The following is a 111,306-nucleotide window of genomic DNA, read 5'->3' as shown; positions in this document are numbered from 1 at the left end:
TTGAATGAATTCTGCTTCATACGAGTACAAAAACAAATCGGCTAGTAGGGTGCACAATTAGTACCCATTGGAATGACGTTTGCATGAAAACAGAACAAAATATAAAACTGACAAATGAACCATAAAAAATAGGTCAAGGTCAGATGAGACCTGCAAGACTGTCATGTACCCTATACAACCATTTCATACACCACATATAGTTGAACTACTGCATAAAATAGGTGAGAAACGGTTCTTATTAAATAACTTTAGCCTTGCTTACTTATCCATTTGATTAAGGTCATGTGAACTCCGTCTGACTTATATGTAAACATTGATACCGTAAACCAAATCTAATTATCCTAACTTATAATAAGTGAGAAATTCACAAGACAAAACAAAACTGTATATTTGTTTTTTCAAGCAGTCAGTCGCTGATCCATGAAAACGGAGTCAAGCACAATAATCATATAACAGACATAAACTTTGTAACATAAGGTTTCTGGATACAAATACTCATCATAGATACCAGGATAAAATTTTGTATTTACCTCAGACACCCATTTCGTCTACAAAAGACTCATCCGTGACGCTCAAATAAAAAAAAAGTTAAAAAGGCCAAATAAAGTATAAAGTTAAAGAGAATGTACCAAAATTCCTAAAAGTTGTGCCAAATACAGCTACGGTAATCTATTCCAGAGATAGAAAAGCCTTAGAATTTTAAAAATTCTGAATTTTTGTAAACAGTTAATTTATAAATATGACCATATCAATGATAATTCATGTCAGCACAGAAGTGCTGACTACTGGGCTGTTGATACACTCTGGGTATTAAAACTCCACCAGCAGTGGCATCGACCCAGTGGTTGTAAATAAACTCAAGGTTACCATGTTGCAACATTATTTTATATTCACATTATTGGTGGCTCCATCAAGGTCATATCCGACAAGCAACAATGGGAAGTTGGAATGCAATCTTTCAACTGGACTTCTCATTTATGAAGACCTGTGACTTTTAAAATGCAAAAAAACGTGTTATTTAAATGTTTTATTTGGTAAAAAAAAAGACCTGGTGACCATAGGCAATTTCAAATGTGACCTTGTAGTTTAACTGGAGAACCCTACTGGAGCAACATTATTTTTCAACATTGAAATGACATTTCCAATTCATATGCCGAAGGTAAGAACACTGATTAGTGTGGCCTATATCAGGTCATGAATATGACAGTTGTTGTCCATTCGTTTGATGTGTTTGAGCTTTTTATTTTGCCATTATATATATTTGATAAGGGACTTTCCACTTTGAAGCATCATCGGAGTTCAATATTTTTGTGATTTTTCTTTTTTCTGCAACAAGCAAATACCGTGGATTCATTATTAATCTTTGGATACAAATGTTCATGCATTTCCCGGCTAGAAGTCAACCACAAAGTGTTCGATTAAGTATAAAATTTTCAATAGGCTTGTAAGCAGAATTCAACAAAACCACAATATCAAAAATATTGTATTCATAAAAAATTAAAATTTTTTGTCATTACACAAACATTGGTTTCCATGAAAATGAATGAATCAGCAATAATTTTGTTTGTATTGTAATACATTTTTGGCCTATTGCTTTGAAATGTCAGTTTGTATGATACTCATCTATTACCAATGTTATTTCAACTGATCGGGCAGAGCTTACGTTTTAATTTGCATTAGGACAGTCTATTTGAAGATGTGTATGATAAGGATGATTAACGTTATAATTATAACTGATTTCTTATCACCTATCAGTGCCGTCAAAGGAATTTACAAAAGAATGACTGGACACTTCATTGATGAGTTTATTCTAAAACACCTATCTATAGATGAACTGGTTTATTATGAGAGAAACGGTTAAACTCTGCCCAGTCAAGTGAAATAAATTGAGTAATAAAGGGCATATAAAAAACTAAAATCATAGAAAGTAATTATTTATTGTACATATCATTTTCATTCAAATATCTCCATCAAGTAACAACAACATCTCATCATATACTGTGACTCTTGTCACAAAATATCTTACCATCAAAATGCATAACTTTTTTATTTCTGATTAAAAAATGGAAGATCAAAGCTGTTCTGTGAATATTAAGAAGTTTGAGAAAATATAGAAACAGGAAGAAAGATATTGAAAAGAATTTTAGAATATCTATCATGTCTAGGGTTTTGAAAACAATGGGGAATTTCTAGGCCACTATCAAATTAAAGGGTGATAGCCCTCAGATAAGATGTAGCCAAGAAACTTCCCCCAAATTGTAAGACCTTTGATAATATGAAGAAAAAAATCATTCTCGATGTTGAAATAAAAACACAAAAACATCAAAGCAAAATTTAATAAAAATAGTAATAACATGATTAATTGAGCAAATTTCTTTTGATTTTTGCTTTATAAGTTCTCGTTCTCTGCATTTGATATTCCTTTTTAATTAAAGGATGACTGTAATATTTTCTGTCTATGAAGAATTAACATAAAAAAATGTGGTGCACACTGAATAACCTGTGTAGCACCAGGTTTTTGATGTTATTTTGAATAGACAGAAAAAATATTACAGTCATTTCTTATAATTTAATTCAAAATTCCATTTAAAGCTGGTGTAAATCATGAAAAAACATTGATAATGTCATGGTCACAAGACAAAATTATATCTATAAACTGATAGACAAAACACTGTCAGCCAATCAAGAGATGTGTTACATCCAAAATTCAATTATTAACTAATAAGTTTTTAATATTTTACACTGTATGTGATATGCATGTATACCTACATGTATAATATGCAAAACACACACACCCTTTCAGTGGCGGATCCAGAACTTTTCCTAAGGGGGGGCCCACTGACTGACCTAAGGGGGGCCCGCTCCAGTCATGCTTCAATGATTCCCTATATAATCAACAAATTTTTCCCTCGAAAGGGGGGCCCTGCCCCCCCCCCCCCTTGGATCCGCCTATGCCTTTTGTAATATAATGTGTAATGAATGTACACAAGAAGAAATACACTAATTTATAGAATTATAGAATTCACTCACATCAAACATGTCAAATACAATCAGAAGCAATTATCAATAGGAAAATAAACGTTAAAATAACAATGTTTGGATACTTTGCCATAATTATACTGATATACATACAACTAATCAAGACATTTGTGGAATAATTCCAATTTGTGAACCAATATACATAACCCATAAAAATATGCCTTTGATTGACTAAATATAATATTGAAATTATATATATCACCCAAAGATAATTCTTTAAAAAAAATAAAAGAATTTATAAAAGGATATTCTAACTTTAGAAATTAGTACAAAATTCAATAATGTTAATATTAATATCTTTTCTTTTGGATTTCTGTTAACATCTAGTTTGACTCTAAGAATTACAAAAAAAAATCGCAAAAGCAACTTTTATATATATGTCTCTTTGTAAAGTGATAGTTATATAATTGTGTTTTTATAAAATTGTTTAAGGAGGTTCGCTACTCAGTTTCAGAATAACAAGCTTTTCATAACACTAGTACATATGGATAGGGGATTATTAAAGGAAACAAAAGAGTAAAAAAAAATATAGGTCAATGTGCTTGTTTTCGAAATATTAGCCATTGAAATTTTGGCAGGAAAATGTTCTCTCTTGATTTTTCATAGCTTTATCATTGACAAGTTTAAGTGCTCAAAAATTGTTAAAAAATAACAAGTATTTTATAAGACTTTTACAGATGGCTTATAATTATACATGTAAATAATTTATAAAAAGAAAAATGGGGTTCAATGGGCAATTTTTTTTTATGGCATTCAAATGGATAAAAACAGAGGATTCTGAAAATCTGACATAAAATCCAAAACATGACAAGCTAACATCCTTAAATGATTATCTTTCTCCTATCACATAAATGCACCTAACTACCTTTGTACGTTTATAATTCAAAAATATGACTAGATGAAAGTTGTAAGTAACAAATTTTATCATCCAACTAACTTTAAACAGCTTTGCAAATGCAGAACAACTATCATTTTTCTATTGTCTCTCATGAAAAGTATTCGTTTTTGTAAAGGCCAAATAAACTAGAGGCTCTCAAGAGCCTGTGACGCTCACCTTGGTATATGTGGATATTAAACAAAATACACAGATCTATGAATTAATGACAAAATTGTTTTTTGGTGATGGTTATGTGTTTGTAAATCTTACTTTACTGAACATTCTTGCTACTTACAATTATCTCCTTCTATAATGAACTTGGCCAATTAGTTACAGTGGAAAATATTTTGTTAAAAATTAATGAAAATTGTTAAAAATTTACTGTAAAGGGCAATAACTCCTTAAGGGGTCAACTGACCATTTCGGTCATGGTGACTCATTTGTAAATCTTACTTTACTGAACATTATTGCTGTTTACAGTTAATCTCTATATATAATAATATTCAAGATAATAACTGAAAACAGCAAAATTTCCTCAAAATTGCCAATTCAGGGGCAGCAACCCAACAACTGGTTGTCCGATTTGTCTGAAAATATCAGGTCAGATAGATCTTGACTTGATAAACAATTTAACCCCGTCATATTTGCTCTAAATGCTTCGGTGTCAGAGTTATAAGCCAAAATCTACATTTTACCCCTATGTTCTATTTTTAGCCATAGCTGCCATCTTGGTTGGTTGGCCGGGTCACCCCACACATTTTTTGAACTAAATACCTCAATGATGATTGTGGCCAAGTATGGTTAAATTTGGCCCAGTAGTTTCAGAGGAGAAGATTTTTGTAAAAGTTAACGACAACGAACGACAGATGACAAAGACGACGATGGCCGCCAAGTGATGAGAAAAGCTAACTTGGTCTTTTAGGTCAGGTGAGCTATAAAAAAAAAACATCAGTTTGTGACTATACAAACTTCTTTTTTCATTAATGTTGAAAATAGAGACAGAAAAAGATTAGTTATCTATAAAAGATATATTTGCTACTTTATTGTTTAATAGTACAAAAAATTAATTAATGCATGTATAAAACTATTTAAATATACACTATTAATTGTCTCTATAGATGAGGTACAAAATGTATTTAACCTATTAATATAACGTCTCTTATTTTTCAAAGCTCACAATTTAACTCATCAAACTATTGCATTAAAAGAAATATGGGCTAAAAATGAAAGTTCCTCAAGTATATCAATATGTGATCTTCCAATTGGTTCTTTTTCCCAGAAAAATTAGATGCCCAAAAGTGAAGATCTTCACTTCACAATGTCCAATAATATGTTTTCCCTCGAATGACCCCAGGTCAACTAGGGCTGTTTATTTATGAAATAAACAACTAAACTACTGTTAATTCAAAAATTATTGTGTGCATTTATTGTTGAGATTTTGCCATTTTAGACTGAAACATCCTTAAATTATTGCGATTATAACCCTGTCACATTTTCCCCAATAATAAATATCTCTTCAACTGTATAATTTCTGAATTTACAGTACATGTAGAATTCATTTTGTTGCATGTTGCATTACTGATAGTCAGTCATATAAAAGATAAAAAGTTACAAAATTAATGGTTTTTCATATATTCATATTAAATATTGAAAGGGATGTCAATGCCAAGGATTGAAGCTAACACTATCAAGATTTACAAAACATGATTGTATTAAACTAAAAAAGGAGATAACAAAAATATATAAATCATATAAATTAACTATAAATCAAACCATTTTATTCATTTTAACAACTAAGGTCAAACGAAATAGTATGTGTGGTTCCAGTTACCATGGTAACATCTAGGGCAAAGTAAGCATGGTAGGTAGAGAATTTTTTTAATTTAAATTTTTTTTAAACATCCATCCTTTCAGAGCAACACTCTTGACTTTAACAGTTCTTAATAATGAAAAATGACAAAAAATCTTTAGGGTATGCTATTATTAAGACTTAAAAGTAGGGTATGTAGGGTAACTGAAACCACACATATATTTTTATTTGGCCTAATAACAAAATGTCCTATAAAGATTTCACATCAGACCTTATTTTCCATGCTCCTATCAAATATCTTAGTCTTATTAATATCAGATCTCTTCCCATCTGCAACCAACTCCATACAGGAATCATCTTAGAACCTGGAAAATAAAACATTCTTACTTAAGGTGGTACCTAACACTACAGGGAGATAAGTCAGCTAAACGTTTTAATTATGTTGTGTTGTAAAATGAATATTAAGCTTCTCAAAGATCAAAATTGGTGTTTGTCAAATTGCTATATAACCAGTGTAATTTTTCTGACAAAATGGTTGGTTCAAAATTTTTGATTTTTTTGTATTTTTGTTAAAGGGTCACAATAAATAATTTGACAAAATTTTATGAAAAATAAACGAGCCAAATTAAACGGTAAAAAATATTGGACTGTGGATTAAACAATTTTCATAGGTACTAATTTCCATGGATTGATGAAAAATTGTATTTTCATAAATATTTTATTTTTGGTTTAGCCAATGTCTACATACAAGCATTTTGAAATCTTAATTTCCCCAATCTCACACTTCTCTTGGTGTATATTTTTATTCATACTCATTATATGTTTTAAATTCATGGGAAAATCAGTATAATAATGCCTTGGGTAGGATTTTAAGTGAGAATGGTAAACTTCTGTCCACAGTTAAACATGTGACAATTAACCTTCAACAGAATGAAAATAACTATAAATTATGTTCTTTTTGGTGTGTTTTTTCAAGTATTTTGCAATTGGTATATTTTCATTATAAGAAGATAGTATGAATTAGCATAGTTTTGTGTTATATTATACGAAGGATTCCACTTTTGTAGTACTTAACACAGCTTGGATGTGACCGAGCCTCAGTAGAAGGGACGATTATATGTCTTCTTTATACAAGCATCAGACGACGCTTCGTTTTCCATCTCTTTTGTTGTTTATCAGGGCCTTATTATGTTTAAATGACAAACCAAGTTAATGAAAGAACTGCTTAGAAATAAATCTGGATACAAATGTAATTCATGTCCATGAAAACCAAATCAAAGGTTATTTTGTTCACCAACAATAATGCCTGAACCAAGTCAAGAATATGACAGTTGTTACAAATTCTTTGATGTGTTTGAGCTTTTAATTTTGCCATTTAATAATTAGGGAGTTTCTGTTTTGAATTTTCATCAGAGTTCGTTATTTTTGTTATTTTACTTTTGTAACTTGCACATTTCATGCTGAGTTCACACATAATTTGAATTCTATTCGCATTAACTAATTGAAATTAGTTTAATTCGCATTCAAAACGTTTTACGTTCTAACGTCAATTCTAATTCAAATTACAACGCGCGTCAAATTCGTTTTACTGTCCAAACGATGTTAACTTTAAATTCGTATTGACAAAAGCGTATTTCTAATGTAAATAAGATAATTCAAATTAGCCAATTCGAATCAATTCAAATTAAAAAAGAAGAGTGTGTTAACGTGACTAGCAAATTCGACTCGCATTCGATTCGAATTCAATTCGAATTAAACGTACTTGTGAACGAGGCATCAGATTTGTATAATATCTCATAAAAACACCATTCTTGAGGAAGTGTTGTTTTATTATTGCTTATTTAGTGTACACATTAGTCGAAACTTTGTATATTAGAGCAATTCAACATGGCAGATCACCACATGAGAATTGTGGATTTGACAGTAAAATTTTAGCCAATGAAAAATTCTGCATAAAGATTGCAGTTTAATGTTTAAGCATACAATCTAATTATCATGTACAAGTTATAATTTACCATACAATCTAATTATCATGTACAAGTTATAATTTACCTTCCATTTCTTGCCACACTATTGCTACTTCAGCTATTGGTACTAATTATCATGTACAAGTTATAATTTACCTTCTATTTCCTGCCACACTATTGCTACTTCAGCTATTGGTACTAACTATCATGTACAAGTTATAATTTACCTTCCATTTCTTGCCACACTATTGCTACTTCAGCTATTGGTACTAATTATCATGTATAAGTTATAATTTACCTTCTATTTCTTGCCACACTATTGCTACTTCAGCTATTGGTACTAATTATCATGTATAAGTTATAATTTACCTTCTATTTCTTGCCACACTATTGCTACTTCAGCTATTGGTACTAATTATCATGTATAAGTTATAATTTACCTTCTATTTCTTGCCACACTATTGCTACTTCAGCTATTGGAACACTAAAATATTGTGCTAAATATAACATATCTACATCAAATGCCCTGAAAAACAAATAATAACGTATTATACAGAATATAGAATCTCATTTATTTTTATCAAACATTTGCTTTTCCTCTTAAAAAGAAAGTTGGAAGCAAGAAATATACCATTATTCTATAGCTCAGCCCCTGTTTATCTCTTAATCACCTTGTTAATATTGAATCATCACTGTAATTTCTTTTTATTTATGGTTTAGCAGTTTTCGTGGAGTTGAACCACAAATTAAATTTTCAAGGAAGAAAAAGCTTCCGTAGGAATGCATTGGCTCAGAATGCTCGTCTCAAACAGAAAATGATTCATAATTATCATGATTATGTTTATATGTTATTGTCCTGAAGGCTTTTTTAGCTAGAAAAAAAAACATATGGGGGTTGGACGGCACTCAAATTTATTATTGTATGGGTGGGGGCAGCTGCAGGTCACAGAGTTAAAACTGTGTGATAATGTGTGCTAAGTAAAATGCAATGACATAGGTGGTGGACATAACAAAAAAACCTTCACCACCTCCCCTCTACTTTATAATGGGTTTTTTTTCTGGAAAATACCTTGCAAAAGAAAAAAAAAAGATGGGGTATGAATGCTAATGAGACAACTCTCCACAAGAGACCAAAATGACACTGAAATTAACAACTATAGGTCACCGTACGGCCTTCAACAATGAGCAAAGCCCATACCGCATAGTCAGCTATATAAAGCCCCGAAATGACAATGTAAAACAATTCAAACGTATGGTCGCAAGATTACAAAATGAATTTTATATAATATCCATCAAAATGTGTAATTTTAGTTGCCATTACTTGATATATTTTTCAACTGTATCATTGCACAAGTTCTTAGATACCTACCATCTTTCTACATGTAAATTTGAAAATAATAAAATGGCTGCCTCTCTAGTCAATAATTTAAATCCACATTGTGTGTCTTTAACACCTCTAACACATAGAAACCACACAACAAAATGGAAGCCTTTCATTAATACAGTACGGAAAAATGATCTCTGAAAGAAAATACAAAGAGACTTTATTAAAATACAAAAAAATCTAGTTTGAATAACTGAACAAATGGAAAAAAAGAGATGTAGTTGTACAACAATGATATGGCAACCTAGTCAAATAACAGACAAATGGATATGTCTTCTCCACAATCATGTCTTATAAACTATATTACTAAGGTTAAAAAAAGGCTTGAATGAAATTTGGTTCTATTTATATATTGTTGTTGCTGAACTTTTTTTGTCTTTTAAAACTATTTAATTTAATCTCTTGAGGTGCTGACTGCAAAATAATCATTTATTTGCAAAATTTAGAAAATTTTAAAACAAAAATTACTTTCTGCATCAGATACTATCTCACCATTTAAATTAAGTTTCATAAATGTTACACCCATAAATGTTCCAAGTTGCTGTTGTTTTTATTTCGTTTAAACGTTGACAGTATTAGTCCTGGGCCTTTCGAAAATTTTGAATTTTCTTGTCTGTCACCATTTTTGTTTGGTTTTGTTTACCTGTGAGACTTGTAAAATTCAAGTTGTCTCCCTTATACTGATTTGACTTAGCCATGAAGTCAGACTGCCTGCAAGTTTTAGAGATTTTAAATTCCTTTGCGACTTAAATCGTCATTTCGCTGGCAAGATAGTGGCCTACATTACTTCTGTTGAAGTAAAATCAACTTTCATGAAGGTTTAAAAACTAGAGGCTCTAAAGAGACAGTGTCGCTCACCTTGGTCTTTGTGCATATTAAACAAAGGACACAGATGGATTCATGACAAAATTGTGTTTTGGGGATGGTGATGTTTTTACTTTACTGAACGTTCTTGCTACTTACAATTATCTCTATCTATAATGAACTTGGCCCAATAGTAGCAGAGGAAAATATTTGTAAAAATTTACAAAAGGAGTAGGTCCAGTAATACCCCTTTTTGGCCCCAAAATATAGCTGTTTTACAAAATTGTTAAAATGTTAACTTTTAGTTATTTATTGGATAGTAGAATGGTTCTGCTACATAAATATGGGCTGTTTTTTGACATTACAATGCACATTTATCGGGTAGTAGCACCATAAAGTCATGCTAAATTACTGAAATCTCCACAATTCTAGCATTTTAGTTAAATTTTGGACGGTTTCCGTGTAAAACGAAAGTGGCCACATTCTTAATATTGAAATGTAAGTTGTATTTGATGATAATACATAACATATATAAAGATTGTGGATGGAGAAGGATGCGGCCACTTTCAATTTTTACAAAAACCTTCTGAAAAGTGACATTTTTCTGCATATTTGGTAGATTTTTCATATTTGAGCTTAAATCAGTTTGTTTTAATGACTAAATCAGTTAAAATCTTTCATATAAACTAATTGAATCAAATGAAATAGACACTTGAGTGTTTAAAAAGTGGTCAAAATCTTTCGTCAGATGAACCTGAAATTTGAGGCCACAATCAGTCCTTACCTACTCCTTTATGAAAATTGTTAAAAATTTACTATAAAGGGCAATAATTCCTTAAGGGGTCAATTGACAATTTTGATCATGTTGACTTATTTGTAGATCTGACTTTGCTGAACATTATTGCTGTTTACAGTTTATCTCTATCTATAATAATATTCAAGATAATAACCAAAAATGGTGGAATTTCCATAAAAATTACCAATTCAGGGGCAGCAATCCAACAACCAGTTGTCTGATTCGTCTGAAAATTTTAGGGCAGATAGATCTTGACTTGATTTACAATTTGAGCAGTCAGATTTGCACTAAATGCTTTGGTTTCAGAGTTATGAGCAAAAACCTACATTTTCCCCCTATGTTCTATTTTTAGCCATAAAGCCATCTTGGTTGGTTGGCCAGGTCACCCCACATATTTTTTAAACTAGATTCTCCAATGATGATTGTGGTCAAGTTTGATTTGATTTGGCCCAGTAGTTTCAGAGAAGATTTTTGTAAAAGTTAATGATGACAGACGACAATGACGGACGCCAAGTGATGAGAAAAGTTCACTTGGCCCTTTGGTCCAGGTGAGCTAAATAAGAAAGTCTTGCACATTTCAGTACATTATGGTTTTAATTTTGTCCTACCTGTGCTATAGAATCTTCCTCTAAATGAGCTCTAGAACCACAAACTATAGCTAAATTGTCTGGTTTTTTATTTATTTTCTTCATTTCTACTTCTAACTTTCTAAAATCACTAAACTTGCTGGCTCCATCAGCGTCAGCAAATAACAATAATTTTCCTCTGGCTACAAACATACCCTGAAAATAAAAGTCATTGTGGATAAAAAAAAAAAACAACTAATTATTTAATAGCAGATACAAATGTTACTTGTTTTATTGAAGTTTAAAAAAAAAAAAAAACACAATATATAGATATATATGTGGTATGAGTGCCAATGAGCCAACTCTCCATCCAAGTCACAATTTTTAAAAGTAAACCATTATAGGTCAAAGTCTGGCCTTCAACATAGAGCTTTGGCTCACAGACTGTATAGGTACTTGTTCTTAGATTTGATTTATTTTTCTCAGAATCTGAAATTTTAAGTATTTAACAAAATGAATTTTGTTTCTTTGAGAGTAAAATTATTTTTCCTTTGATAAAAAATAAATACCAGTTTGCAATGTACAATGCAGTTAAATCTATTACTCCAAACAGTAGAATTAAAATCCCCTTTTTTTGCTTGGGAAATTCAACACAGCAGATTCAAAAATCTTAATTGAAAATTTCCATCTTATTTCAGCCACTTGAAAAATAATGTAATACAAACCAATCTAATTGCTCCACCTTTTCCTCTATTTTTCTCTAACGTTAAAACTCTAACTTTATCTGTACCACACTTCTTGGAATATTTCAAACCTGTCTACAATATACAATAAATATTACCATGCTGACTAAAATTTTACATTTTCTGAAAGAATTACTTCAGTCTATAGATTCATCATTTTATTCTTACACTTACAAACAACAGAAGTTGTGTTTTTGTTTGAAAGTGAGTTTTTTTGGGGGGCTGATTTTTTTTATCCTTTTTGTGTTATAATAAATATATATAGTAGACAGATCAATCTATGCATAATATGATATGCAAATCAATTAAAATGTAGTGATTCCTGCATACATAACAACCTAATGTGCTAGAAAAACCTTGAAAAAGGGACATGAGGGACTTAACCAAGTAAATATTTCATTAGAAATATAAAATGTAAAAAGTATGGGATCAACAATAACAAATACTTAATAAACCAAGTATTAATGTTACTAAAGCTATCTGTTTATGCCATAATTTTTTTTATCTTTAATTGCATACAGCTTTTTATTGAACATAATAGAAAAAATTGTATTTCTTTAATTTTCTACAGGGCTTCTGTAGAAATCATAAACAGACCTAAAATTGAATTAATATACATCGGTATTTTATCATCAATTTTTATTAGACTTTTGAATCATTTGCAATAAAAAATTAAATTACAATTCTTTTGTGAACATGGTGAATATATGTAAATTTTAAAAAGTGTGTTACATGTACAAGGATGAATGTCACAAACTAAGAGGAAGTGTTTTATTGCATAAACTTTACTTTTTTTTATGCCCTGCAGCAAAAAACAAAACATTTTTATGATTGTACAATATCATGTACATGAAAGATACATGGAGATATTTTTTGGACAAGTTAATTGAACGCTTTAGTTTGACACTAAAACTAAAGTTATCGGAAAAAGATATGCAATTTCTTAAAAATATTTTTTACTGTCATAAATGTGCTGATCTATATTACATGTTTAAGTAACAACCAAGAAATCATTTATTATGAAAAATATTTCAATGTTACTTGTATACCCTATTGTTCATGTTGAAGTCATTCAATTTTTGATAATAAAAAATACAAACATTGTTTAATATAAGTCTACAACCTACATGACCTATTCATACTTTATAATTTAAACTACACATTTTGTAGACATGGTAGAGAAAATAAAAAAAAATAGAAATGTATGTTTTCCAAATATAAAATTGAATATCAGAACATTTCAAAAACCTTTATGACCTTTGATCATTGTTGATAAAAAATTATAAGAATATGTGGTTTAATTGCCAATGACACAACTCTCCACCAGAGATCAAATGACATAGAAGTTACTGTGTGGCTTTCAAAAAATGATCAAATATCATCTACATACTTACTTCAGAAGTTTTATCTGAACTACCATCATCAACAATAATGATTTCATAGGTGAATGATGGTGACTCGGTCTAAAAATATAATAAAATGAAATTTATACATTTCAAATCATTTAAAAGAAGAAAATTTAAAGGTTTTATTAAGCCTTATTACAAAAGAAAGACATAATCATCAGAACTTTGCTTATATAATTGATAAGAATGTGTAAAAACCATACTGCAGAGAATTCCAAATATTATCATGATTATCATGATTAACTGAGTTGTTTTCAGAAATTGTCTAAATTTCGAGTATTTGCAAAAATATGCAAATAAGCTGTACCCTGATGCTGATGCATACTGATTGCAATTAATCTAAGATAAGGGTTCATGGGGTCGGGTGGTCAGGGTGAGGACGCCGGGAAGGGTGGGTGGGAATTTGCCCCAAAGTTGGTTTCAGGTGCAAAAAGCGTCAATTTTGATGTTTTCTCATTCTTTTTCTCAACCTGTAAATCCGAGAGATGCTAATAGATGCATACATCTGTAGTTTTCATGTAGAGTGGGCACCAGTGAACACTTTTATCACAACATTGTTAGGTCGGAGTGAAACTGATCTGGGATCATCAGTGTAAAGAAGGTCATTTGCACCAAAATTCACAAAATTTCCAATTTTTCCGATTTGAACTTTAACTGGACTTGCAACTGGAAGTAGTCGTTTCCTCAGCGTATTTTGATAATAAACATGATCAGTCGTTATGTGCCTTTAGGTTAACAGTATTTGTCAAGGTTTCAGTCATCTTAACTCCGTGTTTCAGACCTTGAAGGTAAACCCACCCCTCCAAAAAACCCAATTTTGTCCCATATCAAATTTTGAAGTTCGTATTTGAGCTCAAAATGAATATTAAAAGTGAGAAACATGACAATCAATAGTGTCAGATTGAGGAAACGTGCATACACTACCAATTAAATGGCATTACGATGACCTCTAAATGTATGGAGCGCCATTGATGCCAAAATAACGGTGGTCTGGGTACGGCCGTATTATTACGGCCCCCGCACGACAAGGGTTAAGAACATTTAACCAGATTGAATAATTCAACAGATGGCATAAATGATAAAAAAAAAAAAAAAAAGAAAAAAAGGATACAAATTACATTCTTATGACAAGTTCATTTTAGATGATTCAATTTCAAGTGCATGAATTTAAAGACTTATAAAAGGAAGATGTGGTATCATGAGTATGATTGCCAATGAGACAATAGACCCAAATGACACAAAAATTAACAAATATAGTCACTGTATGGCCGTCAACAATTTGAAAGTCCCATACCACATTGTCAGCTATCAAAATTAGATTACTAAAACAGAAGTGTTGATCATAATGACTGTGGTCAATAACTCAGTCATATATAAATGATGTTGTGTTTCATTATCTATTTTTCAACAAAACGCAGCAGAAAAAGTCAAGCGTGTGATAAATTCGTTATATGGTTCGGCTTCCAGCCTCACCCCCTATGGATTTTACTAACCCTCTATGGATGCGTATGGGGTCAGTAGCGAACCATATAACTTATATTCCACTTCCTCCTTCAGATATCTTTTAGTGTTTGTTTCATTGTCAACCTGAGTTTATTTGAATTAATATTTATACTTTGTATTTGTATCATGTTGTGTTGTTTTGTTACTTGTGTTTGATTTTATTGATTTTTGGTGTTTTCACGCATATTTTAAGCACCGCTTTCATGGCTTTCAGTGGTGCCCAGTTTTTATTGATATAGGAAGCCTGAGAAAACCACAGACCTTTGATAGGAAAACTGACAATTGTGAGCTGGGTTTGAACTCACAACCTCAGTGTTGATTGGCTAGCGATTACAGTAGTAACTACTTAGACCACTCGGCCACCGTGGCCCCATGAACTCACAACCTCAGTGTTGACTGCCTAGCGATTACAGTAGTACCTATTTAGACCACTTGGCCACAGAGGCCCCCTTGTCCATAACATAATATGTGCCTACACAGGCCTCTGCTAATAGAAATAAAAATGCAGATTTTTTTCAAAAAAGCTTTATAAGATGATTGTTTATACTATATACTTACTTGTCTTTTTTCTAAATAATCCAAAGCCTCATCCATCATCATTGGTACTGTTAGTAAAAGAAAAATACATGGTACATCAACAATGTTAACAATGTTTTAAAAAAAAAACATTTTTAAAGAAAATAGGATAAATTCTATCATTATAGTTTTGCATGTATATACAAAGGGTTCAGCATAATGGGCCATTGTACAGTCAGAGCTCAGACATAAATAAGTCTGAATCTGCTTTTGACTCATAGAGGTCTAAATTTGTAAGTTTAAGGATTTGTCTCCCTTTAATGCAAGACAAAATACGACTTCAATAAGTCAAATATTGTTTAGCAAGAAATGATTGACCAGAATCGTAAAGTTGCAAATATAGACTCCTACAAGTCGATAAGTTACCAAAATTGGTTAACTTCAAGACCCACGCATATTTATAAAAAGGTCATGCATCTAAATCAAATAATGACAACATTGAAAGCCAATGCTTTGTCTTCTAAAGAAAAATATGAATGAGAGGCTAAAAAATGGGGGAATCATGTTAATTAACCTTACAATGCAACCACCTGGATCCACACTTAATGAGGTAAAACATCTGTGTTTAGTAAGGATGTTCAATTAGATAATTAAATATAGATAGCTCACGTCCTTGTGAACTCTCAGACAGATTTTTGCTGTCATAGGTGATGTACTTTGGCCACCAAGTCAAGTTATGTTTTTTCATCAACATAAATAGACCTAAACAAGTCTGTCATTTTGTGACTTATATAAGTCTTAAATTGAAAACACATTTTTATAATAAATACATGTTTTGACTTCTTTAAGTCAAAAACAGAAATCGACTTGTTTATGTCTGAGCTCTGACTGTTGTACATTACATACTGAATGATTTATGTCAAATTCATAGAGAATTTTCAGATTTATAGTTTGTGTTAATAATATCTTTTATTTTAAATAATCTTGAATATATACATGTAATGCATATGATATTAAAGTGTTTAAAGTTCAAATCAGAGCTCATGTATAAACAGAAGACAACAAATCATGATTTTTTTCTTGTTTAAACTTTGTTCCTGGTAAAATGTCTGCTAATTTATTTTTAGGCACTGGCTATGGTTACATGGAAATGTAACAATAATAAAAATATTATTGTTACATTGGAGACTAAATGCCGGAATGCATGGTTGGGTAAGGGCCTGATTAATTACGGATGTAACAATAGTTATTGAGGCTACGGTTACATTGCTTTATTTTTACATGAAAATCAGCAATGTACGATAGGACTAACTAAATAATAAAAGTTGAAGACATTTATTCTATATTTACAATACATACAGGTATTACATACAATTTCTTTAATTTTTTATATTACGTCCTCCATGGATACATGTATACAGAAGTTCACAGTTAGCAAACTTTGCTTTTGGTGTATCAAATTTTTTTTTAGAACTGCGTTTGTATGAAATGTGTGCCTTGATATTGATTCAGTTTCTTTTTCAAACGCATCCCAAGTTTAAAATTTTTCACCCAAAACAAAATTGGTAATAGGAATCTCTTCATCCATTTCCATTCTCAATTTTATTCAAAGTATAATGACAGTAATAATGTCAATGTATATTTGTTCCACCTAACAAAAGTTCCAATGGAAACTTTATTATGAACATTGCCATGATATATCTATTCCTGTTGGAACAAATATTCTATACCATTTATTCCAATAGCAACATATACTGTAATATTTATTCCTGTGGAAATAATATTCCAGAATATATTTTCCTTTTGGAACTTATATTATGATGGAACTTCTATTCCGTGACACCAAGACTGTAGTATATATGCAGTTAGATACTTAAAAGTGCACACTTTTCTCAGTCAGAGTTTTCAACAACAAACCATTGAACTATATTTTTCGCCTTTGGCACTACTAATCTGAAGTAGTATATTTAAGAACATCAAAACCATTAATACATAAAACTATTTAAACACCATTTGTTGAATAGTACATTATGAATTATTATTTATCATTATTACAAGTATTATTTAGTACATATGAAAAAAATAAGCAACAAAACTATAAAAGATTTAAGTTTAATAAATCTAGCACACATTGCTGTTTTTCATGTAACAATAACGCAATGTAACCGTAGCCTCAATAATTATTGTTACATTCGTAATTAATGAGTTCCTTACCCAACCATGCATTCCGGCACTAGACTAAAGTTAAAATAAGGCACTGGCTATGGTTACATGAAAATGTAACAATAATAAAAATATTATTGTTACATTTTCTAGTACTAAGTACATTTTGTAGATAATCATGATAATAAGACAGTTCTTCTTACATTCGACAAAATGTTTGACTTTCTGTATGATCATGATGATAATTTTACTGAAAAAAATGATATTTAGTTTTAATCTTACATCTGTCTTGTTCATTATAGGCAGGTACAATAACAGACAAATCCACACTTGGAGGATCATGAATACTTGGGAATTCTTCTTTTTCATCTTTCTTGGGATCAGTAAAAACTTTTTCACTGTCAAATCTTCCAAGATTTGGGTAGGCTTCACTTGTAACAAGTAGCATCACTAAACCCTACAATATGTACAATATTTAAATTTAAAGTACTGTTAATTCAGTATACAGGCCCGTAGCTAGGAATTTCCAAGGGGGGGTTATTTGGGCTCATGAACTCGACCATAACAGTCACAATTTGAACAGAACGTTGACTTTAACAGTGCTTATTTGGTTTCAATGGGGGGAGGGGGGGTTCGTCCAAACCCCTCCTGGCTACGGGTATGGTATATATACATATGATATATGCAATGGGTTTTTTTTTTAAATACATGTAGCAAAGAACGTGAGATGATTACAGGAATTAATTTAATAAAAACATGAAAAATGTTTATCATTTTTTTTCTTTTTAAAAAAAAATTATACAAAAGGATTGGAATGGGAGTTACTTGACAAATAGCAGTAAAAAATATTGCCAAATGACATTAAAGATCAATTTTGATACATGACAGTGAATCACGTTAAATTCTTTCCTAAGAAATTTGTAACAAAAAATTATTCCGATCTCTGACAAATCAAAAAAAGATATTTTGACACGTCTCAATTTTTTAACCAATTTGAAGCTAATGGTTGCCAAAAATGACAGTTTGACGCTTAAAATTACAGGAAATTCCTACCCTCAATCAATAAGACCTGTGTAAATTTCTGATGCAATAACGATTGTTTTTAACTAGTAACTACACTTGGTTATCACAGGACTTTTCTTTCTTAAAACTATATATTTAACATTTACTGGGGATGTTTAATCCCCTCTCGGTATACGTTGCTATACCAAATGCCTAAAAGGAGTTGGTACAGCCGGTATCAAACAAGAAAAAAATTGCCGGCTTGGACAGATTTATTCAATTTTAAGTCTTCAATGCCTTAAAATACATTACCGAACCGTTATGCCATAAAGGCCTTTAAATTCAAATTTAGTATTCACAATTGACATTAAAAAATAGACGTTTACCAGTAAAATAATGAAGAGAATAGCAACACATGTTAAGGAAAATATCAACATCAGATCCATTTTCACCGGAAGTTGTTGTGAAATTCTGGATCTGAATAATGTTTGTTTAATTTATTAGATGTAGCTCTAGCAAGATTGTACCCAATATTTTCTTAAAATTATAACTAATATACCAATTTTAAGTCAATAAATGAAACGCACCATAATTTACCTTATTTTTTAATTACATTGTATCATTAGAATAACGTTTATTACTCATCTGGATGGTGAAAAAGAGTATCATCTATGCTATTTCATATCTTTGATAACATAGTTTCATTTCTATACTGTGAGATAAGAGTTTGCAGTTATTTGGGTTACGGCTGTGCATTCTTGTTTTGGTGATTGTTTGTCTTTAATATTGGTTCCAGAGAGGAACATTCTTTTAGAAATTTACAAAAAAAGATTTTCATTAACCAAGACTTAAATTTGTGGTAAAATACAAAATGCAAGTAGGATTTTCCGGTGAAATGGCCAAATACAGATAAAATAAAATAAAATAAAGCCCTTTTAACATGATTGAAACAAGAACGTTAGTCAGGGAATGTGTACAAGGTATAAAATATGAAGAAACATTGTTGTCACAGATTTAAAAAAAAAAAAAGCCTTTCAAAAGGGGGACGAAAGATACCAAAGGGACAGTCAAACTCATAAATCTAAAATAAACTGACAACGCCATGGCTAAAAATGAAAAGGACAAACAGACAAACAATAGAACACATAGAAAACTAAAGAATAAACAACACTAACCCCATTCAACATGTTCAAGACGTCATAATTATTTAGTTTAAACATATTTATTTGTAGTGGATAGGGAAACAAGTTATTGTAACTTATATGGGGACGGAGTCCCCAATATCAGTAGAAAATTCAATAAAAAAAAAATACGGGAAAATTTCCTGAATTTTTCATTGTACTAATGAACTCAAAATCGTTCAAATTTTTTTTGTCGTGTTTTGAAATCCTGGACCTGCGCAGAAATGTGCAATGTACTTTCTTTTTCAGGTCTCGTTTGTATGAAACTTTGAGTAAAATATATATTTATCAGTCTAGTATAAAATAGGAAGGAACGCGCAATACCAATTTCATTTTTAATAATTCCTTGATATATGAAAAAACGTTACCTGATGATAGCGTTTCTTTGTTTACATTGCATATGACGTCATAATTGAAATAACGTCACAACTAAATCCCTAACAACAGAACCAAAATCGGAAACGTTACGGTATTTCCGTTTCTTTTTTTTTAAACAAATATTTAAGTTACAAAAAAATAATTCATACAGACTTCGTCCCCATTTACAGGTAATGCCTGCCTCATATTATCAATCCCTTTGCGTTTGCAAGTGCTGCCTTGTAGCGACATAACCCTACTCTTTTTCCCAATCTACAAGGGTGTTTTTTTACATGCAAGAGATGATTGCTCTGAGTCTCTAAACAGGGGTCAGCCATTTATGGTCCCATTCCGACATACTATCATCGTTTCTCAAGACCATACTCACAAATGGTGTCCAGAGAGAGCCCTAGCACTGGTATGGAACCAGGAACCTTTGTATTAGTTGTCACCAGGGCTCTCATAATCATGATAATTATATGGGCTATGAAGGTGTTACTGCTTAACTTAATGACTTATAACAGTCAGGGGACTTACTTAAATGAGTGATTTTCTTAATCACTGATTCAAGTAACATTATTTCCAAATAGGTTGGAAGTAAGAGTGGTCTTTCCTTAATAATTACCTATTTAAGTAGTACAAATTAATCACTAGAAGAAGTGATTTAATTTTATTGTAGCTTTATATATAGAATACTAATGATCCAGGGACTAACATGACTAATAATGTTTCTAAAATTATCAGAACCAACATCTGTGTTGTCTAGGATGACCAGGTCGTTTCAGGTGATGACCTTGTACTGAATCTAGGATAATGACATAAAAATCACTTGTTTAAGTATCATACCTCAATTTCCTTCCCAAAAATCACTTCTTTAAGTATCATTATTTTAATAACCCCCACTAATTTCAACACCCCCAAACAGTGAAATTTTTATCGCGAACAGTAGAATTTAATTACATAATCTGAAAGATGCAACCTTGAACTTTACAGGAAAAATACATCCACTGCTGGGAAAATTCTGTTAAGAAAAGTATCAGTTCATTATGTAAAGCCATTATTCATTTATTATAGCATTATTTCAACTTAAAAAGAATTTTCAGCTAAATGATAGCATGAACAATGATCAAAGGCATAAACCTTGCTACTTGCAAGAAGCAAAAAGTTCATTTTTTTTCAATTTACTAATGAAAAGATATTATTTGAACCTATGTGTTTAAAATTTTGGTAAAACTATAAAATCATAATTTGTGACAAAAGTTCGAATTTGCTATTCAAATAAGTGATTTGAAAATCACTTATTTCAATAAGTCCCCTGACTGTACATGTATAAGGGTAACAAGACGTTTTGGCCATGTAGCTCATTCGGCCATGTACCTTTTCAGCATCATAGAAAAACTCGTTTCTACCATATATTTATACTGTATTATGTTATAAGAGTTCATTATTTATATTTTCTTTGTTACAACATGTACAACTGTCATGACTGTATAACTTATACATTTTATATCTTTTAAAAAAATATTTGTATGGCACTTTGACATGTTTGAGAAATAATTAGTCCTACATGTATAATATATGAACTCTGGGCATTATTTTCTATTTCTTTTTTTTTCACTTATTTTGCTATTGATTCTTCTTTTTTTTATCAATGTGGCCTCTATGTCATGTATGTCTTTAAAAACTATTGCCACTCAGTGAAAACAATTTTGGCCCATGGCCAGTATCAAATATATATATTATAAATGTAAATTTGAAAAACATTTGCATCAAATGCAAAATACCTTCCTTTTAGAAGCATACTTTATTTTGTTAATATAAAAAGACACCATTACTATCCACCAAAGTTCAAATGAATTGGATGTAAACATGGAAAGCAATTGTCATTTTGTTAACTGATCAATACAATATATATATATGGATAAAAAATTAAAAAGAGATGTGAAGTACGATATATATCAATGAGACAGCAACCTATAACAAATATAAACAAAAGACATCTATCGAAAAACATATACTCTACACCAGTAAATAGAAAAACATAATACTCTACACCAGTTAATAGAAAAACATATACTCTACACCAGTAAATAGAAAAACATATACTCTACACCAGTTAATAGAAAAACATATACTCTACACCAGTAAATAGAAAAACATATACTCTACACCAGTTAATAGAAAAACATATACTCTACACCAGTAAATAGAAAAACATATACTCTACACCAGTTAATAGAAAAACATATACTCTACACCAGTTAATAGAAAAACATATACTCTACACCAGTTAATAGAAAAACATATACTCTACACCAGTAAATAGAAAAACATATACTCTACACCAGTTAATAGAAAAACATATACTCTACACCAGTAAATAGAAAAACATATACTCTACACCAGTTAATAGAAAAACATATACTCTACACCAGTAAATAGAAAAACATATACTCTACACCAGTAAATAGAAAAACATAATACTCTACACCAGTTAATAGAAAAACATATACTCTACACCAGTAAATAGAAAAACATATACTCTACACCAGTAAATAGAAAAACATAATACTCTACACCAGTTAATAGAAAAACATATACTCTACACCAGTAAATAGAAAAACATATACTCTACACCAGTTAATAGAAAAACATATACTCTACACCAGTAAATAGAAAAACATATACTCTACACCAGTAAATAGAAAAACATATACTCTACACCAGTTAATAGAAAAACATATACTCTACACCAGTTAATAGAAAAACATATACTCTACACCAGTTAATAGAAAAACATATACTCTACACCAGTAAATAGAAAAACATATACTCTACACCAGTTAATAGAAAAACATATACTCTACACCAGTTAATAGAAAAACATATACTCTACAGTCTACACCAGTTAATAGAAAAACATATACTCTACACCAGTTAATAGAAAAACATATACTCTACACCAGTTAATAGAAAAACATATACTCTACACCAGTTAATAGAAAAACATATACTCTACACCAGTTAATAGAAAAACATATACTCTACACCAGTAAATAGAAAAACATATACTCTACACCAGTTAATAGAAAAACATATACTCTACACCAGTAAATAGAAAAACATACAGTAAATAGAAAAACATATACTCTACACCAGTTAATAGAAAAACATATACTCTACACCAGTAAATAGAAAAACATATACTCTACACCAGTAAATAGAAAAACATATATACTCTACACCAGTAAATAGAAAAACATATACTCTACACCAGTTAATAGAAAAACATATACTCTACACCAGTAAATAGAAAAACATATACTCTACACCAGTAAATAGAAAAACATATACTCTACACCAGTAAATAGAAAAACATATACTCTACACCAGTAAATAGAAAAACATATATACTCTACACCAGTAAATAGAAAAACATATACTCTACACCAGTAAATAGAAAAACATATACTCTACACCAGTTAATAGAAAAACATATACTCTACACCAGTAAATAGAAAAACATATACTCTACACCAGTAAATAGAAAAACATAATACTCTACACCAGTTAATAGAAAAACATATACTCTACACCAGTAAATAGAAAAACATATACTCTACACCAGTTAATAGAAAAACATATACTCTACACCAGTAAATAGAAAAACATATACTCTACACCAGTAAATAGAAAAACATATACTCTACACCAGTTAATAGAAAAACATATACTCTACACCAGTTAATAGAAAAACATATACTCTACACCAGTTAATAGAAAAACATATACTCTACACCAGTTAATAGAAAAACATATACTCTACACCAGTTAATAGAAAAACATATACTCTACAGTGTACACCAGTTAATAGAAAAACATATACTCTACACCAGTAAATAGAAAAACATATACTCTACACCAGTTAATAGAAAAACATATACTCTACACCAGTTAATAGAAAAACATATACTCTACACCAGTAAATAGAAAAACATATACTCTACACCAGTTAATAGAAAAACATATACTCTACACCAGTTAATAGAAAAACATATACTCTACACCAGTTAATAGAAAAACATATACTCTACACCAGTTAATAGAAAAACATATACTCTACACCAGTAAATAGAAAAACATATACTCTACACCAGTTAATAGAAAAACATATACTCTACACCAGTAAATAGAAAAACATACAGTAAATAGAAAAACATATACTCTACACCAGTTAATAGAAAAACATATACTCTACACCAGTAAATAGAAAAACATATACTCTACACCAGTAAATAGAAAAACATATATACTCTACACCAGTAAATAGAAAAACATATACTCTACACCAGTTAATAGAAAAACATATACTCTACACCAGTAAATAGAAAAACATATACTCTACACCAGTAAATAGAAAAACATATACTCTACACCAGTAAATAGAAAAACATATACTCTACACCAGTAAATAGAAAAACATATATACTCTACACCAGTAAATAGAAAAACATATACCAGTTAATAGAAAAACATATACTCTACACCAGTAAATAGAAAAACATATACTCTACACCAGTTAATAGAAAAACATATACTCTACACCAGTAAATAGAAAAACATATACTCTACACCAGTTAATAGAAAAACATATACTCTACACCAGTAAATAGGTGTTTATAAAATATACCAAGCTATGAATCCCCATAAGTCTTCTAAAGTTGTGACTTGATTTAACAGAAACAATCAAACAATCAAAGACCTGACTCAAAATTACAACACATATTCAGTTTGAGGCATTTCATTTTAATATTATTTACTAATATGGAACCCTTGCAATGCCTTCATAAATCAAGTGTATATATTCAAATAGAATAAAGTTAAAATGTAAAAAAAGATGTTAGCATGTTTATATTTTTAATAGATTAAAAAAATTCTATGGTATATATTTTTATTTTTTATTTTAGGATATGTATTTTGGTCCTTATTCCAAGGCCTAGGACCAATGATATGGTTTTATCCACTGAATGAATTGGAACTTTCTGGATATGAGATATTTGCTGTCACATTTTTTGCACCTGTTCTTGTTGGCATACCAGGTGTTCTCAAACTTCTACAGAACAGATGGATGTTAGGTATACTTCGCCTGGCAACTGTAGGCAGCCTTGCCTCATTCCAAGCTAGTACCACATTGATAAGGCTGGCTATACTAGCACTTGGGACAGGTGCTGCTATGTTAATTTTTACTGTAACTTTGTGGAGTAAAGACTCTAGAATAAGGTATGTTTTTAAGGTAATAATTTGGTTTTCCAATCCACCTGACAAGTGAGTTTTACTGAAATTTAAAGATGTATTGTCATGCTACGTCTTACTTAAAATTGTATAATGAATTTGAAAAAAAAATCAAACTTCCAAACTTTAAAATTGTGTTATTAAACATCATTGATATATGTGAATGCAGACATTATTACTGAAAGTTTCAAGCAAACAAAAATTTCACTTACATTTATACATGTATGTTAAAAAAACATGAAGATTAATGGGATGTCACTTGAGAAGGCATTTAAAAATGAATATATTTTTTAAAATGAATATGTATACTAAGAGTTGAAAAATGAATAAGCATTCACAAGACAGTATCAAACTGAATTTTCTGCAACAAGAAAAAAAATGTTCATACTGAAAAGCCTAAAAAAATAAACATGTGGAGCACATCATATTTACTATTATTATTTACCTAATATTTATAATCAAAGTTTTAATTTCAGGTGCCACACATTTTGGGGGATAATTTTAGGTTTCCTGTCCTTTGTATCCTGTAGAGTATGGTTTGTTTCCTTTGTACCAACGTGGTGGAGTAACCAGACTAATTCTATTGTGATAGGTATTGGTGCTATAGCAGTATTAGACCATATTATCTCAGGTATGTATGATTTAGTCATTGTACAGGAATATGCAATAATCCAATATAAATCTTACTTCACTGCATTTATTTTATATTAATTTAATATCAAAATACAGAGATCAAAATTAATGCAGATTCATAATTATTCGTTGGATACAAATTTTTGCGGATTTCTTGGGTATAGGTGAACTACGAAATTAAATGTTAAACGAATGACAAAAGCTTGTATGAAATTAAGACTTCCATAAAAACCATGAAATTAAATGTTCAACAATGACAAAAGCTTGTATGAACACTTCTATAAAAACCATGAAATTAAATGTTCAACAATGACAAAAGCTTGTATGAACACTTCCATAAAAACCATGAAATTAAATGTTCAACAATGACAAAAGCTTGTATGAAGACTTCTATAAAAAACATGAAATAAAATGTCCACGAACATGGAATTTTTCCTTCATCCATGAAAATTGGTTCCCACAAAAATAAATGAATCCACAGTATACAATAATCACTTCACTACATTTATTAGATAGGAAACTTGAATCTGAAAATACCCAGATCAGATAGTTTAAGAAAGTAAAAAAAAAGGTTTCCTAAAACTTATGGCAAACCATTTTTGTTTAACTTCATGATCAAAAATAGTAAATTAGAGAAGTATAAGCAAAGCTCCTCTTGTTTGACACATATCTTGAATGTACCTCTAAAAGAAATTTACGAAACAGGAATTAATGTATAAGTAAATGTTTTCCTTCTTATTCAATATGTTCAAGGTGTTCAGTATCTTCATATTTTTAAGGCAGTGTTTTATTTGTAACATATTGAATGCAAAGAATAAAATCTGTTTTCTTGTTATGAATTTTAAGTTTACTTTATATTCTTCCATGCACATAGCATGCATAGTTCTTCCCATTTATTTCTCTAGTAAATATACTCCTACCTAATTTTGGATCATTTTCTTTTTTGAAGGTTCTGATATATCTGAGGTAAAAGAATCTCCTTCCAAGACAACTGACCGACCATATTGGTTACCCACAGCCATTGGTTTTGGTAGTTTGTTATATCTTACACATTGGTGTTTTGGTGAATCGTCATTGGTTCTGAGATGGGTTGTGAAAGGATATCCTGATCATGGACCTGCACCCTATCCTTGGGGGTAAGTCTATTTTAGATTCACAGACAAATGGGGAAAGGGTTCTGAAAAGGCAATCAAAAACTGTAGGTCATACGGATACGACAATACCATGACCTGACAAAAATACCATTATAGGACGTCAACTGTATACAAAATACTTTACAGAAAACTAAAGTGCTAGGCTGCATCAACCATACAAAATAATCGGGATAAATGTTTTAAAATATTTAAATTTTATTCTTTCATTGAAGATTAGATGTGAAACAAGTTTTAACCACAAACTTTGAACAGCCTTAAACAGAAACTTATTCATGTTATTATTTATTATTAAAAACTCTGCATAATAATTGCAATCTTTTTCAACCAAATCATGAAAGAAAGTTTCCAAAGATACAAATGAATAAATAAACAAGGTAAGTGGGATAAAGATTGAAAAGAAAATCAACATATTTATAGATACCAGAATTGAAAATTTAAGACAGCTGTTAAAAACTCAACATTCATTGCACAACAAATGATTTTCAACAAGAACAAAATGGGCAGACCTATACCATATGATGATACCTACACTATCTACAGTTCAGTCTTCACAATAAACCAGTAGTCTGAAGCCAGAGACTTGTAAACTTCCTGGTGGCCCAGTGAAAATGAGTCTCTCGGGCCTATAGAATTACATGTATATACAAAACATTCTGAAAATGGAGTGTTGGCACATGATTCACAAAAGTTTGCTGTGAAAACCGACAGTCTATACAAATTGTAAATGAATTAAATTGACAATGCAACAACTATAAAAGTATCTGAAAACGTGTGGCTTGTTAGATTAGTCTTTAAGTACAGAGGCTTTCTTCATAAAAAAATAATTTATGAATAAACATGAATTTTGATTTTCTTTGTTATTGTAATAATGTCCCTGTGATATTTAAAATATTTTATTTCTTTTTGTTTTAGAGCCTTTATATTAATAGGTTTAGGTCTAGGAGTACTGATAATGTCATGGAGCAGGCTGACAAGGTCAAAGATCTGGTGGATTGTGGGATTGATTTCAATATTGATGTTATATTACCTTCCAACATGGATGGGATTTATAGGTTGGTATAAGACATTTTAATTTCTTTTATCATTTTATTTAGTTCCTTATGCAGTGAAAGATAACTCTATTTAATATGGTACCCACACTTTAACTAAAATTAATTTGGCTCATTTACTTTTCTTAAAATTTTGACAAAGTATTGACAAAAATATAAATATTTCAAAAAATTTGAACCAACCGTTTTATCAGAAAAATTACACTGGTTATATAGCAGTTTGACAAACACCTATTTTGATCATTGAAGAGCTTAATATTCCCTTAACAACACAATGTAATCAAAACGTTTAGCTGATTTTACAGAGTTATCTCCCTGTAGTGTCGGGTACCACCTTAATATGCAAGCATAGGTTAAACTGTGGATTCATTATTTGTGGGATAACCAGTTTTTATTGAATCTTTGGGACCAGTAAACGACAAATTTAAATGTTTTACAAAGTAAATATTTTCTAAAGGCTTGAATGCAGACTTTTCTTAATCAACAAAATCAAATATTCCACACAAATACAATTATTCCTTGATCCATGGAAATTGGTACTAACGAAATAAAGAATATAATTTTTGAGGATTCTTGCAAATTGATAATAAATAGTCTGTAACTTTAAAAAAAAAATAACAATATATTACCAGTTAATAGAATATAGAAATGTTGGCTTTTCTAATCAACAGAATACACGATCTAAGTAATCATCAATGACCACTAGAAATAAAGCATTTTGCCAATTAAAGTACCTTTTGAATCAATTGAGTAGCATATTACATGTATAATATTGTAAGCTTTCAATTTTGCAGCCAGTGATTTCTTAACATAAAAAATGAACAGCAATATTTTTACTGTAAACTACCTTCTGATAACCTTTGATTTTAATACATGTTTGGTGTGAGCCAAGGTTCCATGTTGAAGACTGTATTGTGATCTTTAATGGTTTACTTTTACAAATTGTGACTTGGTTGAGAGAGTTGTTTCATTGGCATTCATACCACATCTTTTTTTATACATGTAAATTTTTACTTGTAATACAAATCTTTTATCATTAAATAAATGTCTGTTATTCTATTACAGGTGGACTTGGCTTGTCCATTTTCACAATGTCAATATGGTCTGTTCTAGTGGATAGATTGACCTTGTGTCCTCCGGCAAGGTCAATGTTTGTTGTCATGGTAACTTATCTGGTCCAGATATTTTTCTTTGTATGGACAGTAGCCTACAATTTTGTACCAGGAGGTGTATATACTAGAGAACATACAGACTACCTCATAGCTGCTGTCATGATAGGGATCTTCATAGGAATGTTTATAGGTATAATGATAGTTCTAATGCAGCATCATTTGTAACACTCATTTTGATTGGATAATGTCAATAATTTTCATGGCATGCATTCATAGTTGATCCTATGAAAACCTACACACAAGCCCAGATGACGTATGACGGATGAAAATATATGATTTGACATTGTTTTCTGTCAGTTTCATTAGAACGGAGATAACAATTTTGTTCAAAATGTATTTTAAGCTTAGACAGCATCAATTAATCAATAAGTTATGTGATGGTCGCAAATACCTGTCGCCAGTGACATCAAATCACCAATTGATGCCATTGGAGCTTAAGGTGGTACCCAACACTTTCACTAAAATTAATTTGGCTCGTTTAATTTTCATAAAATTTTGTAAAAGTATTTACTTTGACCCTTTAACAAAAATATCAAAATATCAAAAATTTTGAACCAACCGTTTTGTCAGAAAAATTACACTGGTTATATAGCAGTTTGACAAACACCAATTTTGATCATTGAGAAGCTTAATATTCCTTTTACAACTCAACGTTATTAAAACGTTTAGCTGATTTTACAGAGTTACCTCCCTGTAGTGGTAGGTACCACCTTAAAATACAATACAGTTGTCTCCTTAATCTTTTGATACTCTCTTTGTGTTAGGCAGATGAAATTGTATGTTCAAAATCATTTTCGACCCACAAACTTCAAATAGTATCTCAGTTAACAGAAAATCATGAAATGCCTTCTGGTTTCTAGGAATTATAGCATCACAACCTAACATATTAAAAAAGAAGATGTGGTATGATTGCCAATGAGACAACTCTCCACAAGAGATAAAAATGAAACAGAAATTAACAACTATAGGTCACCGTACAGCTTTCAATAATGTGCAAAACCCATACCGCATAGTCAGCTATAATAGGCCCCAAAATGACAATGTAAAACAATACAAACGAGAAAACTAACGGCCTCATTTATATAAAAAAATGAACGAAAAACAAATATGTAACACATAAACAAATGATAACCACTGAATAACACAATCTATGAGAAACAGACAATATATTGCATGATTATGTTTCATAGTAATTATACACAGAAACTTTAATTATATAAACTTCAGCTTATTGATGCTATATTTACTAGGTGGAGAATATAATAGCCATACAGCATTTCCATGTGACAACAAGAAACCGGTGCCGTTCAACAAAATAAGAACAGGTCAGTGAATCCTTCAGTTTTGTAAATAAGACTTTCAAAGTTTTTGAATAGTTGCAAGATTTTAATAGTCATACATAGCCTTGAGCTTCTGATGGTCATACATAGCCTTGAGCTTCTGATGGTCATACATAGCCTTGACCTTCTGATGGTCATACATAGCCTTGACCTTCTGATGCTTCATTGATATTAAAATTATGTCATAAATTTGTCAAATCATGCATACAAATGAGTAGGTCCAGTAAGACCCCTTTTTGGCTCCAAAATTTTTACAAAATTGTTTAAATGTAAACTTTTAGCTATTTATTGGAAATTAAAATACTTCTGCTACATAAATATGGGCTGTTTTTGACAATGCAATGCACATATATTGGGTACTAGCATCATTAAGTCATGCTAAATTACTGAAATATTCACCATTTGGAATTTGAGTTAACTTTTAGACGGTTTCTGTCTTAAAGGGAAACTTCGCAAAAAAATCAAAAATTGATATTATGTTCATTCTGTATAAAAATGCTCAAATTCATAGATATTAAAGTTTTATTCCGCTAGATAAGCGATCACCATCGATTTTAAATTTAGAGTATCAATTCTCTGCGATCCGCCATTTTGTCTTCTTTCCCGATTAATAAAAACGATATGTCTATAAACCACAAAGAAACAAAACTACAGTAACCGATGTAGTCGTAATTGTGTGTCGATATCTTGTCAATCGTACGGTTGTTTTATCCGACTAACTAACTTGATACGAAAAATATTCTTACTTTTTTTAAATTACCATGGTCTGTTGTTTTTAAACTGTTGATATTGGAATTAGGTGAAAAGTCAAAGTTGAAATCATAAATAAGTGTTCCGTGAAAATTGTTTTCGAAAATCTAATTTGTTCATAATTCTTTAAAGTAATAAACAAATATATTTTGATCTTCCCTCATCTGATCACCAGCATGGCTAAAGGTATTACTTCCAAAGGTATTGTGAGGGGTGTGAGGTGACACGTCCAGGTATTCAAGCGATTTCCTGTCGGGCTTGCAAGTTCATGCATCGTTTCACTTCTGCAGGTATTGATCAGTGTACACGGCTGATAACTTATAACTTATAACTTTCCATTTTGAACTATCAGATGAATAAATTATAATATACAACTCTGTCTTACTTGTCATTACTAAACTCATACGCTTGTTTATAAATAACATTTCTGGTGTAAAGAATATAATTCATAAACATATAAATAATACCCAAAAAATAAGATTTGATGAAATTAAAATCTATTTAAATATTTTTTCCAAGGGTGAATTTGGGAAAATGTAATATATGGTCATTGTCAATAGTGAAGGACAGATTGGAACAGACCAGAAATATTGATTTAAAAAAATGTACGCACTTGCCGACGACTCGTTTATATGACTGGATAGAAAGTTACGGAACTATAGCGCAATTTAAAATATATACATGTATACATTGAACATAAGAAAAAAACATATATTTTGAATAAATAGGGGTAAAAGTGTTGTAAATAGACTAGTCCACTTATGCCAACAGTGTGTAATCATCGAATGTCGATAGACTATTGTATACCAGAAGAAGAAGAGAACCAATTTGATTTAAATACAGGTCGATGTATAACTTTTGCTTTGGTTCATTGAAGCTGTGGACCTAGTAAAATCACAGATTTTTATTTCAATAAGATTGTTCTCGAACAAAGGAAGTAATTCGTCATCACAATTGTTATATATGCCACAGGACGAACACTAATTATCCCCAGGGAATGTGAATATTTTGCTGGGAAACTTTTGAGTATCAAAGTTTCAAATTAATTTCGGGATTTATTTTCTTTCTTGGTATTCAATAACAGAAAAAAGAATAAATTACTTGTTCGCTAAATAGGGGTATTCTTGTCAGATAAAAGACTTTTAGTTATATTTAAAAAATAGGGAAATATGACATTAAATTGGTTCTGTCTTTTTTTTAAACATCGTTAAAAAGATGTGTGTCTAAGGTGAACGCCACAAGAACCCTGTAATACTAGTACGAGAGTATAGCATGTAAACATTCCTTCTCAATAATATGGTTGTATTGGAAATCTTTTCATACAGATTGACAACTCATTGTCCGATATGCATGTAATATTTGCCACATGACGCCCATAGTTCTTTCTACCATCATCATCTTATTCTGTGATATTGCTGTAAACATCGATGGTTCACACCCAAACAAAATGGGAGTAATGGACCTTCAGAGCTTCTCCGTGTTATACACTTGTGAAATATATAGACGAAATTTCTGTATTGAAATGAATCTACATCTCACAAACAGGATTTTCAAATAACGATTGTGAGTAATCACCTTACAAACCAATATAAACTTATGGCAAGATATAACCATGAAGGAATTTAGTTTTTGTCAGACGCAAGAACTCATCACTATATATATCATAAACGTGATAATATATATGCATACAGTTTCAAATATTAAGAACAAGCGGTCGATGTCGATAGTCTGTTTTCTAACTGTTCAGAGTTAGACATGTCACTTGTTCATTCTTGGAAGCCTTCATATTCCCCGTCTAACGATGGGAACTCTTTCTGATTGTGTTGACTATAAATGCTTGTATGGTAATTCTGTCGTTTATCTGTACAAGCGGTTGCATTTCCTCTCCTTTCCCAACAAACAAACGAACGAAACGCCACTAGTCTGATTTCTCTGGAGCTCATCCTCAATGGCTCTTATACGTCAGGAAACTTACATGTATACTAATAATGATTGTTTCAAGAACAACGATGTATGGACGAACTATTATAAATTCGTCAATATCAGTTATGCATGACTAAAATATAACTTTTATTACAACTACTGTATTACTTATTTGGATTAATGACGGCTATCATGTTCAACATTGCACAAATATTATCATAGAATTTTTTAAAAAATCCTCAAAAATCCTCAAAAGAAATAATGCCTTAGCTTAGATAATTGATATTCTTTTCACAAAAAGTTCGTGTAAATGATTGTCAAATGAATTTAATTATGTGAGAATAAAATGTTAAAAAGAAACTAAAAAAAAATCATGCATGTTGTATGTTGTATTTTTTTGTCAATTAAAAACTTTAAAATTGCAATAGTTTTATTAGCATTTAAACACAGCCAGATTTGAATACAAGTTAAGAAATTCCGGTAAAGTCAATGATATCAAACAGATGTACAATGGTATATAAAATTGGGTAATATTGCATTTAGTTTTTATAAAAGATTAAAACTACTATTTTTTGCTTCATATTTGAATCTTTACGCCAATTGCCGCTAAGAAAGTAATCAAAAATTGTTTCCTTTTATTTTTATACACTTTCGGAATTACGAATCTGAATTTTATTTTCAATTAATTTACACAATTTAATTATTGTATCTTTATTCTCATCGTGTATTAAATCTTAGTGTATTAACATCGTGACAGCATACTCTTTCTAATCCTTTCTGTTTATCCTTTCCAAATAACAACATTTATACCTGTGTACGCTTGAACTCACACCTGCGGCTAAATAGCTACAAGGTAAACGAATTGACCTCAAGCCGAGAAACATACAGTGACCTTTACAAAATAATATACACACTCTGCTCACACATTAGTTGCATTGAAATGATTATCAAAACAATAACGGTAAATAGAACTGAAATATTTTCAGTTCAATATCAGTAAAAATGTTCAATAAATATTTTATGAAAAAAATCTCAACAATAATTAATTAAATTTATTCAAAAACATTTACTAGAGATAATTTTATAGGAGTTTAATTCAATCAATACAAAACGGTATATGCATATTCATTTTCGTTCATTCTTATATTGTGGTTAATAACTTCGACCATTCGTCAGCTGTGCGCTTTTAATTACGTATATTGTCGATAAGCTATAAGAGTTAAACAGATTTTATTTTTTCCCAGAATTCAATAAATCGGGCTAATACGTCACGACCAACTCTAGAATTCAACCAAAAAAGTTACAAATACTTGATTTTCTCCGTTATTAGAAGGAAAAATTTAAAACTTTGCAAATGTGTTTTTTATGTTAAGATGAACATAATTAGATGATAAGTAAAAAATCGCGGAATTTCCCTTTAAATGGAAGTGGTTGCATTTGAGTTCATTCTTAATATTTAAATGTAAGTTGTATTTGATGATAATATATAACATATATATAAAGGTTGAGAGTGAACATAGATGCGGCCACTTTCATTTTCGACAAAAAACATCTGAAAAATGACATATTATGGCATATTTGATAGATTTTTCATATTTAAGCTTCAATTTGAGAGTCTAAAATGACTAAATCAGTTCAAATGTTTCACATAAACTAATTGAATCCACTGAAATAGACACTTAAGAGTTTAAAAAGTGTCCAAAATCTTTCACCAGATGAACCTGAAATTTGAGGCCAAAATCGGCCCTTACCGGACCTACTCCTTTTAAAATAACAAATTCTAAATGGAGCAAAGATCATACAAAATGTTTACTTTACAAAAAAATGTTTGAAAATATTCAGGTTAACATTTGAATTGTAAAAATGTGTTAACTAATAATTAAGATCTATTTTGTTTCATCTGATGATCTGTTTATTTGGCAGTTGCCAATGGCAGTCAGCAAGGTTTAAGAATATATGTTGTTTGACCTGCTAGTCAAATGTGTTTTGTTAAAATAGACTTTTCACTTTTTTGGTGTTGTGAAAAATGTTTGTTTGTGCTGTATTAAGCCCCCTCTTAACCAAGAACTTTTGTTCACATGCACACTTATAAAAATTGCAGTTATTATTCAACGCATTTATAGGTTTGAATGTTGTTTTCAATTTAGACTTGTTGAACAAATTTTTCCTAGACCGGGAATATCTCCATCCTGGATGCAGCGTCATGCCGTTTAGCTTGTCAAATATAATTCAACATAATCTATTTTTATGTAGGTCATGAATTAAAGCAAAAAAAGACTCCTTTGTCTATCAAAAAATTAAATATAAGTTAAAGAAAAAGAATTGATGTCCTGAAAGAGCTCTGAAATTTTTTTACATGAATCAGCAATTGTTTTTACTTAAAAAACTTGAACATATTGATATCAATATAATAATTGTAATATATAAATGTTTTTCAGTGACTGTACTGATCATGTGTATAGGACTGTTGGGTTATGGAATGAGATATAGTGATAATCAAATTAAACAACCAGAAAAGGTATTAAATTGATCATTACAAAAGTGAAAATTCATTCATACAGTGCTCATTATATATAAGTTACTGTTCAGTGCAGAATAGATAGGATAGTCTAATCTCTTAATACTTCTTATACCATCATGATTTATTTTAGATGTTCTGCTTGTTAGTCAAATCTTACAATTCTCTAGAAAATCTTCAATTGAGAAAAATACACATTTCTTAAAAAAATAATTTTGAATTTAGAAATATTATCTTCTATCTGAATAAATTAATTTAGGATTCAGAAATAATATCTCTAATCTGAATAAATTAATTTATAATTTAAAAACAGATATCTTTTATCTTAATAAATTAATAAAGATATATTTCTTTTGTACATTGTAGAAAAATGAAAGGGAATTTTCTGCTGCAATTTGGACATTTCATTTTGGATATGACAACAAAGGATGGCCGAGTATGGAGAGAGCTGCCAACCTCTTTAAAGATACTGGTATGTATATATGTATTCAAAAGCTATGCCCTGTTTGGAAATTGCACAAGGAATTTGTATTCGTTTTTTGCAATTATATTTGAGGTTTTGTACGGACAATTAATAGTGATTGAATTATGTCCCTTTCTTAAAAAATGATACTGGTATGTATACTTGTATTCAGAAGTTATGCCTTATGTGGAAATCACACAAGGAATTGGTATCTGATATTTACAATTATACTTGAGGTTTGTACATGGTAAGTAAATTAAGAGTGATAGAATTATGTCCCTTTATTTAAAATTTTTAGTTATTATTAAGGGGAGACAACTAGGTCTGTTTTCTAACAAATAGGAATTCAATGTGCTTTTTGAACACATAAATGTATAATACAAATATAAAATCCTGAATACTTTTGGATTCATTATTATTCATTGGATACCAATTTTTGTTGATTTCATGGGTACACGTTAATGATTTAATTAAATGTTCAATGAATGAAAAAAAAATTACAGGCTTGTATATATATATGCAGTTCTCGTCAAAACCATGAAATTACATGTCCATAAACATACAAGTTTTCCTTTATCCACAAAAAATTGGTACGAAAAAAGATGGATCCACAGTAACATGCTTTTCTGCTTTATGTCAACTATATAACTTATTCCTTCATCTGCATCGCTACCATATTTCTCATGAAATGCATCTTTCTAAAAAATTAATATTATTAATTTTTTGTTTTTTTTTTGTTAGAATGCTGTATCATTTATGTATACACCCAAATTTTTCTATTATTTACATAAGGTGAATATTTTGAGAAAGTTATTTAAATTGCAGAAATATATTTAAGTTAATTCAAAGTATGAATTTTTTTTTATTTCCTACTACCACATGATTAGTTAGAATCGAGTTTCAGCAGAGAACTTGCAGTTTTAAAATGATGAACATCAGAAGGGTCTATTTGAATAAAGAGGCCCCTCATGGGGGGTCCTAGTAATCACATAATCACCATTTTTTTGCCAATATAATCACATAATCATTAAATATTTGCTTATCTTTAGTAATCAAATAATCATGAAATATTTGGCTTAATAATCAAATAATCATTAAAAAAACGGCCAAGTAATCACATAATCAAAAACCCCATGAGGGCCCTCAATAAAAAAATCTGTAAATGTCAGGGTTTTTTTCCCTCTCAAACTATATAATTTAAATTTTGTTTATTAAATTATTGGTTATATTTATTATATTTAAGGATCTTTGCTTGTCATGTTTTGGAATTTTTGTCAGATTTTCGAAATCCTCTGGTTTTATCCATTTGAATGCCTTCAAAAATTTTGTTCATGGACCCCCATTTTTCTATTTATAAATCTTTTACATGTATAATTATAAGCCATTTGTAAAAGTCTTATAAAATCTTATTTATTTTTTTAATATTTTTTGCGAACTTTAACTGGTAAATGATAAAGCTATGAAAAATCAAGAGAGATCATTTTCCCGCCAGATTGTTTTTAATGCGATTAATATGACTTGCTGATTTCCGTAATAGATCTGATATCTGTATACAGGTTCTAATAATTAATGTCACATTTTTGTCTTCTTCAAAATTTGCAATGATAAATGCACACAATAATTTCTGATTTTACAGTAATAAGAAAGCTTATATGACAATTGAAAAGGTATGTTTTTAGAGGTTTCATTATGTTGCAAAAATTGCTGACTGCAGCATATCTTTCTTAAGCAGCTGTATTCTTTATCTATGATATGTTTTAACTTTATTAATTCAAGATTTTTTAAATGAAATGACAGGATTACATAGAAATTTAATCAACAACTTATTTACATAAAAGTAAATAATTACATTACATTTATTTTCATGCCTGAAAATGCCTAGACCAAGGCAAGAATATGACAGTTGTTATCGTTTCGTCTGATGTGTTTGAGCTTTTGATTTTTTCATTTGATTACAGACTTTTTTTTAATTTTCCTCGGAGTTTATCAACGTAATATTAAATTCAAAAATGTAAAGAAAACACTTTGCAATAGTATAAATAAACAATTAACAACAAAGGAAATGTTTATATCCAATAAAAAGAGCGAAATAATATAGTGAGTAAATTTAATGCAAGAGTTTATACTAACAAAAATCTAGTTTGAACCAGTGTGATTACTGAGGTGTAAAAATATAAGTTTCACTGTTTTGCTGATTAAATAATTTAAATCTAAAATTAAACCAATTAATCAAGTGGGTGAAATAAAAGGAAGTCGATAGGTAAAATTTGTGTTGCCTGTTATAAATATGTTTTCAATATTACAAAACATAATATATCATAAATAATTAAATACACAAATAAAAATACATAAACAGAGTTTTTTCATAAAAATCCATAATTGAATATTTATAATGAGGTTCTTCTTAGAGCTATAATCTTTTCAACTTGTTTTATGAGATAAAATAACATAGGAGATGTAGATGTAAACAAGGGAGATAAACTAACAGAAAAGATGTAGATGTGAACAAGGGAGATAAACTGACAGAAAAGATGTAGATGTAAACAAGGGAGATAAACTAACAGAAAGATGTAGATGTGAACAAGGGAGATAAGTTAACAGAAAAGATGTAGATGTAAACAAGGGAGATAACTAGCAGAAAAGATGGAGATGTAAACAAGGGAGATAAACTAACAGAAAAGATGTAAATGTAAACAAGGGAGATAAACTAACAGAAAGATGTAGATGTAAACAAGGGAGATAAGTTAACAGAAAAGATGTAGATGTAAACAAGGGAGATAAACTAACAGAAAAGATGTAGATGTAAACAAGGAGTCAAACTAACTGAAAAGATGTAAACAAGGGAGATAAACTAACTGAAAAGATGTAGATGTAAACAAGGGAGATAAGTTAACAGAAAGATGTAGATGTAAACAAGGGAGATAAACTAACAGAAAAGATGTAGATGTAAACAAGGAGTCAAACTAACTGAAAAGATGTAAACAAGGGAGATAAGCTAACTGAAAAGATGTAAACAAGGGAGATAAACTAACTGAAAAGATTCAAACAAGGGAGATAAACTAACAGAAAAGATGTAAACAAGGGAGATAAACTAACTGAAAAGATGTAGATGTAAACAAGGGAGATAAGTTAACAGAAAAGATGTAGATGTAAACAAGGAGTCAAACTAACTGAAAAGATGTAAACAAGGGAGATAAACTAACAGAAAAGATGTAGATGTAAACAAGGGAGATAAGCTAACTGAAAAGATGTAGATGTAAACAAGGAGTCAAACTAACTGAAAAGATGTAAACAAGGGAGATAAACTAACAGAAAAGATGTAGATGTAAACAAGGGAGATAAGCTAACTGAAAAGATGTAGATGTAAACAAGGGAGATAAACTAACAGAAAAGATGTAGATCTCCCTTGTTTACATCTACATCTTTTCTGTTAGTTTATCTCCCTTGTTTACATCTACATCTTTTCTGTTAGTTTATCTCCCTTGTTTACATCAACATCTTTTCAGTTAGTTTATCTCCCTTGTTTACATCTTTTCAGTTAGTTTATCTCCCTTGTTCACATCTACATTTTTTCAGTTAGTTTATCTCCCTTGTTTACATCTTTTCAGTTAGTTTATCTCCCTTGTTTACATCTTTTCTGTTAGTTTATCTCCCTTGTTTACATCTACATCTTTTCTGTTAGTTTATCTCCCTTGTTTACATCTACATCTTTTCAGTTAGTTTATCTCCCTTGTTTACATCGTTTCAGTTCGTTTATCTCCCTTGTTTGAATCTTTTCAGTTAGTTTATCTCCCTTGTTTACATCTTTTCAGTTAGCTTATCTCCCTTGTTCACATCTACATTTTTTCAGTTAGTTTATCTCCCTTGTTTACATCTTTTCAGTTAGTTTATCTCCCTTGTTTACATCTTTTCTGTTAGTTTATCTCCCTTGTTTACATCTACATCTTTTCTGTTAGTTTATCTCCCTTGTTTACATCTACATCTTTTCAGTTAGTTTATCTCCCTTGTTTACATCGTTTCAGTTCGTTTATCTCCCTTGTTTGAATCTTTTCAGTTAGTTTATCTCCCTTGTTTACATCTTTTCAGTTAGTTTATCTCCCTTGTTTACATCTACATCTTTTCTGTTAGTTTATCTCCCTTGTAGATGTAAACAAGGGAGATAAACTAACAGAAAAGATGTAGATGTAAACAAGGGAGATAAACTAACAGAAAAGATGTAGATGTAAACAAGGGAGATAAACTGACAGAAAAGATGTAAACAAGGGAGATAAACTAACAGAAAAGATGTAGATGTAAACAAGGGAGATAAACTAACAGAAAAGATGTAAACAAGGGAGATAAACTAACTGAAAAGATGTTGATGAAAACAAGGGAGATAAACTAACAGAAAAGATGTAGATGTAAACAAGGGAGATAAACTAACAGAAAAGATGTAGATGTAAACAAGGGAGATAAACTAACATAAAAGATGTAGATGTAAACAAGGGAGATAAGCTAATTGAAAAGATGTAAACAAGGGAAATAAACTATCAGAAAAGATGTACCGGTAGATGTAGATGTAGATGTAAACAAGGTCGATAATTCGAAGATCTGAATAGCTACTGAAATTGATCTAGAGATAAGCTAACGGAAAAGATACAGATGCAGATATAAGCAAGGAAGATATGAATAGCTATTGAAATTTTTAACCTAATTAAAAGATAAGTAGAAAGGGAAGTTTAAAGTAGATACATGGTGATAGGGAAACAGAAAAGCTTAATGCAGTAAAAAAGTCAGACATCTTGAAATTTTGAAATGGCGTTTGCAAGTTCAATTCAAATTCCAGTTGGATGTCTACTATGTGAAGTTGGAAATAAGATAAACTGGAAATGTATTCAATGTGATCTTTTGATGTGTGACAGGTGTAAGGACGGGATTCATCAGAGGATTGCCAACGACCATAGAATTATAAACATTAAAAATATAGGGAAACAGGAAGAGTCCAATAAAACCACCGCATTCAAGGATGTGAATTGTGAAGATCATTGCAACCAGTCTTGTTGTCTTTACTGTGATACATGTAAAAAACTTATCTGTTTTAAGTGTATCACCAAAGATCATAAGGGACATGAATTCATCAAAGAAGATGACTATATTAAAGGCAAGGTAGAAATTATGCCTAAACAGCCGATTAAGTTTGAAATATCCAAAGAATATACAACCGATCTAAGACATATTCACTACATAGCAGTATGTTCTAATGGTTCTATGTGGATGGTGGATGGTTTAAAATCAAAGTTACAAAATGTCAAACTTAGGGAGAATAGAGCTGAAATCATAATAAGTCTAAACACTCAGATTTATGGAATGGCAAAAGGTCATTCAGATGACATTCTTGTTATAACACATGAGGGTCAACTCAAATTAATCAACACCATGACAGGTCAGATGACAGATTCTAGGTATGATGTAAAACCATTGTACCCAACCTGTATCCATGTGACCAGTGATCACAGAGTCATCATAGGAGCTAGGTCTCCAGGAGAACCATTCCCTGCCACAGGAAGACGTGTAGTGATTGCAATGGATCTGAAAGGACAACAGTTGAAGGTATATGAACATAAGAAACAATTATTTCCTTTGCAAAGATTTCTAACGAGTACCAGACATAACAAAAGTCTATTTAGCTTCCCAAAATACACAACCACCACTTGTAATGGTAATATCTGTGTGGTGGATTGGTTAGATTGGGATCACAGAAGTAGAGTGGTAGTCTTATCACCAAGAGGAGACATTCTAGGGATTTACACAGGTCACCCTGATGTCAACACTGATAGTAATCCATTGATAGCTCATGGAATTCTAACAACACCATCAGATAAGATTGTTCTTACTGATGTGGACAATCATTTATTACATATACTGACTAACCAAGGACAAATTATAACCTACTACAATCTCCGGTACATGGGAATCATACGTCCATCATGTTCCCTCGCACTGTCTTCATCAGGAACTATATTTATAGGATCTCTTATCGAGAAAAGAAGTCCAGAAACTACAAAGGCCAAACTTTACGAGTTGGAATATTCTGGATTCTAATGATTTCTTGTGTTCTGTCTACATAAGGAATTTATTCAATATACTAGTAGGATGTTTTAGTGAGAGTATGAGGTTAAATCGTCTTGATTTATTTCATTGAAGAATTTGATTTAGAAGTTTGAGTTTAGCAATTGACTATTTTGAAACAATAACTAGAATAATAGAACACTCTGTTGGAAAAGTAGTAGTCTTCTGTTTTATTAATCAGCTTTTTTTTTCAAATTTTACCAATGAAGACAATAGACAATGGCTACTGATTTTGAATACCTTTTTAATGTTTTTGTATTATCATTATGGAACATTAAATTCTATTTTCGTGGCTGAGTCTAGTTCATAATAAATTTACTCAAACATCCCCAAAGCATCAAAGACAAATAGGGGCCTCTGTGGCCAAGTGGTCTAAGTAGTTACTACTGTAATCACTAGCCAGTCAACACTGAGGTTGTGAGTTTGAACCCAGCTCTTGGGATGCACTGGACTCCAATCTTAATTGACTAGGATTGTAAGTTTTCCTATCGAAGGTCAATGGTTTTCTCCCGGCACCACAGCTTCCTTCACCAATTAAAACTGGTCATGAAATAACTTAAAAGCAGTGCTTAAAAGAGGCGTTAAAGCACCAAAAATCAATCAAAATCAAGTTTCAATTGAGACAGTGTGTTTTAACTTTTCAAAATTGGACAGACTAGTTATTAGTCAAGCTATATTATATAGTGTAGAATTATGATTGGTAATTCCTGTTGAAAAATGCCAATATTTAATTGAATAAATTTAATGTGCTTTTAACAGACTAATTTTTAGTGTTGTCAACGGTTAACCGGTTAACCAGTTAACCGGTCGAACGACCGAATACCGAATACCAAAATCGCTAACCGGTTAACCGGACTTTTTTCAATTTTGGTAGATTTGATATAAATTTGTATTGAAATCATTAAATAGTTATGTTTTATTGTCGTGGTAATTAATTAGACAGATCATTATCAATTGTTCAGTATATTGATTGCTATTGTTAATCCTAAAAACATTAAATTAATTAGAACTTGTCTCTCGGCTCGGGGCAGGATCTTAAAGAAACATAATTAGTATACATGTTTTTTTAACAGTAACTTTAAATCAGTAATGCGATTAAATGTTAAGATTTACTTCATTGGTTCGTTTTTGATCTAATTTTGTGTAGACCTACATCTAAATGTGCAACCTCCGTCGTGCAATGCTTAGACTTACTTTAAACGAAATGCTAAGTGAATGTACTCAATGTATACTCGATAGTAGTAACATGCTTAAAGAAACAAGCAAACAAAGCAAAGAAACAGGTCGTACGGTAACCTATAGTTATAAATTTCTGTGTCATTTTGGTCTCTGGTGGAGAATTGTCTCATTGACAATCATACCTCATCTTCTTTTTTATAATTAATCATTTCAAATTGAAACACTCCATATTATTTTCGGAGACAACAAGAGAAAAGGAAAGAGTAATAGGTTTCAGACATATTCAATTCTACGAGATCAAGAAGTTTTTTTTTATTTTTCAATCTGAAGTTGGTACAGACGCTATTGGTGATACAGTGTATTTGATTATTAAAAGACAAACTTCGCCAGGAATCCTCAAAGACAACCTTATAATGCCAAAGGACAATATTCAATTCTAAAAGCGTAAATTTATGATTTGGATGAAAGGTTGTCAAATTGACACTCATACCACATCTTATATCTATGTGTAGGGTACTATTGATAAGGCTTTCAAACCCCAATTTAAACTATACCGGTTAACCGGTTAATCGGTCGAACGATTATCCGAGTAACCAGTTAGGCAAAAGTGTACGATTGGACAACACTACTAATTTTATATTACCAACTTTTGAATCAGATTATATCAATTTTGAACAGTTTAACTTTACTACTTTGTGTTAGGACATCCTGGTTTTCTGTCAACTTTTAAAAGAGCAACCAAAAGGAAGTAAAATCAAACAGATAATGGGAGCAATTTTGGGAGAAATTTTATTGTTTTCCAATGATTTTGTTGTGTATTATTAGAAAACATCCAACAGTTAATTTTCCCCAAAATTGTACTGAGTGTAAGCATGATTTTACTTCTTTAAGTTGCTCCTACTTAACTGAGTACCAGGATGTCTTTTCACAGATAAGGTAACCTGTGGAAAAACTATAATTCTGTAGTCAACAGTCGGTAAAATGAAAATAGTCTATCATACTAAACCCCTAACGGGAAGGATTGTGCCTGATGTTCATATGATGAAATCATAATCTTTCAGTCAGTTTAATTGAAGTCTGGAGCTGGCATGTCAGTTAACTGCTAGTAGTCTGTTGTTATTTATGTATTATTGTCATTTTGTTTATTTTCTTTGGTTACATCTTCTGACATCAGACTCGGACTTCTCTTGAACTGAATTTTAATGTGCGTATTGTTATGCGTTTACTTTTCTACATTGGCTAGAGGTATAGGGGGAGGGTTGAGATCTCATAAACATGTTTAACCCCGCCGCATTTTTGCGCCTGTCTCAAGTTAGGAGCCTCTGGCCTTTGTTAGTCTTGTATTATTTTAATTTTAGTTTCTTGTGTACAATTTGGAAATTAGTATGGCGTTCATTATCACTGAACTAGTATATATTTGTTTAGGGGCCATTTGAAGGACGCCTCCGGGTGTGGGAATTTCTCGCTACATTGAAGACCTGTTGGTGACCTTCTGCTGTTGTTTTTTTCTGTGGTCGGGTTGTTGTCTCTTTGGCACATTCCCCATTTCCATTCTCAATTTTATCATGTCTATTGTTAGCTCTTTCTTCAAGTTTTACTAATAATAAAATACATGTGTGTAATGGTCAATGAGACATCATTTGAAACAAGAGGATAAAATCTCAATAAAGTAATAAATAAGAAAGAGAAATTCCTATATTTATCTTAACATATCTTTCCATGTTAAGTTTGAATAATTAAAGGAGATGTGGGGTATGTACTTCAAAGGGACAGCAATCCACCAACAATGATAATGAGAAAAATGAAAGTGATATTTAATTTTTAAGGTGGTACAAAACACTACAAGGAGATAATGCTGTAAAAATCAGCTGAACGTTTTTGTCGAGTCTGTGACTTTTGTCGCAGAAAGCTTGACATAGGTAAAGTAAAGCGGCGGTGTTAGCTTACTTCTTACAAGCTTTATATTTTAGAAGGTTGAAGACCTGGATACTTCATACTTTGTATATAGAAGCCTCATGTTAGGAAGTTTTTGTCAGTCACGTGTCCAATGTCCTTGACCTCATTTTCATGGTTCAGTGACTACTTGAAAAAAAAATTAAGATTTTTTTTTAATGTTGAATTCTCTCTTATTATAAGTAGTAGGATAACTATATTTTGTATGTGCGTACCTTGTAAGGTCTTCATGCCCGACAGACAGTTTTCAATTGACCTCGACCTCATTTCATGGATTAGTGAACAAGGTTAAGTTTTGGTGGTCAAGTCCATATCTCAGATACTATAAGCAATAGGTCTAGTATATTCAGTGTATGGAAGGACTGTAAGGTGTACATGTCCAACTGGGAGACGTCATCTGACCTTGACCTTATTTTCATGGTTCAGTGGTTATAGTTAACTTTTTTGTTTTGGTCTGTTTTTCTTATACTGTATGCAATAGGTCAACTATATTCATTGATATTTGGTGTATGGAATGATTGTAAGGTGTACATGTCTAACTGGCAGGTGTCATCTGACCTTGACCTCATTTTCATGGTTCAGTGGTTAAAGTTAAGTTTTTGAATTTTGGTCTTTTTTTTCTAATACTATATGCAATAGGTCAACTATATTTGGTGTATGTAAAAATTTTATGATCTATATGTCAGTCGCACAGGTTTTGTTTGACCTTGACCTCATTTTCATGGTTCATTGCTCAGTGTTAATTGTTTTTGTGTTTTTTTGGCTTATTATCTTGAAATCTATAATAGATATAGAGAAACTTTAAAGCAAAAATGATCAACAAGCCTCATTTGAATAAGTCAACACAGCAGAAAACATGTGTTGACTCCTTTAGAGTTATTGCCCTTTTATGATGTTTTATACAAGTTTTTGCTTGATCTAAAAAACTATAAAAGATAGATGAAACCTTAAAGAAGCAAAAAATATCAGCAAGACTTTAATAACATGGTCAATACAGCTCATCACCGCGATATAGCCTTGTTGTTCTAATGCGGCGTAAAGCAACCAACAATCAATCAATCAATACAGCTCATCAGTCAAATTCTTATTGGAGTTATTACTGTAAATTCAGAAATTATTGTGTGCATATATTATCTTAATTTTGTCATTTTAGACTAAAATGCAGTTTTAATTTTTGCAATATTGAGAAACGCTCCGTTTAAATCATATAAAAAAAATTATAATGCAAGTTTGAATTATAACTGTGTTGCATTTTTTCGCAATAATTTCTGAATTTACAGTACTTTTTAATGACGATTTTTCCGAATTTTTTTTATGTTTTCTGCAATACCTTAAAAACTATAAAAACTATAAAATTTTCACTAAACTAGTACACAATTTTGTTAGGGGGCCATCTTAAGCCAGCTTCCAGGTGTGGGATTTCTTGTTTGTGTTTCGGACCCATTGTTGGTTTTCGGTTGTTTTTTGCTATTTGGTTGGGTTGCTGTCTCTTTTCCCATTTTTCTAGGTGGTTTTTTTTTTTTTTCACTATACAAATAAGTTAACTTTATATGGGAGAAATTTCTTTTTGTTTATACGACTGCAAAAATTTTAATTTTATCACGTTGCCGTCGTCGTCCGAATACTTTTAGTTTTCGCACTCTAACTTTAGTAAAAGTGAATAGAAATCAATGAAATTTTAACACAAGGTTGACGACCACAAAAGGAAGGTTGGGATTGATTTTGGGAGTTTTGGTCCCAACATTTTAGGAATTAGGGGCCAAAAAGGGCCCAAATAAGCATTTTCTTGGTTTTCGCACTATAACTTTAGTTTAAGTGAATAGAAATCTATGAAATTTTGACACAAGGTTTATGACCACAAAAGGAAGGTTGGGATTGATTTTGGGAGTTTTGGTTTCAACAGTTTAGGAATTAAGGGCCAAAAAAGGGCCCAAATAAGCATTATTCTTGGTTTTCGCACAATAACTTTAGTATAAGTAAATAGAAATCAATGAAATTTTAACACAAGGTTTATGACCACAAAAGGAAGGTTGGGATTGATTTTTGGAGTTGAGGTCACAACAGTTAAGGAATTAGGGGCCAAAAAGGGACCCAAATAAGCATTTTTCTTGGGGTTCTTTGATATGCTGAATCTAAAAATGTACTTAGATTTTTGATTATTGGCCCAGTTTTCAAGTTGGTCCAAATCGGGGTCCAAAATTAAACTTTGTTTGATTTCATCAAAAATTGAATAATTGGGGTTCTTTGATATGCCAAATCTAACTGTGTATGTAGATTCTTAATTGTTGGTCCCGTTTTAAAATTGGTCTACATTAAAGTCCAAAGGGTCCAAAATTAAACTAAGTTTGATTATAACAAAAATTGAATTCTTGGGCCTCTTTGCTATGCTGAATCTAAACATGTACTTAGATTTTTGATAATGGGCCCAGTTTTCAAGTTGGTCCAAATCAGGATCCAAAATTATTATATTAAGTATTGTGCAATAGCAAGAAATTTTCAATTGCACAGTATTCAGCAATAGCAAGAAATCTTCAATTGCACAGTATTGTGCAATAGCAAATATTTTCAATTGCACAGTATTGCACAATAGCAAGAAATATCTAATTGCACAATATTGTGCAATAGCAAGAAATTCCAATTGGATTTCAATTGGAGTTATCTTTCTTTGTCCAGAATAGTAGTTGAATCAACTTAATCATTGTTTTATACAATATACAATGTATATTCACTTTTACTACCAACTGATAGATTAAAACAATCTTTACCATTCAGCACTTTTTTTACATTTTAATATTTTATGATGTATTTAAATGAGTAGTTATTGTTGCAAACTTCATTAGAAATTTGAATTGAGATCAGTTTTGAAATAAGGGAAAGGGGGATGTGAAAAACAAATTGGGGGGTCAATTTTTTTCATTTCAGATTTCATAAATAAAAAGAAAATTTCTTCAAACATTTTTTTGAGAGGATTAATATTCAACAGCATAGTGAATTGCTCAAAGGCAAAATTTTTTGTTTAAGTTCATTAGACCACATTCATTCTGTGTCAGAAACCTATGCTGTGTCAACTATTTAATCACAATCCAAATTTAGAGCTGAATCCAGCTTGAATGTTGTGTCCATACTTGCCCCAACCGTTCAGGGTTCAACCTCTGCGGTCGTATAATGCTGCGCCCTGCGAAGCAACTGGTTTTGAGAGGATTAATATTCAACAGCATAGTGAATTGCTCAAAGGCAAAAAAAAACTTTTAAGTTCATTAGACCACATTCATTCTGTGTCAGAAACCTATGCTGTGTCAACTATTTAATTTTAGATTTAAAAAGTTTGAAGAAGAAATCTTTAATTGATTTGTAAAATCTTGACATTTGTTTTGTGTAAAAAAAAACCATGTAATGTCAAAAATTTGATCACAATCCAAATTCAGAGCTGTATCACACTTGAATGTTTTGTCCATACTTGCCCCAACTGTTCAGGGTTCGACCTCTGCGGTCGTATAAAGCTGCGCCCTGCGGAGCACCTGGTTCTGTTTTACAAACAGAACAAAAATCCATGTGAACTCAAACATGTCACAAGTTTTTAATCTTATAAAACGGCATTATATTACATCATTAACAATAAAATATAGTGATATATAGTACCTTGTTGACCTTTTTCAAATTATGCCCTCATTCCCACTTAAAATAGGAAATACTCTTTTTTCAAGTTACATATTACCTGTTTTAACGATAAAGGAAAGAAAAGTTTTTGTGTAATAAAAATTTATAGCATCGTATGTTTGAAATAACCAAATACTAATAAATGATAATCCATTTACTGTTGAAAAAGATATTGATTTAATATACGTTATACATAATGTTGTGAGTTCTAAATAGCAGTACTTACACTTTATAAAAAAAGAAGATGTGGTATGATTGCAAATGAGACAACTCTCCACAAGAGACCAAAATGACACACAAATTAACAACTATAGGTCACCGTACGGCCTTCAACAACAAGCAAAGCCCATACAGCAAAATCAGCTATAAAAGGCCCCGAAATGACAATGTAAAACAATTCAAAGGAGAAAATTAATGGCCTTATTTATGTACCAAAAAAGAACGAAAAACAAAAAGGTAACATTTAGTTTTTGCAAACATGCAATTATTTTTGTTCTAACATGTCTTAATAGCAGTTATTGCAACTATGCAATTATTTAGTTTCCAATTATAGGAGGTAAGCTGAAAAAATAATATAATTAACTTTCTAATGAACAAAAATCTATAATGGCTTTTGTTTAGTTACATTCACAGAATCAAAACTTTAGAATTTAATAAACTGCGGAGGAAGATCACAGGAGGAGAGAACTCTCATTATATTTTCTAATGTATCCCCATAGAATTGAAAAACCAATTAAACAACATGTGACATTGTTTTATTGATTGTAAACATTCAAACCATGAATTATAAATCATGTTTAGAAAGTTAATAGGTTGACACTTAATACTTCAAGTCATCATCATCATTTCAGCTAATAAAATATTTATAGATTTCAAGTGGAATTTCCGTCAATAGATTGTGATAGATTAGCTTGTTTCGGTGTTTCCTTAGTGTATACATGGTATATGATATAATATTTCTCATTATTGTTGATCTGTTGAATGAATTTTATGTTATGTCACAAAGTTGAAAAATGTGATAAAAATATTAAATATTTAATAAAAATTTTAGGGGGAGGAGAGGGTGCAAAAAGGGCCTTATCGTACCTTGTCCTTTGAATTGAAAAATATGGAAAATCCAGATTCTGACAAGAGTCCCTGGTTGGTTAAAACTATATTTCAGTAATTGGTTTAAATATTCCTTCAGTGAAAGTTTTGACTCCAAATTAATAAAAGTCATCTTTATTATGTTTTGCCTGCATCATTTTCATACTGCCAGCTGTGTTCTCTTTTGTTGTTAATGTCCAGCATATCAATCTGATACTATCCTTGCTAGCCAATGGTTATGATCAAGTCCCTTCTTCTCAAGAGGATACACTTGACTACAATATTAATTGATTGTATTTTTTCCTATCCAAGGTGGATGGTTTTCTCTGGTACTCTGGCTTCCTCCACCAATAAAAACATGTGTACTAAGTTTCAAGTTGATTGGACTTCAACTTTATCAAAAACTACCTCGACCAAAAACTTTAACCTGAGGCAGGACAGACGGACAAACGGACGAACAGACCAGAAAACATAATGCCCATAAATGGGCATAATAAATGGGGCATAAAAAATGCAAGCAAAAATAGATCTTCAGTTTACAATGTTTCTTGTATTTGCAGGAGCTGATGTTATAACCTTACTAGAGAGTGATGCCTCCAAACCTTTCCTGGGAAACAATGATCTTGGTATGTGGTTTGGTGAGAAGTTAGGAATGTATGTGGACTTTGGACCTGCAACAAAGGATCATACATGGGGGTAAGTTTGACTTTTTTGTCTTTCTTTCTTTACATGACCTTTCTGTCAAAAGGAGATTTCAAAAAACTATTTTTCAAAACAACTTTTTAGAATTATTCATTCGAAGGGACAACAAATGGATAAGGAAGGATATTTAAGTGAAAGAATTTATAGCCTTACAAGATCAGTTATCTGATGAACTCTATTAGATGTATTCATTTTACTAGTTTTTGGAGACACTAAATCATTCAGTACAATAGAATTCCATTTAATGTTCTATGTGTTCTTAATAAAGGATTATTTTTTCAAGAATATAATACTTTTCTTAATCACATATAATTTTAAATTTCAGAAACCTACTTCTGTCTAAATACCCAATAGTGAAATCAACTCACCATCTTTTGCCTTCACCACATGGTAAGTATATAATTCTTGCAAATGTTTGCTATCTATGAATTTAAACTTCCGCTCTTCTGACCTTACATTAAAAACTAGAACAAGGTAAAAATTTCAATTTCAAAACATAATAGAAAAAATCTGGTAGAACTAACCAGCATGAGAAACCTCTACACATCTGTTCCTTGTAATGATACTGTAGCAAATTATGGAGTTAACTCCCCTTAATTGTTAATTTCTAGTGCATTTCTTGAAATCCAAGACAGGAAAATAAGGGATTTTATATTTGTGCACCATCAAACATCTAAGACTTCACCACTGTCTGATTCTCAAGCAGATTTTCACTTACAGTTATCTGAACATGAGCTGCTCCAGCAAATGTCTTTTCTTTAGTAAACCAAAACTCCTGTCCTCTAAAAGTATAGCCAATAGTTTATTTTATCATTTTTAATCAGCTTTTGATTTCAAATTAAATTTCAGGAGAATTGGCACCAGCTATAACAGCTACAGTAAACATCAGTGGTAATCTGGTGGACTTTGTTGTCACACATATGGGTAACCATAGAGACAGATTAGACAGAAAACTTCAGGCCAAGTTCCTGGCAAAGGAACTTACAGTATGGTATGATATACAGTAATCTTCATCAGAATATCCCTTTTATCATGTTTAATAGACTAATGAATAAAATAGGGACGAAAGATACCAAAGGGACATTCAAACTCATAAATCTAAAACAAACTGACAAAGCCATGGCTAAAAATGAAAAAGACAAACAAACAATATATGTATAAGTACCCGGCCACGTCCACTTGTATTTTTGTCCATCTGATGAGTTAAGCCTTTTTCGACTGATTTTTATAGTTCGTTCTTATGTTGTACTGTTATACCAAAGTCCCAGGTTAGGGGGAGGGTTGGGATCCTGCTAACATGTTTAACCCCGCCACATTATTTATGTATGTGCCTGTCCCAAGTCTATCAATCAAACAAACCTTAATATTTACATAATTATTTCAGTGAGAACCCTGTAATATTCCTGGGATATGTGACGTCCGCTCCACACAGTCCTGAATACAATGATTTAATATTTACATAATTATTTCAGTGAGAACCCTGTAATTTTCCTTGGGTACGTGACGTTCGCTCCACACAGCCCTGAATACAATGATTTAATATTTACATAATTATTTCAGTGAGAACCCTGTAATTTTCCTTGGGTATGTGACGTCAGCTCCACACAGTCCTGAAAACAATGATTTAATATTTACATAATAATTTCAGTGAGAACCCTGAAATTTTCCTTGGGTACGTGACGTCCGCTCCACACAGCCCTGAATACAATGATTTAATATTTACATAATAATTTCAGTGAGAACCCTGTAATTTTCCTTGGGTATGTGACGTCAGCTCCACACAGCCATGAATACAATGATTTAATATTTACATAATTATTTCAGTGAGAACCCTGTAATTTTCCTTGGGTATGTGACGTCAGCTGCACACAGCCCTGAATACAATGATTTAATATTTACATAATAATTTCAGTGAGAACCCTGTAATTTTCCTTGGGTATGTGACGTCAGCTCCACACAGTCCTGAATACAATGATTTAATCAAGGCTGGTAATGTCAAGGACATAGATGAAACAGATTATGATAGATGGTGTGAATATATAATGTATAGGGGTTTAAAAAGGTTGGTTTACATTTTAAGCAATGCCTTAACCATTCTTAAAATCGGGAATTATGAATATCTTTAGGATCATTGTCACAATTTTAAGAATCCACATATATTTTCTCTTTTTAGCAAAACACATCTTGGGTTTGTAAACTATTAAATGGTAGTATTTTGGCTATCATCAGTGCTAAACTCCATACAACAAACTCTACTTCCCTCTACTAATTTTATTTGAGATACAATCATACAACTATCTACTTAGCACACAGCATTTAAGAGTATAACAGGAAAATGTCGGACACAGCATTGGAATACTGCAGTGTTGAGTAGCATGACTTCTTTTCTGTAAGGCAAAAAAAAATATATATGTGTTTTCCATTTCACTTCCTACCCTATATTTTAAGCTTAGAAAAAGGCTACCTTAAAGTTTTTATGATAATTTTTCAATAAGCACTGTTAAAAGTCAGAATTTCTCTTTCATAGACTCAATGTAAAGAAAAATGTAAAATAAAAAAAATACCTACTGCCCTTCCAAATTTTTTCAAGGTTGTAATACATGTAACAGGAAATATATTATTTTATTTTGCCTTGTATCCTTGTTAGCTAGATGGTGCACAAAATACACCTCATAATAGTTTTTAAAGTGAATATTTTAAAATATGGCACTGAAAATTTATATGACATTTGCCACTGGACAATAAGTTATCAATTTTTAGTAAATCTATTTTTAGACTTGGGTATGCTAGAATTACACATGCAGGATTAAGTGATACAGAAATACAGATGGCCAAATTTGAAATTCCTGAAGATCCCAAAAATTATAAAGACAATACAAGAGTTATAACTGATTCTTCAAGAGTGAATAAAGAAGTTCATTTTAATCATAAGTAAGTAATTTGTAAGTTACAGTCCCGACAGAATTAAAATGCATGTATGTAGTATAAACTTGATAAATAAAGAAAAATAAAAGATCTGTTACTATAAAATGTAAGATAAATTACAGCTCACTCATGATTTTAAAAAATCTCTTTATTTTACTATTTATCATTTTCTTGGATAATAAGATAAAAGAGAGGAAAAAAAAGTCCATTGGTTAACAAAATCATAAAATGACAAATTTTCTTGACACATTTTTCTTGTTAAATATTTATTCAGGTTTTGATCATATCTAATATAAACAGGCTATTATTTGAACTTGGAATTATTTTTAATTATGGAATTTGCATAATTTCTTGTATTTAAAATTTTTAATAAATTCAATGTTTATTTGGTATTATGATCTTTTGAACGGTTAATAACTCTTTTCATACAATGTATTTTGGTTAGATAGTGTTGTGCGCGGCACAGTACATTCTATTGAAAATATACTATTTTTTTTGTAATAGAAAGTGTTGTGCGCAGCACAGAACATTTTAGTACAGAATAAACATGGAATTTATTAAAAATTTCAATAACAAGAAATCAAGCAAATTCCATAATTAAAAATAATTCCAAGTTCAAATAATAGCCTGTTTATATGTAAATGTTGATTGTTTCAATATAGATTCTACCACCAAATCTTGTGTAAAACGATATTTATCCACTCGAGACAGTTAAATATTTAAAATTCAGTGGCGGATCCAGAACTTTTCCTAAGGGGGGGCCCGCTGACTGACCTAAGGGGGGGCCCTCTCCAGTCATGCTTCAGTGATTCCCTATATAATCAACCAAATTTTTCCCACGAAAGGGGGGGCCTATGAAATTTAACTGTCGAGAGTGGATAAATATTGATTTCATGAATTTTGATGGTAGAATTTGTTTCTCTAATGATTTTGAAACAATACGCAGGCAAACTTATTGCTTCTTGGCGACTGATCTGCAAAAAGATGTGTTCTTTCTATGTGACATCATCAGGCGTGGTTGCCTTTTTTCATGCCGTTATAATATGCCGTTGATTAAATTTTTTTATACAATGGGTGCAGAAAGGAAAGGGATGAATTGACAAAGAATTAGAGAAAGAATATATACACTTTATAGTTTATACTACCTTCTTTGTTTTTAATCTCAGACCTACTAGATGATCTCTTCATACATATTCAGTTCTTAGGCCTATAATTTTTCACCTTTGATTATTTTCTCGTTTTGCTATACAGTATTTGAATAATCAAAAAAAGAGTTCAAAATGAGGGTAACATCTCCATCGGTATGTTAGATATGTTCCTATATTCTGTATTTTCTATTTCAGATTTGGAAAGTTCAAATCAGGACATAGAAATTTGAAAACACATGGATTTCATATGGATACACCAAAATATTTCTTGCCATAATTCTTCTTTTATGTGTCTGCTCTATACTCTAGCTGCAATCTAGCCCTCCTTATGATGAAGTGGCATTAAACTGCCATCAATCAATCTTGATACTAGTCTTGTAGATATTTAACATTTAAGTCCTGACTCCTTCATTTTACATGTAACATAGGAAAGGAGATACCAATTGTTCTAGGAGTAAGCATTTATTTAAAACCTCTATACCAAAGAAATGCATAAATCCATTATTTTCATTTTTTTTGCAGAGAATGAATTATTTATTTACATTAACATTCCACTAAACCATTTTGTTATTTTGGGGTTGGATTTAATTTTTGATACTAAACCATGTTGTTGGGTTTTTTTTATGTAAATTTTTTTTGTCACTAACAAAACAAAAAAATCTTTGTTTAAAAGTACTTTTTTTTTCTAAAAAGTACTTTACATATCTGTAGTCATTCACAAGAAATGTCCTGCAGTTTGTCTGGTATAAGGTTATCTGTTACTCTTTAAGTCTTTTTTCTCTTCTAAACCAAATCAAAATAACTTCAATCACCACATGGATATTGTGACAATATTATTTTGATACTAGATAAATAGCTGGAAACCCATTCTGTTCCATTTAATAAATACATGATACATATATCAGCAATTTTCATTGCCAAGAATTAACATTTTTATGCCCCACCTACGATAGTAGAGGGGCATTATGTTTTCTGGTCTGTGCGTCCGTTCGTCCGTCTGTTCGTTCGTTCATTCGTTCGTCCGTCTGTCCCGCTTCAGGTTAAAGTTTTTGGTCAAGGTAGTTTTTGATGAAGTTGAAGTCCAATCAACTTGAAACTTAGTATACATGTGCCCTATGATATGATCTTTCTAATTTAAATGCCAAATTAGAGTTTTGACCCCAATTTTACGGTTCACTGAACATAGAAAATGATAGTGCAAATTTCAGGTTAAAGTTTTTGGCTTCAGGTTAAAGTTTTTGGTCAAGGTAGTTTTTGATGAAGTTGAAGTCCAATCAACTTGAAACTTAGTATACATGTGCCCTATGATATGATCTTTCTAATTTAAATGCCAAATTAGAGTTTTGACCCCAATTTTACGGTTCACTGAACATAGAAAATGATAGTGCAAATTTCAGGTTAAAGTTTTTGGCTTCAGGTTAAAGTTTTTGGTCAAGGTAGTTTTTGATGAAGTTGAAGTCCAATCAACTTGAAACTTAGTATACATGTGCCCTATGATATGATCTTTCTAATTTAAATGCCAAATTAGAGTTTTGACCCCAATTTTACGGTTCACTGAACATAGAAAATGATAGTGCAAATTTCAGGTTAAAGTTTTTGGCTTCAGGTTAAAGTTTTTGGTCAAGGTAGTTTTTGATGAAGTTGAAGTCCAATCAACTTGAAACTTAGTATACATGTGCCCTATGATATGATCTTTCTAATTTTAATGCCAAATTAGATTTTTACCCTATTTCACGGTCCATGGAACATGGAAAATGATTGAGTGGGGCATCCGTGTACTTTGGACACATTCTTGTTTCAGACTAAGTGAATCTGCAATTCAATGCCTTGAATTTACTAGCAGGTACTTTGTATTAATGTTTATACAATAAACTAGTTACACTATAATAAGTACTGTAAATTCAGAAATTATTGCGATGTTTTTAGTATTGCGAAAAAATGTGACGGTTATGATTCAAATAATTTTAACTCGCAATTTAAATAATTTTTTACACTAAACAGAATCTTTCTCAATATCGCAAAAATTAAAATAACATTTTTGTCTTAAATGACAAAATTTGCAATAATAAATGCATGCAATAATTAAATTTGAATTTACAGTAATCGTATGAATCTCGGGTCCAATTTTCATAAATAATATTTTTTAAAAGATTTTACTTGTATCATATAGTAACACTAGATCTTGCCACAAAATGTTTTACTGTTGTTTGTCATTCATGCTTTTATTTATCTACAGACCATTATGTATTCTGGTCCATTTGTTTTCCAAACATTTTTCTGCTAAGAATTGACACTTAATTATCTCTAGAAATAAGGTTTGGTTTTGAAAATAAAAATCAGTAAAATCAATAAACTTATTTTGAAAATTGAGGTTACAAATAATAGTACATGAGGAATCTTATAAGATACAACTTAATATGAAAAAATATAATCAAACATTGTAGGTGTATATTATTAAAGTCTAATTGGAAAATAAGGTTTAACTATAGATTTTTAGTTCCAGTATATAATTAAGAGATCTTCATGCAAGACTGTGAAAGTACAATTTTTAGTCAGCAATGTATAAGTTCCATACTGTTAAGTCCTCTATAACTAGATTACATATATAAGCAAAATAAATTTTGGTCGTCTAGAATGATATTGGATTTTTATGCCCCATTTATGGGCATTATGTTTTCTGGTCTGTGCGTCCGTTCGTCCGTTCGTTCGTCCGTTCGTTCGTCCGTCTGTCCCGCTTCAGGTTAAAGTTTTTGGTCAAGGTTGTTTTTGATGAAGTTGAAGTCCAATCAACTTGAAACTTAGTATACATGTGCCCTATGATATGATCTTTCTAATTTAAATGCCAAATTAGAGTTTTGACCCCAATTTTACGGTTCACTGATAGAAAATGATAGTGCAAATTTCAGGTTAAAGTTTTTGGCTTCAGGTTAAAGTTTTTGGTCAAGGTAGTTTTTGATGAAGTTGAAGTCCAATCAACTTGAAACTTAGTATACATGTGCCCTATGATATGATCTTTCTAATTTAAATGCCAAATTAGAGTTTTGACCCCAATTTTACGGTTCACTGAACATAGAAAATGATAGTGCAAATTTCAGGTTAAAGTTTTTGGCTTCAGGTTAAAGTTTTTGGTCAAGGTAGTTTTTGATGAAGTTGAAGTCCAATCAACTTGAAACTTAGTATACATGTGCCCTATGATATGATCTTTCTAATTTAAATGCCAAATTAGAGTTTTGACCCCAATTTTACGGTTCACTGAACATAGAAAATGATAGTGCAAATTTCAGGTTAAAGTTTTTGGTCAAGGTAGTTTTTGATGAAGTTGAAGTCCAATCAACTTGAAACTTAGTATACATGTGCCCTATGATATGATCTTTCTAATTTAAATGCCAAATTAGAGTTTTGTCCCCAATTTTACGGTTCACTGAACATAGAAAATGATAGTGCAAATTTCAGGTTAAAGTTTTTGGCTTCAGGTTAAAGTTTTTGGTCAAGGTAGTTTTTGATGAAGTTGAAGTCCAATCAACTTGAAACTTAGTATACATGTGCCCTATGATATGATCTTTCTAATTTAAATGCCAAATTAGAGTTTTGACCCCAATTTTACGGTTCACTGAACATAGAAAATGACAGTGCAAATTTCAGGTTAAAGTTTTTGGTCAAGGTAGTTTTTGATAAAGTAGAAGTCCAATCAACTTGAAACTTAGTATACATGTTCCCTTTGATAAGATCATTCTAATTTTAATGCCAAATTAGAGAATTTATTCCAATTTCACAGTCCTTTAAACATAGAAAATGATAGTGTGAGTGGGGCATCCGTGTACTGTGGACACATTCTTGTTTTTCATCTAAAATGTATCTGACATTGTGTTTTTTGTTGTAGATAATTCCACTAGTTGATAATTTAGTTACAAGAATTTATTATTGTTTTGCCTGAATCTCATTATTAACCCTCATAAAGTTTATATAGATAAAAAGTCTATGTAACTCGTTTTTGCGTAACTTATCTCACAAAAAGTGGTAAATGAAATGAGTTAATAGTTGATCATTGTACAGTGATGTGGTGCAACAGTTAAATACATGTATTTAAAATCTCCAGGATTGATATCCAGCATTTTAAAATCGTTATTAATATAATGATGAAGTGTTTATATAAATACACTAAGTCTAGTGGTATAACCAAAAAGGATGATGCCAAAGATAGTAAAATTTATCATTTACAGCAGATTGCATTGAGTGTGTAGTTAAAGATAATATCTTTGGTTAGCTTGCTTGTAAACTGAACTGTGAAGTTATTATTAGGTTATGTATACTACCCTCCTTTCAGAGTAGTCTAGTCCTACAGCAGATAGATTGGTTGTCAGTCCGACTAGTCTTCTCCTAAAGGAGGGTAGTTTACAAAACCTATAACTTTTCAGCTAGCAAGCCAGCTAACCAAAAATATTACCTTTACCTACACACTCAATGTATTCTGCTTTAATGTAATTTTTATTTCTTACCAAAATATATTACCTAGGGACTGCTAGACTGAATAAACCAAGCTCTAGCAATATTCAGGTCGGTCAATGCAGGTGGTATTTAGCTTGAACATTACTAAAAGACTTTTAAAAGAAGGTCAAAATCTCAGAAATAGTTTGGGTTTTTTTTAATATAAATGCACCCTTATGTCATAAACTTCTACAAAATGTATAAATTGGTACAATCTGAATTTTTGCAATTTATTTCTTTTCATAATACATTTGTAACTAGGTTTAACAAACGTGACTAAAGATTTTTTTTTTGAAAATTTTCTCCTTGAATCTTTTTATAAGGGAGTTATTCATGAAAAATAAATATGCTCTCAATGTCTTTGAAAAAGTCAAGTTTACAGAGAGAAAGTGCTTACAGCAGAATGCATTGAGTTTGTAGGTAAAGGTAGAATTTTTGGTTAGCATGCTTGTTCGCTGAACTGAAAAGTCATTATTAGGTTAGGTATACTACTACCCTCCTTTCAGAGGAGTCTAGTCCTACAGACAGATAGATTGGTTATCTGTAGAACTAGTCTACACTTAAATGAGGGTAGTTTACAAAACCTATAATGTTTCAGCTAGCATACAAGCTAACCAAAGATATTACTTTTACCTACACACTACACAATATGGATTTGCCAGTATTCCTACAGGTATGTGTTTCTCTCCTGCTGGGAAAATCAGGCTTTCTCCCCTTTAAAATAATCTGCTTTTATTAGAAAGCCAAGTGTTCTGAAAGTGGTGTTATATATCAACAAATTATCAATCAATAAATATGCATGACATATTTGCCACTAGAAGTTAAACTATCAACAATCAATCAACAAATATTGTGTTATTTGTAATTATTTTATTTTTTCTAATCATTTAGAGGATTTTTGTTTTTGTCCTTAGTATCACAGTTAGGAGCTCTGCGGTCGTATAAAGCTGCGCACCCAGAGCATCTGGTTGTTTTTGTCCTTAGTATCACAGTTAGGAGCTCTGCGGTCGTACAAAGCTGCACCCTGCAGAGCATCTGGTTGTTTTTGTCCTTAGTATCACATTTAGGAGTCTTCAATCTTGAAAAATACAAAAAAAAGTATAATTGGATACTTACAATTGATTGATTTATGTTTGCTTAACATTTAGTTGTATTTTTTACAATTAATTTGAAGTAAAAATAAAATAAATTTCTTCAAACCATTATGGTGAATAGATGGAGTTTTATTTTTGTGTCCAGCTTGTTTAGGGAATATGAAAATAGAGAGCTTTTGCTTATATTTTCAGAATATCATTTTGTTTATTGTTTTTAAAATAGTTCTGTATCTATTATTTATATTTCTTTTAATGTGTTATATACATGTTTACATTATAAATTAACATTTTCTATGAATTTTCTTAATAAATTTAATAACCAGGTCTTGTTTTATATATTATTTTAAAAGGTCCCCGCCGAATAGCGGTCACCCTATACACCTTACCGCTATTTGTCCGCCATTACTGGAAATCACACAGGTTCCCGTTAAATTTTGACGTCATAAAGCAAAATATCTGACGCCAGAATGGAAATGTGATTGTTGTGTGCGTCAAAAGTTCAAGCGGCCGGGTCAGCCGGGATTAGCGATAAGGTGTATAGTGATCAGTCTGTCCATATGTCTGTCAGTAACAAATTGTATCCGCTCTATATCTAGAGAAACATTAAGATTTCATACTTAATACTTGACATGTATATTAACCAACACCAGAGGGTATGTCATAATGTTTGTACAACTTTCTAGGTCAAAGGTCAAGATAAAAAAAAATTGGTTTCAGTTGACAACCACATGTCCTATGGTAAAATTGTGTCCACTCTATATCTTAAGAACCGTTATGATTTCAAAGTTTGTACTTAACATGTATATTAACCAACCCCAGAGGGTGTGTTATGAGATCTTATGATGTTTGTACAAAATCATAGGTCAAAGGTCAAGGTCAAAAACTTTGGTTTAAGTTGACAACTCTATGTCCTATGGTAAAGATCGTGTCCACTCTATATCTTGAGAACCGTTATGATTTAAAAGTTTATAATTAACATGTATATTAACCAACACCAGAGGGTGTGCCATAATGTTTGTACAACGTCCTAGGTCAAAGGTCAAGGTCAAAAACTCGGGTTTCAGTTGAAGTTGTCCTATGGTAAAGATACATTTTTTTACAACACATTATTCACAGCTAAGCTTTCAGAAATGGCTCCAATCTCAATGATGTCAAGTTTGTTTCTGTTTACAGTATGATTATACCTGTGTAAAGATCGTTTTGCTATTCACTTTGTGTCTTCACAAAATGTTAATGGTCCATAGGGCAGGAGTTTTAAGTACTTTAGTAATGTTAAATTGTCAAAAAAATGTAGATATGTCCTATCAATTACTATACTTTGGTTTGGAAAATTCTTTCAGACGATCGAGTTTCATGTAATGTGATTTCTTAAAATTGTGTTATAAAAAATGAAAACGAAAATATAGTCGATTCAGTTCAAATTAGCCACCAGTTTTTGACAACTTAACATAGTTACAGCCGATTCCATTGAGTGTGTAGGCAAAGGTAATATCTTTGGTTAGCTTGCTTGCTAGCTGAACTTGGCCGTGAAGTCATTATTAGGTCATGTTTACTCTCCTCCTTTTGAAGTAGACTAGTCCAACAGACAAAAAGATTGGTTACCTGTCGGACTAGTCTACTCTTAACGTAGGGTAGTTTACCTAACCTAACAATGACTTCACGGTTCAGCTAATAAGCAAGCTAACCAAATATATTACATTTGGCTACACACTCAATGCAATCGGCTGTAATTGTACCAAAACTCCACTCATGTTGGTGATACTTGACAATATTGATGTAGAAACTTTTATGTAAGCAACCATTGCTAATATTTGAATGTACAAGTCTCTGGTGCTATACTTAGATAATGCTTTACCTTTATATAAAAAAGAAGATATGGTATTATTGCCAATGAGACAACTATCCACAAAAGACCAAAATGACACAGACATTAACAACTATAGGTCACCGTACGGCCTTTATGCTTACAATTATGGTAACACTGATTTGACCTCCATGATAAATAAGTTAGCTTACTTTCATGTAATTGCAACTAGAACCTGAAAAGCAGAAGTAACCCCTCAACAAACATGATATAGTTCGTGTGTTTGTCTGTAGCCATTACAGTGTTGATTGCTGTCTACCATAGTATCCTTTAATTTGATAAATCTTTGCAATTTCACAACTCGGGATATGTTAAAGCAAAGTTTATAGCATGGGATTTGAAATAACGACCTGTAGCCTGGCATCCTGGCAAAACCCCCTCTTATGTCAAGCAGTGAGCCAGGATCCCAGTCTTTATGAGCTTTTATTGGTAAAATCACAAAACTCTTCTTTTTTTTTTTAAAGAACAGGGTCAAATTTTCGTGGAATTTGATGAATTTTTTGTATTTGATGGTTTGTTTTTGTTTGTTTTTTTGTTTTTTTTTCACTCCTCGGTCGGTTTGTTGTCTTTTTGAAACATTCCACATTTCCATTCTATGTTTTATTTATGAAAACAAAAATCAGCACTACATAGATCTTCATACGGATTTACAAATCAAGATCTATATATTGATCTAGTGATACTTAACGTTGCATTGAAATATTCTGAGGTGTCATGGTAGCGTTCTCGTCTATAGTGATAGAGGTCGTTAGTTCGATCACTATATCAATACTTGAAAATTTTACTTTTTTTAACAACTTATTATAAAATCACATCCACATGGTTTTATCAATTAACTTATCAAAGATACAAGGCTTACACTTTGACGCCAGACACTCGTTTTATCAACAAAAGACTCACCAGTCACGCTTGAATCGAAACAGTTAAAAGAAAACATGCATGAAGTTAGAAGTTAAAAAACATTTATCGATTTAAACTAAATCCGATGGAGAGTAAACGATAATTATTTTAGTCTATATTGGAATATGGTTTAGTTTTTAGTTTAACTAGTTTTCTGTAATAGCCATAAATCTAAAAGTGACACTTTATGTATCATGTCTTTTTGTAATTTTACTTTGCTATGCCAAACCCTTTCCAGCTGATTTTGGCAATTTTTTCTGATGTTGTATTGTTTCATCACAGTCAAAAGTTATGTGAGGATTATAAGCTAATAAAATGCTTAACCCCGCCACATTCGTTTAAACTGTATATATATATACTTGTATTGGATTTGTTTAGCTGTTCATCACGCTGAAATATCGACTCAACCTTAACAGGAAGATATATATATATATTCTGTAAATGCATCTGATCATTTGATATATTACTGCACTGTACGGTGTTCTTCATAGTTCTTCATAGTTTACAGCCGTATGGTCCGTTTGTCCTTTGGTCTTTCTGGATAAATGGCTCATAGGCAAGCATACCACATCGCATGATGCCATATGCATTCTTAATAGCACGAAAACCCATGAGACGAGGCAACGTTCTAAAATATCACAACTATACAAACACATGACATATAGCCAAGTCGGGAGAGAAGCTTTGACACAGGATCGGGATTGACCTAGAGAGATAATAGGGTCTATTTTTAATCATTAAACAATAATTTGTATATTTTCAGTTTCACGATACAGCGGTAAAAACTTCATGGTGCAGCGGTAACGTTATTAACGTCATAATGCGTCAATACGACTTGGATTCAGACTTGGTAACGTCGGGAGAAAGAAGCGTTTTCTAACATGCCGTAGCATCACTTACAAGTTACGTACACGTAAGTATTTCCACTTAAATTTAAGACTGTTTTTTTTAAAACACTAGTCTGGGGTCTAGTCTAGGAAATCTGAGTGTAATTAACAAATCTTGGAATTATTAAATTGCTTGGAAAAACGACGAGTATGCTTTAGCATAAATTTTATTATTATGTCCATACATGCATCATGCTGTACGTATTTTGTGTCTATCGTTGTATAATTATATGGATGATCTTAGATATTATTGCCGATCTTCTGTGTCATTCTTATGTCGAGTCAGGTTCACTTTTATAGTTTCCGCAATGTATGTTGTCTTTTTTTTCAATACGTAAAAAAACAACATTGGTTTGGTCGACAGGAGGGGAAATGTTAATCCCCCTTGAAAATCCCGGAAAAAAGTCAAATATCAATAAACTATATATATGAAGTGGCATTTTGGGCAAATTTTGTTTCATCATGATATTTGATTCATGTCTTTCGATACAAACTCGTGCAGGTGTAGTAGTATTTTCATTTAATTTTAAATGTCGTATAAGTAATGTACTTCAGTTTGCATTTTTTTTTTTTTATGATTCCACAAAAAAACACCTTCTTAAATTTTTTCCATTCGTTCAATTGATTACCATACACAATCTGACGTCTTAATTAGATTTAATTAGTAGATTAGTGCCAGTGCATAAAAAAGAGAAAAAATGAGGAAATCAATGGAAAACAAGTTACTGTAAATGTAACTTTTATCAGTCAATTACTGTAATCTCAGAGCAGAACATTTCTTTGTTCGGCGTATTGGTTTTATGAATACCGGAGTGACTTCTCCAAGCAACCAATTAATAATATAGTGAAAACTCATTTAGATGTTTCTTGTTAAATAATTGATAGTTATTTAGGTATATTATTCTGTTATCTATATTGCTAACAACATTCCATACCTTACTCGGTAAGTACACAAGTATTTTTTGGAGATGCAATATTTAAAACATTAAAATGTCATTTGGATAGTAAATTTATTACTTTTTATGGTAAGGGGTGAAGTTATATGTGAAATTATATGTGAATTTACTACTTAGCAGTCTATTGAAATAATACAGTATTTTATTTTGGATGTTCATATCAATTGAGTTGGAGGAATTACATGTAAGTTTTCAAGATTTATGCACCCTTCATTGAGTAGGACAACGATCATTTCGATTTATGTGTATGGAATCTTGTACATGTACAAATGCATCTGCAATGAATTATTGAAACTTTTAGAAAGGATTAAAATTAATTTCCTACTATAAGGTGGGTTTAATAGTGTTTAGAGAGAAGGAGTAAGTGTGACAGTATTAACTTGAGAAGTTATTAAAAAAAGTATTTAGTTTTCAAAAGGCCTGATGAATTAATTTATCTAAAATAAGGTGAGTTTCAGAAATCAGAGAAATATTTATTTGTACTGACGAACGAAAGTTTGGTTTTTCTATCAACGAAACATATATATGTAATTGGTATTAATCGGAGTTTTTCTTTTTCTTTTTAACTATTTTGGCCATGCTGATAATAATCTTACCCGTTTGTGCTTATTTTTGATTTTTTATATACCCATTCTTCGTCAATTATCGGGTAATTAATTATTTTACAAATCGGAAAAAATCTTCAATTAATAAAAAATTGTAACCATCCTTATCCGGCGTTGATCAAATTCTTGTTTTTCATATATTCACCCACTTCAAATATTAGATATATACTTGTTAATGTATGTCCTTTCGTCCTTTAATCCGTCCGTCCGTCTGTCTGTCTGTACGTATGTCAATCCGAAACATATTTCTGTCGCGTTTCAGTCTTAATAACTTCTAGTCACATTGCATAATATGCATGGTTTTTTTTATACTTCAGTAAACTTGAACTTCATCTTGATATACCATTTCGTGTAACACGTTTTCATTTCGATCCCGTGGTTCGATATTCTTCTCAAGTTCTGCTTGAATTTAACTTAATCCGGGTAATTTAATGATAGCGTAAAGGCTTTTATACCAAACTATACATGATGTACGGTTATACATGCACTGTTTCAAGTTATAAAGGGGGGGGGGTAGCGCCTTTAATTTAGTTTAACACCGCCACATTCTTCATGTGTCTGTCTCAAGTGAGGAGCCTGTAAATTGTTATTCAGTTGTTGTCGTTTGTTGCTGTGTTACATACTTTGGGTTTTTTTTTAATTATTGTGTTTTGAAAATAGGCCGTTTTTAATATCGTTTGAAGTGTGTCATTTAGGAGCGTTTTTACCGCTGCAGTGTGGTATGGATTTTGCTCATTGTTGAAGGTCGTAATGTGACCTATAGTTGTTAATTTCTGTGTCATTTGGTTTCTTCTGAAATATTGTTTCATTGGAAACCATACCACATCATTTATTTTATTCATATACAAAACTGCTTTATAAGCTTTTGGGTCCCACATGTGGAACAGAATCTGCTAACCCTTCCCGAGCACCTGAATCATCCCCAGTTTTAGGTAAGGTTCTTGTTGCTAAGTCTTAATTTATTTTTCTATGTTGTGTTTTGTGTACTTTTGTTTGTCCTAGTCTTTTTAGTCGTGGTGTTGTAAGTTTTTGGGTTGGTTTTTTTAACTATAGAGTTTGAATGTCCCGGCCTCTGGTGTCTCTCCGGTCCCTCTTCTCAAGAATATTGATTGTTCGTCACGGAAATAATTAAATTTGTGTTGGATATATGTCAACGAAACAGCAACTTGACAGACTTGACAAGTTACAGGGGCGGATGCAGGAATTTTCGAAAGGGGGGGTGCTAACCCAGGGCACCCAGGGCAAAGGGGGGTGCAAAACATATGTCCCGATACAAATGCATTGATCGGCAAAAATAAAGGGGGGTGCGCACCCCCGGAACCCCCCCCCCCCCCTGGATCCGCCACTGAGTTACCAAAAAAAAAACCCAGAAAAATCTTAAGATCTTCAAAATAAGAAAAGTGCATGCACCGAGTAAAAATGATGATATATACTATCATCGGCTATCCTCTGAATTCATGATTTCTGATGCTAAATCAAATCTAATTACAACTGTCGGTTTAAAAAAATGAAAAGGGGGGTCTAAAATTAATTGCTAATAAATATTGTAGGGATTTATGATTTTTGTACTATTGAATTCAGTGGATTTTGACAGTAGGCAAATTTCAAAGTCACTTTTAATCCAACTATAAACATCTGTGCTAGGTTGTTAACTATTTTTAACATTGTAGATCGAAGTGCCTTTAATTATTGATTGAAATAAAAACCTGTCGGATTAATAATTTTAACTCCCCTGTACTATCAGTTGGAATTTTGTGTTTTCTTTTCATCTAGGTTAAAATGATTGTTTGTGTTTTCAATTAAGCCGTTTTATAATACGACACGTAAAAGGAAATTAAAAATAGGAAATTTAAATAGGCTGTTGTGCACATGTTAGATCTTAGCAACGCAACGCTAACTCCGTAACAACAACAACCTTTTTATCGGGCACGTGTTCATTTTAGCCAATCAATTCTTTTGTAAATGATTTTGGCAGTCTAGTGTCGAAAATGGCGACTGCTGTAGACTACGGTAGGATGTACACACCAGACAATATGTATACGGGGTATATCAACACTGATACAAGGGTATGTCTAACTTTTTATAACTTTTCATTCTTCCTACATCCGCAATTTTTATCTTAAAAGTTGAATTACTGAAATGTGTACTTTTTTTCAGGTGGGGGACGAAGTTGTCACTCAAGGGTTAGCAAAAGATTTAGAGGCGTTTTACAATAAAAGTGATTCTTCAGGAGATAGAACTAAAGCTTTGGAGTTATTGTCGTCCTTAAGAATTGGAGGGGAACGTCAACAAGAACAATATCCACGACCCCATACTGCCATGCCAACTGTTGGAGGTAAGTTCAGAGGTCAAGGCCATGCCGATGATGGGGCCATAGTTGAGGATCCAAATTTTCATAAGAAGATAAGAAGGACCCACTGAAACTAAAAGATATCCCACTAAAGTCAGTGTTAATCCAAATTTTTTACATAAAAGGGGGACAATGTAACCCCCCCCCCTTTTCCCTCATTTGGATCTGCATATATTTTTTTTGTAGGTCTGGGACCGGACCAAGTCCGGATTAACGTTACACATGTAAAATATGGGGAGGGGTATACATATTTATAAATATCTCTGTCAGAATACACCAAAATGCAATCGTTAAAGTAAAAACCACATCATAATCAGTTTCAGTTTCAAGTATGTGAAATTTTTTAAGAAAAACCGTTTAGCCTAAATAATGAAAAGTGTAATCCATATGCATATACATTAGACTAACTCATTCCAATGGGGAACTTCATGTATTCCAAAAATGATTAACAGTCCATCAATAGATGTTATTGGAGTTATTGCCCTTTAGTGATATATTTTTTTGACATGTTTTGGCTATTTTCTTGAAACCTATAAAAGATGAATAGAAACATTGAAATGAAATGATTATCAGCAGGATATTACATGTATTATAATTTACAAATTATTAAAGATCGACAATTACATTGTACATACATGTACAAAATGTATGTGTATGTCAACATGACTGAAATAATGAGTTAACTATTTGTGTAGTTATTTCCCTTAATATTATTTGATAATTTTAATATAAAGTGGCCATAGTTGAAGATGAAGGTGAGCCACACAGGCTCTTTAGAGACTCATTATAGTTACTTGTTTTCACTCACTAATATAAATGCCTCCTCTCTAAAATATAATAAAATGTATTGGTAATAAGTGTTGAGATAGTTTTTAGGGTCAATAATTAACATAGATCTACTTGTACATGTACATGCCAACAACAATTATTTTTGCCAAAAACAGACCTGGGCCAGTGGCGGATCCAGAACTTTTTGTAAGGGGGGTGGTCCACTGGCTGACCTAAAGGGGGGAGGGCCGCTCCAGTCACGCTTCAGTGATTCCCTATATAGGCAACCAAACTTTTCCCCCATAAAAGGGGGAGCAGGCCCCTGGATCGGCCTATGTGGGCCATAAAAAAGATTATGTTTGTTTACCCTAACCGAACCTTCCCAAAAAATAACTGATTAATGTGAAAAAGTTTTTTTAATCAAATAAACATGGAGACTAAAAATAATTTGACAGTTTCTCTTTGTTGAAAAAAAAGAAACAACATGCCTACCTACGACCTACCACATGTTCACTTCCAATATATAAGTAATGCCAGTTTTCCACCTCTATCTTTTACTATGTTTGATTAGGAAAAAAGTATTAGAATCTGATACAAGAAAGTCGAGGAAATAATTATTCTAGAGCCTACAATGTAGAAGTGAAAAAACTGTTCACTGATTAAATTTTTTCATTTACTGTGCTTATCCAATAAGTAATAATTATTGAAAATTTGTATCGATAGGTTGGATCGTACTGTGTAGTAAAGTAGCCTTGTATTAATGAATGGACAGACCTGTTTGGTATTTAAATATAAAATTGTAAGGTCTTAACCATTATTAATACCTCATTTAACACAATAATGAAAGCAAGCCTGACTTATGTATTTATAATTTTGTATTGAGAGAAAAAACTTTTTAATCTCAATTGCATTGAATTGTCAATAAGCAGTTCCTTCGATGTATTGGCAATCATTCTAACAAGTAAACTTGACTAACCAAAAACAATCATGATCAAATTTCTTTTTTTAAATTTTCCGAAGATTTTTCAGCAGAATATCAGTTTTCAATGTATAAAAATTATTGTAATAGTGATATATCAGTTGAATTTGTATTGTAACTACCAGTGTGTTTCCTTGTTAGATTGTTGAATTACAAGTAAATTTTAACAACTAAGTTTAATGAAACTATTGTTGACTGTGTCAATATTGGATAAAAGGTAACTAAACAGTGAATCAATTAAAATGATAAATGGGCTACTATAGGGGGGTTTACTTAAGTTTTCTGTGACAGGCAAATATGATAACATTCATTTGAGATGTAAATTATTAATCACAATATCATTTATTTAAATTTAAGAAATTTGATGTAACCAGGCATCGCCGCATGTCATAGTATTCTAATGAACATAAGTATGAAGATACTTCAGATGTTCTTCTTTTTGCTAAGTATTTTAAACGACAATACGTTTAGTAAATAATATTGTATTAATGTGTTTAAATTTGAACAGTGAAAGCTAAGTGAACCAAGGTTTAATATTTTTCTCTGATAGTGTATACGATAACATTCATTTGAGATGTAAATTATTATTCAACTGTACATGTCACCTGCATTTAAATTTTTAAAAATTAATGTTACCAGGCATGTTATAGTTAACAATTTACTTTTCTTTTTCCATTAAAACAAATATAGTGACATAGTATAAAGATATTTCTTTATTACTTTAAATTAAAGTATAATTTTAAATCTGACAATGCAATATTAAATCTAAGTACTGATTTGTTCGATAAGAGTCAAGCCAGCTCCCTGTTGAAGACTGTACCTTGACGTACATGTATAATGGTTTACTTTTATAAATTGTGACTTGGATGGAGAGTTGTCTCATTCACTTGTACCGTATATCTACCTATATCTATAGACTCTGGTATGTTATTTAATGTGTCAGTACTAATGGACATGTTCATAGAATAATATGGAACAAAATGGAGGTATACAGTATATATATATATATATATATATGTATCACAGGAATTGACCAAAATTTAGAATCCAACATATCACCTTGAATTCTGTCCTTCAATCATAAAAAAATGGCAAACACTTCTCATAAAATAGACGTAGCTCTTTACTATTTTTAAAATATGCATTTAATTCATTAAATTACATGTATAAATGATAATTTTATTAATCAGAAGAAACTGTTTAGATGATCAGGTGCACATATGCATGAAGATAGACAATTTGATGCATGATATCAATTCGATCAGTATTATGAATGTGCAATTAAAAATGAATTTCAATAGGTGTATAGTATCAACTAATACTCTTTCAAAAATGGTAAACACTTCAATCAGAGACTTGTTCTCTGAAGTAATGCAAAAATGTTGAATAAGATTCAACACCAAGAAATTATCTCTGATTTTAAAAACTTCTCTTACTTTGTAAATTAAGGTATATTTAACACTTATTGAAATAATTTTTTTCTATAGCTTATTCATATATATTGGAAGGTAGTTTGATTGATATTGTTGACTGAATGTCAGGAATCATGCATTTGGAAGGAAACATGTTAGAATGAATCATTTAAAATGATTGAAATAGTCACATACATGTATTTGAAGGTTTCAAAGATCTATACTATAGATGGTAAAAAGCATAGTAGTAAAATATACTAGAATAATTTGAAGAAGACCAAGATCTAAAGGAAATCAATGGTAATTTTGACCAAGAAGATGAAGTTATGAAGACAGGCTAACCAGTACTAGTTGACTGGTCAGAATTGGAGACAGACAAACATTGTGTGTAATATCACAACCAGTATAAAAACTCTGATAATGGTTCTATAGTTTGGGAAAAGATCCATATCTTGTTTTGGAATTTGAAAAAAATTGAATGAATGATTGAAATCATTAAACCTTGAATTTTTGCGAGACAGGCTAGCTAGCTGTTTTTGCTGCACATGTAACCTAGTAGTGACTAATATTCATTGGGTGTGACCAAAGGACAAGGTATGATAATGCCTGTTTTTTGCATTTTCCAGGCCAATACCATTCCAATCCATATGTCACGTCATACACTAGGGATTATCCACAGAAGGAGCAACCATTCACAGGAGCTACAAGGTAAAGTACCTCATAAACTTACATATTTTTTGCTTATTATGTATTTTGCTATTTGGTTATATAAATTAACATGTAGCTATGGATCCATTATGATTCATAAGACACCCATTTTCCTGGATTCTTTTGGCATACGTATACTGCTGAACCAAAATTTTGATGTTTGATGAACTTACACACTTAAGATATAAGATTGTATGCAGAAAATTATTAAATTGAAATAAATGTTCAAGACTAACTATCCTGGTACACATTTTATTAAGGGGCCAGCTGAAGTCTGCATCCAGGTTTCAGGATTTTCTTGCTCAGTGTTGAAGACCCATTGGTGGCCTTTAGCTGTTTTTTAATCTTTGTTCGGGTTGATGTCTCTTTGACACATGCACATGGGCCATTTCCATTCTCTATTTAAGTCTGGCAAAACCTGAAAATAAAATATAAACGAAAATTACAGTTATTTTTCCTATTCTAAAATTGGTATCAAAGAAAATTAATTTATACCCAGTATACCCATTTTGTTGTAGATTTATATAACATTTCCTCTGTAGCGTCAAATATAGAAAAGAAACATAAAGTTTAAAGTACCAGTAATAAATATACATATAACAATTTGTAAATTAGATTGAATTAAATATACATATATAACAATTTGTAAATTAGATTGAATTAACGGAAAATTAGTGAAAAACATGTTTCTCATTTAAAATCAATTCAGTTCAGGATCAAAAACACCTTTCATTCTTTGAGTTTCTTATTGAAAATCTAAATTACTAATTTGTATGCTGTTACAACTTTATATATGCACCAATATTTTTACTGAATTATAATATTGATAGTATATTTATATTACCATAATTGATAAATGCATCATTTAGCACAAGCAATTTGGATTAAAGTATGTTTGAAATAACTCTGTATGCTGAATTAAAGTCACACAATAGAACAGTTTCATTTTACTTTTCAAAGAGCTATGATGAAAGAATTGAGTATATTAATATTTTTTTTAAAATAAAAAACTGGAATATTTTTTAAATTGAATTTTTTGCTTTTTGAACTGATTTATTTCTTTGTCAATATATACATTCTTATATATTTATGGTTTCAAGTCAAATTAACAGTAATGATTATAACAGTATCCAATTAAAATTGATCCTAATTTTATTGAATATTTCAAGACTAACTAACAATTTTAGCTGTAATAGAAAAAAACAAAAAACAAAGGATATTGTTTGTGGAAGTAGGCTACAGGATATATGTCTTCAAAATACTTTGTAGCCTGTTGACACCTCATGTCTCCTCATTAAATAAACTTTTATTTTTTTAAGGATGACTGTGATATTTTTTCTGTCTGTGAAGAAATAACATAAAAAAAATAGTACAGTCATTTCTTTCATTTAATTAAAAATTCCATTTTCAATCGGAGTAAACCATGAAAAAAAGTTGACGATGTCACAATCACATAACAAAATTATGTCCATGAGCTGATAAACAAAACAATGTCAGCCAATCAGAAGACGTGTTACATCCAAAATTACATTATTGATACATTGATATAAATACCTCTTATTTGTTATTTTTAGACCGATGACATCACATGGTTTTAGAAATGGTCCAATTGGAGATACTACTTATGCAGAAGAATATAAAGACAAACCAAACAGGCCAACATCACCTATCAGAAGTGGATCAGCATCTGGACAAAGAAATAATAATCCACATCCATTACAGGTATAAACCAGAAAATAGCTCAAAATTACTTTTAACAAAATTTAGAAAGGCTGTTTTTAAATCTCTCTGAAGTTTCAATATGATATTTCTAGTTAACATATGTAACAGTCCTGTAGAGTTTCATTTTATGAAAGCAAGATATATTTGAATATCAGAAAACCAGACTTCTTGACTTTGGAATTTGTAGCAATTTTTTTTTGTATTCAGAGTTAATTTCAAGTCTCCAAACTCAGCTTAAGTTTACTTTTAGAAAATATGAAAAAGAAATTAATTAAAATATTAAATGGAAAGAAATGTTCAAACCATTAAAATATCATTTATGAACAAAAGGAAGTAGGAAGTTGAGAAATCACAATTGAAAATGAAAACAATTGCCTATTTTCTGTCCGCTTTCTACATACATTCTGTGATACAATCTGAGATCTATTTCTCAAATTTTTATTTAAACTTTGATGCAGTTCAAACAATTCTGCTGCATTTAACTTTTGTTTTAAACTGGAAATTACTGTCCAATAACATGTTAAATTGGTTTATCACTTGTGCTTTCCCACAATGCATATTTTCATCATATTCATAGTAACGTTAACCTTGAAATATAATAGTATTCTGTATGTTCATTTAATTGATTGGCATATTTTTGTGTGTTAAAATTGGTGTGCTTGTTACTTGGCTAATCATATATATACTGTCTCTTTTTAAGGCATTTATGGTATGGCGATTCCCAACAAAATCCCAGGCAGAACCTAAACCTAGTCCCTGGTCAGAGGAGTTGACAGATGATAAAATTAACCAAGTACACAAGCGGCTATGTCAGTCCACTTACCAGACAGATTATCTAGGAATTCCTCAGGGTATGTTAATAAAGGACAATCATTTGCTATCCTATATTTTAACTCCACTTTCAAGAGATTTCCTATGTTACTACAAGTGGTAAAACAGTCAGAAACTTTGCCTCTTTGGAAATTGGAAATGGAGTTTTTCTTGGACAACGCTCCAATTAGATATTTTTTACTTTAATATAAATATTAAGTTTACATTGTTGTTTTCCTAATTAAGACGTTTTGCCTTCAGACATGTCAGAACAAAAAGCTAAAGTCTACTATGGTTTTAAAATGACTTCTGTATGCCCAGGTGCCACGAATTTAGATAACAAAATCCATTGGAAAAAAATCTTCTTTCCTAAGAAACTATATGAACATGGTTGAATATTGCTTACTAAATAAGTTGCAAATATTTCATGCATATTCAGAACATTGAGGAGAACACTTTTGTTAGATTTGCAAACATATGCACCCGTACAGTTATGATCCCAATGATTTGCACAATTTTATAAAAGAAAGATTCAATCTACATAGATGATTAAAGTTTGAATTAGTTATATACATAGACAAAATAGAGATAAATGTGCTAAAAGAACTGGAATTGCCAGAGTCTGCAAAAACTTTTGTTTAATTTTATATCGATATTTTTAAAGCAAACCTTAGATTCTATTTCATTCTTTTTTGGCAGGTTTCCAATTAAAAAGTGCCTATACTCTTCCACCAGATTGGAAGGCAGACATTCCATACACGTTAGACAGTGTAGCAAGATATTCTTATCAAAACCCATCACAACCAGAAAAATTAAAACTTCCTATCTCTAGATATGGCAGTAATAAAAAGAAAAGTATGGCTGTTAATGGCACAAGTAAGTATATGGACTATCAACATATGTCATTTTGAAATGTAACTTGGTGCAAACAAAAGTTGATACAACAATTTTGTAGAAAGGATTAATAATATAATTTGAAAATAAACCACAATCAACAAAAACCTTTAAAAAAAAGATGAAAACAAATATAAGGAGATATGGTATGAGTGTCATGAGACAACCCTCCATATTAGTCTCAATTATAAAAAGTAAACCATTATAGGTCAAAGTACAGCCTTCTATATTAAACCTTTCGTTGATGAGTCCCGGTTTACCGGGATTCACGCTTCAGACAGCTGATGATGAGTCCCGTTTTACCGGGATCGGAATACCTCTTTTATATTTCCCGCTCAAAACAGTGCAAACATGAGTTATCTTTCTTGATGAATATCCGGATGAAAGTGTAAACATGGCGCATCCGTTTGTTGAAAACCGTGTCAAAATCAGACGAAATTTACGGAATTTACGAGAATTTGAAATGAGGGAACATTTTTTTTGAAAGAATATGGAAGAATTGAAGCCAAACTAGTATACTTTTTTGACATAAAATGTCGTTTTATATACAAAACACTTGGAATGGACATCGTTCAGTGTGAGGAATTTGTACAGCCTCATAAAATTTTTCAAAATTTTGCCGTTTTGGGTTAAAAAATTACAATTTGGGGTCTTAGAGCATAATTTTGAGAATTTCACCTAGATAATGCCGAAAATTTGAAAATTTGAATATTTTATGAAGAAAAAATTATCAAAACATGAACAAAACTGTGAACATGGTGTTAGTGAATGAAATAAATACACAAATAACTACAAACAAGTTTTTATTGACATTTATTATGAAGGTCTCCCACTTGAGTAAAAGTAGCCAGGGAAGCCATCGTCTCAGAGTAGCTTCTGTCTGGGCAGCAATCGGTGAAAGGGTTAAGACTTGGTTCACACCAAACAGCAAGCTGTAAAGGGCACCAAAAATTACTTGTGTAAAACCATTTAAACAGGAAAAACAACTAGATCTGCCATTGCAAGCAATTAGCAATAGCAAATGTCACCCTTCCCCCATTTCCAATTTATAATAACTTTGTCATAAATTAATAAATTGCATGGAAAAAAACCTTATTGATTTATTGTGGGTTAGTCTATAACTAGTTCTTTGCTCAAAGAGACTGATAGAATCTCTTTCTCATATATAACAATACAATAATTGTATAAAGCATCATGTTGCATGCACAATTCATTAGATCTACCTTATAAAGGTAATAGTAAATAGAGGCAATTACACTCAATGTGAAAGAAAGAAACACAATTAAAAAAAAATAGAAATTGTAATTTATAAGATATATAAAATTCTGCCATGTCTGTGGACATTTACATAATCACTGTTTGCTTAATGTCCACATTTTGAAACTGAAACTGTGGATTTTTTTATTTTCATGGATACCAATTAATACAAGTAACAAAAATTGAGGAAAACTGGCATTTTCATGGATATTTGATTCAGTGGCTCATGGTTTTGTCAAAGTCTGCATAAATTCCTTTAGAAAATTGTCATTTGTGTGACATTGAAAATCCTCAATATCCTTGAAAATTGATATCCAACAAATAGTAATAATTAGTAATAAACATTAGATGTATGTTTCATTATGATACATTATTCTGATTGGCTAACTGCACATCAAGTGGAATTCCTTAAGCAATTGCATTACTTAATAAAACTTTTCATTCATGATAACACGTGTTCCCACATTAAAGTGCACAGGTGAATTAAATAAAACAATTATAAAATTCGTGTTTTCATGATCATAGCTAAAAAATGTAATTATAAGTATTGAATGCTTCTTTTTCTAACTTCATAGGGTTGTAAAAGTGTTGACCGTGCGCACATTTTTAGAATGAAGCGCTTTAGCAAAATGTACTTCGGTCAACGCTTTTACACCCCAATGAAGTTACAAAAAGAAGCATTCAATTCTTAAATGAATCCACAGTTTTATTATAAATATACAGATGTTTGACACAATCATGTTATCAGTTGTATAAGCTTTATCATTTATACAATTGTGTTTTCAGTACCAACAGCGTCGTTAAGATATAATCATATAAAACAGAGAACAACCTACGACAGACACTACAATGATAATTCTGGTAATGTGGTACAACAAATTAAAGATGTTGGCCGTAAACTTGGTGCCGAAACTCTGAAAAAATATTACGAAAAAGCAGCACCCGAAGGTAACTATCACATTTTATTTTGTGTTTTGGGCTTTTTGAAATTTTATGCTAAATTGAAGATACATGTAGTTGGGTAAGTAGTTGCAAATTTAGAATTTGAATGACTTCACTGACAATTTGTCTTGTCTGCACATGTGTTTTCTGCCTGAATCACAAATTATCATCTTAACATGCATTTGACAAAGATTAGTTGAGCATGGGTTTTAGGAATTTTGTTGTCAGTTGAACATTGTTTTGGTTTTTATGATGCATTTAAATATATTTGGGTAGTGCAATAAAACTTACATGTAGATGAATACTTAATGCTATACCAGTAGATTTTGAATATTTAGTCTTATTAACCCATTAATTCAATACATTTTTTTAAATTAGATAAAAGCATTTATTTGAGTCCAAATATTTTTTTTGGAAAAGGAATGTAAAAAATGTAAAACTTGACGTCACATGTGTTATGCTTCAATGGAGATTATATTACGCTACAGTGAACTTGATTCTGTCAAGCTACTGCTCTGAAAAGAAAAAGGTTCATGTTGTGGGACTTTGCACATCACTATCTCATTATATCAGTAAATGTGCATTACAAAGCTGTCTGTGCCAAACTGTTTTAGAGTTTGTCTGACCGAAAAAGAAATTTGATGTTTTACTTCAATATATTTTCTAAAAATTCTGAAAATTTCTGTCTGACCCAATGATTTTTTGTCTGACATTTTTGTCGGACAGACAGAGTTTGGGATACATTGATGTTGTGGGACTTTGCACAACACTCTCTCTTTTTATCAGTAAATTTGCAGTACAATGTCAATGGAACATGGTACATAATTTCACAGATTACACTTAAATGTTTCTGAGTACCTTATATACAGGATTTGACTCTGGTGCATTATAGGAAAACATTACTTTGATTTCAAGGTGAAGGGCAAGAAAAGAGTGATTGGTTGTTGTTTTCAGTTATACATGGTATTGTCTTATTTTGATTTTCCAAAAAGTCGTAAAATATGATTCAGTTTAGTTGTTTATCAACATTTTTTACATACATGTCACATCAGCCGGTGTCTCATTCTTTAATTCATCACTTCAATTTGGATTAAAACAATTAACAAGACTTTATGTATTTGAGACAGCTATTAAACAGATTGAAATCATTCTTGATATATCTTGAAAAATTGTAACACTGTTTTCATAGTATTTTTAATGTTTCTGACATTTATTGTTAAGTTATGATCATGAATTAATTTAAATTGAAAGAAAAATCATAGCTTCATTTGAATTTTCAAAATTAGGAGCCAAGTGATTATTTTGTTGGTCAGAAGAGAAATTTTAGATACTGTTTAATAGTTGTCATTTTAAAGATGTATAAACATGCCCAACATTAAAAATACCAGACAAAGAGAGATAACTCTAATTTGGATCAGCAAAGAGTATTTTATTTTGTTGTTCATCGAATGAAAACAGTGTTGCAACTATGAAAATTGCTTTTATTAGAAGTTTTTGATGTGACAAAAAAAGTTTATTAGAAAATGACTCTTTTCAAAGTGTTCTAAATTAAAAAAAAAATGTTCAATTGAAATTTGCTACTCTTCAAAGTTTTCAATGTTATAAAAAAAAATTCACTTAAAAATTGCTCCTTTTCCAAGTTTTCAATGTAATAAACAGTTTTATATTGCATGATTTTGTACATCTTTTATATTTGCATAAAGTCATAACTTTTTAGTGTGGATTTTACAGTTTTGCTATGTTTTTGTTTTCTTGCAGATAAAGACACAATTAGGCGAATACTAGATGCATATAGAACAGGAGATATGCCACCATCAAAACCAGTGCATGCCCCAACTCCCCCTCCGTACCGCCCTGCTTCTCGAACACCCAGCAGATCAAATCAACCGAGCACGCCTATATCAGATTCCGATAATAGTGTTCCAATAAACATTTCAAACAGGGTCTCTGGACCAAATAGTCCAGCTATGACACCAACTCCAGTGAGAAAACCAGGGTCTCGAGTTGCATGTACGCCAATTACGGACTATAATTCAGGCAATCCAACCAACTACAGCCGTCCACCACAGTTTCAGTTTCCGATGCAAGTGCCGATGCCTAATTATAGTCCTGCTCCAGGTCCATACAGCCCTGCAGAATTTTTACATTAATAAACATGATTTTCTAGTCAGTTTTTTTTTTTTTCGCTACATTTTCAGATGTGTTAGTACTTAAGTAGGGACTTTGCTATTTTTGTGGTTTGATGAAATCCTACTCTATAAACATTTCATGTTTTGATCTCTTTTGAAAAATTTTATTGTTAAAAGTTTAAATTTTCTCTGAGGAGATCACTTAATTTTTTTTTTTTAATTTGTTATGGATGTTTTTTTGTATTGTTAAATGTTGTCTCACACTTTTCACAACCATTATATATGTTTTCTTTTCCTTATTTGCACAATTAAGTACTAAACTGCATTTAACTTTATTACCTCGTCGTAGATAATAACAATAATAATTATATAATGAAATATTAAACAGATTATGAAAAATAGAAAACTATATATTTTATTTATTTTAACATATCGAAGTTAGAAAATTAGAAATCATGAATTTTGTTTATCTTTTGTTGGGCAAATCTTTTTAAAAATATTGATACTATATTAATTTCGTTCTTTCGGTTAAATGTATATTCATATATGAACTGAAAAATTATTTTTTGAAAGTATTAGAAGCTTATTAAAGTTGTAAAATGTCATGACATCATTTCAGAAATAATTTCCCAGAATGTTGATGGTGATGATTACGGGAATCTTTACAGTGAACCCAAACCGAGGTTCAAAATGTCACAAGGGTCACCAATAGGTGGCGCCATAAAGTTCCCTCCAATACAACAGGTATCAAGATTAGACCGAATATCAGATTATGAAGGTCCAGTTATTGTTTAAAGACTTGATGTAAAATCTATAGTTATTAAATCAGCTAGGTTCGAAATGCTCACGGCTGTTTAAGGAAGAAAATGAGGTGATTTAAAAGCATATTCAAATTTGAATTTTATATCTCATGGTATTTTACCTATGTCTTATTTGAGAATTGTATATAAGGAGCAGGAATTTCAAAAATGTGATATATGCAGCATGATTTTCAAAGGTGCCTTCAAATGTATTCTTAAAAATGGAAAAAACCGAGAGAGTTACAGGTCTTTACATTTATTGTATTGACTAGGAACGTATATATATATTAATTTGTTTTCATTTTAGACTTGTTTATATTTATTTTTGTGAGTAGCGTGGACAAAATTTATCAAACAATTACTTTTCTTTAAGCATTTATACATGTCTCAGTTCATAATTGTAAATGATTTGGTTGTAAATCTTTATATTAAGGTGGTACCTAACACTACAGGGAGATAACTCTGTAAATTCAGCTAAACGTTTTAATTACATTGTGTTGTAAAAGGAATATTAAGCTTCTCACTGATCAAAATAAGTGTTTGTCAAATTGCTATATAACCAGTGTAATTTTTCTGACAAAACGGTTGGTTCAAAATTTTGTAAATTTTTATATTTTTGTTAAAGTGTCAAAGTAAATACTTTGACAAAGTTTTATGAATATTAAACGAGCCAAATTAATTTTAGCGAAGTGTTGGGTACCACCTTAAAGACATTTGTTAAGTTTAATTGTTATTGGTTTGTTTATGAAATAAAAAGTTTGAGATGTGTATGCTTTTAAGGTTTGGGGAATTTCTTATAAAATATTTTTGTTATTAGATTTGCTATTTAGATTGCTGTCACATACTTTTCATAATTTTATTGTAACTATTAATTTTATCCATAAAGCTATTTGAAGTTTTTTATGTATATTTTTATGGTTGCCTTTATTATTACTTTTTGCATAAAAATTGTATTAAAATCTGCATCATTTTAAACAGTTAAACATTTATTTTTAAAAATGTTTAAAATATTTTGAATAAAAGAAAATAAGGAAAATATTTATGCACAATTCAAAAGCTAAAATGTTTATATATTTTTGAAATATGACAATAAAAGTTAATAGTGCAGCATTTAAAAAAAAACTTGCTATTATGAATACACTTTGCATATTATAAAGACAAATATTAAATTGGTTGCAATAAAATACTGTAATTTTCTTGTTATATTGAAAGTAGAATATAACAATTTTAAGAGTATAAAGTTGATGGAATTTTTATCTGTCCCATAAATTATTTATAATGCTCTATCCTAAATGATTTTTGTCCCAAAATATATGGACTTTTTGTAATTATATTTGCATTAGTTATACATTAAAGGTGAAATAGCCAGGATTACCAAGTTGAACTTGTAAAAATGTCTACTTTTTGCATATTTTTCATTTTGATGACTACTTCTTTAGAACTTATTATTTTCGAAATATATATTTTTGTATATCCAAACAGATCGTGCAAATAACAAACAAAAAAAGACAAAATAATTCAACAGCAATTTTGTAAAACTAGCTTCAATACAAAATATTTTGAATAACATCCCATTGTATGAAGTTGAAATTTGCAATTTCTTAAAAATTTCGGTGAATTTTCGTTTTTTTGAAATTGTAAATTATATTTTAAGAAACAGTACCAGACTTTAAAAGAAAAAAATATTTTGTCAGCTTGTCAGGTCATTTTAAATTTTGAATTTCATTTTTCCTCATTAAATGCAATAGTACTGCCATCTTATCGTTGGAAATGCAATTAATTTGACCCCATGGTCTATCAATTCGCCGTTTCAGAATCTAATGCAGCCTGGGTAATATTTTCAAAAATGTACATCAAAACCTCCTGATTGGTCAAAAATGTACACCAAAACCTCCTGATTGGTCAAAAATGTACACCAAAACCTCCTGATTGGTCAAAAATGTACATCAAAACCTCCTGATTGGTCAAAAATGTCATAAACAATGGAAATGTAACCAAAATTTGATATCTTTGATATGATTAGATTTTTCTTAGCTTTAACATAAATGTATTGGGGAAACATTTTATGGAAAAATAGATATGAAATATGGTTCCCAAATTAAATCCCAATATAACATTGAATTTTTTGTACTTTACATTTTGTCTTCTAGATTTCGGGTTATTGGCCTTATTGTGTGCATTTATGAAACAAACCACTTTAAGGATTCACATAAATGCATTTTAAGGGGGTAGACCTTGGTTCAGGGAGATAACTCTTTAAATCAGTTAAGCATTTCTTACAGTCAAGATCATCAATGTATTTTAAGCATTTACCTGAAACAGATTGAAAATAATCTATGTAACCTAGAAGCTTAGAATATATTTTTGAAAATGGTTGACACAAACGTACTGTTGAGTTTAAGAGTTATTTCTCTTAACCTAGGTCTACCTCCTTAAATGTACTCAGATTTTATATATATTACTTTGTTATTCTGTTTTGATTGTTTTTTTCAAAGACATTTTACTTTTTCTAAAATACGTCTTTCTGTACTTAAGTGTATTGAATCAGTATTATTTTTCTTGAACACTTGGAAGTGGTTCATATTTTTGTCTGTCTATTTATTATGTAGGTCAGTGGGTTTGTAAACTTTTGGAAAAATCGTTAAAAGTAATTAAAGAGATTTTGTAAATGTGCTTTGTATTGAGTTCTTTGTGAGATATGACCTTGCTATGGTATTAAAAACAATGAAAGCAGAAAAACAATTTGTTAAAGCTAATGAGGAAATTTCTCGCAAAACATCATTCTTTCTCATAGGAGGTTTAAAAACATTTTTTGGGGGGATTCAATAAATATACTACATGTGATGTATCTATCATAAATAACAAAAGATATATTGGAAGTATGGGTTTATCAAATATATTTATTCTGTATGAAAAAAAATTACCAGTGAAAAAATTCATTTAGTGCTTTATTTAATGCTTATTATTTGTCCACTGGATTTCATAGCTTATGATATATTTTTTACACTGGCTTTTTCAAAGATTGGTTCCGAAATGGGGGAGGGGCGATTACATAGAACTTGTTTGATTAATATAAAATATTTCAAAATGTGAGTTTAAATAATTGCCTTGACAACACATTTTTCATAATAATTTGCAGAATTTACATGTACATGTACATGTAGTTTTAATGTAATTTAGAAAATAAAACACACTTGTGTTACACCAGTTGTGTATATTGTTAACTGTTGTCACGATAAATCAGGGTTGGTATTAATGTTGTAACAGTGTACTACATGTATTTATATATCTAAATTTGATTTATAGAGAATCTCACAGTGTTTGATTCTAGTCGCTATATAAATTTTTTCTATGGTGCCCTAGATATATTTTATTATAATTTTTTTTGCTAAGAGAATAAGTTTCTTTATTAGGGCTGTCCAGAGGGGGGATTTTTCAAAACCAATATATTTTGTTTGCTTGTACTTTTTTTATGCTTTCATATATTCTAAACATAACATCCTATAGAAATATGTAAGTAATTGTTTGTCTTCAAAACTCAAATAACACCGACTGAACAGCCTTCAAAAAATGTCTGCTTCAAACAATGTTTTATGATTGTTATGTTGAGAAAAAATAGATTCAAATATTTAAAAAAAAATAGTAAATATTTTATTTTTTTAAAAATAGTAAAAAAAAAATTAAGTGAAAATGAATTGAAAAGGTTTTCATGAATTGAGAGCTGTATAAGAAACATTATAGAAATTAGTACCAACTAGAAATGCCAATTTTGTTAGCCTCACCTTTTTAGTTTGAGGCTACGAGGTAACAAAGAAGACACCCTCTTGCTTGAGGTTTTATATTTATAGAATATAGTTGTAATTTAGAAATTATACATGCTGCACATTACTATAAGAAGTGTCAAATAGTAGTCAGTTATGCTCAATTACCAATTTTATTTCTGTGATAATCTCAATTTTGCTAGATAATGTTTTTTTCTGCTTTTTTGCCTATATTTGTTTTTTGACATTTATTTTGTCATTTCTATAATGTTATCTGTGATATAAAGAACGCAAGTAAAATAAAATGTTTCATTGAAATTTCAATGAAGAAAATTATATTGTTTTATTAATTTGTATGAAAACCAGCTTTCAGAGCATGTTCATTATGTCATAAATGGTCAAGAGGTCATAAGGGTTAAATGACCATCTTCTATCATTCAGTTTTCACTTGACCTCCACCTAATTTCATGGATTAGTGAACAAGGTTAAGTTTTGTGGCAAGTCCATATATCAGATACTATAAGCAAGATCTCTACTATATTTGGTGTATGGAATTATTGTAAGGTGTAAATGTCCAACTGGTAGGTGTCATCTGACTGTGAGTCGTGACCTCATTTTAACGAATCAGTGGTTTAGTAATGTTACTGTTGTGTTTCGATTGGAATTTCTTATACTGTATGCAATAGGTCAACTCTATTTGGTGTTTGAAAAATTTAATCATGTTCATTGCTTAATGTTTGTCTGTACTATCTATACTGTACAGTCTGCTATAAACAGCCTGAAAGCGACGATATGAAAAAAAAAAAACAAGAATGTGTCCCCAGTACATGGATGCCCCATCCGCATTATCATTTTCTATGTTTAATGGACCGTGAAAATTTGGGAAAATCTCTAATTTGGCATTAAAATTAGAAAGATCATATCATAGGGAACATGTGAACTAAGTTTCAAGTTGATTGGACTTCAACTTCATCAAAAACTACTTCGACAAAAATTTTTAACCTGAAGACGGACTCACAGACCAGAAAAACATAATGCCCATAAATGGGGCATAAAAATGCATAAGTTTTAACAACAGGATTTTCCCTGTAGACTTATCTCATTTGAATTTCACAGGGCTTTCAAATAATACATCATCCAACATAGCCTTCTTTCATTTAACACGTTTTTCTGTAAACCCCTAAATCAAAGCTGATTAACATTGGATAATAGGAAATTAAGAAGTTATTGAATTTCAAAAGGATAATTTATGAACATCATGCAAGTCTCAGAACGTAATAGTATTTAAAAGTACCAAACAACAGCGTTTTTGTCAAGCCAGTAACTTTTGTCGCAGAAAACTTGACATAGGGATAGTGATCCAACGGCTGTAGTGGCAGTAGCTTACTTCTTTAAAGTTTTATATTTTAGAAGGTGGAAGACCTGGATGCTTCAAATTTGTATATAGATGCCTCATGTTACGAAGTTTCTGTCAGTCACATGTCCAATGTCCTTGACCTCATTTTCATGGTTCAGTGGTTAAAGTTAAGTTTTGAGTTTTGGTTATAATCTAATACTATATGCAATAAGTCAACTATATTTGGTGAATGGAAATATTTTATGATTTATATATCAGTTGTTCAGATTTAATTTGACCTTGACCTAATTTTCACAGTTCATTGCTCTGTTAAGTTTCTGTGTTTTTGGTCTGTATTTTCTTAAACTATAAGCAATAGGTCAACTATATTTGTTGTATGGAAGAATTGTTAGCTGTACATGTCTGCCTGGCATGGTTCATCTGACCTTGACCTCATTTTCATGGTTCATTGTTCAATTTTTAATTTTCTTGGTTAATGTTAAGTTTATGTGACAGTTGTAAAAAAGCCTTATATTTAGGACTATCAACATCATATTATTGATTAGTAAAGAAGGCGAGACATTTCAGCGTGTGCACTCTTAAAAAAAATGTAATGCAATTGAATTTCAAGAAGATGGGATTTCCATTTGGTAACCAGTCTCGCAACAATAGTGATATCTTAAAGTACGTAGCAATCACATATTTCCGAATCCTTGTAACCCTATTAAAATTAGAAAAACATTATGATATGCAGCTGAATCAATCCTTGTTCATTGTAGGTCTACCCTTATTTTCTCGTATTATCCCAAGAACAAGAGGAGTTACTAAGTGATTTTGTGATTGAGTTATATAAAATACGTGTAAATTTTTTCTCAAAGGTGTTGTTGGAGCCTAAAATAGGTAAAAAAAAAAAGAATTAAAGATAATACCACAATGCCCCTCTCCTGAAACTGTTCGGATGCGTCATATAGAATTACTCACAGTATGTCACAATCAGTTTTTGTTGAATTTCGTCATAATAATCGATTAAATACATTTATTTTGAAATAATTTTTATAGTTATACAATTTTGAGGGTAAACACTAGTATTAATATACAGATTTAGAGAAGGTGAAATCTTACATTGGAAAAAGACGTTGTATTTAAAGTACCAAATTGTTTAGTTTAGTGCACAATATATCAATACGGCTGTAATTAATGATATGCCAAAACCCGACCCTATTTACATTAAGTATAATGTTAAGTTCAAATGTTCGGGAGACTCAGACACAACAGAGAATCGGACCCTTCAAAACTTTAAACATTCATTTCCATGTACGAATGTGCTACCTATTTTTAGCCTTTTTAAGAAGCATCCTATTTGTGTTCGATAATTTTAATAGGTTCTTGGGGACAGGACAATATTTTTTTCAGTAAACTTGGAATTGATAGTAAATAGAAAATACAAATTATTTGTAGTATATTTATGCTCTTATAATACTGAAAAACGTGTAAAACAATACAGATTAATCGAAAGCGAAAAAAAGATGGATTTTTTAACAGAAAAAGGGGGAGGGCTAAATAATATTATCCTGTCAATAAGTAAATAGAACAGGCTATTACTTGAACTTGGAATTATTTTTAATTATGGAATTTGCATAATTTCTTGTGTTGGAAATTATTTATAAATTCCATGTTTATTCTGTATTATTATGTTTTGAGCGGAGCAGAACTCTTTCCACACAGTGTATTTTGTATAGATAGTGTTGTGCGCGGCACAATACATTCTATTGAAAATGTGCTATCTTCTTTGTAATAGAAAGTGTTGTGCGCGGCACAGAACATTATAATGCAGAATAAACATGGAATTCATTAAAAATTTCTAACACAAGAAATAATGCAAATTCCATAATTAAAATAATTCCAAATTCAAATAATAGCCTTTTCTATGCTAATTATATGATTAAAAGTTCATTCTAACTATTTGCTCTGTTACGACGTTTTACGAAAACTGTGTTATTTCTAGAAAACAGATATAATTTATTGTACAATTTCTTCATAAATTTGAAATAAATAGACGTTAATGTTTAGAATTAACAAGGATATCAATCTCAATCAAATCTATACTACTCCTCAATACATTAAATAATATAGGTTGACAAATGTTTTTTATTCTGATATGTCATACACATGTAGGTTTTTCAATTTGCCGCAGTGGTAGATCGAACTTCCATAAGTGCTAAAAGGTCATCAGAAATTACACACAAAAAAAAAACGGTCTTGTTTTATGAGAAGGTAACAGTAATAAAAACATCTATATACCACAAAAATTCGAAAGTCGATTATTTTGATAAATTTTACAAAGATGAGAAATATCTATTTTTCAAGATCTGAACAGGACTTTTATGCACTAGCAATTTAGCACTCTGCCAAGATAAGTACTGTTTTTTTTTTTTACAATGAACTTATACAGAATGGGTTTACCAACAATTGTTGTGGCTTTATGAACAAAGATATGTTGAGCATCATTGCAGATTACATAATGCTATGGAAGAATGGTAGTATGAAGACAACTCATTAATGAACCATGGCAAATTTGTTTCTTAATCGTGATAATGATTCTCACAAAATTAAGTTATTAGATCTAACAAATGCGAAAAAATGGGAGTGCTTTAAAAAAATAAGATACGGTAAAATTGATATTATATATGGGGGTTGGTTGGCGCTTAGAACTTTTGTACCTTAATTCTGATAAAAACATTAACATTATATATCATCAGCAACCAATTTTACTCTTCTTGAAATTTTTGTTTCGTTTTTCTGTTAGCTTTCATCTTGATCTGTTTGGTTTCTTATTGAGTCTATATGTATTTATTAATGTTTTTGTTGCTGCTTTTCTTGTATGTACATGTCTTTTTTGATAACTTGAACATCTCCGCATCTACAGAATTATCACAGTCGATATGGAACACAGAGGGTTTTTGTTTAATTCAACTGGACCATAAAAAGTCAATGTGGTAACTCTTTATTAGTCGAATTTTCTTACAAAGAACAAAGATACCAAGATGGCAATCAAAGCCATGACCGAAGAAAACAAGTATAAGGATTTGTTTAATGAAAACATTCAACATAGAATCATATTCAAAACAGTGTAGCTGTGGCCATTGATTGACAACCTTAAATTATCCCATTGACTGGGGCAGATTATGTGAACGTTTGTCTGTAACAACCGCTGCTCACTATGTACTTGTTAAAGGCACTTAAACTGTGGGGTCACAAAAGGTTCTCAACACCTAAATAAAGAAATTAGAAAAACTAATCAGGAATAACACGATGTTTTGATTTATATCAATAACATAAATCAAAACATAAAGTTATTCCTGACTAATTTTTCGAACTATTTTAATATTAAAGGCGTTAAGAACGTTTGGTGACCCCACAGTTTAAATTCTATAATAAGTAAGTAGTGAGCAGTTGTCGTTACAGACACACGTTCACCTAATCTGCCCTAGTCAATGGGATAATTTAAGGTTGTCAATCAATGGCCACAGCTACACTGTTTTGAATATGATTCTATTGATTCCCCCATATCATCATGAAAATAAAACAAGACATATCCCTACCAGTCCATAGCCACTGCACAGAAAACTTGAAATTGAGCAAAATGAACCAACACAGACAGATTGTTCTGTCAAGAGATTTTGTTTTGTATAAAAGAATTCAAATGACTGAAATCAAACTACTGATTATATAAAAAAGAAGATGTGGTATGATTGCCAATGAGACAACTGTCCACAAGAGACCAAAATGACACAGACATTAACAACTATAGGTCACCGTACGGCCTTCAACAATACGCAAAGCCCATACCGCATAGTCAGCTATAACAGGCCACGATATGACAATGTTATACAATTCAAACGAGAAAACAAATGGCCTTATTTAAATAAAACTAGAGGCTCTAAAGAGCCTGTGTCGCTCACCTTGGTCTATGTGCATATCATAAACGAAGGACACACAGATGGATTCATGACAAAATTGTGTTTTGGTGATGGTGATGCGTTAGTAGATCTTACTTTACTGAACATTCTTGCTGCTTACAATTATCTCTATCTATAATGATCTTGGCCCAGTTGTTTCAGTGGAAAATGTTAGTAAAAATTTACAAATTTTATGAAAATTGTTAAAAATTGACTATAAAGGACAGTAACTCCTTAGGGGGTCAATTGACCATTTTGGTCATGTTGACTTATTTTTAGGTCTTACTTTGCTGTACATTATTGCTGTTACAGTTTATCTCTATCTATAATAATATTCAAGATAATAACAAAAAACGGCAAAATTTCCTGAAAATTACCAATTTAGGGGCAGCAACCCAACAACCGGTTGTCGGATCCATCTGAAAATTTCAGGGCAGAGAGATCTTGACATGATATACAATTTAACTCCGTCAGATTTGCTCTAAATGCTTTGATTTTTGAGTTATAAGCCAAAAACTGCATTTTACCCCTATGTTCTATATTTAGCCATGGCGGCTATCTTGGTTGGATGGCCGGGTCACCGGACACATTTTTCAAACTACATACCCAAAAGATGATTGTGGCCAAGTTTGGATTAATTTAGCCCAGTAGTTTCAGAGGAGAAGATTTTTGTAAAAGATTACTAAGATTTACGAAAAATGGTTAAAAATTGACTATAAAGGGCAATAACTCCTAAAAGGGTCAACTGACCATTTCGGTCATGCTGCCTTATTTGTAAATCTTACTTTGTTGAACATTATTGCTGTTTACAGTTTATCTTTATCTATAATAATATTCAAGATAATAACCAAAAACAACAAAATTTCCATAAAATTACCAATTCAGGGGCAGCAACCCAAAACGGGTTATCCGATTCATCTGAAAATTTCAGGGCAGATAGATCTTGACCTGATAAACAATTTAATTCCTGTCAAATTTGCTCTAAATGCTTTGGTTTTTGAGTTATAAGCCAAAAACTGTATTTTACACCTATGTTCTATATTTAGCCGTGGCGGCCATCTTGGTTGGATGGCCGGGTCACCGGACACATTTTTTAAACTAAATACCCCAATGATGATTGTGACCAAGTTTGGATTAATTTAGCCCAGTAGTTTCAGAGGAGAAGATTTTTGTAAAAGATTACTAAGATTTACGAAAAATGGTTAAAAATTGACTATAAAGGGCAATAACTCCTAAAGGGGTCAACTGACAATTTCGGTGATTTGACTTATTTGTAAATCTTACTTTGCTGAACATTATTGCTGTTTACAGTTTATCTCTTACTATCTATAATAATATTCAAGATAATAACCAAAAACAGCAAAATTTCCATAAAATTACCAATTCAGGGGCAGCAACCCAACAACGGGTTGTCCGATTCATCTGAAAATTTCAGGGCAGATAGATCTTGACCTGATAAACAATTTTACCCTGTCAGATTTGCTCTAAATGCTTTGGTTTTTGAGTTATAAGCCAAAAACTGCATTTTACCCCTATGTTCTATATTTAGCCGTGGCGGCCATCTTGGTTAGATGGCCGGGTCACCGGACACATTTTTTTAACTAAATACCCCAATGATGATTGTGACCAAGTTTGGTTAAATTTGGCCCTGTAGTTTCAGAGGAGAAGATTTTTGTAAAAGTTAACGACGACGGACGACGGACGACGACGGACGCCGGACGCCAAGTGATGGGAAAAGCTCATCGGCCAGGTGAGCTGAAAAAAAAAATGAACGAAAAACAAACGACAACCACTGAATTACAGGCTCCTGACTTGGGACAGGCACATACATAAATAATGTGGCGGGGTTAAACATGTTAGTGTTCATTTCTACGTATATAGTCGTACATTTTCTGGATCTGTTTATCGTTTCGGAACACATGATGTCATTCCCAGTTGTTGTTTTTTGTGGGGTTTGTGTTGCCTAGTCTTTACAGTTTTTTGTGCGTTGCCAGTTTGTCTTTTGCCTAATAATCTGTGGTGTTTGTGTTGCCTAGTCTTTAAAGTTTTTTGTGCGTTGACAGTTTGTCTTTTGACTAATGTTTTGTGGTGTTTGTGTTGCCTAGTCTTTACAGTTTTTTGTGGGGTTTGTGTTGCCTAGTCTTTACAGTTTTTTGTGGGGTTTGTTTTGCCTAGTCTTTACAGTTTTTTGTGCGTTGCCAGCTTGTCTTTTGACTAATGTTTTGTGGTGTTTGTGTTGCCTAGTCTTTACAGTTTTTTGTGCGTTGCCAGCTTGTCTTTTGACTAATGTTTTGTGGTGTTTGTGTTGCCTAGTCTTTCAGTTTTTTGTGCGTTGACAGTTTGTCTTTTGACTAATGTTTTGTGGTGTTTGTGTTGCCTAGTCTTTACAATTTTTTGTGCGTTACCAGCTTGTCTTTTGACTAATGTTTTGTGGTGTTTGTGTTGCCTAGTCTTTACAGTTTTTTGTGCGTTGCCAGCTTGTCTTTTGACTAATGTTTTGTGGTGTTTGTGTTGCCTAGTCTTACAGTTTTTTGTGCGTTGACAGCTTGTCTTTTGACTAATGTTTTGAGGTGTTTGTGTTGCCTAGTCTTTACAATTTTTTGTGCGTTGCCAGCTTGTCTTTTGACTAATGTTTTGTGGTGTTTGTGTTGCCTAGTCTTTACAGTTTTTTGTGCGTTGCCAGCTTGTCTTTTGACTAATGTTTTGTGGTGTTTGTGTTGCCTAGTCTTTACAGTTTTTTGTGCGTTGACAGTTTGTCTTTTGACTAATGTTTTGTGGTGTTTGTGTTGCCTAGTCTTTACAGTTTTTTGTGCGTTGACAGTTTGTCTTTTGACTAATGTTTTGTGGTGTTTGTGTTGCCTAGTCTTTACAGTTTTTTGTGGAGTTTGTGTTGCCTAGTCTTTACAGTTTTTTGTGGTGTTTGTGTTGCCTAGTCTTCACAGTTTTTCGTGGGGTTTGTGTTGCCTAGTCTTTACTGTTTTTTGTGGGGTTTGTATTGCCTAGTCTTTACAGTTTTTTGTGGGGTTTGTTTTGCCTAGTCTTTACAGTTGTTTGTGCGTTGACAGTTTGTCTTTTGACTAATGTTTTGTGGTGTTTGTGTTGCCTAGTCTTTACAGTTTTTTGTGCGTTGCCAGCTTGTCTTTTGACTAATGTTTTGTGGTGTTTGTGTTACCTAGTCTTTACAGTTTTTGTGCGTTGACAGTTTGTCTTTTGACTAATGTTTTGTGGTGTTTGTGTTGCCTAGTCTTTACAGTTTTTTGTGCGTTGCCAGCTAATCTTTCTTCTTTCTTTTGGTACCTCATTTATAAAATATAAAGAAGGATGAAATGAATTGCATCAATTTCAAATTGTCTGATTGGGAGTGAAAAAATCTTTGTATTGTGCTACCTTAAATGTAACATTTTTACTCTTCAAAGATATAGGATATTTCAAAGATTTATTTAGTGCGTTAAATACAATCAAAGTATTCTGGTGCATAACAGCATTAGTTAAGTGCAATAGAATAAAATTGAAAATATGTTAGTACCCAATGATGAATTCCATAATCTGTGTTATTTTATCTAGATGCAAACAAAAGTGATTAAGAAGCGTTTGAAATTCACCATGAGTGAAAAGTTCATAATAAAAAAATAAATACACTGTTAGTATCATTTAATAATCAAGTAAAAGGGTTGCATGTGTTTGCACTTTTAAACATTAATTTACCACGCTCATCTGACGTTCGTTTCAAATTCAGCCTGCCAATAATGTTATATCTTATTTTTTTCTTCCCTCATCAGGATTTGAACCCTTGCTTTCTGACAATAAATCGGAAATCACTATTTGGGGCACATGTTCGTTGTTGGTTTGTTCCATGTCAATATTTTATTGCATGATATAAAACAAGCCCTGATAACTATGTGGTTAACCAAATTTCCTGACATTTATTTAAGTAGTGACACTTGTCAGGACCCTTCTTTACGTTTTATTAGGAATTTGTTCTTGCAATGGATATTTTTGAAATATTTGCCAATGGACGTTAAGCCAACAATAAATCATGACAATATAGCATACGAAAATGGATAAACAGTCCAAATGTAGAACAATTTCAAATTGGTACATTTTCAAGGGGCCATATATATTAACGTAAGTGATTGATAAAAAGTAAAAGACGCATGTGTGAGAACACACACTTTATTATTTTGAAGCTGATCCAATTCAGTTATAGCTTGCCATGGTAAATAAAAATTTAAGAGAGCCGTGGTGTAGTGGTTAGTGCATCGGACTACTAACACAAAGGTTCCTGGTTCGATTCCCGTTTGGAATGAAAATTTCAGGAACTCAATTTTCGATTCTCCCTTGACACCATCTGCGAGTATGGCCTTCAGGAAACGATGATAGTCCGTCGGATGGGGACGATAAATGGCTGACCCATGTTAAGAGAGAGCCATATCTCTTGCACGTTAAAGACACCCTTGTAGATTTCGAAAAAGAGTAGGCTAATGCCGCTACAAGGCAGCACTCGCACCCGCAAAGTGGAAAGGGATTAATATAAGTTGCAAAACTTGTTTCCCAATCCACTATAAATAAATATGTTTAAATGGTAAATAAAATTCAAGCATTATCTTTTAAAAAGAGACTTTCCATATTAATTTTAAATACATTTTCAAAATACTACTAGTAAGCTTTCTTTAAGTCGGTTGTTTAAGAAAGTCATCAGCAATGGAATCGTATTTTCTACAGCAACTGATTTTTGGGTGTAAATAACATCCGTATGCTTTTACAGGATCTAGGCTGAGTGTTGTTTTCAAAATCAAGACGTTAATCTGCCTATGCTATTCATGTAAAATGGTTGACAAAATATATCAATTGATATTAATTGAAGTAAGTTCAAGATGGTGATGATACTACATGTATCACGTTATTGTATCAAAACCACAGTACTTGTGTAGTTGCCAAACAACCCAATAGCTTAACCACAACTATTACTAATTAAAAAACACACTGAGTGCATAATCTGCATATTGAATTGTTTCAACAGAGTACAACATTTTGGGAGGTTTATATAATGAGTCGGAAAGATATGTAGTATGCCTTTAAAGAACACAAGATAGGAATAGCGACCATAGGTGTGTCTCTTGTTTGCTTTGTTTGATATTTAAAGTTTTTTCTTCATAAGGAGGAAAAACATAAAATCTTTTTTTGTTGAAAATCTGTAATTTTATCACTCCCAGCATACGATGGTAGCCTGGCATTGTGTTTTAACGTCCATGTGTCCGTCTGTCAACTGTAATAGGTTGAAATTTTAATTTGGGTGAATATTTAAAAAAAATCTTATCAGAACATCTCCAACGGATTCGGGTTTTCGACCGGAAGGAAGAGAGAGAATTCCGTTTAGCACTGAAAAAAAGGTATGTTGGAAAACGGCTGAAATTCATTCTTGCAGTAGACTCACACGAACCACTCATTTAATAAGACGCCACAAGGTTTGTGTAACGTTCATATACACGAAGCATCATCTTAAACATCTCCATTCAGATCAGACGTGACTGAGTATTATAAATCCCGAACTTCCGAAACGGACGACTCTCTTGCACGAATTTTACTCCTGGCTGATTCAGTAATCCCTGGAGTAGGTCAACAATTAAAACAATACATATAGATCTGTTAAACTGTTCGTTTCTGTTAAAGTATTACTTAACTTTCAGAAAAAAAACTTATAAATTATTATGTAATACAAATACACGTATTTCATTCGCACAGCCAAGCAGGTGCATCGTTCTTAAATGTCTATAAAAAAATGTTTTGGTTTACTTAGAGCGATTTTGAGCAGCATTTCATGTCATTTAAACATATCTTACGAAACCGAATAAACAACCGATCGTAGCTAGTCTGATTTACAAGTACAAATGTTCAGAGTAAGTTAATCTGTTACAAAATCTAATGTTATTGCAACTTTTGTACAATCCCTTTTGCTACTTTTGCTAATACAATATGTTTAAACTGAAAAAAAAAGTCTTTAGTGCAGCAAGAAACATTTAAAGAATCGGTGACAAGCTTTTATCATTTTCTCGCTGTATTGAAGGCCCATTGGCGACCTTCGACTGCTTTCCGCTCTCCGTTCCGGTCTCTTAGACACGTTCCACATTTCCATTCTCAATTCTATTTGAGCAGAAACATCAAATATTTCTTTGGATATAGCAGACGACACTTATTTATCATATTTGAAGTCATTTCAACAAATAACTGCATATGACTACTTTTAAATTAACTAGCTTTATTTGTTACCTCATTTATTTTGGCCCTGTTTTATTTAATTGTTTACTGTCTAATATTTTTTGTATAGTGGTCATTATGTGCTGTTTATTGTTATTTGTATTTGATTGTACTTCCACTTCTGTTCAGAGAACTTGGTTGATGGTTTTATGTGTTTTATTGTTCAGTCCCATATTTAAGGGACGACATCAAAAGTTCAATGAAAGATAAAAAAAACTTAATTCACATAGTTTTTTCACTGACCCTCCACACCCCCCTCTTAACTTAATTTGGGAAAAATTGATTGACCAATAGGGATATATGTAAAATCGGTTTTAGATCAACAAAACTTGCAGCAATGTTGCCCCCTCCCCTCCCCACATCCCAAACTAGTTGATTTAAGTTTTTTTTTTATCCTACATCAATCTTTTGATGTCGTCCCTAAGGGAATTCCTGTTATTTTGTTCATGTACTATTTCGTTTCGATATATCTATATTTCTTTCTGCAATTAGAAAATGTACTAAAATGTTAACTTCTTATGAAGATATTTCAAATCAATTAATATGTGAATTATGTAAGGCACATGAGATACGTTTCGAAATACTTTTTGAAGAAAAAAATGCTTTACATGTAGACAGAAGCGAACGAATAAAATGTTAATAGATGTATACGATTTAACCTTAAACTCTAAAACCTTAATTTCTGCAATGGGTTAACAGTTGAGACTAACATATGCTCCTTGCAACGGGCACCAACGGGTGTCTTCACATTTATCCAACTTTGATCTCATCTATCAAACTTTTTTTTACCTGTTCTACTCATAATTTTAAAAAGTTGGATAAATGAGAATGAACCCACCAACGAACCACTCAAAAAGTTGATCTTAGGGTTGTTTAAACGAAGCATCAGCTTATAACTCATTATAGAATGGCACTTTTATTTTTAATGTATAAAATTACTGTTTTATTCAATGTATATGTAGGACTCGGAGGTGCGATGGGGACGCTGAAGTGCGATGGTCACGCTGAAGTGCGATGGTCCACGCCGAAGTACAATGGTCCTTTCGCTGAAGTGCGATGGTTTTGTGTATAACGTTTGAATAATACGCGTTTTCAAAATACAACATGGATTCGCAGGCAGGAGAATAGGGTTTTGTAGATGAAGGTTTCATGTTAACAAAGAAAAGTAAGGAAATAAGAAAGAAACAAACAATTCAAGTCCCGAACAGTTTTAAGCATTACATGTTTAGGTTAAAAAAACATGTTAAAACATTTTAGGCAGCAAAGCGGCTGAAAGATGAACTTGGTCACCAAATGGGCTAACCAGTATTCTGAATTATGCCGCAGACTTTTTGTACGATAAATACAGTATACTAATCTAAATATTAATCTTAATTCATCTAACGGTAAGCGTCACATGATTTTATGTGGGTAATTTAAAAATTAAAAAAAATATGATAGGATTATCCATAAGCAATTTTTCAATGATTTGGCTAAATCAAGTTCATATAATGTTGTTTTATTTCCGAGATTTTTTTGTTTTGTTTTGAAAGAACACCGTCGCTCTTGTTTTTTTTTATGGTTTCAGTCTAAAACATGTCAGACAGAAATTAACCTGACTAAACCCTACGTGTACTTCCCAATTTATCATCCTCATCCTTGTTTTTCGTGAAATAATTGACAAGTTTCGCTATTGGTAAAGCATAAATTTACTTGTCGGTATTAATTTTTACTTCGTGGATACTGTTCCGACATTCAAGGTACAACATGTATATATAAATTGAAGAAGAATGTGAGCAATTACTAAGTTTTATCATAATATTTGTACTATTATAAAGACCTACACGCTGAATCTTTTTTTTTTTATTTCTCCTTTGAACACCTTATTCCATACACTGTAAATCTAAGTGTTAATAAATAGAACACTGCTTGAACGCTTTTTTGTAACACTTTTTGAACGTGTAATGGTGTTCCAAATGTTTACACTAGTGTTCATCAAATGAATGTGTAGTGTTCAGTTTTTAATGCCTTTGTGTTTCATTTTTGAACATTTGATGTTAGAGACCTTAACACTAGTGTTCAACGATTTAACGTGTACGAATGTTCAAAATCTTAATACGTCGACGCGTTCAACAGCCATGTAACACTTTTTGAACACACAGAACATGTTTAAAAACCAAAATGTTATGATTCAGAACACCAGACGTTTACATTCAGAACAGTTGACATAGGTGTTCAAATTGATGGTGTTCAAATGTGGAACATGTTCTATTGTTAAGCGTACATAATTTTCCATAAGAACTAAACTGTTATAAAAACTATACTCAATCAGGCAAGATACCAGAATAAAACATATTTTAACAAGTAATTCTTTATATAATCAAATGAGCATATATGTAAGAAAAGTACACAAGAATACCTTATGATATCACAAGTAACAGTCAGTAAAATCACATACATAATGTTTTTAGGCTGACTTAAATATATCACAAATAATGATTTCCCCTACATGTACATGACAAGATAGTTGCTACATCATGTGTATCCTAACCAAAAAAGCATGTCAATGTGATAAGAAGATAGTTTATGATAAAGATATTTGTCACAATGAAAGTTTAAAAGTTTGCAAATTCCAACAGTTCTTGTACGATCACATACAATGTACGTTCCACTTTTCAGTGCGTCTTCACTTAAAGTTATATCAACTGGGTGGCATTTTATGTGTTGTTATCAACTTCCAATGTCAAAATCCTCGATAACAAGTAATGTCTATGAGCCTATATATCCTGCAAAATAAAATTTAAAATAATAGAAGAGAGTTTTAAATTTCATTAAGCATCAAATTATGCAATGGTTTTTATGCTTTAATTTCGATGTATACTAGAGTACAAATTGATATTCTATGGCAGTGAAATGCAAGTTTTGACATTATAAATGACAAAAGACGATTTCTTGACCTAAGGTATACATGGTATACAGATATAGAAATGATACACCTACATAAGCTAATATATATATATATATACATCTTCATGCCTTATATATCATGTACTGTAGTACGCCGCTAGATTAAAACTGACGAGGAAAGGTAACACACGGCCAGCGAAAGCCCTTTTTTTGAGAGCCCAGGTGGTCGTGTGGTCTAGCGGGACGGCTACAGTGCAAGCGATTTGGTGTCACGATATCACAGTAGCATGGGTTCGAATCCCGGCGAGGGAAGAACCAAAAATTTGCGAAAGCAAATTTACAGATCTAACATTGTTGGGTGGTTGTTTAGACGAGTTGTATATATATATATATATATATATATATATATATTGTTATACCTTTTTGACGTCTTTCTTTTTTCCAACACTTTATAGCATGCAGAAATGCTCTTTGTGGGATTATTGGCTACCGGTTCCTAATTAAAACATTTCAATCTAACGATTCCTGCAAATAAAAAAAAAACGAATGCATTTTCTAAGTCAAAAATGGTGTTCCAAATGTTTATACTAGTGTTCATTATTTGAATGTGTGGTGTTCAGTTTTTAATGCCTTTGTGTTTCATTTTTGAACACTTGATGTTAGAGTGATGAACACTTAATGTTCATCAATTGAATGTGTGGTGTTCAGTTTTTAATGCCTTTGTGTTTCATTTTTGAACACTTGATGTTAGAGTTCTTAACACTTAGTGTTCATCAATTGAATGTGTGGTGTTCAGTTTTTAATGTCTTTGTGTTTCATTTTTGAACACTTGATGTTAGAGTTCTTAACACTTAGTGTTCATCAATTGAATGTGTGGTGTTCAGTTTTTAATGCCTTTGTGTTTCATTTTTGAACACTTGATGTTAGAGTTCTTAACACTTAGTGTTCAGCTAATATACGTGGATGTAAAAAAATCATCATTTATTCCGTATAACAGACAGACGATCACAGACTGGCTATTCATCAGTTTAGGAAATCATCAGAACAAAGCTGACAGTTATTTACGTTTAATCTAAATCCTGTTCTTTAATTCGTCTTATCATGCTTATGTTGCCGGAATATTGAAAATTTGGATATAACAGTTATGAATATTTGACAAATATATATCTGACATGAGAAAATAACAGGGAAGCCATCGAACTACCTATAGAGATTATCCTAACTTGTTACTCACTTCTTTCCTGTTCATGTGGGATAGAAGTCCCTTCTCAAGCTCTCTTCCTTATGTGTATCCATTCTTCGTTAAAACCGCCTAAATCACCACCAGCCGATATCTGTTTCCGGTATTTGGTACCCAGGTATATTTTTTTTTAACGCGAGGTGTTCAAAATTTCGAACGATTTGAACACTGATTGAACATGTAATGTTAATAAACTGAACGGATCATGAAATAAGATAAACATCGACATATTTCTATTACGATATCATCATAACAGGCCTCATTGATATGCATAATTATGTCACTTATAAGTAAAACTAGTAATAATAATCAAATAAGTTCATAAACTATACATATATGCCAGCTTGGAAGTTCAATATTTCACAAGTACTAAATTATTAGTAAAAAATTCACAAGATCATCATCCTGCGTATACATTCATATTTTTTAATGAATTTCTTTGTAAATTTGCCAATTAGAAGGATAGAAAATCGGACAAACAACTATCTTCTTTTTAGATCAGAATTTGAACACCGGTGTTCACTGTGTCTGAACACACATGTTAATATTGTCAACACAAACGTTAAAACTTTGAACACGTCTCTAAGCATGAACATATGACGTTAAAATATTGAACATTCAGTGTACAAATTTTGAATGCGTCCGGACGCGTCAGGCGTCAGGTATATTTACAGTGTACTCTTTCAGCGAGCTAAAAGAATAATTAGAGACTTGGAAAATTAGATTAAAACACAGATTAAAGTCTTTGGTTTGATATAAACAGAAGTTAAAACATCTTCCAAATAAGAGGCTAGCAGCCACATATTAACGGTTTTATTTTATTCCAACAGCCCATGTGCATTTTCAAGCTTTTACTCAAAGTCCTAAGTTGGCCATCGCACTACAGCGTAAATATCAACAAGTTAACGTCACAATGTTACCATCGCACTTCAGCGTGTTAACCATCGCACTTTAGCGTAGACTATCGCACTTCAGCGTGACCATCGCGGTTCGGAGTACCATCGCGGTTCCTTATTCTAGGATGTAAAAAGTTTTTGTTTACTTAACTGGGTTTTTAGTAGCATTTCATGTTGTTTAAAATTATTTTACGAAATCTGCATGTGCATAACCATGCAGGTGCATTATTCAAGAATGTCTTAAAAGTTTATGTTTACTTAAAGAGTTTTCTAGAAGAATTTCATGTGGTTTTACGAAACTAAATTATAATAACTGATCGTAGTCCCTACATATATCTAGAACCACTAAAGAACTTGTGCACTAATCAGCCGGACTATAAGCTATGAACAAAGGAATATCAAAATTTCTGGCCCACAATGCATCTTACCACAAAGTAATAGATACGAAACATTGAAACCGTCAGCTATAGATCCCTCAACTTGATTTCTATAGCAGCGAGTACATTTTGACCCAGTTTCCCCACAAAAAATGTGACGTCTTTTATTTCTTTGTTCAAATTAGTTGTCGTTCATTTATAATGCTAGTTTGTATGTGTTTTACTTTAAAAACATATAGCAGTCCTAAGCAAATTAAGGTGGAAAGGTTTTTTTTACCTCTAGAAGCAAACCACATTTGTACCAAGTCAGGTTATCTGCACCATGTGTTGACATGTTCGTTGCTATTGGTATTATTACTGGTTTTAGTGGCTTTTGGTTTGTTCTGTTGTTCCGTCCAATATTTTTCGTGTAGCAAGGAGAACGCTACCACTATTTCGAAATTTTTAGGCGAAAATATGCTATCCTCTTCCTGTATCATTTCTTTTTAATATAGCCTAAGTAATTCTTGTAAATTAGAAAATTAAATTTAATGTTCATTTCTTATTTACAGATTTCAAATCAATTAATATCTAAAATAGACACCCGAGATAAAACGTTTCGAAATAAATTTTATAGAAAAACTTATAAAATATGTTAGGAGAGAGTACTTAACTTGCTACAAACAGCGACTTTTAAACAACTGGATCATTTCACGTTTTAAACGCACGAATACAAAGCTGTAGGTTGCATTTCTGTAAATATTGACAATGCAATTTCCCATGGGAACTCCTTTTACGGCTAAAACTGTACCACTTTTACTATGAAGTTTTGAAAAAAATCTTATCCTAGAATTGAAAGTTCATTTGCACCACAATTTTTTTCAAAGGTCAAAATATAGGGCTGTGCGGCATATTTTCAACGTTTATATGCCCCGAACTTCTCAGAGTTGAAACTTACACTAATTTTCTTAACTACCCCTACCTCGAATGAAAGGTTACCACAGATTTCAATGTAAACAATATGCACGTGTTTATTTACTGGTAACATTCCCCAGTTCTGTCTCTGCGATATGGAACACAGAGAGCATAACTGGGAACCAGTATGTAAACAAAATTAATTTTCTATGAATATTCTATTTCTCCCCAAAAGAGGCGTGTTGTCAGAAACAGCTGTATTTACAAAGTGCAACCTGTAAATTTAATTGTTGTATGATTTGTACCACTTAAAATTTTCATAAAAAAGATCATTAAAATCATAATTTCCAAGACATTTTCCATGTAATCCTTAAATGTCAAACAAGAAGATGTTTTAATGGTGGACAAGAGAGAACGATTTTAATATAAAAATTGAGGATAATTATGGAAGCTGGCGTTAGCTAATTTTGCGTTTTCGCAATATCGTGTTGTATATTTAATGAAACATGAAAAAACCCAAAATTGCGAAAAAGTTTTCACTCTCGGGATTTCAAAATTTTACTTTTGCATTTGTTGCCTTTTTAACTTGTAATGTACTTTTTAGTCGGCTTCCATAGATAACAAGAGTTTTGCTAGAATGTTTATTTTAAAGAAGAAGAAACATACAAACTTCTACAAATGTACATACATATTTAGAAACTACCAATGACAACTAGATTCAACATTGCTCCTATTTATCTGTGCCCCATTTTGGCACTGCTTAAGAGTTGAATTTGATTCAAAGCCGAAACGAAATTTAAATGAGGTTGCAAAGGAACAAACGACACATTTCTTCTTTGTAATTCTTGACCATCTGCTACACATATAAGTTTTCTGTTCGTTTTGAAATTCGAAAATATACACATATATATATTTAGAAAGCATCTGTTTTTTTCGAAGTTACATACATTTTGTTTGGTTTGTTTGTTTTTTCTATTGCATAAAAAGATGTTAGGTTTTTCAACTATTTGTCTTGCATACCTGTCAGGTGAGTCACACCAAAGAATGAAGGCATCACCTATAAACGTTTAACACCACGTAAAAGTCATACTGATGTTTTTTTTTCTTTTTATCAAATTCAAGGCAAAGGGAAGTCTAAATTGAATAATAATAGCATTTGTATAAATGAAAGTCATTACACTATAACAAGAATGTGTTTTTATGAAATATATGTCGGAATTATCGAGTGGTGAAACACTTTTGACCTCCGGCTGTATTTTCAGTATTTTGCTTTAAGATAGAGTTTGCCTTAAGACTAAGGAATCTTGTTTTTGTTTTGATAATTTTTGTAATCCTTGATAAATTTATCTGTAGAATTTTCAAGTTTTTGCTGCCTTTTTCAACCCTGACTTTTGATCAGGTACACAAAATTACAACTAGACTAGTCAATTTACCTTTAGGATAAGAATGCATCATCATTTCATAACATGTGGAGCAGGATCTGCTTACCATTCCGGAGCACTTGAGCCTGAGCACCTCTTATATTTGGTGTGGTTTCCTGTTGCTTAGTCTTAAGTTTCCTATGTTGTGTCTTGTGTATTAATTTTTGTTTTTCTGTTTGTCTTTTCTTTGTTAGCCATGACGTTGTCAGGCTACTTTTGGATCTATGAGTTTGAATGTCTCTCTGGTATCTTTTGTCCAGCTATTTTACAAACCATGTGATTTAGTTGTTATTTTTGAAAAACTAATATCATTTGATTCCATATTGAACCAAATACAAGTAATCATATATATTTTTAAATCAATACTCAGTCTGTAAAACAAATAAAAAACAAGCTTTGTTCTAATACCATAAACACATGGTTTAGCTTTACCTTTATCACAAATATGGTTCTGTTTTAAAGTATAAATTGAATACCGTTACATAAAAAGGAGAGGGTATCAATCTATTATATAAAAAGGCATATTTCAGAGAAAAACGGATGAATATCATATCCAAGAGGATAACGACAAAAATATGAACATTTGTCCACATGACACATCACAGAATATTGCATTCGTCATTACTCGGCCGAATCCACGCATTCATCTGCGGAGGGTAGCGGATTCATCCGAGGATTGACGATTGAGGATGGAGCAATACAAACTCGACATAAACAAACAGAAGATGGACGCAAGTATTTCCGAAGGGTCAACAGTTCCTGCTCTACCCATGACACCCATTATATAAAGTTTAGCTGCGTTAAGTTTTGACATCATTGATCATTATTTGTACTATGTTCCCGACATGTAATATTTTCACCTTTTAGCGGTAAATTTAACATTGTCATAAAGCCGGCGGGGTTTTGTTAGCCACAAAACCAAGTTCAACCCAACATTTTTCTTAAAATGACCTGTACCAAGCCAGGAATATGGCAGTTATTATCTTATAGTTCGTTTCTATGTATGTTACATTGACGTGTGTTTTTTGTTGCACTTCAGTGTTCTGTCCTCTATAGTTGATGTGTTTCCCTTTGTTTTAGTTTGTAACCAGGATTTGTTGCTTCTCAATCGATTTATGACTTTTGAACAGCGGTATACTACTGTTGCCTTTATTAATGACGTGTGAATTGAGTCTAGTCTTTTTCTCGTTTGAATTGTTTTACTTCGTCTTATCAGGGGCCTTTTATAGCTGACTATGCGGTATGGGCTTTGCTCATTGTTGAAGGCCGTACGGTGACCTATAGTTGTTAATGTCTGTGTCATGTGGACAGGTGTCTCATTGGCAATCATACCACATCTTCTTTTTTATATTTGCACTTACATTTTTTTGATGATACAATTTCTCAAGAAAAATTCGGGTAACTTACGCTACTCAAATGCAAAACATTTCTATGATCAGAATGAACATCCATGTGATATACTATGAAAGGTTTAGGCGGATGAGTTATTACGGACATTACAAGACTATTTTGAGATAACATGTGTTAAGGCGATGCCAAATTGACTTCTACTCAACAACTCCTTTCATTCACATTAATATGCCAATTGTATTTTTGTTATTATAATTTAAATTATTATAAGTGACCTGTTTAATTTTTGAGGTGTATACCTTTTTAGAAACATATGTGTTTAACAATAAATATGTATGTACTTTAGTTTTAATTACTGGATATTATAATTATTTTATTAATATATGTCACTGAACTCGTGTATGTTTCTTGTTGCACCTGTGAATTGGGAGAAAACAGACATAAGTGAGGTATGCCGAATAAACTAGTTTCTGTGCCATTAATGGCAGCTGATGTGTTTTATACGTTCTACACATGATTTTGAACATTATCGAGTTTTGAAAATTCATACAAAAAAAAAAAGAAATTTATATAAAAATAAGAAGATTTGGTATGATTGCAAATGAGACAACTATCAACCAAAGTTCAAATAAAGTGGATGTAAGCTATTAAAGACAACCGTAAGGCCTTCAACAATGTCACAAAAACGTGTACTCGGCTATAAAAGGCCCCAACATAATTGAATTTAAATTATTTTTAAGGAGTCATAAGGATATCCTCGATGCATTGAAAACGCATTATTGGTCCTATATCTGCTCAAGGGCGGATCCAGCCATTTGAAAAAGGGAGGGGTTCCCAACATAGGATAAAGGGGGGTTCCAACTACATGTCCCCATTCAAATGCATTGATTGGCCAAAAAAGGGGGGTCCAACCACAGGACCCCCTTCCCCTGGATCCGCTACTGCTTCTCTTTATCTCTTTTACACATTCCCCGTGTCAATTCTCAATTCTATTGAATAGTCATGAAAAATGAAAATACACCGTAATATAACAGTAAAAACTAGAATGTTTACATAACCCATTTGTTTTTTTTTTTGGAAAACAAGGTGAACAAACGATGTTTTAAATGCCTCTGAATATTTAGGTTCTTATATTTTGTTTATATGTTATGATTATTTTGTCGAGTGAATGTGTATACTTTAAATTCCTCAAATAAACAAGATCAACACTTGACCATGTATTGTATGCATCAGATGCCAATTAATACTTATGAATGCCATGACAGCAAGCTGTCCTGTAGGAATTTATAGTATCATTGAGAAACAGGTTATTGCAACAGTGCCACACTTGAACCTTAACCTCCTCTAAGTCCTATAGGGACTTATATATACAATTGAGAAACAGGTTATTGCAACAATATAAAAAAGATGTGGTATGGTTGTCAATGAGACACCTCTCCACAAGAGACCAAAATGACACTGAAATTAACAACTATAGGTCACTGTACGGCCTTCAACAATGAGCAAAGCCCATACCGCATAGTCAGCTATAAAAGCCATGCTTGAACCTTGGTCTCTGAACCTTGTGTGTTTCTATACAGAATTTCTGATCCTTATTTTCTACCAACCAGAAAAGTTAGTATATGGCACTGAGCTTCGCAGGTTTATCCAACAAGATGCTTCACCAGCATTCACCATAGAACAAATATAACGTAAGATCGGCTAGAAAGAAATATTGGTGTCATAAGTGTGCGTGTAATATCATGCGTTATCTATCCATTAGGCTGTGATATATTTAACACTACCTGGAAAAAAGAATAGAATGGCATTGTAAATATATTTTCACTTAACTATCACACATTTTTATCTAGCGGTCTGCTGAAGCTCGCCTCCGGGTGCGTGCTTTTTAGGCTTTGTTGCAGACCCGTTGGTTGCCATGGACAGTTTTCTGCTCTTTGGTCCGGTTGTTGTATCTTTGACACATTTCCAATTTCCATTCTCAATTTTGTATATTACAGTTATTATAATATCGTATGATTAATAATTGATTATCTGGTTTTCTACACTTACAGATATCGTTAAATAGCAGTCGCTAACCACAATATAACCTTTTTGGCGAGTCAGCGTGCGTCGATCATGAATATCGTTGCAGTAATGAAACATTAGTTCGGAGGACGTGTTTTTCAACAGATTGTCGACATTCAAATGGGAACAAACTGTGCCCCTCTACTTGCTGACTTGTTTCTTTATTATTATGAGGCTGACTTCATGCAGGAACTTTTTAGGAAGAAAGATAAGAAGTTAGCAATATCATTTAACTCTACTTTCCGCTATATAGATGATGTTCTTTCACTAAATAATTCAAAATTTGGTGACTATGTGAAACGCATCTATCCCACCAAGCTAGAGATAAAGGATACCACAGATACAGTTAAGTCGGCCTCATATCTTGACTTACATCTAGAAATTGACAATGAGGGTCGGTTGAAAACAAAACTTTACGACAAAAGAGATGATTTCAGCTTTCCTATTGTGAACTTTCCATTTCTACGTAGCAACATTCCAGCAGCACCTGCATACGGGGTATATATCTCCCAATTGATACGATATTCCCGTGCTTGCATTTCCTATCATGATTTCCTTGATAGAGGGTTGCTGCTCACAAGGAAGCTATTAAACCAAGAGTTCCAAATGGTGAAGTTGAAATCATCACTTCGTAAATTTTACGGACGCCATCACGAGTTGGTTGACCGTTATGGAATAACCGTTTCACAAATGATATCGGATATGTTCCTTACGTCGTAACTACAATCCCCTTCCCTTTCATGAATGTGACCTACCGAATTAGACTATTTACCGAATTTGTTATCACATAAACAACACGATGGGTGCCACATGTTGAACAGGATCTGCTTACCCTTCCGGAGCACCGGAGATCACCCCTAGTTTTTTGGGGGGTTCGTGTTGTTTATTCTTTAGTTTTCTATGTTGTGTCATGTGTGCTGTTTTTTGTTGGTTTTTTTCATTTTTAGCCATGACGTTGTCAGTTTGTTTTAGATTTATGAGTTTGACTGTCCCTTTAATTGGTATCTTTCGTCCCTCTTTTAGACAGATATATAATAAAGAAGATGTGGAATGATTTCCAATGAGACAACACAGAAAACAGAAATTAACAACTATAGGTCACCGTACGGCCTTCAACAATGAGAAAAGCCCATACCGCATATATATAGTCAGCTTTAAAAGGTCCCGACAAGACAATGTAAAACAATTCAAACGAGAAAACTAACGGCCTTATTTATGAAAAATAAAAAGGTAACAAATAAACAAACGACAACCACTGAATTACAGGCTCCTGACTTGGGACAGCCACATACATACATAATGTGGCGGGGTTAAACATGTTAGCGGGATCCCAATCCTCGCCTTAACCTGGGACAGTGGTATAACAGTATACAGCATAAGAATTCGAACGAACGATAAAAATGAGACGTCTATTTGAAGCCAGAGAGCATTTTGTTTCACTTTATTAGCGAGGCAAAAAGTACAAGTAACCTCTTTTTAAACAATTAGCGTGAAAAAAGAATTATAACTTAATAATCACATTTACAATTATATAACGCAAACAAAGAACGGCTGAAATATGTATAATTACATTATTCACAACACGCGAAAACATCCTCATAAAATACAACTAATGGTACATTTATTAAACCATTTTTACAATAAGTACGAAAACAAGGTTAACAAATGATCACTGAATTCCAATCTGCAATCATTCTACAATATATTGTTTAGATGTTACAATTGTTTTGCGAGTGAATGTATGATGTTGGAATTTCTAATAAGATAGACAAGATCATGAAAATAGCATATATATCATCAAACTGATAAAACCATATGCTTTTGCATTTTGTTTGTTGTTTTCGGAATCTTTTAAAATCTGTCTAATTGGAAACAGGTCAAGGTATTTATTTTCAAGGTAGAAATACATGTGTTTGTGTTTAAGGAAATATGGTTTGAAATTCCCAGAATTGTTTTGAATTGTAATACATTATAATGTATTTACCAAAACGACGACAACAACACTATAACACCTGTGAGGATCCAAGATTTTAAAAAGGGAGATCGGAGGTGGACTTGGCAAAATATGTAGCGTCACAAGTTGGACAGGGATCCCTCCTCTAAATTCTTATCTGCAACAACAAATATAATAATAATGTGAAAATAGTATAGAATAATATGGAAAGTGTATGATTTTTGATAAAGACCTCCTCGGTCGTCGCTTGCATGGTAGCGTGATCTCTTAGAGAACAGAAGGTCTAAGGTCAAATCCTCGCTCGGGTAGAGTACAGACTTTGAAATTGGTTTTGATGTTCGTGGCATTTGAAGATAAGAGAAATGATTGCTCGGTTTAGTTTTACATTTCCAAAGTGTGACTTGTCTTCCAACATTTGTCCAAGGAAAATGTTGCAAGGTAACACAATATAAATCTTAAAGAAGTACGACGCAGGGTATCTTAAAGTGGTATAATCAGACTTTTTAGGCACAAATAAGAAATACTAGCTGGTTTTACTTGTATTGATTCTAAACTCCATTTGCACATAAATCTCAACGTCATAAGTAGCATGACGTTACTATACATACATAGCGGTACCGCGAACGTCTAATGAACACAGTCCTGAACATCCTGGGGGGCCGCGAATGAAAATTTAAGCAATAAATAAAGAAAAAACTTTAAAATGAAATAACTATTGTCTCTCAAGCTTGCATCCGTAAAAGGACCCGAATGGCTCACTGACAAATCAAACTGGCCACAGTGGAAGAATAAAGAATCGCACATTCTTAGCACTACAATTGAGCAAGGACAATCAACTAGTGAACCGCAACAGAAAATCAGATCTTATGAAGGAATAAGTAACATTATGGATATAGAACGCTACAGCTCATACCAAAAACTTTTGCGTATAACAGCATACATGTACAGATTCATAAACAACTGTAGAAATAATGACAAACTAACAGGAAATCTTAGTGTCAATGAAATTCAGACTGCTTCGACTTCATGGATCCGAGATTCGCAACTACGTAAATACCCGGATGTTATTGAGTGTTTAAATAACAAATCAGAGAAAAATGTGCTAGTGAAGCAACTTAGATTGTACATGGACAAAATGAACATTATCCGTTGTGGCGGAAGAATTAACAATGCACCTATTGATGAATCAGCTAAATTTCCAGTACTAATACCGAACAAAGACAGACTTTGTAAATTAATTGTGATGGATGCACACGCAAGGAATTTTCACTCTGGATTAGAAAGTACAGTGACATTTATTCGCCAGTCTTACTGGATTCCGTCGATTCGACAATGTGTGAAATCAATACTCCGTAATTGCGTTACTTGCCGTAAAATTACAGGAAGACCCTATTTTACACCCGACCCCCCACCACTGCCATCCGACAGACTTAATGATTCACCACCGTTTACCGTAACCGGTGTCGACTTCACAGGAGCATTGAATGTGAGAACAAAAAGCAACGGTATTAGTAAAGCATATATTTGTCTATTCACCTGCGCTAACACTAGAGCTGTGCATTTGGAAATCGTTGAAGACCTTACAGAACAAACATTCATTCTAGCGTTTAGGAGATTCACCAGCCGCAAATCGTTACCAAAAATCATGATGTCTGACAATTGTACAACATATACCGCAGCAGCGAAGGAAATTGAAATGCTTACAAAATCTACTACTATTCAGGAACAACTCAACATATATGGAACTCAGTGGAAATTTATTCCGAAGCGTGCACCATGGTATGGTGGTTGGTGGGAGCGATTGATCATGAGCGGGTTGAGCAGAGGCGGGTTGAGCAGAGGCGGAATGTGAAGGGTCGCTATAACTGACAAAATCTTTTGCATTTGTACTGAGTGTGGATGTATTGACAAGAATGAGCTTTTGTATTTGCGTTATTTTTCCATCTAATGTGTAAGCATACTCATCTGAATCGACGATCTCGGCTTCTACTTCTCCTTCATCAAGATTTTCTAGAATGTCCTCATTAAGTTTTTGTAGTGTCTCTTGTTTCTTCAACAGATTGTTCACAATTTTAGTTAACTCTTCAGTGTTCACGGGCTCATCTCCGTCGTCTCGGATGTCCTCAAATTTCTTCAAAAGTCGGGAAATAACGCTTCTGTGTCCTGCACGTATAGAACGTAGTTT

At 31.6% G+C, this 111,306-nt stretch overlaps 3 protein-coding genes across 6 annotated transcripts; 2 read left to right on the top strand and 1 right to left on the bottom strand.

The window, feature by feature from the left end:
* Positions 1-1,921: 1,921 nt before the first annotated feature.
* On the bottom strand, positions 1,922-19,039 carry LOC143042733 (dolichyl-phosphate beta-glucosyltransferase-like). Its single transcript, XM_076215176.1, has 9 exons — positions 18,963-19,039; positions 17,857-18,031; positions 15,454-15,500; positions 13,381-13,449; positions 11,969-12,061; positions 11,286-11,459; positions 9,063-9,214; positions 8,134-8,219; positions 1,922-6,091 (listed from the first exon to the last, which is right to left on the bottom strand). Exons 1-9 carry the CDS (start codon positions 19,020-19,022, stop codon positions 5,976-5,978), a joined length of 972 nt encoding a protein of 323 aa, XP_076071291.1. The 5' UTR covers positions 19,023-19,039; the 3' UTR covers positions 1,922-5,975.
* Positions 19,040-19,466: 427 nt separating this feature from the next.
* LOC143042732 (PGAP2-interacting protein-like) lies at positions 19,467-55,708 on the top strand. Its single transcript, XM_076215175.1, has 15 exons — positions 19,467-19,556; positions 25,082-25,394; positions 25,883-26,037; positions 26,989-27,175; positions 28,106-28,245; positions 29,308-29,544; positions 30,665-30,739; positions 35,866-35,945; positions 36,312-36,417; positions 50,952-51,087; positions 51,419-51,483; positions 51,943-52,084; positions 53,006-53,155; positions 53,869-54,024; positions 55,362-55,708. The coding sequence occupies exons 1-15, from the start codon at positions 19,517-19,519 to the stop codon at positions 55,441-55,443; spliced, it is 2,064 nt and encodes a 687-aa protein (XP_076071290.1). The 5' UTR covers positions 19,467-19,516; the 3' UTR covers positions 55,444-55,708.
* Positions 55,709-64,343: 8,635 nt separating this feature from the next.
* Positions 64,344-84,825, top strand: LOC143042731 (testis-expressed protein 26-like). Of its 4 annotated transcripts, none has more exons than XM_076215173.1 (8): positions 64,344-64,422; positions 68,115-68,292; positions 72,093-72,174; positions 73,749-73,896; positions 74,597-74,747; positions 75,406-75,582; positions 77,644-77,805; positions 79,558-84,825. In XM_076215173.1, the coding sequence occupies exons 2-8, from the start codon at positions 68,277-68,279 to the stop codon at positions 79,947-79,949; spliced, it is 1,128 nt and encodes a 375-aa protein (XP_076071288.1). In that variant the 5' UTR covers positions 64,344-64,422; positions 68,115-68,276; the 3' UTR covers positions 79,950-84,825. The 4 variants fall into 4 exon arrangements, with proteins under 4 accessions (XP_076071288.1, XP_076071289.1, XP_076071287.1 ...); XM_076215174.1 differs by lacking the exon at positions 64,344-64,422 and adding an exon at positions 65,559-65,683; XM_076215172.1 differs by lacking the exon at positions 64,344-64,422 and adding an exon at positions 67,890-68,023 and having other exon boundaries at positions 80,548-84,825.
* The last annotated feature ends 26,481 nt before the right edge of the window (positions 84,826-111,306 follow it).

The sequence above is a fragment of the Mytilus galloprovincialis genome, chromosome 8 (genome assembly GCF_965363235.1).
Source record: "Mytilus galloprovincialis chromosome 8, xbMytGall1.hap1.1, whole genome shotgun sequence".
Lineage (NCBI taxonomy): Eukaryota > Metazoa > Mollusca > Bivalvia > Mytilida > Mytilidae > Mytilus > Mytilus galloprovincialis.
This window is presented reverse-complemented; position numbering and strand designations above follow the sequence as displayed.

What these genes read in the sequence shown, in the direction of transcription:
- LOC143042733 (XM_076215176.1), bottom strand. Translation starts at nt 19,022, where the DNA reads ATGGATCTGATGTTGATATTTTCCTTAACATGTGTTGCTATTCTCTTC. An exon ending in TTCTCTTCATTATTTTACTG is followed by an intron (nt 18,032 to 18,962) that starts GTAAACGTCTAT and finishes TACATATTGTAG; the next exon opens with GGTTTAGTGATGCTACTTGT. An exon ending in AAGGTGGAGCAATTAGATTG is followed by an intron (nt 11,460 to 11,968) that starts GTTTGTATTACA and finishes TTTTATTTTCAG; the next exon opens with GGTATGTTTGTAGCCAGAGG.
- LOC143042732 (XM_076215175.1), top strand. Translation starts at nt 19,517, where the DNA reads ATGATTGAAACAAGAACGTTAGTCAGGGAATGTGTACAAG. An exon ending in AACATGGATGGGATTTATAG is followed by an intron (nt 28,246 to 29,307) that starts GTTGGTATAAGA and finishes ATTCTATTACAG; the next exon opens with GTGGACTTGGCTTGTCCATT. An exon ending in ACAAAGGATCATACATGGGG is followed by an intron (nt 51,088 to 51,418) that starts GTAAGTTTGACT and finishes TTTAAATTTCAG; the next exon opens with AAACCTACTTCTGTCTAAAT.
- LOC143042731 (XM_076215171.1), top strand. Translation starts at nt 67,946, where the DNA reads ATGGCGACTGCTGTAGACTACGGTAGGATGTACACACCAGACAATATG. An exon ending in ATATCAACACTGATACAAGG is followed by an intron (nt 68,024 to 68,114) that starts GTATGTCTAACT and finishes ACTTTTTTTCAG; the next exon opens with GTGGGGGACGAAGTTGTCAC. An exon ending in CCATTCACAGGAGCTACAAG is followed by an intron (nt 72,175 to 73,748) that starts GTAAAGTACCTC and finishes TGTTATTTTTAG; the next exon opens with ACCGATGACATCACATGGTT.